At 34.8% G+C, this 144,179-nt stretch overlaps 6 protein-coding genes across 12 annotated transcripts in view; 3 read left to right on the top strand and 3 right to left on the bottom strand.

Moving 5' to 3' along the window:
• The window catches only part of fam102bb (family with sequence similarity 102 member Bb), a 32,840-nt gene extending 8,042 nt beyond the window's left edge, over positions 1-24,798 (top strand). Inside the window, exons 2-11 of one of the 2 annotated variants that reach the window (XM_056481178.1) lie at positions 2,998-3,118; positions 3,205-3,234; positions 5,142-5,258; positions 9,245-9,291; positions 9,861-9,964; positions 13,518-13,613; positions 15,811-16,015; positions 16,116-16,252; positions 17,929-17,998; positions 21,810-24,798. In XM_056481178.1, coding sequence (XP_056337153.1) covers positions 2,998-3,118; positions 3,205-3,234; positions 5,142-5,258; positions 9,245-9,291; positions 9,861-9,964; positions 13,518-13,613; positions 15,811-16,015; positions 16,116-16,252; positions 17,929-17,998; positions 21,810-21,852 — 970 coding nt within the window. In that variant the 3' untranslated portion in view covers positions 21,853-24,798. The remainder of the gene's footprint in view (positions 1-2,997; positions 3,119-3,204; positions 3,235-5,141; positions 5,259-9,244; positions 9,292-9,860; positions 9,965-13,517; positions 13,614-15,810; positions 16,016-16,115; positions 16,253-17,928; positions 17,999-21,809) is intronic. The other variant, XM_056481179.1, reaches the window with a different exon arrangement.
• A 1,093-nt stretch (positions 24,799-25,891) lies between these two features.
• On the bottom strand, positions 25,892-30,638 carry henmt1 (HEN methyltransferase 1). Its single transcript, XM_056481177.1, has 6 exons — positions 30,505-30,638; positions 30,277-30,392; positions 29,477-29,611; positions 29,200-29,382; positions 28,938-29,118; positions 25,892-26,490 (listed from the first exon to the last, which is right to left on the bottom strand). The coding sequence occupies exons 1-6, from the start codon at positions 30,589-30,591 to the stop codon at positions 25,984-25,986; spliced, it is 1,209 nt and encodes a 402-aa protein (XP_056337152.1). The 5' UTR covers positions 30,592-30,638; the 3' UTR covers positions 25,892-25,983.
• A 918-nt stretch (positions 30,639-31,556) lies between these two features.
• On the bottom strand, positions 31,557-36,401 carry ppil6 (peptidylprolyl isomerase (cyclophilin)-like 6). Its single transcript, XM_056445263.1, has 8 exons — positions 36,324-36,401; positions 36,153-36,248; positions 35,883-36,071; positions 34,691-34,753; positions 34,457-34,604; positions 34,283-34,342; positions 31,885-32,020; positions 31,557-31,730 (listed from the first exon to the last, which is right to left on the bottom strand). Exons 1-8 carry the CDS (start codon positions 36,399-36,401, stop codon positions 31,619-31,621), a joined length of 882 nt encoding a protein of 293 aa, XP_056301238.1. The 3' UTR covers positions 31,557-31,618.
• A 1,955-nt stretch (positions 36,402-38,356) lies between these two features.
• Positions 38,357-72,965, bottom strand: ak9 (adenylate kinase 9). The gene is made up of 36 exons (XM_056480565.1): positions 72,846-72,965; positions 72,667-72,730; positions 72,534-72,586; positions 71,723-71,819; positions 71,503-71,615; positions 71,006-71,182; positions 69,390-69,512; positions 69,225-69,299; positions 67,564-67,665; positions 67,344-67,483; positions 66,844-67,157; positions 66,238-66,282; positions 64,747-64,871; positions 64,519-64,660; positions 64,323-64,437; positions 63,052-63,131; positions 62,869-62,916; positions 62,562-62,756; positions 61,781-61,911; positions 59,913-60,116; positions 58,403-58,708; positions 58,206-58,327; positions 51,579-51,798; positions 51,384-51,476; positions 51,098-51,304; positions 48,835-49,053; positions 47,676-47,889; positions 44,761-44,962; positions 44,511-44,654; positions 42,474-42,694; positions 40,910-41,106; positions 40,659-40,828; positions 40,459-40,557; positions 39,203-39,305; positions 38,798-38,912; positions 38,357-38,629 (listed from the first exon to the last, which is right to left on the bottom strand). Exons 1-36 carry the CDS (start codon positions 72,960-72,962, stop codon positions 38,406-38,408), a joined length of 5,316 nt encoding a protein of 1,771 aa, XP_056336540.1. The 5' UTR covers positions 72,963-72,965; the 3' UTR covers positions 38,357-38,405.
• A 3,189-nt stretch (positions 72,966-76,154) lies between these two features.
• Positions 76,155-137,365, top strand: LOC130247586 (rho-associated protein kinase 2-like). 6 transcript variants are annotated; one of them, XM_056480886.1, is made up of 34 exons: positions 76,155-76,712; positions 87,107-87,188; positions 91,594-91,694; positions 92,703-92,840; positions 96,385-96,645; positions 98,374-98,518; positions 98,610-98,748; positions 100,553-100,644; positions 108,445-108,607; positions 110,352-110,421; positions 111,316-111,404; positions 112,084-112,132; positions 112,241-112,376; positions 112,960-113,051; positions 114,016-114,262; positions 116,584-116,690; positions 116,778-116,937; positions 118,514-118,674; positions 119,284-119,468; positions 121,033-121,102; positions 121,198-121,301; positions 121,792-121,978; positions 124,087-124,180; positions 124,268-124,362; positions 124,480-124,662; positions 125,199-125,370; positions 127,032-127,232; positions 128,644-128,717; positions 128,802-128,890; positions 129,729-129,807; positions 130,482-130,746; positions 131,946-132,222; positions 136,297-136,393; positions 136,703-137,365. In XM_056480886.1, the coding sequence occupies exons 1-33, from the start codon at positions 76,614-76,616 to the stop codon at positions 136,373-136,375; spliced, it is 4,485 nt and encodes a 1,494-aa protein (XP_056336861.1). In that variant the 5' UTR covers positions 76,155-76,613; the 3' UTR covers positions 136,376-136,393; positions 136,703-137,365. The 6 variants fall into 6 exon arrangements, with proteins under 6 accessions (XP_056336861.1, XP_056336862.1, XP_056336863.1 ...); XM_056480887.1 differs by lacking the exon at positions 136,297-136,393 and adding an exon at positions 134,112-134,181; XM_056480888.1 differs by lacking the exon at positions 136,703-137,365 and adding an exon at positions 134,112-134,181 and having other exon boundaries at positions 136,297-136,372.
• A 1,686-nt stretch (positions 137,366-139,051) lies between these two features.
• LOC130213579 (leucine-rich alpha-2-glycoprotein-like) lies at positions 139,052-141,778 on the top strand. Its single transcript, XM_056445301.1, has 2 exons — positions 139,052-139,616; positions 140,700-141,778. The coding sequence occupies exons 1-2, from the start codon at positions 139,223-139,225 to the stop codon at positions 141,386-141,388; spliced, it is 1,083 nt and encodes a 360-aa protein (XP_056301276.1). The 5' UTR covers positions 139,052-139,222; the 3' UTR covers positions 141,389-141,778.
• Positions 141,779-144,179: the final 2,401 nt, after the last annotated feature.

The raw sequence follows: 144,179 nt of genomic DNA, 5'->3' as shown, positions 1-144,179 counted from the left end.
GTTACCGTTGACTGCCTTTATATGAATCACCGAGTACAACCGATTCAGCTAAAACTCTTCTTCAAAATTCTGCTAAAGAGAAAACAGTCACATACATCTTTTGATGACTTTAAACCAAAAATGTATATTTTTTGGTGAACTATACCTTTAAAAGTGTTTGACAGCAAGCCTTTTTTTCCTTTTATTTACTCCTCAAGTTTAACTCATGTCCTAGATATATGGTTGAGTATCCTGTTTAGCAAAGGAATATGTATATAATATACATTTAAGCTTTGTTGTCACTTGTCAATTAGGCCTGTCACGATATCTATTTTTATTGTATGATATATTGCACCAAAATATATTGCGATTAAATTATATTATTGTCATTTTTAAACCATTTTATGCCACTCATAATATAATGCCAGAATTTTTTTTAAGGAGAGCTCAGTTTTTTAAATGAATGCAGATTGTTGTTTGCAGTCAGTCAGCAAACTTAAAAACACTTGTTCTCCTCTGAGGTTTCTTAACACTGCATGGTCATTTCCACCCATCTTTTGTAAAAAAAAAAAAAGTGCCATTTTTAATGAGCTGAGCAAGCTTTTGTAGCCCAGAGGTGTCATTGTATTGCTTGCATTCAAGAAACTTCCTCATGCTCTTTATTTCCTTAGAAACAGTTTATTTCCTTAGAGATGTTTAGCGTAAACAAAATCTTTCTCGTTGTTAAGAAAGAAATTGGCTGTCATTGTTTGACGATGTCATTGGCCTCTGCTGCTATGGTGAGAGATTCAGAGTTGAGGGTTTTATCCAGCTGTTGTTCATCTTGAGTCAAGTTTTTTTTCTCTCAGTGACTCACTCGGCACTAATGCACAAGCATTATGGCAGGGAATCTCCCCAGCTGGATGGGAGGTGCACAATTATGTTTTCTTTTGGCTGTGTTTCCCACAGATGTTATTGTAGACCGATAGGGGATGATAGAAAATGGGGATGGACTCTGTTTAATTAAGGACAGGTGTAGTATGTTGTAAATGATATATGATATAAATGCAAATTAACATTCTAATATTGGCATTGGGATGGCTTAAGGTGGACTATAAATGCCATATTAATAAAGACATCATAAAACATGAATAAATGCCAATTAATGAATAAATCACAAAATAACAAAACGTATATAAATATTACTCTTTTTATGTTTTGCATTTTTTTCTATTTAGTTCTTTTTTGGAAAATATTTTGTCATTCATTTTCAAAAGGTTAGAAATTACTTTTATTGAGCTACTGATCAACAAAGTTTCATATTGTTTTTTTTTTGTTTTTTTAAATAACATTTTCTACAAATGCTGTTTTAATATTAGTCACCATAACCTGTTTTCAAGATTGATATAATAAAGTTCAAATAAAACATTGTATTTTAGTAGATTTCACAATATTACAATTTTTGCAGTATTTTGGATCAAATAAATGCCTTGTGAGCTTGACGCGCTCACTTTCTCTCTCTCTCCCTCTCTCTGCTTCTCTCTCTTTCTCCTTCTCTCACCTTCTCTCTCCTTCTCTCACTTTCTCTCTCTCTCTCTCTCTCTTTCTCCTTCTCTATGTATGTATGTATATGTGTGTGTGTGTGTGTATATGTAGATATATATATGTATCACGCATATGTATATGTGTATGTATGTGTGTGTGTGTGTGTGTGTGTGTGTGTGTGTGTGTGTGTGTGTGTGTGTGTGTATATATGTATACACAAACAAAGCATAGCAAACACTACCAGATTATTATGGTATAAATACAGCACTACAAAAATACAAAAGAGAGAGATCGACTTAGAATGTCACCTACCTATTTTGTAATGATTTGTCATAATTTTGAAACATACGCTGAGAAAATGCTGTTTTTCTCCCTCTAAGGACTTATTATGTGATCTCTGTCGCCATCTTGTGGCCGAACATTAGCCATCTTTGCTCTGCTCGGTATGACAGGCTGATGGCTGCCAAATGCGCTGAATCTCCAAAATTATGAATATTTAAAAATAGGCGCTATCCTTATAAATAAATAAATAAATAGTTGCAATCTAAACAACTACATTCTCGCCAAAAAAAGCACATTATGTTGTCCAACAGCTGCAATATTTGTCGAACTGTAGTCCTCTGCTTGGCGCTCGTATGGGTCGAGTAATACACAAGGGTGAAGAGGCTATACGAGTGCTGATATTAATTTAATACCTCACAGCTATCAGCCAATCAGATTCAAGAACCAGACAGAATATATATATTTATAGATTTAAGCAAAGCTAATTTTACAAGCCATGCTACTTGACCGAAAGAAAACAGCACAACACATTGCTTCAAAATGATGAATCTTCATACCTGATTTTATTGTTTCATATTCATTCATGTAAAGCTACTTTGGAATAATCTGCCTTGTAGAAAGCGCTGTAAAAATAAAGGTGATTTAGTTGATTTTAACCTCCAATCTTTGTGTTAACAGCCCTGTCCTTCAGTTTCAGCAGGGAAAAAATGACTAATCCTGAAATTCACATTATTATAGCATTACGTTCATTTTCTTCCATGTGTGTAACAGCATCACAATTTCCCTGAAGCTCATTTCATGGTCTGGTATCTCTCCAGAAGCCCTCTGGGTCTTATTCGTCTGCAAACATCTGTCTAATTAGGAAGTCGAACACCTGCACGGGGATGTCCATTCACAGATGGGAAATTAATTAAACGTCTTGTTGACAGTATGACCTTCTGACTCCAGGCTTTAATTATGTCAGACTCTTTTAATTTAGTCGACTTGAAGTTGAAGTGAGTGTTAAAATTACTCCATTGTAGTGGGAATGGTTGTGTTACTCATCTTGTTGTGAAATCATTTCTAAATGTCCTCGAGGAGCAATGATGCAGAAACTGTCCACCCCTGTTGAATTTTGCAAATGCAGATCAGATGGACTGTTTTGGATGAGTGCGTGTTTGTTTTTAAAGTCGTATTTATGGTGTGTGTATGTGTGTGTGTTTGCATTCACAGGGAGACGGTCCAGGCAAACTGTGTACACTGGAGAAAACGATTCTCCTTTCCCTGTAAAATGAGCGCTAACGCTGGAACTGGAGTCCTTGACCCGTGTGTGTGTCGAGTTTCGGTCAGAAAGGTACAAACATTCTCCTGCACACTCTGTTGGTTTACAATAAACGGTTTGATGCTAAAATAATGAGAATGACTTGATTTTTTTTACAGGAACTAAAAGGTGGAAAGACTTATGCAAAGGTAAAATATTCCTGTGTAATTGTTATTATTAAACATCCGAACACTATTTACAGTGCTCAGCATGATTGAGTACATGCCATTTAAAAAAATATTTTTATCCATTTCTCAGTGAATGTAGTATTTTGGTGTATTTAAATAAAACAAATTTATTAAACAGATGTATTTATTAAAATAATATTTTAGTCACCAAACATATTTACAAATTGAAAAATAATACATTTAAATTCAAGCAAAATATTGCCAAAAAAATTTACTACCTACAAAATTTCAACTAAATTAAAAAATTTGTTTGCTTCTCTTGATTTTTCCTTTTTTTATTTTTTTTTAAATTTGTATTTAATATTTTTCTATAACATCAAATTGTGTGTAATAGTTTTTAGGCCATTATCAGAAGTTATTTTGTTAGTTAAGCTCCAGATTTGGCTTCAGTACTGACTAATCTAATGTATATGAACAAATATAATATTGTACAGCTTCCTATTAAAATATGAATTAAAAAGATAGATTTGTGAGGGGTGTACTTGTATATGCTGAGCACTGTAATTTATTTGTGCGTTTACATGACATAATGTGCAATGTGTGCCATGCTGCAAGTTTTCAACACTTATTTTAAAGAAGAATTTTCTAAATGTCTTGTAGTTTACATCTGGTTCTTTATAATAATTCGGTTTCTAACATGAGATTAAAAAAAGAATTACAGCTTCATCTCGCAATTCTGACTTTTGCCATAACATGTTGCCATAAACTTTGAACTGATGACAAAAGCCAGAACTGCGAGATATAAATCAGAATTGTTAGAGGGTCATAATTCTAACATCATTTATTGTAATTCTGAATTAATATTATGCAATTATGGCTTTTAAAAATGGAAGTTTCAAAATAGTGAGATTGCAGCACACAAATGAGAAATATGAATTCTAAAAAAGAAAAAAAAATTCTAAAAAGAAAAGTATGGACTATTAAACTGGGAAAATTGAGTGCAAAAAGTTTTTTTTAAGTTGCAAATCAACTTTACAACATGAAGATATTTGGTAGGCTTTGTGGATTACTTGAAACTTATATTATATTATATTATATTATATTATATTATATTATATTATATTATATTATATTATATTATATTATATTATATTATATTATATTATATTATATTATTCAATTCAATTCAATTCATTTTCGGCTTAGTCCCTTTATTAATCCAAGGTCACCACAGCAAAATGAACCGCCAACTTATCCAGCATATGTTTCACGCAGCAGATGCCCTTCCAGCCACAACCCATCTTTGGGAAACATCCATACACTCTCATTCACACTCATACACTACGGACAATTTAGCCAACCGAATACACCTGTACCACATGTCTTTGGACTGTGGGGGAAACCGGAGCACCCTGAGGAAATCCACGCGAACGCAGGGAGAACATGCAAACTTTATATTATATTAATAATATTATATAAAAATAATATTATATTATTACATAATGTCATCTACAAATTATTATAATATATAATATATAATTATGTCAACTACAAAAAAATTACTAAAATTGATGCTAAAAACTAAAGAATTTCAATATAAATGTGTTATCTAAAATCCTCATGGTGCACACAAATGAACAATTTCACTTTCATGAATGGAAACTAACACAGGCCATTGGTAATTCATCAAATAGACAGTTCTGTAGAGGATTATAAAATATTGATAGCAAAGGCACTGCTGAAAATAGATCACACCGGAACATTGTGTTTGTATGTAATACTGTTTGTGCATGAGCAGTACACTTCTGTTCATAAAAGCATTAACCTCTTTACTTTGTTTTTACTCAAAAGCTCTAGTACCTTTTAAATGATTTAAAGTGAATTTCTGAACTGAACGTGTGCTGTTTTGGCTCTTTTTTTTGGCTCAGCTGGGTTTTGCTGATCTCAACTTGGCAGAGTTTGCAGGATCGGGTAGCACCACACGCAGGTGTCTGCTGGAGGGTTACGACACCAAAAACACTAGACAAGACAACTCCATCCTTAAGGTATAAAGACACTCAGGCTTCCTCATAGGATCTTCTCTGACTCCATTCATGCTTTGAGCTTTGATTTATGTAACTTGTGTTGCTTAATTTAATAGTGGGGCTTTCTACAGTAACTAGTAGTGATGTTATTAGTCACTTTAAGTGGTCCAGATTAATTCCTCAACCTTAGATTTGTGTACATATTTGTTTAGAAAGTAAGGGGTACAGTGAAATTTGGTTTAAAAAAAAAAGCATTTTTTGCAGACAAGATAAAAGGAAAAAAGATGTAACTGTTATTTTAGTATTACTTAGAAATTATTTTGGATAATATACTGACACAACTGATAATGAGAGTCTATGGATAAAAGGTCGATCAGGTGGTTACTATGCCTGTTAAAGGGTTAAAAATTACTTTTTAAAATTAATTTTTAAAATAATTATATATGTTTCTGTATTCTATTTTATTTTCATATGTTAGGTTTTGTAAATATCTGTCTAGCGTTTATTCATAATTTTTTTTTATTGAAGGAAAATTATGCTTTGACAAGTAGCTGACATAAATACGTTCACTCTTTTAATTTTCTTTTAAAGATTATTTTCTGTAATTTTACGATTTAAGTTTGAGTTAACTATAATACCCTTTTTAAGGCACAGACGATAATCAAATATGAAATGTAAAAATTGTAACTGTAAAAATGATTATCATTTGAGCATTTCCGTGCAAATGTCAGAGCAATTCCATGCAAATGCCAACCTTGCCATCAAAAAAATTAAGTTTTGACCAATATAGGGAGACCCTTTCTGGGTTTTTTGTTTAGACTTGTGTTTTAAAGTACTGTAAAAATACTCTTTAAAAAAATTTTTAAATTTATGTCAATGTTTTGAAACAATTATATTTGATTTACCAGTCACATAAGCGCCAATTTCATATGTCATATCCATAACAGAGAGATGTCACATAAATAACTAAGCTTTTTCCTCATAAATGCAAAAATGTCAAATAAAAAAAAAATATATATTTTTGTTCTATAGTGAGCCGACTCTTATCCTTTTTGATGAGTATTATTTCTTTTGGGTTGTGCAGTTTAATTAACAGAATTTCTACAAACTATGTTGTACACTGTAAACTCTCAAACCTTTTTGGTCACATCCATAATACATAGGGCTGGGCGATAATTCGAAAAGTAATCAAAATTTCAGACATTCAGAACCTATAATCTATTACATTTTCAAGGACGTTTTTTTTTTTTATTACCTACTGCATATGGAGTCACATGACCCCACTCTGGTAATAGGCTGAGGCTGATTTATACCTCTGTGGCCACTTTGCAGCCAAATCTGATCCCTGGTCATGTAGGACGATGGTTCTATTCTTGAGCCTAAATCTGCGGTCACACTAGAGTTTGAGCTTGCGAAGTTCTGTCGTGCGGCGCTGCGAAAAGGGGCGGAATTAAACAAGATGTTTAGACATTAAAAAAGCGAGCGATTGCTCCATGTTTTAAATTTCTGTCCAGAGAGGTCATGTTTTGATCCTCAATTGGTCTCACGCAGTCAAGTGATGCGATTTCGCAGGTCAGAGTTTACCAAGCTTGATCTCTGCACCGCAGCGACTTGCGAAAGGTGACGCATGACCTTGCGTTTCCGGTCTGACGCATTCGCATGCGTATGAATGGAAGTCTATGGGGAGAAAAGTCCAGTGTGACCACAGCTTTACTTTGCACTACATTGATGATGATTGGAAGCTGCACCTGAGATGCCTTGAGATGGCATATTTTCCATTACATTATTATTTACATTAAAATATTTGTTTACAAATAATGCAAGAAATGCACCGTTTAAAATATTATTTAGAGGATATACAAGATTTATTTTATTTAGAAGAGATGCTGCTTATTTTCTACTTTTAATTTGAAAAACACTGAAAAAAATTTATTTTGTTTCTAAAAGTGCAAATTATTTAGCCAATTTGTGCTTTAATTTCAGTTGTACAATGTTGATGTTCAATAAATAATCATAGATGGTAGATAGATAGCGTGCATTTTCTTCAATTATTTTAAAATCAAAGTCATGTACCCTTGATTCAAAGTCTCTCACTTATAATTTATGAGCATATTTACTGTACAAAACTTGTCAGTGAACTGTGAAGGCAAAAAATAAATAAATAAAATAATGGTTCATTAATCATAATCGAGTTAAAATGTTCTATGTTCGAGATTTTGATTTTAGGGCAAATCGCCCAGCCCTAATAACCAGGACTTGACATTACCTTTTTTGATCACCAGCCACTGTGGCTAGTAGTTTTTCAACATTACCAGCCACTCACCATTTTCACTAGCCACAATTTTGTTGTTGGCAAAAAATATTTTATATAATTAGACTTTGGCATGGTAAAATTACTTGAATTAAATTTTTAATTATGTCCACATGCCTCCTCGTTCATTTAACTTTTTTGTGTGTTGTGTATCAGCTTGCTCAATGAGCATGAGAAAATGGGTTGTGGTTTCCCAGTGTGGCATTGCAATTAGTTTATTTCACTTGACCTTTCAGGGTTCAACACTATAAGGACTTACCGAATTTTTCTCTGGCCACACCCAACTAATTATTTCCTTGCCAGAAATTTTAAACAGTGTCAAAACAAGCAAAATATAGCTGTATACATGCACTTTTTAATTCAACAAAAATTTATCTTAAAAATTGACATTTAAAACAAAAAAATTATTCTCATGTATCTAAAACTATGCACAGTATCGTCCAGGCTAAAGGTCCCAGATCACCAGTTAACTATACATAAATGGTGAGTTAATCTTATATTAAAGCAATGTTATAGTTAAGGATGATAATTAAACCAGATAAGGAGAGTACTTTGATGGACATTTTTAAAAAGGTACCACCAAGAAGAGTTTTACATTTTTTTTTAATCAAAAATAGAACTGAAAAATCATATTTAACTTTGAATAAATTTTTTTGTGAATTTTATTTATATTTTATATATTTGTCTAAATAACTTTTTTAGTATAATACGAATTTGTTTTTACCATTTAATAATTTAATGTATATCCACTTGGCCTCGAAATAGCCATAAGTTGCTGATGTGGCAATAAATATGTAATAAATAAATAAATTAAACCAGATAAAATAACTGTAAGCAAGAAAGCAGGTGAAAAACATACCGTATGCGACAATAAAAGGATGATCACGTGCATAATCACAGTTAACGTTAGGCCCATTAATAACGTGTTCAAAGAATGGTTAAAGCGAAAGTGGCAACCGCTGCTGCTCATGAGCTCTTGAAAGCAGCAGGACAGTAGATGCTTGAGCATTGCTTTATGTCCTGTCTGATTCAAAAAGAACTGATGGCACCAGTTGCATTTTCAGGCACGGTTGCTTCGCACAAGGTAACGGGAGCGCGCCTGTGTCACACCATGCGCATGATCATCCCTTCATTCGGTATTCACCTGCTTTCTTTTGCTCGTGCAAACAGTTATTTTAACAGTCAGCCGTGGTGCTTCTTGATTCTAAGATCACATTTGCACGCATATTGACAAAATGGTCATAAACTATAATTCTAATCTTTAGTGACTAGCCAGCACTGGAAATTTAAAAATTATTTTCAACCGGCCAAAGTGGCTAATGGGAGTGTCTGTCTAACCTGCAACAGTTAAAATCTACCCGCATTTGGCGGGTTGGCGGGTGTTAATGTCAAGCCCTGCTAATAAAGCATGTTAATTTTTCTCATTTAAGATCAAAATAATGTTTAAAGATTGATATTTTTATGATCCCATAACTCTGTGGTTAGTTGTTTTGGAAAATAGTAACAGATGCTTCAATATAATGTTAACATATACTTTCTCTGTGAATTTATGTTTTTAAGTTTTTACTGCAAATGTCTCATCCACAATGCTGGAATTGCTCATTTATAATTTTTGCTTTAATAGGGCCCAAAAATTATTAATTACATATCAGACACTTCCAGTTTTCTTACTGGTTTGTCATTGTGTTTCCTGCAGGTGATTATTAGCACACAGCTGATGTCCGGAGACCCTTGTTTCAAAACGTGAGTCTTACTCTTTATACCTCTGTGACCATGTTAGAATTTGATTGCTGACACTACTGAAGTAACACAGAATTGACATATGGTTGTGGAAAAAGGCCTAATTTTATAAAAATGTTTCTGCTATTCAGTTTTTATATTTGGATTTAGCCAAAGACCCAGAGAGACCTTTTCCGATTGAACGTTAAGAGTGCTGTTATAGTATTTGCTCAGAAACGGCTTGTGTGTGTGTGTGTGTGTGCGTTGGGAAGGAGTGTGAATGAGTGCTCTGGGGAAATCAGGGTTTTGAACACAGATTTGCATATTGGAAACCAACACTGTCCTCCCACACATGTACACACACTGCAGCTCACATTGTGCGTGAAGGCAAAAACCTGCTGAAAACATTTGTGTGGGTTGAAGCGTGGAGAGAGAGAGAGGATGGAGTTTGGGGATTCTGGGGGCTGCTTTTTGGACCGCTGTCAGTGGGTGGATTGAGATGGCTTAATTGTTTTAATGCTGTATTTTTTTTAATCTGTTCATTTAAAATCCTTTTAACCATATTCTTGATTACGGGTTCTTCCATGCATCAGGCCTCCGTCAACCGCCACCGTAATAGGCATTCAGGGAGATCCCGAGAGCCTGCTGGAAGAGAGGAAAGGAGGGGACACACAAAAACCTTTTCTGAGCCTCTCAGGTAAATATTAAATACAGGTATGTAGTTATTTTGTATCTGAACTAGGGCTGTGCGATTTGGGGAAAATATCCAATAAAATGCACCAGTAAACAGATATTGCGAATTCCATTTGCGATTTATTTTTGTAGTTAAGCTGCAGCTCAATATTCTCTATCGTAGCTTCTTACTGCTAAAATGCAGTTAAAAAAAGGAACTGGAAATATATTAACTAACTTAAACTTTTTTTCAAATTTGTTTGTATATATTCAGAAATTAAGCACAAATTTTTCTCTAGAGCAAACAGTAGTGAGTCATGGCGTTAGTTATCTCCTGGTGCCTTCGTGATGTTTTTTCAAACGGTGTAACAGCTGCAAACAACTCTGAAATTGTACTTTGCTGTTGCTAGCTACTAGATTGAGCATCACTGGTAATACTTTTAGTTGACTTCTTAGCAAGACTTTCCTCATATAGCCATCTGTGGTGCTTTTTTAGGTGCTGGTTACAACCTAAGCTAATAAATTAACCACATTTTATTGAAAGGGAAAGTGAAAGTCATGACTTGGCCAAATATGGTGACTCGTACTCTGAAAATGTTCTCTGCATTCAGTCCATCCAAGTGCGCGCACACACTGTGAACACAAACAGAACAGAACTCTGTATCCATAGTGTCGGTGATAGTAATATGTAATCATTGTCAGCCCTGGGGCAACATATGACACAAAATACAACAGCTCCATACGCAGACCTTGTTTTTTAACATTTGTCTTTTACATGTGCTTAAATGTGTTTGCATTCCTCGTACTTTCATGCTCTAATATTGTTGGTTGCTCTAATCAAGTGTTTAAATCATTAAATTCTCATTAGTTCTGCAGTTTAAGAATAGGACTGTATGTTTGATTTGATGCTGCTGAGCTTGTACGGGAGCTTGAAAGAGTGCTCTCTGCCCCTACTCTCTCTTTTATCCTTTCTTTGCCCTCATACATGCTGCGTGCCTTTTCCCATCCAGAGCCCAGCGAAAGCATCAGTCTTTAATGTATAATTCAGCCGCGTGCTGCTCTTGCCTCTGCTTTTATAAGGATTCAGGGTGGTTGACTGCTTGTGATGTGGAGCGGGAATACACTTCATAACATGGGATTAGTAGAAGTCCCAGTGGCGCTTCCATAGTAACAATTGAACAATATTAAAGCCATATTAATATTCATATTAGCCCAATTAATCTGAAAGTTCAATGGAATACAAGACGAGATGCCAAAATTGGCGAATGGTTAGAGGCGGTTAATGAATTAATAAGCATCGCCATTTGTTCAGAGAGACATGTTGAAGAGATGGTAGCTGGTACCATCTAGATGGTAGATGGTAGTATTAGATACTGAATTTAATTATTTGTAGATGGGATAATTTTATCTTATTTTTGATTGTGGGGTCGATTTGGGTTGGGATAAGGGTAATGTTATTGTTGTTTACATTGACTCACCGGTCACTTTATTAGGTACACCAGTCCTACTGCCTGTTAACGCAAATTTCTAATCAGCCAATCACATGGCAGCAACTCAATGCATTTAGGGATGTAGACATAGTCAAGATGATCTGCTGCAGTTCAAACCGAGCATCAGGAGGAAGAAGAAGGCGGATTTAAGTGACTTTGAACGTGGCATGGTTGTTGGTGCCTGACAGGCTGGTCTGAGTATTTCAGAAACTGCTGATCTAATGGGATTTTCACACACAAAATATCTTTAGGGTTCACAGAGTATGGTCCGAAAAAGAGAAAATATACTGTGAGCGGTAGTTCTGTGGGCACAAATGCCTTGTTGATGCCAGAGGTCAGAGTAGAATGGCCAGACAGGTTCCAGCTGAGCGAAAGACATCGAGAAGAGCATCTCTGAACACACAACACATTGAACTTCGAGGCAGATGGGCTACAGCAACAGAAGACCACACCGGGTGCCACACCTGTCAGTTAAGAACAGGAAACTGAGGCTACAATTCGCACAGGCTCACCAAAATTGGACAATATAAGATTGGGAAAAATGGTCTGATGAGTCTCCATTTCTGCTGCAACATTCGGATGGTAGGGTCAGAATTTGGCGTCAACAACATGAAAGCATGGATCCATCCTGCCTTGTATCAACGGTTCAGGCTGGTGCTGCTGGTGTAATAGTGTAGAGGATGTTTTCTTGGCACATCTTTGGGCCTATTAGTACAAATTGAGATTTGTGTCAACGCCACAGCCTCCCTGAGTATTGTTGCGTACCATGTCCGTCTCTTTATGACTACAGTGTACCCTTCTTCTGATGGCTACTTCCAGCAGGATAACACGGCATGTCATAAAGCGAGAATCATCTCAGACTGGTTTCTTGAACATGACAATGAGTTCACTGTACTCAAATGGCCTGCACAGTTACCAGATCTCAATCCAATAGAGCACCTTTGGGATGTGGTGGAACAGGAGATTCATATCATGGATGTGCAGCCGACAAATCTGCAGCAAATGCATGATGCTGTCATGTCAATATGGACCAAAATCTCTGAGAAATATTTCCAGTACCTTGCCACGAAGCCACGGTTCTGAAGGCAAAAGGGGGTCCAACCCCATACTAGTAAGATGTACCTAATAAAATGGCCGCTGAGTGTAAGTGTATGTTTAAAACCAGAACATTATATTATACATTTCACATGTCATGTACCGACTGTTATTCAAGTATCTGCTTGATAATAAAAATAAAAAGATACTGAATTTCGTTTTCTTTTTTTATTTAGAGTCTTTCCATATCTGACATATTAGTTAGCAAGAGCATCACTGTCATGTGGATGTTTGTTATTGTTTTATTTACCTTTTATATTCGTTAGCTTTAAGCCCATGCTAGCCAATGAAATTTGAGTTATTTATATATTATCATTGTATTTGCATAATGCAATAATGAACTTGCTTTTTGTCTTTATATTTTTAGATTTATTTTTAATTTTTGCATATGCTTGGCTAATAAAGTCCTCATCACTATGACAAAAAACCCCCACTCATTTTAATGCACCACCTGCTGTCAACTAAAATTAGCCAGTAGCAGATCAAGGATGTGTGCTGTGACGTAAACATAACGGTGATTTAAAAATATCTCATGCCCTAACTTCCTGTTTTAATCGGAAACATGCCAGGAACTAAAACTGGGTACTTCAAAAGCAGTTTTAAAAGGCTACAACTGTCAAATAGATCCATTTTGCTGTCGAAGTTTCTTTTTTTTTTTTTTTTTTTTTTTAATTAATATCCATAATATTTAAAAAAAAATAAAGCTAGATGTTGTAGTTTTTAAAAGGTTATTTAGTAAATATGTTCATGTATTAAATAAAAACAAATGGCAATTGAGCAAGTTTGAAGTCCATTCTAACTCCTATCAGTGTATAATTACATTGGACGTTCGCCAAAAGATTGATTTTGAGAACCATATTAAATACTCGTTAAACAAAAAAGCGACTGTCTATAGATTTTAATTAGAAAAGGATCAGCTTAGATTGGCATTGAATCTCGTAAAGAGATTGAGCAGCTTTAATTAAGACTGAACTGAATCCCTTATGTCCACAGAGACATCAGGGAAGTGCGGTTCTCTGCCTGATGAGCTGGGGCTCTGCGGACACTCTCGAACGTCCAGTTATGCTAGTCAGCAGTCCAAAGTTTCAGGTAGGCTTTCCTTTTTTCCCTCCATTTCCTCTTTGATGTGACTCTGTGTTCTTTCTCAACTTGAACGCATGCCTGATTAGCATTGTCCCCTATACCCCTGGCTGTAACACCATCAGGCTGTCAATCAATGTGCTGGTATTGCAAGATGATTAAAGCATTTAGTAATTCTGAATGAAGGCTGCATGTGATGTGTTTGTATTCTGTGTGATGAAATGACTATGTGTGTGTGAACTAATTTACCTCATAAAGTATGTCAACTAATTTACACGAAGGGTACACTTTGGTATACTTTGCTTAAAGTATTACTTACAAACACCATGTTTTGTTTTGGATGGCTATTGGATCTGGGGTTCTGAAATACATTAGATGTCTTTATACTCAATTTCTCTATTATGGAGAGATTTATATTCCTACTTACAGGTTACAATACTTAAAAAATTAAGTGAAGTTTAAATGCTCTTAACATGTTATGTGTAAGTGAAGTTAATTTCTTTTGAATGCACCTCTAACTCATGAACTTTTAATGTTTAACCTTAATTTACAGTACTTTTTAAAGGTTTGGGATCAGTAACTTTTTATACATTATTGAAAGGAGTGTTTTTCCCACCAAGGTTTCATTTATTGATCAAAAATTCAGCAAATACATTAATATTATGGAATATTATTGTGGGGATTGTTTAAAATAAAATATATGCATATATGATATATATTATACATAACCTTTAATATCTATGCAAGAAAAGTTTTGTTTCTATGCATGTGTGTGTATACATAATAAATAAATAAATATATATATATATATATATATATATATATATATATATATATATATATATATATATATATATATATATATATAATACAAACACATATTATGTCAAAACAAGTTTATTTTTTGGATGCGATTAAATTTTTTGCCCAACACTAATTTATTTTTACATTTTAAAGTTTGACAATTAACAATTTAAGGACCTTCTTTGATCATTTGCTGAACAAGGCATTTCTAAGAGTCTTCAGGCCGTTTTGTTCTCAGTTTGTGGCAAAGTGCTATTTGCTTTATTAAATAATCTGAAATTGGGCTCTTAGAAAGATTCTAACCATCACAGAATAGCTGGATTAAATGTCCCGGGTCTAATTTGATACCAGCACTCAGTTCTTATTCCATTAAGCCATTCTCTTCGATTCAGTTACACATCGCTCACGCTGACCTTTTGCATTAGAGCATTTCAAAGTGTAAAGTTAGTTCTACTGTCAAACAAAGCAAACAGAAGTGCTCATTATATCCGAGTTTGCATATGTGGGAGGATATTGGTTCTCCACTAGCTGCCCGTATACTAGTATTAACACTTTCTGAAGCTCCTCAGCTTGACAGTAACCTGAATAGCGTGGGTGGGGGTGGGGGGGTTTAATTGATTGACAGATTAATTGATTGATTAATCTGTGAAGGTGTTTAAAGTGTAAGCTGTGAATTAACAGTGAAGGAGTGCCTTTTCTAAAAGGTTTGTCATTTACTATGGTTGCAATGAAATTGTGGTCCATTGGAAGTCTGTTCACACAAAAACCTGTTCATGAGATAAAAAGTTGAAGAATTATTAGCCCTCCTAAATTATTAACCCCCCTAGTATATTTTTCCCCTATTTCTGTTTAACAGAGAATTCTTAGACTTTCTGCAGAAGAAAAAACAGGAAATATTGTGAAAAATTCCTTCCTCTAGTAAACATCAATTGGGAAATATTAGAAAAAGAAAATCACAGGAGGGTGAATCGGTAATTTGACTTCAACTGTCTATGTATTTGCTTGATAGGCCAGACCTGAATAAATGTGGCAAAATAATACAAATTCTACATTTAAAGAAAATGGTTACTTAAATGGTACTGGGAATAAATATTGCAGTTTCATTTAAGACATTTTTTTGTCCAAAAGGTCCACAGTGTGTTTTATTTTCTGTACCTAGTATAATAGCATAATAAATGAAATATTAATGCTTTGGTATTAACGATCAAAATGATCTGAAAATTTCAAATGAAAATTTTCTTTTCATCAAACGGAATGATTTGAGTGTAAATAAAGAAGACAAAATTGTTATTCATGGGTGAACTCAACAGCGCGTAATGTTGTTCAGGAACTACACCCCCATTTTTCTGTTCTTAGAAAAAGAAAAAGTCGTTTAAAAACAATGTTGTGTCTTGTTCCTCAGGTTATAGCACGAGTCACTCGCGTTCCTCCAGTCTGTCAGAGTTCTCCCACAGGAGAAACACTTCGATCGGCAGTGCTTCCACTGGCATTGCCAGCATCCCTGAGCCCAGTGAGGAGAGCGAGCAAACTACAGTGCCCCCAACTGCCCCGGGGGTCTGCGCTGCTGTGCCTGAACACCCATCAACCCCTGACAGAGCTGCCAGCAGGTCAGACAGACACTGAACACTGCATATTCATCAAGCTTTGCATGCAAGATATTAAATGAATGTAAATTAATAATCAAACTGTTTTCTCATGTTTACAAAGATACCCAGTGAAACAGGACTCCATGGAGTCTCAGCTGAAAAGGATGGATGCCACACGGGTGGATGCAGATGATGTAGTAGAGAAGATTCTGCAAAGCCAGGATTTCACCCACAGTCTGCTGGACTCCAGCGCTGAAGGTAACAATTGATTTTAAACGTGTATATTAAAATATACTATTTGTATATATCCACTGAGTGGCATTTATAATGCTAAAATGATTGATATTGCTCAACTAATTGCTTTTTTAATTTTAATTACTATCTTGAAAACATTTCGATCACATTTTATGAAATATTAAGCAGCAATATTAAACATATTAAATATTAAAATATTAAACTGTTTTCAACATTTTAATAAGTAAAATGCGATTTATAAAGGAGATATAAATAAAAAATAACCACATATGTTGGGCGTGATCCTTATATCATGAAGAGGGTCAAGTTACTACTGAACTAAAATATATTTGCCTGTCCTCGAGGCGGTATATGCTGAATCAGCTATGTTACATGAAAAATACTATAGTAAATACTATAGTGTATGGAAGCAAACTATAGATAATTAATTGAATTTAACTGTCGTAGTATTCATATTGTTGCTGTGGTACGAAACTCCTGTTGTAGTAAGCAAATTATTAAATAGGCTTGTTTCTATACAAACATTTCAACAAACATTCACCGCTGCTGCGCAAATAGACTTTAACGTTGCAGTTGTTTTGTTCTGCCGAAACGTCAGTAAAGACTTGGATTATTGCAAAACATGACAGAGATTTCATTGCAGCGATAACATGGCAGGGTACGTTATTTATATTCTCCTGGATTTTGTATAAGTTTGTTGGTGTTTGTATCTGATTTTTATATAACACATTTACATATTTATACACATAGCTAGGCCTGTATATAATCTTTATTGGTGCTGTCAAATGAATTATTGCGTTAAAAAAAAAAACATGTATGTATTGAATAAATGTTTATTACATGCCGCCTTTTCTTCCATTTTTCAGCCAGTTTCTTGACCTTTCCCCCCATTGTGAGCTAATTTTTTTTGCAAGTCTATAAAAGCTGTTTGGCATTTCCTATTTTGGCTGATTTAAACAATTCTGAACAACATAAAACAGAAATATTTTGATATTCTGATAACGATTCCTTTGTAGAAGAGCCATTTCCTGCCCTTCATCTGAAAATTTCTTATTTTGGCTGATTTAAACAATTATAAACAACATAAAACAGAAATATTTTAATGTTCTGATAGCGATTCATCAATGACGTCAAGTGAAAACAACCTATAAACATATTAATTTCTCATATTCAGCCGTTCATTATATTGTATTTAATGCTTATAATAAGTGGCTGTAAACAATTATTTTTAATCATTTGATTTGCAGTGCTTCATGGAAGTGAATGATCGATCAGTTTATTTACAATTCTGTTTTTACATTTGTTGCTTTTAATAGTGTGAATTTCATGAAATTGCATTTTTGGGCCTTTAATAATAGCACTGGAACAGTGTCTGAGCACACTTGGATTGAGAGCAAACAGAAATAAAAAACTGAGCCAGAAACAGGTTGTTAAATTAGAAACAGTGTTTACCAGTAGCTGCTGCTTCTCGGTAGGTGTTTTGAAGTGTATCTGTGCCAGAACACGTCTCTATATGTGTGTCCTATTAGCTCTCGTATTATTTTTAGATGACCTGGCGACAGGTTCTCATTAGAAGTAGACCAATTTGGTTTTTGCATCCTCCAGAGAAGAGTCGTGACTTTGTGTGTGTGCAGAATGGAGGCACCATCTAAATCAATTGTGTATGTGTTTTGTTTCAGAGGAAGGTCTGCGCTTGTTTGTGGGTCCTGGTGGGAGCACAGCACTTGGTAGTCACCATCTTCCTGCCAGGTGAGTCTGAATGAATATTTCAGCCAAAAAAGAAATGCTGTCATCATTTTGGGTGTTTTCACATTTGGCAGGTTTGCTTCGAATAAAACAAACTGGTGCAGTTGCTTTGTTGCCAAGGACATCTAAACCAACCAAAAATAAGATATGATGTCATAAGATGTGACCACAGTCAGGACCGAATTCTTAAGCAGATGTTTTTGTCTTGTTGTAATTTTAATTTTGCTCAATACAGTTTTATATAAGCGTCAGAAATGCATCTCATTGCTGATCTTCATTTGTGTACAACAACAAAAATGTTGAGTCTTTTACTCAGTTGCTCATGGGTGATCAATTTATAAAATTACCATTGAATGTACAAACATATAATGAGCCCAGCACACAGCATTGTTTCAGATATCTGGTAAGTTTTGCAGCAAAATGTGTATGATAAAAATGTACTTTTTTAAATTTTGGTCCAGGACCAAATGAACCAAGAGAATCGAACTACAAGTTTGAACACACCCTGTGATACTCGTCTTTATATTGTTTCAGATCTATATTACTGTTTTTTCTAGGAGCATAAAAAGGTGTTTCACAGAACGTCCAAGCTACCATTTTACATATAGTGATATAAAAAAATGGAGAATAAATATTGAGCTTTAAAGGTAAGCTGTATGTAAGTTTGACACCCAGTGGTTGAACTAGGTATTGCATTCCTGGATCAAAACAAACGCAAGGTTGCCAGATTGAGCGACCAACAGGAGCGAGCCTATCAAGCCTAAGGGCTGATTTAAGGCTTAAATCGTGTTCTTAATAAAAGCAACGGCATACAATATAAGGAATATACTCCATATTAAAAATAGTTTTTGTTCTAACCAACACCACGAATTGATATATTAGAAGTGGCTTCTTTTTCTTGCAGCTGAACAACAAAACTTTGACAATGGTCACCTCAAGTGCTTTATTGAGTGTTAAATGCTAATAATGTGAGTCTTTTATTGCCATACTACTGAAAGCAGCAACAGATCACCTCAGATCTAAAATTAACCATTTGAAATTGAACTTTAGAACTGTGAAATAATACAAATCAACACATATCAGTGATTCAGTATCTACATTTAATAACGTTAAAGGTTATAAACCTTACCATTTCGAGAGTGGGAGCATATTCTGTACTTTTGAATGGCTGTATTTAAATTTTAGTTGTTTTTGGTCTGGTGCAAACAGCTAAATTGCTTATCTCTGCGTATCACGTAGCATGTTGTTACAGGGCTCGAAATGAACCTTTTTGCTTGGTAGCACTGGTGCTCCTAACTTAAAAAATTTAGGCACACCAGCCAAAATTTAGTCGCACCCACCAATAATTATGAGCACCGTTACTACAAGTTTTATATAAACAGATTTATTGCATTTGAAATCAACACTAAACAAAACTACTAAACAAAACAGCTAACAAGCAAAAATATATATATATGCATGCGTGAGGAAAATATGTCTCAACAAAATCCAGTTATCACCAGAAAATAAACTCACCGGCCCTAAACGCACTGCCTGACATGAATAAATCTGTTAACGATACGTTACTGTGCTGTGTTCACTTCTCATGGGTGGTGTCTGATATTGCACAGATGCTTTTGACATATACCTTATTATTTGCATACGTCATCTTAAAAGCAATACCGGTCTTTTCATGAGCTGAAATATTAGTTTAATCTTAGTCAGCGCAGCCCTTTTGTGATGGTGTATGTGGTGTTAAATTTTACATATAGCTGCCACTTGCACGGCTGACAGCATCTAGCGATTCAATGAAGAATTAAACAGAACCTCTGGTGCTTAAAATGTGTTGATGTGGCAAACAGTTACCTGAAAATTCCATCCCTGACTTTACAGTGAATGCTTTAGTTATTTTCATAGCGGATTTGACGCCAATGGAAGTCTTTTATCCACTCTTTGAAAAGTGTAGATGGTGGATAAACATTCACCACATGATCAGTAATCAGATGTGCCATTATTTGTAGCTTTAGGTGGTTTCTAAAACATAATCTGTCAGTGTTGTTTTCATTCTCATCTTCAGCGCTTTACATTTTTCGCGGGAGTGATTGACAGCTGATTTTACCAATCCATTCGTGTTCAGTTCTAGAGCAGTGAGCCAATAAGAAGAGCGCGAAGGCGGGGCAAGCATTGCAGACTTTGTTTTTTCTGCAGCAAGTTGAAATAACAACAGATTTAAACTGTTCCTGAACGCTGCGTTTCAAGTGCAAAGACGCATAAATGATTGTCTCCTAAAACCGCGCATGCGGTGAACATTTTGCTGTGAAAACCGGTTGCATGCAACAATTTTATGCTCTCGCACAAATGCTCCCAAATATATTTTGAGGTCGCATAGATAAAATTCCGGGCCCTGTGTTAGGACACAGGGTTACAATGTAACCTGCTCAGTGCTCACCTAGTGTTTACGTTCGTAATATTTATATTATTTGCTAATTAATAACCTCAACTCTGAACTCTAAATCTGCGTCTTATTTCAGAGTCTGCTACTGTCCACAGGAGGTCGCATTTTAGTCATGGACGCATGCTTTGAGAGCCTTTCTGAATGAATGAATGAATGAATGAAATACCCGGTATTCCAACAAGGCAACCCTGGGTGCTGAAATATAATTGGCTAAAGTGGCAGTGGCCGGGTAAAAAGAACCAACACAAATACAGCCCTTCCGGCACATAACTGACAATATCTGACTTCAGCATTGTTTTTTCAGATAAACAAGAATGTTCACTTGGCATCTTTCTGAAATATCTGCAAAAATGTTAAGGTATTTTTATGCTTTAGAAGAGTCAAAAACTTGCATACGGCACCTTTAAAATTATCACTTTACCTTTTTTTGAAAATAGCCTCATTTTGCAACTCCAAAAATGTTTAACTACACAATTTACCTCTTTGGAATTCATTCATCTGATCTCGGAGTCAGGCAGAAGCAGTATTAGCTTAGCTTAGCATAGATAATTTAATCGGATTAATTAATATTAATTAATAGACCATTAGGATCTTGCTCAAAAATGACCAGAGTTTAGATAACTTTCCTAATTCTAATGATCTTTTGCAGATATAAATATTTTTTGGAGTGTTCCGATAAAAGAATGACTAAAGAGACCATAAATATATTTGTCCAATGCAATCTCACGGCAATTCGTAATTTTTTGATTTAGTGGCTAATTCGTATGAATTCGTACGATCTAATTTGCACAATTTAGTACGATTTGCTCATCACCCAATGACGGTTGGGGTTAGGGGTGGGATTAGGTGCCACGCCTCTTTTTTAAAATCGTACATTTTTGTACGACTGAACTTGTTCGACTGTACGAATTAGCCGCTGAACTGACAAAATGTAAAATACTTACATTTCCTCGACGTGAGATCGGGCTGATTTTTCTGCAAGTCTTCTGAAGCCATACAACAGCAATCATGAAGATGACTGGAAATGCAGTAACATAAATTCACGTGGACTACATTATTGGTCATTTCTGGAGGTTGATATCTGTCCCAATTCACTTTCATTAAATGAAAAAAGAACAGCTTGTATGTTCTGCTGAACATCGTTGTCTCCTGAATTACTGGTATATAATGTGTCACATAAGTAAATCATACATTTTGTAACGACATGAGGCTAAATGAGGATTTTACTTTTGGGCTCTCTTCCTTTTCACTTCACAATGAATCACCCAGTAATCATTGGTATTCCCTCATGGTCTATAAAAATGTAATTCGTGCATTTAGTACAGTGCAAAGCATTTACTGTGAGCATCATGTAAAATGCTGATGGCTTCTCTTTTTCAGGGTTGGTGCTGGTGCCTACGAACAGGTGGTGATTAAACGCTAGGGTTGAGAGATGCCAGAAGGAAAAGTGTCAAAAACCAAAGTCTGTTTCGTGGGAGGAGAAAAGGGACGAAGAGATTCAGACATGTTCGTCTCCTCTCACATTAAGAGTGTTTGTCACGAACCGGTTTCAGCCTCTCGGTAAAGCGGCGCCCTCTGCTGGCTACATAAAGAACCGACAGCTCCTCTTTACGAGGCTGCCATTATTGGTGTCTGTGTTTCACTGTGAGGTAAAGTCCATCTCCTAATATGTTTGCATTGCAAAATCAGAGAGCTTTCCCACTATTTTACTCGCTGATTTTTAGAAAAAAAGAATTATATGACATATTATTTTAGCAAGATTTTTTATTTTATCAATGTTTACATGTTAGTGAGCCATTTCAAAGGATTTTATACATCTTTACAGTATGTATTAGGTGTATACTCTGTAGACGTTGAGCTCTTTGTCCATTTTGTCGTCATCTCATTACTGTACTATTGGAAATCAAACCGTCATCCTCCACCCGCAGTGTCGTGAAGCATCAAACAGATGAAGCCGTTTTCAGACTTGAAACACGCCATTTGGATAGCACTTTGAATTGAAGGACTTTACACGGGCTTTCTATGTGTCTTTATAGTTGTAGTTGGTTTTAAGGCTGAGCTGTTGAACTCGTACACGTTAAATGTGTATCTCTTCTTTACTTTTATTGCAGAAAATAAGCAGTTTATTAGACTGAACTCCTACAATCGCATTATAGAAGTCATTTCAAAGTTTGATTTATATACACATCGGCTATTTAAAATCTGGGCAGGTGAATTTATGATGTTTGCCAGCAGTCAGTGACATCTGATGATGATGACATCCTGTAATGCAGTCGTCTCAAACTCAATCCCTGGAGGGCCGCAGCTCTGCATAGTTTAGCTCCAACCAGCTCCAACTCACACATGCTTAATAGTCTCTAGAAGTCTTGAACACCTTGATTAGTTGGATAAGCTGTATTTGATTAGGGTTGGAGCAAAACTGCAGAGCTGTGGCCCTCCAGGAATTGAGTTTGAGACCTATGCTGTAATGTAGTGTAAGCCAAGATGATCTAAAGCTACAATTGGTAACATGGCAGCACAGAACAAAGCATTTAACCATTACAGCAATGCTTAAAACGTTTAGCACAAGGCTCTGGAGCTTGTCCGATCCTCTCTATAACACTACAAAAACGTATTATCCGTGTTTTTGTAGCTACTTGATGTATCACTAAAATGAAGGTATTTAATGACTATTTTCTGTGAGATGAGCAATCAGAGTATGATAAGTGCTTCAGCAGTTTTATGTGACCGTATGCCCAAATCTTCTCAGAAGCCATTTAATGTTTTATAAATGTAAACTCACTTGCCTCTGTGATTATTCAGTGTGTGTGTGTGAGGATCCAGCAAGTGTGTGTACAACTGTAATTGTAGCACTTGATTATATCATAACTGTCTAGAGTTCTAGTGTAGAAATGCATGGGTGTCACACCTACTCAATGTGTCTGAAGCATTTTGTGTGGTCTTTGCTGTCTCCATCTAGTTGATCCAGGTTTATCGAATTTCAAACACTACCAAACGAAAAGAAATACTGATCAAAAGCTTTGATTCGGTTTGGCCATACGTCTCAGGTTTTTTTGTTTTGTTTTATTTTTTGCAAATACTGCACAAATATCAAAGCACCACACTGCGAATGTATGGGGAACATGGAGACAAAGCGATAGGGGGAATAATGAGATGAGATGTAAAATTGTAGTCTCTGTAAATCGCTAGTCTCTTATAATTATTTTTGTTGACTAAAGAAATTTTGGGTTCACTCAAAAACCTTTGTTTGCCCAGGAAACACAAATTTCAGGGCTTTTGTAATTTCTTGCAAATGTTTTCCACCAGAAAAGCTTTACTTTGCTTGCAAAATATTTAAGATTTTTTCAATATATTTTTGGATTCTTTTGCCTATTTTTGTTCCCCGGAGGCTTAACGTTTGTTTGTCCAAGATACTTTGCATTCTCTTGCAGGAAATTAGAAGACATTTTGTTAAATATTTGAAAATAATAGAAAAGTTTCCAAGAAAAACTTTATTTTTATTCACAGAACATTTCCATTTGCAAATCTGCGTAGAACAGGGGTGCACAAACTTTTTTGTATGAAGGGCCAAAAACCAAATATCATTGAGAGCCGTAGGTAAATATAACAAACTATATTACATTAAAGTTCCCATGGCTAAGTTATTTATTAATATTTCAAAATAAATAGAAACCCTTAGTTTAAATGATATTAGATAATTCAGTATAACTTTTAAATATTGCAATAAAATATAAACAATCACATCTATAACACAGTGGTGTTCAATGCTGAATACACTGGTCAAGCAGAATCTGCCTTTGACTTGATTTTCTCACCAAAGTCTAAACCATTTAATTCAGGGGTGCCCAAACTTTTTCTTATGAAGGGCCAAAAAACTAATTTGATTGAGGGTGGTGGGCCAAAGCTAAATATACCAAACTGTATTACATTAAAGTTGCCATGTTAACTTCCCAATTTAATAATGTTTTAAAAAATAAATAGAATAGAAGACTACTTTTATTGTATTAATGATGACAACATCTTTTTTTTTTGCATTTTATACTGAACTAGTAATACAATAAAACATTTACAACCTCATTTATAGCACAATGTAGTTCGATGCTTTTTTATTTACAAAAACAACAATTTTTCACTTGTCTTTAACGTGCCACACAACAGACAGTTCAAGTCAGAATTATTAGCCCCCCTGAATTATTAACCCCGTTTATTTATTTTTTCTCCCCAATTTCTGTTTAACAGAGAAACTGCTTTTTTTTTTACTAGCCGAAATAAAAAAATAAGACTTTCTCCAGAAGAAAAAATATCAGACATACTGTGAAAATTTCCTTGCTCTGTTATACATAATTTGGGAAGTATTTAAAAAAGAAAAAAAAATCAAAGGGGGGCTAACAATTCTGACTGTAAAATCAATTAATCTATTAAACAAATGTAAGGTTTTGTTAAATTAAAAATGACGATCTCTGTTGAATGCATTCGCCCCAACCTTCCCCATTATTCTTCCTCTCTTCTCAGATTAGATGGTGGGCCAATTCAAAGGTTACCAAGGGCAACTTTGACCTGCAGGCCCTAGTTTGGGCATCTCTGATTTAATTGAAACATTTAATTTCAGTTAGCTTTTAGCAATAAAACAAACAAATTGCATTAAATTTGAATTGACAATCTTGAAACAATACCCATCGTTCTCACTCTCTCCTCAGATGGGATGCTGGGCCAAATTAAAGTTTACCATGGGCCAACTTTGGCCGTCGGGCACTAGTTTGGGCTTCTCTGGTGTAGAGCTTTGTCCAAGAAATGTTGCATTCACTTGGAATAAACTTGACCGTTTTTATAACTGTTTGCTCAAAAAACGTTCAAACAACATTGTTCATTGGCAGAAATTCTCAGAGGATTGCAAAAACAAAGTATCTTTGACCATTTAAATGTTTTACAATTTATCATATAATTTTCCATCATCATGGCCCTTTAAGGCCTCCGTAGCAAATGCTTCTAAATATCAGTATACTCAGATGTTATCTGTCATATTTCGACTTCATTACATTTCAGAGTCCACTCAGTAATATGAGCGTTTTACTTTAAACTTGATTTTTTTTTATTGATCTACTGCCAAAATGAAAGTCTATTTTTATGTATTTTGACCTTTATTGAGATTGAAATTGTCGTCCCCTTCAGATTTCTTCCCCAACTACTCTTACATAACCTGTAAGCAAGTCCTGGTACTTTACATGTTGTAAAAACATGGTGGCTTTATCTCTTCTGTGAAGTGTTTGGTCTTTGTAATTGTACTGTGTGTAATGTTTAAAGGTGACATTGCTTTTTTTTTGGACTGTCCTGCAATGTTGTGTTCTGACTTTTGACCAATAGTGGCTTCCATGCCATGTGTTCTGTTATGATGCTGGTAAGGTATGTACCACGCACTGTTCAATAAAACCACATTTCAAAGAAAGCTTCAAACGATTGCCTTTTTAATGATATGTTTACTGATTATTGTCTTTTCAAGAACATCTCAGTCAATCACACATTTCTTTTATTTTGCTTACAGAGCTTTCCTGATTTGTTATTCATCTCCATAACTCCCAAGCTCTCTATCCCAGTCCTCCTCTGTGTTGTTAACTGCACCTGGTGCTGCTTTGACATTCTGCTGGTTCTCCTCCTCCTCTTCTTCCTCCTCCTCTTCCACATCATCATCGTCATCATCAGCAGGCAGGTTTAGTGCACTTCCATCAGCGCTGATCCTCACCCGCTCATCCTCCAGCAGTTCCTCTCTGAGACGCTGCAGGCTCCCGCACAGAGCTCGGACCCTGGGACAGGACCAGACACGGGCCAACGGGACGCAGATGATGCCACCCTGCTGGTAGACAGGCTGCTGCTCACATGCATTCCCTTCGGCATCATAATGCAATGCTTCCATTATTGGAGGAGTGTAGAAATGCACATTGTTGTTCATCTTCTCTCTCATGAGCCATTGCTGCCTCAGGTGTTGAGCCTCATACAGGACCTCATTAATCAAAGTCTTCTGGTAGATGTTGTTATCGCAAAGGCTCGGATACACCACCCTGTATAACTAAATGAGGATCGGCAGAGAAAGGAAAGAAAGATGCGAGTGCAAATACACGGAGCTTTTAGAAGAGAAATAACACAATTAGATGAAATTAATACACCCTATTTTTTCCTCAATAGATTAATCTTATTGTGAACAATTCAGCTGCATTTTTAATGAGGTGGTTAATTTACCATGTTTATTTTTCTAGAGCAAATATTTATTCTTTGTGAATCATGCAAGTTTATTCGCGGATTTTGTTTTTGTTTTGGTAAACTTTAATCAGAGTCAGACCATTGGCTTCTGCATTTGCAGTGGCGGTTCTTCTCTGTTGACATCAACCACAGTGTTTAACCACACCTTTCATACTGTTAGTTTGCTATTGAGATATGATGTGCAAAAAGAAAGCCCCCGCCCCTACTCAATATTCCATTTCAGTTGGAAGTACATCATCATACTGAGATAAGTCTCTGCAACTTCTGGTTCATGTGGATTTTAAGACAATATTTACAATCCAACAATGTACCTAAAATGTTTCCTTTGCACATTGGAACCAATATGAGATCAACGTTTATGGCATTTTAATAAAAATGACGATGATATAGCCAATATCCTAACAGGTAGTGCACCAATACTGTATGTATTAAACTTTGGGTGACCTGAGCTGAAGTTGCATCCTCCCACTCTCTCCAAAATTGCTTCCTGGGTTCTGTTCTTCGAACCTCGCTTAAATGATCTAAGATGATTTGGCAGACCCTGGGTCTTTTAGTCTTGTTAACTGATCTCTGGCTAATTTGGTTCATCAAACAAGTTTGTGAATCCGATTAAAATGTCTAGATGAAGTGATCTGAGATCGCAGCGTGTGTTGTGAAGGACAGATCTACGATCCACGAAATCATCAATGCAACGATTGGCTGATGGCACAGCAGCGTAATGACATCATCTGATTAATATTCAATTATCCATGTGAGCAAAATTACACAAAACTCGTAGTAAACAGTTTGATATGATACACAGTAACTTTCCAACTTTGTTGTGGACTGCAGGCTTTACACTTTCATGCATCAAGAGTGTTTAGCAATTTGTTTAGTTTTACATTTAGAGCAGATTTTTTTTATTATAGTAGCCTTGGCATATTCAAGTTTCTTAATTGGCGTAAGGAATAACTGGCTGTTTAAATTATTTTGCATCAAAAAAGCATTTTGATATCGGTAAAAATGTCTGCAACTTTTTCGAAGCATCAAATCACCGTCATATTAGCTGTCAAAACATGTGCATGACTGCATAAATGATTATTCCTTTAGAAAAAAAAACTGTCAAATATTGGCAATGTCTATTATCATACACAAATTGTACTAAAGCTGGGTCAGTACTTTAAAATAGTATGCGTTTGTATCTAAAAAGTCTATATTAATTAATGTTATCTTTGAACCCCTAGGGGTGAACCACCCTGTGATGGTCTTTGTACTTTTATTTCACAGATTACAGATTGCATAAGTTTTATTAATATATTTTTTAAACTCATACATATATAATTTTTTTTACGTATTTACTATTTTCCAAGTGTATATAACTAGTACTGTACTGAATTCGATACATACTTTCAATATTACCTTTGCTTGACCTGATCTAATCCTGTTTATATGAAATAGGCCGGATCCTCTCGGATGAGTTTTGAAGAACGAAACGATCTTGGATCCAGCTAATTGAGTGATCCACGTACAAAGTTTGTTCACACCCCTGTTTGCATAGGCGGAGGGTGAACAATCTCCAGGGTAAGGCTAATATTTGCACTGCCCTTTAATGCATTTTAAAAGATTTGATACCGACCAAAAAGAGGTTTTAACATAAGCACCGCCTATCAACAAACGTCTTATATTCAACACGCACATTAAATTATTTTATTTAACTCTCCCACTGATCTACACAGTTTCAAAAGTTTTCTGTCAGTTCATTTATTTTTTATTATTATTACTTTTAAAAATCGAATTAAAATTCTGTTCAAGACGGCATTTATTAAATATAAAAAAATTGTTATTTATTAAATATTACTTATTTATTAAATATTTATTACTTACTGTATGCAGTTTCAAATTAAATTATTACTCCTTGTTGCTTTTATTACTATTAATAATATTTAAAATTAAAATTAGAGAGGATGCAGCCCTCACTATTCTACCGCCCTAGGTCACCTCTGGATGCGCCGGCCCTGAGAATACGAAATCATTCTTTTTTACGAGGCCAATTGAAAACCAAACTTGTAATTCAGCAATAAATATTTGACCTTAAAAATGTAAAACTCCAAATGATTGCCTAAACAAGATTACTACACTATAGGCTAGACTACGTTAGAATGAAACTACCAATTATAATAAACTGAGTGATTAAATAATAACTAGAAAGTGCAATATATCTGATAAAGAAATAAGGCAATGGAAGTACAACATCTCATATGAAAGTTTTTTTCTCACCAATCTGTACACTGAAGGTTCCAAGTGTTCGCCATTGCTCATGGACTGATTGACTCCACCAAAATTTCTCTGGAACACTGCAATCTGGGTGCAAAATCCCACATCTCTCCAGTGGCTAGTTGCTTCTCCAACTCCAGTGAATTGCACGGAGTAACCATGTTCTCTACAAACTCTATGAGCCCTGAGAGGGAGGGAGAGAGAGAATTTTGCCATTTCTATTGGCCAAAAAATGTGTTTTATCTTTACTAGCATGGATGCCTACCAGGTCTGAAACTCTGCTCTGGTCCATTCAAACTTATGATCGTAGTTTCTAAAGCCTCTCAGGCCCGGCAGCAGCGGATTGAACTCTGCATTTGGTGTGCTGACAATCACAGCACCGGGAGCCATGTAGCCGAACACCACCTCTGAAAACCTCTCCACGTCCTCCAACTCCAGATGTTCGATCCTTGACGGGGTAAGAAGATTTAAGTTGATTAACTACAGTAGAACATACAATTTTGAGGTAAATCTACTTGAATTTAAAGATTGGGGACACTTACAACTCAACACATGTCACAAGATCAAATCCTTTGGTGCACGGCTCTCTCTCCATTACAGACCCTTGGTACAACTCGATGGTTAAAGGGCCATCGCTTGGCTGAAGGTAATCACTCACCAGTGGAGCCAATGTATGCCTGAACAAAATATAGAGAGAGCGAGTGAGAGACAATATAAAATTTGATTTCACATTAAGATTAATTTAAAATTACTAAATTAATTCATCTTATATTATTGTCAAACTTTAAAATGTCATTTTCAACTTAACAGTAGTCCAGTTTTGATCTCCAATAGGTTTTTCAAATAAAAATAGAAAACTGACTTCTTATTCTTGTTTTTACCATATTTCACTCCATACCAAAATCTATTTTGTTTTCTATTTTAATAATTAGACATTTTCCTGAACAAGAATAGCATTCAACAATTTTCTCTTTCCAAGACACTGTAAAACTCTAAATAAATACAGGCATATATGCAAAAATTGAGGTAAAGTTAGTTTTATGTAAACACATTTAGACTTTTTCCTTAATAAAACATGGAATAATTCAAAAGTAGCATGGTAAACAATATAGGAAGCATGTCACTGAACGAATGTGTGAATATAAAACCGATTTTACCTCAATCATGCATGAGAGCGAGAGGAAATGTAAAGAAGCCTGATTTGCTGTTCTGAAATTGACTAAAGTATGAATCTTAGAAGCGCCCTAAAGGCATTCATGTAGTGAAAAACATTGGCCTAATTAGATTGTTCTGTCATTTTAATGTCATATATTATTACACCATGAATGTTTCGCCAACTTACATTCTTTTCAGGAGGACGACACTGTTTATGTCAACTCCCACTAATAACTGTATGCAGTTGCGATGAAACTTGAGCTTTTTCAGTAAGCAACATTCGGCGCATCCGAAATCGATGACCTGAAGACGGAAGAAACGGTCAAGTCCAGGTAGGGAGGTGTATAAAAGATTATTGAATTAGCGTGCTAGTTCAAGCAGAATCGTTCAAATACAGTTTTTGACATTTGTTTACCTTTCTCGGTCGGTAGGTTTTCACATAATCGATAACAAACTGGTATCGCTGCATGTACAGCGGTGGAGAAAACGGTGTGGTGGTCATTCTGAGTGTTGGTCAGGTCTGCTGGTGCTCGTTAAACACATGCTCGAGTAGACGCTTCAGCTCAGACAGGTTTGACCGATCGAGGGCCGTTGAAAATGCTAATAATTTTTAGCCTGTGTTAATTTAAGCGGTTTAGCTAAAATAAAAATGTATCTGAAAACTATTAAAATATAACAATGTAAATACCTAAAAATACAACGATTAATCTGTTTTAGATGCTTTTAATTAATTTATTTTTTTGTGTGTGTGAAATGGATTTGGGTGCTGAGAAACAATTCTGAGTTTACATTTAATTTAAATGATTTTACTCAAACACTGAATGTTTAAATTAATTAAGTTACGTATAGAAAAAAAACGTTTTTCTATCAACACTGCAACAATTTTAAAGCATGGATTTATATAATTTCGAATTAAAGCAAACCGCAGTAAATGTTTTGTGTCTCAAGATGGCGCTTCTAGTTAATTTGAGTTTGTGTGAGAAAAGTCAGATTAATCGACAGAAGGCAGCACGAGGAAGATTTTTATGTTGTCAAAATCGATTTGGTGGTGTCTGAAGTTCATACTCTAGAAAGCTTTTCTGACAATTTTATTTTCTCACTTCGGATGAGACCGTGTAGGCCTACTGAAACGTTATCTCTTTATTTTTACAGATGAGCTTGAACATTCTCCAAATTCTCACTGGTAGGATTATGACTGTTCTGCTTCATTTTCTATAAATAACTTTTTGCAAAATTAGAGGTTACTAAAATCGATTTACCGCTTTCTGTTTTACACTGGTGATATCTTAACCTCTCTCTTTTGTAAACATCCCATATAAATACATACATATAACTTAAATTCTACATTTGAAAGAATATAAGTAATAGTCATTACTTATCTAAAAATCCATTTTAGATCACTTTATTTTTTTGTGGACCACTGAAATGAAAACATGGTACACTTTACATAGACAAGCACAAGCCATTTTTATTTGAGATGGATAGTTTAAAATTCTCCTCATGTTGATTTTCAGTCTGAATGTGATTACTCAGAACTCAAATATTCCGCATGCTACTATTTTGCAGTCCTGTTTGGGTCTTTCATTGTAAGTAGGCACTGCTTCTAGTCTCTTAAGAACCTCTGTGCCTTCAACAAGTTTCCTGTGAGAGAGAGAGAAAACAATGTCAGATACAATGAAATTTGTAACCTTGTTAAATAGCAAAACATTCATCTTTCGGATAATGTCAGCATTATTAATACAAAGCTAAATACCAAACTTTCTTATGTACTTATGCTATCTCTTGGAGTCATTACCCGAAAGCCACATATTTGTGATCCATCCAGGTGGCTGGCTGTAGTGTGATGTAGAACTGGGAGCCATTGCTATGAGCACCTTGGTTAGCCATTCCCAGGATGCCACGCTTATTGTGGGATATAACAAAATTCTCATCTAGAAGAGAAAACCACAACAACCTAGTACTTTGTGTTTGCATGAACACTGAACCGATGAACCAAAACATATGATCACCTGCCTAATATTGTTTTGGTCCTTCTCATAATGCCAAACCAGAGCCGATCCACCCGAAGAGCCCTCGATGTGTTGTGATGAGGAACAACCGTAGATCAAACCTACTAGTTCATATCCCATAGATGCTGAATTAGATTAAGGTTTTGGGAATTTTAAGGCCTGGCCAACACCTCAAACCCTTCATCAACCATACCTGAACAAAGTGTGCATTGTGGAAGGTGAATTATGGGGAAATTCAAGATAGTGGCTTAAAGAACAGTCTCGTTAATCAGACTGTATACGCTTTTGCATTCAATTATCAATATTCTCTACATTATCTTCTGTGTTACTTGCTGCACATTTTGCTATGAGTATAGATGGAAGGAAGGTGGATTATCCTGGTGAAAAGGGGTATAGCTTGTATGGAACAATGTTAAATGGACCCAGTGTTTCGCGCAGAACCTTGTCCAGATCATCACACTCCATCTTCCTTACCCAGGTAAACCACACAGATGTTTAGCACACAAATGTCTATGTGTTTAAAAAAAGAGCAAGACTTACCGTCTCTTTTTACAAGACTGTTATGACACTTTTAACAGTCATCAGCATCTTAAATCATAGAAAGTTTTTAATATTTTAATTAATTTTTTTTTTTAAGTATGTACATTTACACTCACCAGCCACTTTATTAGGTACACCCCTTCAACTGCTCGTTATGCAAATTTCTAATCAGCCAATCACATGGCAGCAACTCAATGCATTTAACCATGTAGACATGGTGAAGACAATTTTTGCAGTTCAAACCGAGCATCAGAATAGTAAAGAAAGGGGATTTAAGTGACTTTGTAAGTGGCATGGTTGTTGGTTCCAGACGGGCTGGTCTGAGTATTACAAAAACCGCTGATCTACTGGAATTTTCACACACAACTTTAGTGTTTATAGAGAATGGTCAGAAAAAGAGAAAAAATCCAGTGAGCGGGAGATTCTGTGGGCGCAAATGCCTTGTTGATGCCAGCAGTCAGAGGAGAATGGCCAGACTGGTTTGAGCTAATTGAAAGACAGCAGTAACTCAAATGACCACTCGTTACAACTGAGGTATGCAAAAGAGCATCTCTGAACGCACAACACATCCAACCTTGAGGCAGATGGGCTACAGCAGCAGATGACTACACCAGGTGCCAGTTTTGTCATGTAAGAACAGGAAACTGAGGCTACAATTTGCACAGGCTCACCAAAATTGGACAATAGAAGATTGGAAAAACGTTGCCTGGTCTGATGAGTCTCGATTTCTACTGCGACATTCGGATGGTAGGGTCAAAATTTGGCATTAATGACACGAAAGCATGGATCCATCCTGCCTTGTATTAACGGTTCAGGCTGGTGCTGGTGGTGTAATGTTGTGGGTGATATTTTCTTGGCACATTTTTAGGCTCATTAGTACCAATTGAGCACCGTGTCAATGCCACAGCCTCCCTGAGTATTGTTGCTGGCTATGTCCCTCCCTTCATGACCACAGTGTACCCATCTTCTGATGGCTACTTCCAGCAGGATAACATGGCATGTTATAAAGCGCGAATCAACTCAGACTGGTTTTTTGAACATTACAATGGGTTCACTATACTCAAATGGCCTCCACAGTCACCAGATCTCAATCCAATAGAGCACCTTTGGGATGTGGTGGAATGGGAGAGAATCAAAAAATCTCTGAGGAATAATTCCAGTACCTTGTTGAATCTATGCTATGAAGAATTAAGGCAGTTCTGAAGGCAAAATGGGGCCCAACCCGTACTAGTAAGGTGTACCTAATAAAGTGGCTGGTGATCCCTTGCGTATTTATGAGCTTTGGCTTCCAATACCCTTTCAATGGTTTGTGGATTTTGCCTTCTCAGACCCCTGTATGTAATTTTTGTTCACCAATGCTGACTCAGATTAACCTACAAGCCTTTCAAATGAACCTTTAAGAGGCTTGGTACCATTCGCATTGGAATAACAATGTGGTTCAAAGATCTTTATTTCTGTCCACTTTTTTGTGTATCTAACATAATGAGTTTAGTTACTGAGTGAATATATAATTTACCCAGACTTTAACATTTATTAACAACAATTATAATGTTTGACTTGTTAGTGGTCATAATGTTTTGGCTCATTGTTGTACATTAAGTATATTAAATTTGAAAACTTTGAAATTTGATAATAAGGACGTACCCTCAAATGTTGGCCCAAAGATGGACTCTCCCCCAGTGCCTTTATTTTCAGGTGAAATATCTGTAGAAGAAAACATCTATACTTAGGTTTGTACATATATTTATAACTGTTAAGGGATTTAAAAAATATATGTATTGTTTTTAAATACTGTATAAGTATGTTATTGGTTCATACCTCCACCTTGTAGCCAGCCATTTGGCACCACTCTGTGGAAAATTGAGCCTGTATAGCTCAACTCAAGGTTACTCTTAGACAAACCAGCCTCTCCAGTGCACAAGGCCTTAAAGTTCCTACATGTCTTTGGACAGATGTCTGAGAACAGCTGGCAGGTTACATTTTAAACACTTTGAGAGTGTAAAACCCCAACATTTATTTCTACAATAATTTCTCTCATTAATATATTCTTACCTCAAACAACAGTCTGCCAACAGCCTCTCCACCACTCTCAATGTCCATATAAACAAAAATATGCTGTAGAAGAGAGAGAGTAGATGTTGTGCACTGATAAATGTTTATAGTTGCCTAAACAGGCCCAAAGCCAGCCTGGTGTAAGGGGTGGTTCTTTTTTTCTCAAAAACTGGACCTTTTTGCTGTTATTTTTCTCATTTTCTGTTTAATTGTGAGATTAAAATACTGAATATTAGTGACATTTTAAGCACTGTTTTTAGCTGGATTAGCTTGTTGGATGTTCATAACAACCAAACTTTATGAGGTACCAAAACTTTTTCCTAAAGATTTAGAATAAAGAAATATGAAAAAATACTTATTTTCAAATACAAATTTATTACATCATATATCTTTAGAAAAAAAAATAGGAATCTGTTAAAGTTTTAAATTAAATAACGAACTGGCCAGCACATTCAACTTTTTTCAGTCACAATTTGGCCATTTGAATAAAAAAACTAATGAAAACATAATAAAAATAATGTAGAGCTTTAAAATTTTCCTAGCCTCTCTTGTAAAAAAAAGTACATTTGAAAATTCATGGATAACAACAATAGCCAAAATATTATTCAATTAATCTTAATATGTTCCGCTTCTGGTACTTCACACCTTTTTATTGCAAATTTTTGGTTTCAAGAATAACATCCAAAATTTAGAATAAAAGTCACTTGTGAAATGTTTTCTCGATTTACAAACAATACAGTGGCGAAAGAGGACTTCACTTCCCAAATATGATGTCAGATTGTAAAATGAAAATACTTGTTCGCATTGGCTAAAACCTATTAGATGAAGTCCCAACGAAGCGACAGCCATCACAGGATTCCGCTTGGTCTTAAAGCCTTTTTGATGGGTGATTTTCAATATTTATGAAGGCATAACTGTCAAAACAGGACAAATGAGCTCATGTATGCGACAGATTCTGGACCTTTGTCTGTGAGGGGTGGGTCTTCCGAACTCTGACATCCATAGTAGGAAAAACAACTAGGCAGCTTTCTTCAAAATACCCCATTTTATGTTCAAAAGACGAATAGAAATTCATAAAGGGTTGGAACCATTGAGGGTGAGTAAATAGTTTTTTTTTTTTTTTCATTTTTGGATGAACTATACCTTTAAGTATGTTTAACGTTAATAATTTATTCTCTGGATTATCATTTACCCCAGTGCTCCGCAGGTTACTGGTGTAAAACTCCTCAGCCAGGGCCATATAAAGAGCCTGTGGTCGATGGAAAGTAAACTTCCACTCTTTCTCTGCCCAGCCGGACAGTTTCCTCTCATCACCGAGCAACTGGCCGTTTACGAAGGACATTAGACAGCCGCGGTACTGCCAGACTTCTCCACCCAGCTCCTTGAAAAGTGCAGCTATTTAGTTTATTTTAAAAAAGCAGACTTAACTGACACCATGATAGTGTATAGTTCAGTGGCTCACCGTCTTTTTATTAGATAAATAGTCCTGCCAGTCACATTCCAGCAGCGGGTGGATTGTTGGATCGTCAAATAAATCCGGGAATTTATTTTTTAATCCCTATAAGATTAGCAGCATCAATCAGCAGTAACGTTAGGCGTTACGTTATCAAAACAGAAAAAAACTTTACGTTACCTCCGCAATGCTTTTAGCTATTTGAAAATTAGGTTTGTTTAACAGTCCGACGATTTCCAAATGCACAGTGGATGCCATGTTGTGGAAAGTCGAAGCGTCCTCATTGCCAGGGTAACCAAGGCCTGTGACGTACAATGATGTCGACTGTTATCATTTATTTTGTCTATTTACACAAAATTCTTTTATTTTTTATTATTATTTTAACTTAGTACAAGCATATAAATGTCACAGCAATTATGACAACAAACAAAACAAAATACAAATGAGAGAAATTAAATTATACAATCAAAGTATAAACAGTTGCAAAGGGTAAAATAAATAGGTAAGATAATAATAATAATAATAATAAAAACATTTAATTAACCAAATGAAATTTACGTAATGCTTCATGTTCTTTTAGATTTTTCTAGTGCTACAGAGTGTAGTAGCATATTGTTTAATGTCTTTTAAAACTGTTCACAATTTGGCTTAACCTTAGCCACTTTCTTTACATGAATATATTTTCCAAATAATATTATTAGCTGTATAAGAAAATAAGTTGTTCTTTTACAAAAGCAAATATGACATTATATAATCCAATTTGTATTAGTGTTTCAAATGTCCTTAAAATAAAGTTAGGAACATCAATCCAAAATAAACTAGTATACACATTGAAAAAAACAAATGAGTAACAGATTCTTTTAACAACATCACAAAAAGTGATGAGAGTTTTCTCTCTCCGCTGCAAACTGTTCAAATAATTCTTTAACGGGTTAAATTCTGTGTAAAATTTAAAAAGATACCTGTCTTACCTTATTACTTATAAAAATGTTATTGTTAGTAATCATACTTTCTTCTACCCTGTTTCCAAATTTAGATGATCAGAAGATTGTTGAACATGCACTGTAAAATAAATCCTGCACTGTAAAAATTCTATGATCAATTAGTTCTGACAGCAAATGTTTTTAGGTCATTGTAACTTGTTAAACAGTTAATCATGTTCTAACTTAATTTTATAAGTTGCACAAGCTGTTTTAGGTCAGTTTAACATAATAAAAGTTCAATGAAATCATAAAGTTAATTTGATTCAGCTTTAAAATTTAAGACAACCAATATTTTTTACAGTGTTGCCTTAAATTTTTAAGCTTGACCTTATGAGTCCATTGAACTTGTATAACGTTAAACTGATTAAAAAATTTGATTTAAACTGATTTTTTTTTTAAATATGTTACTGGTTTGCATAACATAAAATTGAGTTAGAACATGATTAACTTAGTTTAATAAGTTACAATGACCTAAAAACATATGCTGTCAGGACTAATTGATCATATAATCTTTTACAGTGTGGTATATGATTATTTTATAAAATACATTTCTAAAATATCTATTAGTGCATACATCAGCAATATTCTCTTCAGTCAATATATTTTCATGGCTGTGTAACCATTCCATGTGAGTTTAGAGCACTCACATGTGCATTTATGTAAGTGTTATTTTCAATGTTATGTAAAAAAATTATATATAACAATCTTAATCGTATTTCAAAATAAAAACGCAAACACATGCTTTCACATTACTTTCCTTTAAGATGTAGTTACTACATCACTGATCAATTTCTGTACCTAAATACTCTTAAGACACCACAGAAATACACAAATCATGGTTTATTTTATTGTATCTTTGTATTGTATTTATGCTTGTAAATTATTAGATTTTATGCAGAAGCTCTCTCATACAAAATCATCTCAATCAATCTAAAAGAGCTATTTGAGCTATCTGGTGCCATTGTTTTCATATAGTAATAAATAGCAACGCAGAACAAAAACTAAATATTGCAATGCCATTTTTTATTAACATTGATCTATCTACATTTTTTAAAAATAATTTTTATATAAGTTATAAAATGTAAGGTGTCTGTAAAAATCCCGCCAAATTCATTTGCTGGGTTCAATTATGAGTTTAATAATCAACTGAACAGAACACAATAACAAAATCCTCTTACTATATATATATATATATATATATATATATATATATATATATATGATGTAATGTCAACCGGCACTGATGAAATACTAAAATATAGATCCCCCCAAGAATATTCTAGATTCCCCCAAGCTGTATCAGGCCTGAGTCTGTATTAGTGGACTTCTCCAGGGCCAGAAACCTGTCCAGCTTTTCTGCAAATTCTGTTGGCAGGTCGTGAGGGGATCTGTACATCTTCATGGTGGTGCTCAGGTATGAGATGAGCTCACAGCCTTCCTCAAACTTTTGGAGCTTCTTTTTGTACTTCTGACGAATATATTCTGGGTTCCTGGAGTTGAATGCTGTAAGGGTAGAGAGGTGGACAGTGATTTCAAATGTGGAAATTGACTTTGATCGGAAATGATCATATGTTGACTGAATTTATTTCACAAATTATGCAAACATAGGATTAAAATCCTATCTACAGGTATTTTTAGTCGATGGCTAAATTATTAGACATTGAAGACCACCTTTTAGATGAAAGGCCAGGTAAAGTATAGCAGATCTCTTCACACCGAGAAATGGAAACTTTGGCTTGAGTTGACCAACAGCAGTCATGGCTTTGATTATGGGCACTGCCACGCTCTACAAAAAAACAAACACGCATACGATACACACACACACACACACACACACACACACACACACATATATATATATATATATATATATATATATATATATATATATAAAAGTAACAAACTAAAATGTTAAATAAATTGCCACAAAAAAACTTTAAATGGATTACTTTACCACTTGTTGAAAATATGGTTTATTGGCACATAACATTTTGTTATGTGATCAGTATTAATAGCAAAATAAAAGCAGCAGATTAAGAGGTTGAAGTGATCGGCTGTGTTTCAGTGGCTTCTTACTTGTTCCAAATAGCCCAGGATTGGTAAAGATGTTAGTAAGACTGGATCTTCCAATGGAGGCAGCTTATGTGGAAGTTTCTGGTCCCAGTAAATCTCAGGTGATCTGAGAACAATTACATTGTGAATAATCTGTGTTTAATGATTCTGTAAACACTGTAAAAAATCTGGGTTCCACACAATCGATTTGAAGGAATTAAGTTAACTTTTTACTAATTTAAGTGCATTGAATATAGTTGTCCTAAAAAACTCAAGAATTGTCAAAAAAAGTCATTTTTTGAGCGTACAAATGGAGAAACAGGCATTTATTAAAGGGTTACTGTAGTTCACTCTAAAATTCAAGTTGTCATGATTCAAGCTGCAGTCACACTGCACTTTTTGCCCCATAGACTTCCATTCATACGCACGCTTTTTTATGTCTAATCATCTTGTTTAATCCCGCCCATTTTTGCAGCGCACAAATTTCAGTGTGACTACAGACAACTTATCAAGCACGTGTTACGCAGCGGGTGCACTTCCAGCTGGAACCCATCTCTGGAAAACACCCATACACTCTCATTCACACACATATATGCAGACAATTTAGCTTACGCAATTCACCTATAGTGCATGTCTTTGGGTTTGTGAGGAGCACCCGGAGGAAACCCATGCGAACGGTAAGAACATGCAAACTCTACACAGAAATGCCAATTGACTCAGCCGAGGCTCGAACCAGCGACCTTCTTGCTGTGAGGCGACAGCGCACCCACTATGCTACAGCGCTGCTCATATTATTAACAACATTTTAAACATATTTTTATTTTATTCTATTTCAAAACCTAATCTATTGCTGTGACGCAACAGATTATTACTCCAATCTGACACATGAAGATATAAATATTAGGCTAATATGCTGATTTTTGATATTTATTATTATTGTAGTAATCAGACTGTGCTGATTTATTTTCATGGAAATGTTTGTTTATTTATTTTTTCTAATTTTGTTAGGGGGTTTTCACCTTTATTATGATAAGAAAATAGAGATTTCAAACAGGAAAGCATTGGGCACAGAGAGGGGAAGGATCAGCAAAGGACCTCGAGCTGGTAATCGAACTCTGGTCGCCACTAGGCTATTGGCGTTGCTAGGCTATTGGCGCCAACATGGAAATGTTTATTCTGAATTCTTCTTTAAAATGATTTTCAATTTAAATGAAGTACATTTCAATTAAAAAAATGTTGATTTCATTTAAAACCCTCCTTTGTTTCTTTCAAGTGCTCACCGGAGAAATTGCTCTTGTTTCTTCTCACTCTCAAAAATATAGATCTTATTTCGGTACTCAGCAGCATACTCCATATTTCCACGCCGTAGAGCCTCGTACCTACAGATAAGAAAGAAAATGACCTTGTTAATGTTTACAAAATGTAAGTCGATAATTGAGCTCATTTTCATCATAAGTGTTGTTGTGTGTCTTGGCTATACCTTTGTTTACCATCCAGATAAGTGACAGGACAGAACCCCTTCATCTCCACCTGCTGAGGGAACCTGCTCTTCACCTGTCCCGCAGTGAGCTTATGAGGTAGGAGTGAAGCAGGGGGTAATGGGTATGGGCAACCTGGTGCCACAAACTGCTCCGGAGACTCTAGAAATCTCTTTTGAGGAACATATAAAGAGAAACAGTCGGTTAAATGAACATTTCTGTGCACAGATGCACGTCCTGTAAGACACTTTACCTCTAGAAACTCCCTGCTGGCCATTTTGTAGAAGTGACCCTTGAACTCTGCAGCCAATTCCAGTGAGGTGTTATGCGAACAATCCACTAGATGGCGATGGAGAGCTAAACTAACAGGGCAGTAGTGCTTAAATTCACCCAGCCGGCACTGGAGCTCTTGTGGGGTAATGCACAGTCGGTTTATACAGGCTGCCTGGCCTGTGAGGATGAAAGGAAGTCTCAGAAATTTACAAATTATTTTGAGGTAAGTGCAAATTTCATGAGCTATACAGTCAATCCAAAAATCATTCAGACGCCTTCAAGATATCTCATAACATTATCAGTTTATTAACTATAGTATAAAATGCTAATAAAATATGACAAGAACGCTTTAATATAAAGGTACAGAATGTAATTGATTACACTGTACTAATAGTTATTTAAATAACTGATGGTATTGCAGTATTAGCACAACTGTCAGTGTTTTTTATAACGGCCTTTTAGTCTCCTGATTTCATCCAGATCAAATCTGAATTTCAATATGTTCAAGACTTGCTGCAGCAGTTCTTCAGTTTCCGTTGGTAGTTTAGTCCACAATGAAGATATTGGTAACATTTTACAGTAAGGTATTATATATTAATATTAGTATTAGGTATTAGTAGTTAAAGTTAGTTAATGCATTTACTAACATGATCAAACAATGACTACACTTGTACAGTATTTGTTCATGTTAGTCAATGAAAATACAGTTGTTCACTGTTAGATCATGTTAACTTGTGGTGCATTAACTAATGTTAACTTGGATTTTAATAATACATTAGTAAATGTTAGTAAATACATTAACTAAGGAAACCTTATGGTGGGTAAATATGTCACAGTAGTATACTTTATTTGGCCCAGGGGTAGCCAAACTTTGTCTTATAAAGGGCTAAAAACCAAACTTGATTGAGGCTAGTGGGCAAATATAGTTGGTAAATATAGTTGCCATAGGTAAATTACTTATTTATTTAATAATATTTAAAAAATGACTAGAAAACATTGCTTTATATTTACTAATACAGTATTTTAATTACAGTAAAGACAAAACAATCTCATTTATAACAAAATGACACTAGTTTTTGCCTTGACTTGCTCGCCAATGTCTTCTGCATAGTCCTCTATCTGTTGAATGACAGTATTTACATTTTCAAAAATCAGATTAATTTACATTCATTTATTTCTTTAATTTCAGTTAGCTTTTATTGTAGCTCAGCAATAAAACTAACAAATTAAAACTGCAAGCAGCAATGAAAGGGACCTAGTACAAACAAAAAATGTTAAGTCAAATTAAAATGATGATCTCTGTGTTAAAGGCATTCGCCCCAACTCTCTCCATCAAGTTGGGATGGTGGGCTAAATCAAAGGTTACAGTGGGCCCTACTTTGGGCATATCAGATCTAGCTGTTCTCAGTTACACAAATGAACTATAGTGTCCAGCATCCACTGGTAAAAATCTAAAATTATATTTGGCGTCTGAATGATTTATGATTTGACTGTGTAACTAGTCTTGCTTGTTTGACAACTGTGCAGTATTTGCATGCTCTCACCTTTGTGAATCCTTTCTAGGTAAGAATGAATGTGTTCCATGCTAATGCGAACCTCATCTAAAATGCGCTCCTGGACCCACCACTTGCTCTTGTGAGCATCAACAGGGGTCCAGTTGTGATACTGATGGTGGAAGTGTAGCCTCACAGCTTCAGCTTCCTGTCTGAAGCAAGAGTTGCGAATGTTTAGGGCCTGGAGGCTGTCATGATGCACTTGGTGAGACCTGTTGGGGAGAGGTGGCATAATCTTCAAAATCTTTTACATTTGCATTGTCATTTACATAATACACCAGACCACAAAAGCACAACATTTATAAGACTGTGCCTGCTACAAAATAATAATGATATTGTAAATAATTCTTATAATTTTATGGTTTAATTCTTACTCACTATCCTTCGACGTAGTCTCTGCTCTATCAGGGGTCGCCACAGCAGAATGAACCACCAATTACCCTGGCATTTGTTTTATGCAGTGGATGCCCTTTCAGTTGTAAGGTTAATGTAATTAATGGTGAAACATTATGGCTTTCCTCAGAATCACTTCTTCTTTAAATACTTACAGGTTAGGAGCTTTGTGTACTCCCAAATGAAAACTTATACAGAACCCCCACTGTCAACCATTGAAAATCACACCTTAAAGCACTTAAACAGCAGGGGCAACCTACAGTAAACTCATTTTATAATTTACTTCTTGAGGGATCAAAAGAAAATTCTCTATCCTACCTATCTGCATGGGAAAATGATCTCCAGGAAAATATTTCGAAGGAAGAATGGGAAGAATCAAGTGTATTTCTCCAAACCCATAGCAGCAACACTAGATGTTGACTACTGTAGTATAAATGGCTTTTTAGAACATACATTACCCCAGTAAAGCTAAATAAATTCAATACAGATATTCCTGACTGGTGTACATGCAGAGAAGAAAGCTGTACACTCTGTCATTGTATGTGGGAATATAAACAGATGCAGAAATTCGGGAAGGAGACTCTTGTTTGGTCAATTAACAGAGGAAAATGTTCCTCTCAACCCCAAACTGTGTTAATTTCATATGTACCGAAGTACTAAAGTACTAAACTAAGATTTTAGTTTGCTGCAGGCCAAACGCGTCATTGCATTATAATGGAAAGAGACTCAAAAGCCCTCTTCTAATCAATAGATCAAGGAAATTTCCTGTAATCTTGCAGAATCTAAGCAGAATAGAACTTATCAAGGTTAAATAGTGAACTACTGTTAATACTGTATGTAAATAATTATACTCCATATTATTTATTTATTTATTTAGTGTTGTTATTATTTTTAAGTTTTGTATGTTGTCCTGGAGTCGTTTTGTTTTAATGTGATGTTCAGATGTTTAGACCTCTTGTTTTAATGTTGAGAAAAACCCACTAAAAATTATATATATGAGATTGTACTATTTATGTATTCTATTTATACGTTATGAGTTTTAAAAAGTTAAATACCATTGTAGGTTTTAGCAGTCATAAGAATTAGGTATAAGGACAACTTTTAAAAATGTATTGTCAGCAATTGACTGAAATGAAGAAGTTTAAGTTATAATAATAAAATTGTAAAATTGCTGGAAAGAAATTGAAACATTAATCACAAAAACACTACACAATAATTAGTACAAATTTTACTATAAAACTGAAAATATAAAAAAAATATTTCAAAATAATAACACATTCTTATACTCATAATTCTCATAACACTGTTGACCTTATTCCTCAGGTATGAGCAGGTGTAGCCATTGGAATCTTTTTGGCTCGACTCTTCTGGTCTCATTTATTACCATTGATTTTAATGCTGCTTGATGTTGCAAACTGAAATGTTCTTATTATATTATTCTACTTTTTATGTATAATTATGAACACACTTGTTTGTAGAGCAAGTAGTTTGACCGTTTTCTGCTGTTTATTATTCCTAGCCATTTCTCCCATAGGCAACTGAATTGGAAGTTCTAAAACCATCACAAAAACGAGCACACTTCTTTATTGTAGAATAAGGTCAATAGAGTTATGTGAGTGTTCATGTTGATCTAACCTGTTGTTTTTTTCTCTGTCTTTCAGTCCTCTCTTCAACACTTCCACCGTGTCCAGTTGCAGCTCAACCACTACCATCGGAATAATACAGGATTCCAGTAACTCAGCCTGACACTTGGTCACAGGAAAGCCATCCAGCACAAACCTGAGCATCAAAAAACAAGTATAATACACAAATACAGACACATATGTTTGAGATTATATTTCTTGCAGAAGTACTTTTTTAAAATTGGGACAAATGTGGTTCTCACCCACGAGTGCTGCAGTCCAGGCTCATCACAGCCACCTCCACACACTGGATGGCCAGTTCATCAGGTACAGTCAGACCCTGCTTCAAATGAATCTGCACCTGACAAGCCAGCTCAGTTTTGGCCTGGTTGTTGAGCACCATTCTTATCGCATCTCCAATTGACAGACGAGTGAGACCATACTCTCGTGCAAATGCCTGGGCCACTAAGAGCACACAGTTTAGAGACCATTATTTACTTCTGTAATCTATAAAACACTTCAATACAAGGTGTTCTGTTTTTATGAGTTTCTTTATAACAGGGTTCCCACTTTAAGCCAAATGTCAAATTCCCTGACGTTCACTGACTAAAAACAACCCAGTCTCATTCTGATTATGTACCCCACATACATTTCTGGAGAGCAAAATACGTCCCAGGAGCTAAGTTTTTTTTGCAGTTTTTGTTTTCCGCTGTGTACGCTTTTTCAGATCTCAAATTTCTCTCAAGTGTAAATTCACCAGAGGCTGCTGTTGACTTACTGACTGACCAACCGACCAATTCCCCCCTTCCCTAAACCCAACCACAGTGTTTTAAAAAGCAATCCAGAAAAAGAAAAGCCCCCTGATTTTACCACGTTTTCTGCTTTGACCACATTCTCACCCTGTTATCTACTTGTTTTTTAGCTTCCTTTTTAGTTTTACCTGCTTTCTAGATTCGTTCTTTACCAGACTTGAACCTCGTTGGCGCGATCAACTCCGCTCTGCGTTTCAACCAGAAAAGCAATCCATATTGAGGTCAGCTGGTAAGCGAGAAAAGGAACGGCGTCATACTGCCCATATTGTTCATTTTAAAATGTAAGGCAGCCATACGTAGCTCTGGCTACATAATTTGCGATCTCCAGAGCTACGTTTTCAGAATGAGTCTATGCTGACTAAAAAGTCAGCATCCATGACCAATCCACTAAAACATCAGCATCCATGACCAATCCACAATTTTTTCACATAAGTATAGCACAGCCATTGTAAACTAGATGTGTCAAGACAGCTTATGCTGTGGTGCGTTTCCCAAACAACGACGTAACTCGTGGCTATCATAACTATCATAGTACGATACATTGGTTGGAAAAAGAACGATGAAGTGACGAGTGTTTCCCAAAACCTATAGTTTCTCTGTCGCAGCTCCATCGTTTGAACCATGTTAGTTATAACGTAAAACGCCCATAATGATGCTCTAAATGGGGTGGAGTAACTACTTCTTTAGAGAAGAACCCGATAATTTCTTTGTGCAGATTATATTGTTTTACACAAACACGCATTTAAAATAAGATCCAATATTATGTTTGGTAAAAACATGCACTCGCTTTCCATATTAATTGAAATATATGTAAATGGCACATTTAGGGCCTATGTTTCCTTTACAAATATTATTGAGAACATTTCATATTATATTCTAAAACATAAAATCACTTACAAAAGCCAACACGTATTCTAATCTCATATAAAAATCATATATATAAATTAAATAAAATAATGAGGCTATTTATTAAGAATTGAAATGTAATATTTATTATTTATTAGGAAATGAAACAAATCCTACTTTAATAATAATAATATGAATAATATTAATGAGGTTGATGATGATTATTATTAAGTAGGATATTGTTTATTTATTTTAAATTTTTTTGAAAAGTCTACTTTTACAATTTGACACATGCAATCCACTGCAGAAATGTTCTAACCAACAGGCCCTTGTCATATACAGTACAGATACTTAATAAAGAACCTACTATAAATTAAAAGCATTAACGTTTGCTATGTTTTTTGTTTTCACAAGCTTTGGAGACGTAACATAAATTACGCTTTTAAATAATAGGTCACCTACAGCTTTCGTTAGGCTGTGTTTAAAATGACATCAATGTTTTTAAAGTGCACTGGGAAGGGAGCGCAATTGTAAACATGAAGATCGCTAAAACTAAACTGTAAAAATACTTTGAAAGCAAATTAATCCTAAGAGGGATGACTTTAATGTTTTTTTTTAATTTTTAATCATTCCAAGTTTAAATGTTAGAATGTTCTAAACGAATAGGGCATAGGGGGGATAAGTGGGAATAGAACACAGCCAGGAACTATGTTTCTAACTACAGCTTTAGGGGTGTAGTTGCAAGTGCACAAGTTTGCGATGCAGTTTGCGAATGTTCGTTGGAACGATGGATTTGAGAAACGGCAAATCAACAAACTATGTTTGTAACGACGCAACTTGCGACCTTAGTTGGCTAATGATGGTTTTGGGAAACGCACCCCTGCTTGATACTGTAAAAAAAAATCATATTGTTTTAATAAATTTGATTGCCGGTTGACAAGCAGAAACGAAATGAAACTGTGTGAAAAAAATGGACTGACTATAATCATATGAAATAATGCACACACACACAAAAACATAGTATAAATAAAAAACTACATAAATACTTGATATTTGATATTGATAAACTTGATAAATAGAAAATAAAACTTAAAATGACAAAAAATGTTACCTCTTACCAACAGGGAAAATCACCAACAATCAAGAATGCATAATTAAATGGTGTCATGGCTTTGCAGTCAAAAAATATCATTATCATGGAAGCCAGTAAGGCAAAAACAGCCCCCGACATAAAGAAAGGGTAGTAAGTTTGAGTGTATTGTTGAATTTTGGGAAATTTTCAAAACATTTTCCCAAAATATGTGTCAAAATAAGATTTGTCACCAAAAATCATTCCATTTGCTGGAACACAGAGAAATTTGTGGCCAAATCAAGACTCGAAATCACCCCAGAGTAGATGAAAACATCCACAACAGCACATGAGGGTTAATGTCTGCAGTAGACCTTTTACAATTCAACGATACTCCATGACACGTGGGAACCCTGTAATAATGATTAATATTTTATTCCAGAAATCTGACCTGTGGTTTTGCCTGATTTGGGTGGGCCAATGATCGCCAGCTTGATGGGAAGGGAGGGGTTGGGCTTAGGTTGACGGAGATATTTGATTGGGTTGAGGATGAAGGTGTTCCGTGTCTCCTTGGAGGCAAAAAAGTAGATGAACTGGTGCAAGATGACTGGAAAGGTGGAGTGGAAAGGGCCCTGTGGAGGCTGGATCAAATCTCCTTCGGTGTACTACAGAAAGTTACAGCAAACTTGAATGTTTTGGTCTCTTCGCTTCTGTTTTTATGCTTTGTCATAAGCTTTGTTCACACTTGAAGTTCAGTTCAATCCTGTGTGCTGGGCTAAACACACTTAATACAAATAATGGTATTTATATCAATTGAGAACTCAAGAAGAGCTTATAACATGTGTAAAGGATTCAAAACAGCACAAGGAATACTTTCTCGCATATAAACCATAAATCTGCAGCAAAGAGAATTGTTTCCAACAGCTGTATTGAACTGCAACCTTGCAACTGTGATGAGTAAAACCAGGTGTGCTTGAGAATTCCTTCCTTTTTAAGGTCGCATCTTGTGACATCATGTCCTGTTTTTGGTATGTTTGGATGTCTTTGATCTGAGTGGCGTTTAGTATTTCAGTCAAACTTCACGAGACTTTGTTTTAAAGTCTGTGAAATTAAAATGTTCAATGTTTGTTTTGCTAGCGCACGTTTATATTCTTTAGGTGAACAATTAATCTGTGTAAGTTAATCCACTGAAAAATTAAAAAAAATGTTTTGGTAATCGTGAATCAAAGTTTGATCAATTGCTTCTGCATTTGGTGTGGCTGTCCCTCTCTGTTGACGTCAGTTTTGAAGGCTTCAGCTTCAATATTCTTAACCACGCCCCCTTTATCGTTAGTTTGCTATGAGGAAATGATGTGGAATTTAAAAAACCCTCCCGCTACTTAATATTCAGTTTTAGTTCAACATACTGAGATAAAAGCCTCAGCAACTTTGCAGTTCACACAAACTTTTAATTAAACTTAGACCACTGAAAAGGTCTCAAGCTCACCTATTTGATACCCATCAATAATACACTTATTCAAATGAATAACTAAGCAATCGAGTTGATTATACATAAAACGAATCTCCAAGTGTGAACTAAAAACCTGTGTGTTTTGTATTTCCTTTTTTACCTTAACAGGATCCCAGCACCCGAAAGCACTGGGATATTTAAAGGAGCTATACAGGAGTCTCCTGGCAAGACTGTAGCTGATTGGCTGACACGTCTGAAACAGTGAGTCTCTGTTTTCCATCAGAGGTTTGATTTCCTTTAGGAGCTGGTACCTCACAATCCGAGGCAAACGACCAGCGCTTATTACAAGACGGGGAATTTGGTTGTCTGATAGTAGGTCCTATGAAAACAACAACAACACATTCTTTATTTTATCTGCAGAATTTATAAACCTCAGTTATCTCAATATTTTGCGGGATTTTTAAAGGTTTTTGGGTAACAATAATTAAATAAATCATTAGGCAAAGCAAGTCTTGTTTGTGCTGGTACCTGAGCTTTGTAAGGGATAAATAAATATGTTTCTAAAACACTATTAGGTTGTGACAAAGTTGTAATTTTTGACAACTATTTGTAAATTTGGAAGCGGAGGATCAAAAAAAAGTCTAAATGCTGAGAAAATCACCTTTAAAGTCTTCTAAATGAAGTGCTTATCTATGCACATTGCTAATCAAAAATTGAGCTTTGATATTTATTTACGAATTTACAAAATATCTTCATGAAATATGATCTTGATATTCTAATGATTTTTGGCATACAGTGCTCAGCATATATAAGTACACCCCTCACAAATCTATCTTTTAAATTCATATTTTTAATAGGAAGCTGTACAATATTATACTTGTGCATATACATTAGATTAGTCAGTACTGAAGCCCAATCTGGAGCTTATCTAACAAAATAATTTATGATAACAGTCTAAAAACTAGTACAGCCAACTAGTACATGTATATGTTATAAAAAAATATTTATTACAAATTTAAAAAAGAAAAAAAAAAATCAACAAAAGCAAAAACATTTTCAAAAATTTCTTGACATTTTGTAAGTTGTAATTTATTTTTGCAATATTTAGCTTGAATTTAATTGTATTATCTTTCAATTTGTAAATATGTTTGCTGATTAAATATTATTTTAATAAATATATCTGTTTAATAAATCTGTTTTGTTAAATGCACCAAAATACATTGCCTATATTCACTGAGAAATAGATACAAATATTCCTTTTCAAAATGGGGTGTACTCAATTATGCTGAGCACTGTACATGAAATATCAATCATTTTGATATACAACACAGTGTATTTTTTGCTATTGCCAGAAATTTACCTGTGCAACATAAAACTGGTCCAGGGTCACATAAAATGATTCTTGCTTACCTTATGAATATATAAAACTTGTATAGTTTTTGCTTTCATAAACTGAATCATAAGAGTATTCAAACTTCACTGTAATATATTTTAAACTCTCAAAACTTGTTTTTTTTTTTGCAAATGTCAGCTCACACAGTTAAAAAACTTCCGATATTGACAAAGACAATAAACATAGTACACTTTTCCACTTATAAAGTAGGAATTTCCTTAGGAATTAAATCCTACAATGATCTATACATACAGTGGAAGAGAGAAATATTACCCCTCCTGAATTATTAGCCTCCCTGCATGTGCTTTTTTTGATGGAAAGATTTTTTACAACACATTTCTAAAAATAATAGCTTTAATAACTAAATTGATTAATTTTCTTTTCAGCTTAGTTCCTTTATTAATCTGGGGTCGCCACAGCGGAATGAACCGCCAACTTATCCAGCATATGTTTTACGCAGCTGATGCCCTTCCAGCTGCAACCCATCACTGGGAAACATCCATACACACTCATTCACACATACACTACAGACAATTTAGCCAATCCAATTCACCTGTACTGCATGTCTTTGGACTTGTGGGGGGAAAATGAAGCTCCCGGAGGAAACCCACGCGAACACATGTACATGCAAACTCCACATAGAACCGCCAACTGACCCAGCCGAGCCTCGAACCAGCGACCTTCTTGCTGTGAGGTGAACGTGCTACCCACTGCGCCACCAGAAGTTTCAAAATACTAGTATTCAGCTTATAGGGCAAGTTAAAGGCTTAACTAGGTTAATTAGGCAAGTCATTGGTTAAGGGGGCTAATAATATTGACATGTAAACCTGCTTTCATTCTAGCTAAAATAAAACAAATAAAACTTTCTCCAGAAGAAAAAATATTATAGGACATACTTTGAAACATTTCTAGCTCTGTTAAACATCATTTGGGAAATATTGGAAAAAGAAAAAAATAATAAATCACAGGGCTAATAACTTTGACTTCAACCGTATAAAAATAATAGAATCTTTCAGTGTCTTCTCCTTACCGTCATGCTGGTGAGGTTGTCATCATCCTTCTCAAACCTCTCGCTGATCTCCACCTCTAGCCTTTCTTCTGCACTTTCTACTGTCTCCTCTTCCTCATCCTCAGCCTCGTCTTCATCTTCAGGAGGAAACTCCTCCAACAGCATGGCTTCTATCTCCTCCAGTTCCTGCTCTTCATTCACCACCTCTGCCTCCTCATCCTCCTCCTCCTAATGGAGCATCAGACTCTCTAATCAGAATCGATCTGTCATCATTAATATTTGCCAAATCAAAACAGCGATCAATAACCTGTTCTTTGAGGGGATTCAAAGTTGGTGGGCTGAGTTTCCTGAATGCCCGTTCAGCCATAATCTCAGCTCTTCTCTTAGCGATGGCCCGCTCCTGCAAACCAGTGCAGATTTACTCCAGACATAACTTCACTTGCTTCATGATAAATGCCTGGTGATTATTTTGCTCTTATGAATTATTTGGCTAAAAGCTCACCCTGATTTCTTTCCGCAGTTTCATGACCAGACGGATCTGTTGTTGTTTGCGGTCCCGTCTTTCTCTCCAGCGGTTGAGCCGTGAAGGCAGGAGACGCCGCACCACCTCAGATACCTCCACCGACATCACTGCCACCACATCTGGAAACAAGTGATGCTCTGCCATGAAGGACACCTCCTCGTGGTTTTGGGGGAATCCCTCCAGAATGAACCCTGTGGATCTTAAAGAGAATTCGAATTGAATTTAAAAACGCTTTTTATTACAGTAAGTCACTCATTGTTAACATAAATGTCAAACATTGCATAAAAATACACAAGAACTCCAGAAAAAATTATGTCAAATATGTAGAAACTAGACTTCAACAACTGAACACGTTTCTACACCATTTCATCTCAAAAATTAATAAGTGTTTGTAGATTAATAAAAGTTCACCACCACATTTTCCCCAGACAATCTTTCAGAGAGAGAAAGGCAGGATTATTTTACTATATTTTTGCTATATTCCCTCATGCAGTACATATATAACATTTGTTGTTATTGTTTTCTTGAAATATAGTCATAGCAGTATTTACTATGCTCTGATTAGGATTTTTGCAGCCGATACAGAGTACCGATACCTTGTCATTGTGATGGGCTTATACAGAGTACCGATTCTGATGCTTCAAACTTTCTAATTCATAAAGCACATTTTCATTCTAAGTATGCATATCTCTCCTTACCTAGGAGAATAAATAATGGATGCTGCATATAATGTCTCTTTTAACAATTTACTGTAGGTGTGAACATGCCATGGTCAGAAGCAGCTTTACAGAACATAAAAGATAGCACCGATTTAAAAAAAAAAAGTCAAATTTACTAACAATGCAATTGGGAAACATTGCAAATGATGACAGAAGAATTCAACATCTCGATCAAGAAAAAGTTTGGAGCGCATATTTGATGCATAAGAAGTTAAAGTACACACATAAAAATCCATTACTTTGCTTAAAGCAAAAAGGCTTATAAACTACTGTTTAATGCAATAAGTAAACTACAAGAGGTTATATTATTAATATTTGATATCAAAAAAACTTTAAAATTATTATTTTTAACATATTTAATATATCCAGCCAGGTTTTTAGTGAATTAGGAATATTGTCAAAAACACAGAACTCTCAGTTCTTTTATGTAAAAAGGCCTAAATACTGTACATGCAGTAGTTGCTGTATGTATAACCCAGGTGCGCACGTGCATCTTCCTCTGCTTGTAAACGCATAAACATTTGCGATTGGTTCATGAGATCGGCCAGATCATTCGACCGATCGAGTCATTAAATGCGATTATCGGACGATACCGATCTCTGGTCAATCGATCGGAGCATCCCTAGTATTTACACTACTTTACTTGATTCTGTATACATACAACTGATTTTTGCAATGGCTTTTTATTCCACTCTGATGAAGGAGGGAACATTTTTGGATTACTTTTTATTTTATTTGTGCTCTCTTAACAACTGAAATAAAATTAATCCAGGGCATCAGGGTGGTGCAGTGCGTAGCACCTCACAGCAAGAAGGTCGCTGGTTCGAGCCCCAGCTGGGTCAGATGGCATTTCTGTGTGGAGTTTGCATGTTCTTACCGTGTTTTGCGTGGGTTTCCTCCGTGTGCTCTAGTTTCCCCCACAAGTCCAAAGACATGTGCTATAGGTGAATTTGGTTGGATAAATTGTCTGTTGTGTATGAGTGTGTATGAGAAAATGAATGAATGAATGAAAATACATTTTTTAATGTATGAGACTACAACAATAAAACAATGCATTATCCTTACATTTTAAATTAAATGCAAATGCATACATTTATATTAAAGCAAAGATTTATTATGATCTTGAGAAAAATAGTTACTGATAACTAAAACTATAAACAGACTACAAATATTTCATGAAAACAAATGTAGCCTTCGCAACAAGCTGAAACAAAAAGTTGTCATAATAAAACAATATAGGAGCTATATAATATTCACAAAAATGACAGCAATAAATTCACAAAAGGACATCACTAAAACTTAATCTAATGTTAAAATAGAAACTAAACCATTTCAAAATCAATTACCAGTCTATTTCTATGTTGTTGCTGTTTTGTCCTATTTTGAGCTTCACAATCTAGAACTGCCATTATATATAACTTATTTATTCATTTTCCTTCAGCTTAGTACCTTATTTTTCAGGGATTGCCAAAGCTGAATCAACCGCCATCTATTCCAGTATATGTTTTATGCAGCGGATGCCCTTTCAGCTGCAACCCAGTACTGGAAAACACCCATACACTCTCACATTCACACTCATATACTACAGCCAATTTAGTTTATTAAGTTCACCTATAGCGCATGGGTTTGGTCTGTGGGAGAAACCGGAGCAGCCATGTGTCTTGTTAAATGAATCACATTGAAGCTGAATACTTCAAATTAATGTATTATATATTATTTCAGTCAATATATGTTAGTTTTGTGGTTTGAGTTTCACAAAAAATCTCACATTTCATTTGCTGTGCTTCTTTGTCTACAGTTACATCAATTTCTAATTGATAATTGTTGAAGACGGCTTTTGTCCCTTAGATCAATTTGTTCAGCGAATGCATTTATTTATTTAATGTCATTTGCACATGTACTCAGTCATTTGAATGTAAAAGAAAACATTTCTTAGCGTCATGTCTCGTTACCATAGTGACATGTTCTGAGAATAGAACGCGTTCCAAAAGTGTACCTAAAGCCCTGCATCATAGGAGAACCTCTTGTGGGTTTGTTGTAGTGGAGTAGTACAGGTGTGTCTTTGGCTGTTCAGTGTTTAAATACTTGCGCTCCTAGTGTTTCGAGACTGTCTCAGCAATTGAACATCTCCCCGTTTGAGTGATTCACGGTGCAAGACCGAAATCCTCATCCTATTCCAGCTTGCAAACCCCAAGTTTTTGAGTGGTTACAGGTGAAAAACTAAAACCCTGTACCGAATTATATCATGGTTGAACAGTATTCTGATCTCCCCGCAACATCAGCTGCTAAAATGGAGGAAGACAAAGTTCCCAAAGCCTGCAAGATCTCCCAGAGCCAGAAAAAATTGCAGCAGCTCAAAGAAAGGCCTAGAAACGGCACTAACAGTGAGTCATATTTACATTGTGATATGAATATCTAGTGTTTTGCTGACATAATAATATACTTGCTATTAAAAAATGTTTGTAGAGTGTAAATGTTTGTACAGTATAATAGAGAGCTGGTTGAACTGCTGTTTTCTTGAAGAGCTGTTAACAAATTCCAGTAAAATCTACAGTAACTTACTGTAAATCATTTACAGCAATAATGCTGTATTTACATTTACAGCACCATTTATTTTGCAATCTGTGTGTTTACAGAATTGTATGTTTATCTTTACTGTAAACTACAGTCATTTTCATAAAGCAACTTTAAAATACAGTAACATACTGCATAAATGTCTTACAGTAAAATACAGTTCACATTACAGTTAAATACTGTGCCATTAACAAACAAAATGTTAACAGTAAAGCTATAGCAGCATGTACATGTGATAATAATAACTACTGGCATTATTAGTTCATATTTATGATATTATTTCATCAGTAGGCTATACAGTTAATAATTAGCAGAAACAGAATATGCTAAAATGGATAATGATTAATATTGTGGTCTATTATTAGGCTATTATTGCGTTCACGTGCATCTTAATGAAACATTTAGTGTAAAATTATGTTGTATCTCATTTTCAGCTTTTCTGATACAACTTAAGTCGAAAATCCCTTAGTAAAATTAGGAATTCACTTTTCTATTTAAAAAAAAGTGCACTGAACATTTGGTGCATTGGCCATTTGTGCAACCAGTTTTATATAACATGAAAATAATAAAAAAAACTATATTATTACAATCAATTACAATAAATAATAATAATAAAATACAAAAAAGGGAAATTTCATGGTTAAAGTATGTTTAGTGTAGCAAATCCATGGTAAATTTGTGGTAATCTTGGTTTAGTTACAATAACTTTTTAAAATGTTTATATATTAAAGTTTTTGTTGTTGGTGAATGTTCATTTTAATTTCTTTTCAAATTACTGTGGACAAGTGTGTAAAGATGTGTAATCATTTCTCTTTCAACAGATGAGAAAGAGAAAGTGAATGAAAAGAGAAAGAAGAAAAAGAGCAAGGCTGCTTCTTTCATCAGAGCTGCTCTACGATGGTTCTGCTTCTCTCCTAGTGATGAGCTGTTCACACTCTCCTCCTCTGATGGTAAATGATGGTTTTTGAATCGAGATTTTCTAGACTATAATGTTAAGAATAAACTGTAGCTGGAGATTAACGTCTATTTGAAAATGACTGTGTACTATGTGCAAACTTCTACTGTTTATCTTTTAACAGATTATGAGATCTATGAGGTGATTGTGAAAGAGGAAGTGAAGGAGACAATGCAGGAGGAGGAGGTGGAGAAAGAGGAGGTGATGGAAGTGGAGGTGGTGGTGATTGTGGAGAAAGAGAAAGATTACACAAAGGAAGAGAAGACAAATGAGAAGGAGGAGAAGAAAAGTGAGGAGGAGGTTGTGGAGAAAAAGGAAGAAGGGAACGAGATAATGCAGAATGAGGAGGTGGTGGAGAAGGAGGAGGAGGTGATGAAAGAGGAGAAGGTGGTGGTGGAGAGAAAGAAAAGAAAGAAAGATACCAGCACCCGACTGTCAGAGGAGGAGTTTTTGAGAAGGAAAATGAAGGAGGAGGAAGAGGAGAAGAGCTTGAAGGAACATTCCACCAGAAAGATATCAATGGCAAAGTTTCTGATTGAGCAAATAAAGGACGAGGAGGACAAGATGAAAGCTGAGGAGGAGAAAAATGAGGAGGAAATAAAATACATTGGAGAAGAGGAAGAGGAGGAGAAAGAGAAAGTGAAGAAGAGGAGGAGGAGGAGACGGCCAAGGAAAAACTGCAAGGTGGAAGAGGAAGAGATGGAAGGAAAGGAAAGTGAGGAGGTCGAGGAGCACATGGAGGAGAAAGAGACAATAAATGACACTGAAAGGGAGGAGGAGGTGAAGAAGAAGAGGAGGAGAAGGAGGACAAGGAAAAGTAACAGTTTGAATGAATGAAATTATATTTTATTTTGGTTGCGGGGAGAGTTTAAAATTCAATAAAGTTGTGTTGAACAAAAAATAAATTGATGTGTTGCGTTTATCTGTTTAATTGTCTGTTTCAAAAGTGTTGAGTTTTGTGTCTGGTGTTGTGTTGACCATTATTTCCCTTGTTTCTAAAAAACAAACTTAAATGTTATCGTCATCCTTCCACGTATTCTATATAAAAAGGCTATAAAAAGGTAAGACTACAGTTTTCAAAATTAAAGCATTTTACTTGAATCACTATTATTAAAGTGTAACAGGTTTGGTTAATGTACGTATAATGATATTTTAATGTGAATTAACTTTTTTCTTAAAGTTTTTAGATTTGCGGAGGGTGAACATCATATGCTCTCTCTCTCTCTCTCTCTCTCTCTCTCTCTCTCTCTCTCTCACACACACACACACACACACACTCAGACTCACACACACACACACTGACTTCAGACTGGCAAGAGGTGGCTTTTCAGGCAATTCAAAAAAGCAATTGTTCTGCAAAACTGCAATAGAAAGTTTTAGCTGCACTGTAAAAAATGTAATGACAAAAAGTCAAGACAACAAATATTTTTATGTTGTTTTGACTTATTTTCAACTCAATTTTTAAAGTTAAACTAAGTTTAACTTAATATTTGTAGTCTGTTTGATTGATGTATGCTGAGATGACTAGAAAAGTTAATTTGATTCAACTAAAAAAATTTAAGGCAGCAATAATAATTTTACTATGTAGATTTGAGACCACCCGTGTCTGAAAACAGGGAAAGAAAAATCAAGGACAAAATTGCAGAGTGTGTTGTGCTTGACATAAAGCCAGTAAACACTGTGGAATTTGAAGTTAAAAAGACTGCCTCACCAGTTTAGCATAATCTGAAATTTAAAAAAAAAACATTCTAGCTATGCTTTCGTAAATTAATAGTTATTTTGTATTTCATTTATTGATCACTCCGTGTTATCAACTCAACTATTTTTGATTCATATTTTGGATACATGTTGCCTGCACATTTGCACACATTTGTTCTGCCCATTATGGCTCGATTCTGAATTATTTTGCTGATTTTCATTAATTAAAATATATATTTTGTGTTTGAAGATAATCCTTTGATAATTTATTTTTGATTTTTGTTCTTCTGCGAGTTGATGTTGCACTCCAAGCATGATTTTGTGATTTAGTGTTTGAAAACACTAATGAAAATAGTATTCATTTGTTATGGGAATGACATGTATGAGGAAACCCACACCAACACGGGGAGCACATGCAAACTCCACACAGAAATGCCAACTGATCCAGCTGGGACTCGAACCAGCGACCTTCTTGCTGTGAGCAGACAATTCTAACCACTAAGCCACAGTGCTGCCCTATATGAAATTTAATGTATTTTAAATATGTTCTTCATGTTGAGGTAAATAAATGATGACTTAAGTATTATCTGCAAGTGTATTTTATACATTATTAGGAGCTAGCATGTGTGAATTAATGAGTGTGTGTGAATAAAAGTTTACTTGTAGGGTTCCTGGTCCCACCACTGAAATAAAAGCATTTCCAGTATCTCTGGAGGGAGAGGATCTCCGTTCTGCAGGTATGCTTTTATGGCCTCTTGATCTTCAGTCAATGCTTCTTCTTCCTATAAACAAACAAATGCTCAAAATTAGTCAGTGATAAACAATGATACAAGCATCTTGCCTTTTAGCCCCTTTACCTTTGCCTCAGGACTACCAGATGCAGTCTCCTCATGACTGGTGGTGTTGTCCTGGTCTGTAGGTGATTCTGTGCTCTGAATCCGGGCATGAGCTTTCAGCAGGCTCTGAAGCTCCTCTGGAGGTTCCTCAGGCGGTTCTGAATCATCAGCAGGTGAGACACGTTTCTGGGTCTTTCCTTGAATGAGCTCCTGCAGACGCTCTCTAAACTGGATGTGGAAAATTCCCAGTTGCTGGGCAAGCCACTTCCCATGAGTCGTCTTCCCAGAACCCCTCACTCCTAGCATGGAGACTCGCAGTGCAGGTGGCTGGTAGTGAACAAGCTTTGTGTTATGTATAGGCTTATGAAGGTACCAAATGTTTGTGTTGCAATTAATTGCTGAAGCTTTTATCATGGTATATGGTATCATCACAATAATAACCTAAGCTGCAGAAAAGGTTACTTTAAAGGTCCAGTGAAATTAAAATAAACAATTTTAGATGTTATATTCAGTCTGTTAGTTTTAAGGATATCTATTAGGGACGAAATTCGACTTTAGAAGATATAGAACTGATATAAACATGTAAAGCTTGCAGTTTGTCACTTCCGCCTAAATAGATATACTATTTTTTTTCAAGTGACCTCATACTTTAGTTTCTCATCAAATCATGACCAATCAAATGCTTCAAATGCTCCAACCCTTTAAAAAGGGGAGGAGCTACTCTGTCTCACCCTCAATTTATTGTGAGTCCATTATCAAATAAAAAATGCACATTTCAAAGCACTTTAAAGGACCTTTAACAGATGTAATAACAAAAAATACTTAGATTATTACTTTATTGTAGATGAATATTCAGAGTGAACAAATATTTCAGCCAAATTAAACTGCAAAAGAATTATAAACTACAATTGATAGCACTTTATAAAACAATAGTGTCATTAGTAACTGTTAAAGGACTAAAATCAACGTGAAAAAACAGATTTATTACTAGAATATATATATAACTGAATTATATTATTAACTTAATTTAATTAAATTATTAAAACTTGTAATCAGATTTTTACGAGTTATTAGGTATTAACTAAAAAAATTATCTCAGATTTTCCAATCAGTATTTTAGCATGTAGTAGGTCAGATAACATGTACAAATTTTAATGTTTTAAGCAAGTAAGCTAATCAATGACGTTTCCAAGCATTTTAGGCTGTTATGAACACTACTGAAAATACAATGAAAAACACTCTAAACGTTAAATATAAACTAATTATGCATGCTATTTTGATATGCCCGTGATATCAATATTATGCATGATTTTCATGATATATTGAATAACTGAATAGCAGCATATGTCTAGTTACGTACATAATTTGGTACATCTACAGTGGAGTTATAGAACACCTTATAAATCACCTTGATTTGATTTGGTTTTTCAGAAATAATGTGATTATTATATCATTCAAGATGTGAAGATGTTAAGATCTCGATTGTATTTGTGTGTTCTCATCAGCTATTTTGATCAAATTGTGCTCATACCTTTAGTAGTTCTGTGTTGGAGATATAGAGTTCAGGGTTCTGCAAGAACTTTTCCAGTGCTTCTTTGCTGGAGAAGTAATAAACTTTGTCCCTGTACTTGGCAGCATATTCATCCAGACATGGTTGTAGCAGACCCTTCTCTTTCAGAACCACTGGACAAAAATGCTTGGTGTCTCCTAGCTGCCTCTTAAAGCTGAATTCCTCCTGAGACCATCATAAACAAAGACAGGTATGATATTCTGAGAATCAGCAATATTTTGTTTACATAGGAAAATTTTTTCTTGTTTATAATGTTTATAATGGAATCTGAGAGATTTCTGTTGAAACTTTTCCAGTGAAACTCTATTCACCCAAAACGTTGATAGCTCAAAACATTCATAAAGGAAAAAAAATCCATAGGAATTAAGCAGTTTAATCCAACTCTTCTGAAGAAATCTTCTGAACATAATTACTTTTTTTAGACATATTTATTTTAAGGTTTTATTCACATATAACTATTGATATTTTTATTCATAAACTTTTTTTTAAGCGACAGTGATGAACAGAGATGATTTGGATGAACCTATTTTTAATGGCGAGAAACAACACTCTTAGATTTTATTAAAATATTTTGATTTGTGCTATAAGGATGAACAAAATTCTTTTGGGTGGAGTGGAGTGAAGGGAAAGTGAGTAAATGATGACAAATACAATTTTTGAAAAAAAAATAATAAATTAAACAAATAAAGCACAATTTTTTACATGGATCTCATGTGACCATTAATCGACATCAGAGAACCATGAATATCCCAAAAATGTGTTGCTAAATTACTTATTTTTAATTAAATTATTAAATGATTATTAATTAAATTAAATGAGAAAAGTTACTTACATATAAACTTTAAATATACTTTGGAGAAACATACATTCTATTTAACTCCATTGAATAGGTAGTTTTATATATATATATATATATAAATTAATAAAAAATAAAAACTATATATAGATATACTTACTCCCAGGACCATTTACATCGAACTTGATAGCCATATTATATTGATGTTTCGTAACATCTAGTTTTTATGAGGTGAGTTGTTAGCCTAATGCTCAGCCCCCAATCTGGAGGACCATGAAATTCACACTTACACTATTCGTACTCACAATTTAGCTTACCAAATTCACCTACAGCATGTCTTTGGACTGTGGGGGAAACCGGAGTACCCGGAGGAAACCCATGCCAACACGGGGAGAACATGCAAACTCCACACATAAATGCCAACTAAACCAGCAGGCTCAAACCTGCAACCTTCTTGCTGTGAGGCAACAGCGCTACCCACTGTGCCACTGTGTCACTATATATGTATAATTAATAGCCCCCCCTGTTTATTTTTTTCCCCAATTTCTGTTTAACAGAGAGAAGATTTTGTCAACACACTTCTAAACATAATAGTTTTAATAACTCATTTTTAATAACTGATTTATTTTATCTTTGCCATGATGATAAAAGACAAAAAAGACGAAAAACAAAAGACTTTCTCCAGAAGAAAAAATATTATTAGACATACTGTGAAAATTTCCTTGCTCTGTTAAACATCATTTGGGAAATAAAGAAAAAAGAAAGAAAATCAATCGGGGGGCTAATAATTCTGACTTCTAATTATTTTAGAATAATTCTGAGCATATACATCCAATAGAGTAAAATAGAATGTATGCCTCTATCATTTTTTATGGGCATTCCATGTTCAACACGTTTTTTGAATGCATTGACATTTCCAAAGTCAGTTTTATTATCACAGCATAATGCAGTTCTAATTAAAACACAATAAGAAATGTGTATTAAGAAAGTAAACGGGTTCAGTGTGTTCAGTGCCATCAAAGGTGGATATAACCTCTGATTCTTGTTCATCTTCTTCATCAACAACTTCGTCTTGTTTCTCAGCCTGTATCAGCATATGTATAGCCTCTTCCTCTTCCTCCAGATCGCCACTAGAAGTCATTATAGCTGTGTGCTTGAATGGCTCTGAGAGAACACAAAAGACACAATAGCACAAGGTAGTTATAGGAGCTCAGAGACAGGAACTTGCCACAAGGCCATTTTCTCGCAGAACTAATTCGTACTGGCACTACAGTAAGAAGCCTGAAGTGATGTAAGCAAGCCAATGGCAACAAATCTGTGAATGGAGAATGTCATGATTGAAGATGTTTTTTATTTCTGTGTCATGTGTTTTTGTGAGAACAGAGATGGAATATAGGAATGTAAGTTATGCGGTTGGCCTTGATTTTTTTTTTGTAACATCAAGTCTTGTAACATTTTCAAATACTGTTCTGGGGTCTGATTTATAACATTTGCATAGAAACCTTCGCATGAGTGAATGTACAGTAGAATCATTTTTCATTTACTAATTATTATGGCTTAAACGATTATTTAAAGTGGTTTAATTAAGTCAATATATTTAAGTTAAATATATTTATTTTAGTTTACATACTGCTGCGCACATTCTACCATCAAGTTTGTTGTTTTGTGTGGGAATAGGCAAACACACACTTCCACTTCCGTCTTGCATATGTCACTGGATTAGCAAATCTGTGAACAAGTTCCTCCAGTGCGAAGGCCCCTAGTGGGTGCAAAATGAAAGATCTTGAAACAGTCAAAAAGACCACATGACATACTCTCCATATGAACAGTCATCTCTTGGAGGATGTCCTGAGGGGTTTTGTTGTTAATCTCCAGTACAGCGTAGCTGCAGGTTATTGTTTGCTCCATGCTTTCCCAATCTGCCACAAACTGCTTCAGCTGCACTTTAAAGACATCCATCTCTGGGCCATCAGGATGACCGTTTTCCCACACTGTTGGCAGCACCACCTCTGCACACATAGAAATATGCACAAATATACACCTTCCAGCTCATGAAACCACAAATGATGCTCAAGTAAAGCATAAACCAATAAGGCTATAATTGATAATTAAACGGCAAACCATTCTTGCTTGGTGTTTTGCTTTCATCGTCAGACTTATCAGAACTTTCTGCAAATATATATAGAAATGCCACCTCAAAATGTATTTTAACACATAATCATGCTAGCAAAATACAAGGTCTAAGACCACTGGCAATGTAAAAATGAGTAGATGTGTGTGTTTATTGATGTAAAAGAGTGTTACCTGACTCCTCATGTAATGTCTCTAGTTTGGATGGGACGTCAGAACGCTGTGAATCTTTGTTTGAGACCTCAGAATGTTTCCTGCAAACAAGCATAAAAGCAATGATGAAAACTATACAGTTTTTTTAAATATGAAAATATGCAAATGTTCACCAAATCCTAAACAAAATAATGTTTTTAGATACATTTGGGAATCAAAATTCAATTTAAACCTGAAAAAACTAGGAAAGCCTAAAATGTATCGTTCAAAAATTTGAGGTCAGATTTATTATTATAATTACATTGATTCTTTTTTTTTTTTTTTTTTTATACAGAGCAAATGCATTCAATTGATTAAAATCCCTTCTTCTTCTTTGTCTATTCCACAAATGTTAGTCTTTTAAACAAAACAATTTCAGAAATATATATAATACAAATATTTCCACAATTATTTTTCATATCAGGCAGCACGGCTGTTTTTCTGACATAATGCCATCTAAACATTCAGTTTTGTCATCTCATCACATTAAAATGTATGTAAGATGGTTGTAAGAAGTTATATTGTATTTTAAATGTAATGCAGCAATGTAAAAAAGTAAAAAAAAAAAAATGTGGTGTGAGCATCAAAAATCAAATATTTGAACAGTAGCATTCATTTTCCTTCGGCTTAGACTTAGAAAGTCACCACAGCGGAATGAACCACCAACTATGCCGGCATATATTTAACGTAGTGGATACCCTTTCAGCCACAACCGAGTACTAAGAAACACCCATACACACTCACATACACTACGGGCAATTTAGTTTACTCAATTCACCTATACTGCATGTCTTTGGGCTGTGGGGGAAACCAAAGCACCCAGAGGAAACCCACGCAAACACAAGGAGAACATGCAAACTCCACACAGAAATGCCAACTGGGTCGGCGCAATAGCCTAGTGGTTAGCGCGTCACGGTGTCCCGAGTTCGAATCTCGGCTTGAGGACATTTCCCTACCCTGCATCCCTCTCTCTCCAACTTCGCTTCCTGTCTAAATACTGCCCTATCTATTAAAGGCAAAAAGGCCAAAAATAGAATCTTTAAAAACAATAAAAGAAATGCCAACTGGCCCAGCTAGAACTCGAACCACCTACCTTCTTGATGTGAGGCGACAATGCTAACCACTAAGCCACTGTGCCGCCTAAACGGTAGCATATCATTTTAATTTCAATTTTCATTCTAGTTATGCTAATGATATAATTTTATTTAAATAGACTGTATTTAAGTGAAATAAGTACTATCAGCCAGACTTACAGTGTGTCATGGTCTTGTGTTATCTGCAGTTTCCTTTGGTTTTGTAGGCGAGTCATTACACCTTGATCCACTTCTTCTTTATTCCGCTCATACATCCTGGTTAGTACAGTCCTTCCTTCAATAAACAAGTGTGATGTATATAAAACAGTCATAGACTCTATTGCTTATTATGTTTTTTGCCAATACTTTCTCTCACCCTCTCTATCATTGTCTTTCAGACAGAATATGATTTCTGGTGTTAAAGCACCATGTATTTCCTCAATGGTGATCAGTTGAGATCTGCTGCTGGGAATATCCAGTATCCATCCTCTTTTACATTCAGCATCTGCATCCTCAATCTATCAAACCACAGAACACTCTTAAACAGAAGTAATGCTGTTATATGTAAGTATTAGCGCTGAGGGAGGTGAGTTCAGTGGTTTACCTCTTTAATGTGCTTCTCAAGGGCCTCCAAATAAAGCTCCCGTGGAGCTGGAGACTCTGCTGCTTCCTTCATAGCGTCCTCCACAAAAGCTTGAACGTCTGGGTGATCTTCTGTCACCTCTATTGCTTTAAAAAAGGCAAATTATTAATTCATGCTATTTAAGTATTTTTATACTATGATCCCCATTGTGTGGGTTAACTAAGGGTAAATACAAAAATACATATAAATACATAATTTTTAATTTAGTTATTGGTAACTCTTTATAGTAAGGTCCTGTTAGGAGTTAAAGGGATAGTTCACCCACAACATTTTGTCATTATTTACTTAACCTTTGCTTGTTTCTTGCTTGTTTCAAAGTCTTTCTTCTGATAAACACAAAAGAATATATTTTGAAAAATGTTGGAAACCTGTTACCATTGACTTCCATGGTATTTGATTTTCCTATAGAAGTCAATGGATACAGGTTTCTAGCGTTCTTCATAATTTCTTTTGTGTTACTTGAAATAAGTGTTAACCCCCCCAAAAAAAGTATAATTTTTTTTATTTCAGCTATAGTTGCCAAGAAAATACTTCTTCCCTTAAATTAACTTAAAATTTTAATTACTACAACTAAACAGAAACTGAAATAAAAATAAAACTATAAACTAAAACTATGAACATGTTTTAAAAATGCAATTTTTAATGAAAAATAACAGAGACAACCAAACTAGGGCAGCACGGTGGCACACTGGGTAGCACAATCGCCTCACAGCAAGAAGGTCGTTGGTTCGAGCCCCGGTTGGATCCGTTAGTGTTTCTGTGTGGAGTTTGCTGGTTCTCCCCATGTTTGCGTGGGTTTCCTTCGGGTGCTCTAGTTTCCCCACAAGTCCAAAGACGTGCTATAGGTGAATTGGGTAAGCTAAATTGTCTATAGTGTATGTGTGTGAATGAGAGTGTATGGATGTTTCCCAGTGATGGGTTGCACCTGGAAGGGCATCCACTGCGTAAAACATATGCTGGATAAGTTGGCGGTTCATTCTGCTGTTGCGACCCGGGTTAATAAAGAGACTAAGCCGAAAAGAAAATGAATGAATGAATGAACAACCAAATTATTAAAACAGAAATTAAAACATAAAAACCAATGTACAGCAAGCGCAGAAACTCAGTAAAGCGCAAACGCAGTAAAATAAATGTCTAGATTTTAAAGACAGTGAAATTTGATTCAATTGTTCTTTTCCAGCCTGATACCTACTTTATACCATATTTTAGTCAGACAGTGAAGATCACCGATCTTAAACATGCCAATTTTGTAATGGCCTGACAATTCACCGGAATCGCTTAAGCTGGCTTACTGGAAATTAAAAGTCTGTATGCATATATCCCTTTGGAAGTAATATACTGAAATAAAGGTCTCCAGTTCAGGCAGACTTTAACATTATATTAAAGCACAGAACACTGGTATCAACAAAACTGATAGGAGTAAAGTCTATGTTGTCTTTGGATTGACCTCACCTGAATGGGTTTCATCAGCCTCTGCCTCACTAGCCTTCACATTACCTACAAAAATGGAGAAATACAACAGGTCCCATGAAGTTTTTTAGATGTTAGAATCAGTATGTTAGTCTTAACTAATTATAATGTTAACTAAACTAATTTTAATTATAGCTTACTTTAACAGAGCTATTATAAAAATGAAATATGTCCCACCTTGTATTTATGTTTCAGTTGAGATTACATCTAACATCAAATGAGAAATGCACATTTCAAAGCACTTCACAGGACCTTTAAATATGTTTTAAAACATGGGTCTCAAACTGGATTCCTGGAAGGCCACAGCTTTGCACAGTTTTGCTCCAATCCCAATCAATTATAGCTGATCCAAATAATCAAGTTGTTTAAAAGAGTCTGAACACCTTGATTAGTTGCATCAGCTGTGTTTGATTAGAATTGGAGCAAAACTGTGCAGAGCTGTGGCCTTCCAGGAATCCAGTTTGAAACCTATGATTTAAATGGTCTTGTCTAAACTTTGGACAATGAAAAAATTTTACGAAACTTTCATTCTATCATACCATGGAGTTTCTAATGCCACCAAATCAGCATCCTTATAATCTTTCTAACCTGTAGCTTCAAGCTCCATCTTGGCCCTGACCTTCTCGAGGCCTGCGATTGTGGCATCGTGACGAACTTTATTCAGCATGTCTTGTTGCAGCAAACCCTGATTTCTCTCCATCAGCTCCCCAACATCTACCTCTACCGCCCCATATTTCTCCGCTAGCAGTCCACACGTGGTGCTCTTTCCAGAACGTGGCGGGCCTATCACAGACACCCTGCAGGGCACGTGTGGTATGGGTTGCAGAAGATAACATCGAGGATTCGCCATGAACTTCTGCAGAGCATCGTCTGACGAAAGGACATAGATCTTATCCATGAATCTGAAAGAGAGAACAGATGAAAGTTTTTTTTATACAGTAGTATACAGTTGAAGTGGATCACCACCTTTCATCAAAGTTGTCCTAAAACTATAGAACACCTATTCTTGTCCTAGGACAATTCTGAAAAACATCTTTGATTCACTTTGCATGTTGACTACTGTATATAAGAAGTGTATTTTCACTCACCCAACGGCGAATTCTGGTTTGCCTTTTATGACCTTGCCCTGTTTGAGAGCCACTGGACAGTTAAAGGCCCATCGACTCATTCGCCAAGGAAAGCCTGGTGCAACGTTCCTACAGGAATGCAGAGTCTGGAAGAGCTCCTCCTAGATGAGCAGACATTATGGTAAGGTGGTATAAAAGGAAGGTCAGTTTTATTAAGGTGTGTGTTTTTACAGTATCTGACCGGTTCCATCTGATCAGTAAGCTCTGCGTCCTCTGTTGGCATCAATTGCACGGGTACGGCTGGACACCTCACTGCCATAAACTCCAAACGAGACATTACTGACTGTGGACAAACACAGACAAGTGTAAATTTTGAGTTATTTCTGTTGAACATGAAAGAAGATATTTTGAAGAATGCTGAAAAGTGGTAGACACTGACATCTGTAGTAGGAAAAAAAAATACTATGGAGGTCAGTGGCTACTCGTTTCTAACATTCTTAAAAATTGTTTGGAATGAAACTCAACAGGTTTGGAACAAGTGGAGGGTGAGTACATTTATTATTATTTTTTAAGGTCCCGTGAAATTAAAATAGAGTTTTCTAGATGTTCATTTCAGTCTGTTAGTTTTAAGGATATCAATTAGCTAGTGTGCTCCAAAACAGTGACAAAATTTGTGTTTAGAAAATATAAAACTGATATAAACATCAAAAGCTTGCAGTTTGTCACTTCCGCCAAAGTGGATTTGTTTTTCATGCCACCTCATACTTCAGTTTCTTATCAAATCTTGACCAATCAAATGCTCCCTAGTATCTAAAACATCCCGCCCCCTTCAAGACGCTTCTCATTTCCTTTTCATTTTGATACCCCTCACTGGCAGAGCTTTGATTAAAAACAAAACCCTATTGGCTGTTTTTTTTAAAGGGGAGGAGCTACTCTATGTCCCACCCTCTCTTCATTTTTCATTTGAGATTATGTCAAACATAGAATTAAAAAATACACATTTCAAAGCACTTCACAGGACCTTTAAATTGACATCATTTACATTTTTATGGTATATTATCCTAAGAGGTTCTGCAACTGCCATAGTTGCCAAATTAAATGATCAAGCTCTTAAATGCAGACAGGATGAACTCTGATTAGCTGTCAATGGTTCACTAAAACATGGAAATTCTGTCATACACACCCTTGTTTGTTTCTGTTAAATGCTAGATAAGATATTTTAAACAAAGCTGTAAACCTGTAACCATTGACTTCAATAGTACTTGTTTGTTTTTCCTACAATGGAAGTCAATGGTTACAGCTTTTTTTTCAGCTTTTTTAAAAATATCTTATTTAGTGTTTAACAGAATGCAGAAACTCATAAAGGTTTGAAACCACTTGAAGGAAAGTAAATAGAGAGTCATTCATTTTCCTTTGGCTTAGTCTCTTTATTCATCACAGGTCGCCGCAGCAGAATGAACTGCCAATTTATCCAGCTTAGTTTATTCAATTGACCTACATAGCATGTCTTTGGACTGTGGGACAAACCGGAGCACCCGGAGGAAACCCACGCGAACACAGGGAGAACATGCAAACTCCACACAGAAACGCCAACTGACCCTATTGAGACTTGAATCAGCAACCTTCTTGCTGTGAGGCAACAGTGCTAACCACTGAGCAACCTTGTCACCTTAAATAAAGTCAATTTTTATTTTTTTTGAGTGGACTATCCTTTTAAATTTATATCACACATTAGCTGGACAAACAAACCAACAAAAGAATCCAGCCTTCCACCATTTTCATAGTAATGATGTGGACTTCGGTATTCTCACAGAATTAGTTGGTTTCAAATAGGATATTTGTTTTTAATATATTGTAGTTTCTATCAAGAACAAGCATTGCAACTTGACTGTGGTCACCCACCTCAAAGAGCTCCTCTGGATCCTTGTTTCCATCCAGCTCAAATAAATACGGGGGATTATGGCCCGCCATGTAATCCTACACACCAAACATAAATAAAACTGCACTTAATGCTCAGGTTTGGGTAATAGTGTATATGCAGGTATTTAATAGGTGCTGTTACCTTACCTCTAGAGGCCTGAGGAAGTTGTCCTTATAACACCTGATTCTGCTGGTGGTGTTCTTTGGATAATTCTCACTCACTCTCACAAGCTGTGCGATCACGTCTTTATGTAGCTGCAACTCTTCCATCTAAACACAGATTTTCAACTGCACTTAGACTTTTAGAATGTGACAGATTATCAGACGATTAAATAATGGAAATTGTACTCTGTTTCCACTTGTGTTGTTCAAGTCAGGGACAAACTTGCTGTAGCAAACTTTAAATGAGGCCACAGGGAGAGTTAAAATCACTTAAATTAAACTGCATCTGGATTTTAAATTATTTCATAATTACATGGATTATAAATGATTTAATGATATATAATGATTACACTTTTATGTTTAAAATAATCTAACTTTTAAATAAAATTTAAATAAATAAATGAAAATAAAAATGAAATGAAAACCTGCAAATGTATCTCTTAAGCAGAGCACAGTTTTGAAATATTTAGCCTACCCATCTTTTTCGTATGCCTCATAAAGACACTTTTTTAGAAGTTATAGGAGTTGTGTAAGCTAAAATGTAAACAATCAACAATATTTGGTTGTTGAATTCAATAATCATTTTCAAAAACTACATTTTTAAAAGGGAAGAAAGCATTTTCTTTTTAAAAATCTGTTTTTTTTTATTGCAGGTTTTTGATATAGCTTTATAATAATAAATTACAAAACAAAGCATTAACAAATTACTTTGAGCAGACCAAGACTAACCCCAAAAGCTTTTTTTTCTCACAGCAATAATGAATTTTAAATATATATATAACCTATTCCATAATATCCATCATACACAGTGAATAACTGGAATACATTTATTATAAAATATTTTTAAATGATATCCAACTTTTTGTCAGACAATATTGTATTAACCTGCTTAAAAAATGGCTAATGTAAAGTGATGATTAGAAATGGAAACTTAAGACAATTACATTTTAAACCACATGTGCAACAACAAACCTGGAAAGAGATGTGTGGATTTGGGGTGGAAAAAAATAAAGAAAAAATGTATGGAATTATTCAAAAATGTACTTGGCAGAGCAGAGCACAAATTTGTATTACAAGTTGCCTTAAAAAAGATTTCATTATAACATAATGCAAAGGAGAAAAGGAAATAATCAGGAGAAATTGATAAAAAGAAAAGAAAAAAGTTGTATTTACCAATGTATTATGTCTGAAAACAGAATATGAAGCTCATTCAGTCAATCTGACAGAGATAGATCATTATAGATTATTTGTAGTGGAAAGATTTGTATAAATTATTTTTAAACTTATGATTTAAGGGGAACTTTTCCAATCAAACATAATTAAATGACCTACAGCAGGGTCTTTAGGAAAAAGGTGAATATAAGGGCTTTTAGGTTACACCATCGGTCTCAAACTCGATTCCTGGAGGGCCACAGCTCTGCACAGTTTTGCTCCAACCCTAATCAAACACAGCTGATCCAAATAATCAAGGTGTCCAAAACTACTAGAGACAATTAAGCAGGTGTGAGTTGGAGGTGTTTGGAGCTAAAGAGCTGTGGCCCTCCAGGAATTAATCTTGATACAGTTGCGTTTCACAGATTGATAACTGCAGCTTTAATTACCTCCTCTACCTCCAAATCCTCTGTTGTTTCTTCTTCTTCTTCCTCCTCCTCCATGTTGCTGTTTTTTATGAATGACTCTTTCTTGTCAGGATCCCACTTCTCCTTCGGGAACACACAACCTGTTTCTGGATGCTGACGCTCCTCTGATAGCCTGCGGATCAGGTCTCTGTCTGCACACTGAACACATATTTGACATTTATTTCTTTATATTTATACTGAACCAAATATATAACAGCAAACTGTCAGAATTGCATTGTGTCTATCCTAAAGTGTCTATCTTAAAATGAGGAGTATAGATAAAGTTAGACCACCTATTTAACTGCAGGTTAACTATGTTTTTGTGTAATCACTTTAACTGTAAAAAGTTACTAGTTATTTAGTTAAAGTTATTAGTAATTAATGCGCATCTATTGTAAAGCTGCTTTAAAACAATAATTATTGTGAAAAGTGCTTTACAAATAAACTTGAATTAAATTGTATTAAGATTATGAACAAACCTTGATGTTGATGATGAAGTCTGGAGACATTTTGAGGGTTTTAATCAAGTCTATTTGCTCCTGTATCTTCATGTACTCTTCTGACATTGATGGCAAGCAGGCCAGAACATAACCTGCTCATATAAATTCAAACGTGAACATTAAAACTTCTACTAAGAAGTAGAATGGTATACATGTTAATTTTACACAATTTTTTTTAATTACTGTGCCATACCCTTACCGTAATGTTTAATATCAGGTGACTTGAGACGATCAACGATTAAATTGAACATAATCTCTTCTGGAACTGCTTTCCCTTCAGCCAGAATCCTAAAGAGCTGAAACAAATGTATTGGACAGAGCTAGAAATGGTTGCTGAAAATCTACAGCCCATAGAAACACATAAGAAATTAATTTTAGTGTTACTGATTACCAGTTACATAATGAAAAGAAATTAATTAGTGATGTAAACTATGTTACTCACTGTAGGTCATTTATTCTGACTGCTTTTTAGATAACTCTCAGATTACAGTTTATTCTGAGTTGTTTTAAACTTATCAATAAAAGAAAATGGATAGAAAATATGTCCTATTTTTTTTTGATAACATCATGGAATGCTACTAACATGGATTTCCTAAACTATGGTTAATTTCACTACTGTAGTTTATTTGTAAGGAGATAAAAGCTAATAGTTAAATAAAAATTGCTTAATAAAAATGAATTATTTAAACACCTGAACACTTAAAAAATTGAATATTTGATGTTTACCTATGTTAATGTGACCAATAACCAATATTAGAGAACTGTAACCATGCAAATATGTTGTTAATAAGTTCCTAAGTAAATAATTTATTTAAAAGGAGTTTGGCTGGCACAAATGTTTAAAAACCAACTGCATCACATGAAAAACCTTTTAAACTGTAATATACTAGCTAATATACTAATTGCGGTTACTTAATTATTGGATATAATCCAGTTTCTATGTTATCAGTTAACTTACATTACTGCTTAGTACTATATGAATGTATAAACAAAAGTGCTACATATCCTACCTGTTTACCTTGATCTGTTTCATTACTGATGTGGTTATTGAGAGTATCTGTATCTAAATAGAGTGTAAAAAATGCACATATTAAGAAAAATACAATGGCAGTGTGTCATCAAATGTGGCTTTTGGAGATTTACCATCAATGAGGATACAATTCCAGATCTTGGCTAATTTTTTGGCAAGAGTAGATTTGCCAACACCCTGAATATAAATAAAACAGATAATTCTAGATTAAAAAAATAATGTTAATTTGTTTTAACAGAGAAACATCCTCGTTTTCGTTTGAAAACACTCAAAATGAATGTTAAAAACTCACTGGTTTCCCAATGATGATAAAGCATGCTGGTTTAGACAGCAGAATCTCTCTCTCTGCTTCATCCTCGATGAGTTTATCCACTAATGGCAGATTGGACACACTTGAGTCAGATGACATGGTATGTTACTGTCAACAGAAATAACATTTACACATCTATTAATCTGTTACGTTATATATTTATGAAACAAGCTGTCAAGTTCAGTAACTTATCAAGCCATCGAAAGACAGCATCGTATCGTGCGTCAATACTTTATATTTTCTTGACTTTATATATCTATCCTATATGCTTTGATGAGTATATTAAAATCATATGTTCGTTGTTTATTGATTTTACTCACTTTAATGTAGACTGCTGTAACGTCCATCTCTATCTCTTCAGGTGTTTAACGACGTCATGGCAACAAGCCGACAACAACACTGACAGGAAACGGTAACTTGGGCATTTTGGGCTTTTTATTTTGTTGAAGTGGTCTACCATCGACTGTAATTATTTGTTCATTTTCATTCTTTGTTTTAATATTTATTTATTTTGATAAGAAACATTTCACACAGTATATGTAGCCGTGTGCCTAAATAGACCCTCATTCAACATCTCCACCAGAGGTCAGTGTTGTGGGTTTTTGACTGACTGGAGTTTACTATTTGTTTGAAAGTGTGTTTAAAGCACACACACACACATACAGCACAGATTCATTCAATTAAACTCGCATAGGAACGCGAAGGATTTTTATTCATGATTTGGGTCGGAAAAGCTTCAGCATTCCACAAAACGTCATGTAGCCTACTTCAACTTATTCATATATTTATGTAATCGTTTAAAAATAAAAAGTAGAAAACAGTCGAAAATTTTGAAATTACTTATTTATGTTGATTCTCTAGTCTAGTCCATAGAAATGAATTAAACTAGTTACACCCTGGGGACACTTTTCTGAGACGCACTGCTTCCTCATTCCTCAGTCAGTGTAAGAAGTGGGCGTTTTGTTGTCTGTCGAATATTATCTACAGTGGGCCTGCCTACCATAGCCTCAGATTTTTAACTTAAACAACACAGACACACACTATATAGTATAAGCTATAATATAATGTATATACATTTTTATATCAGCTATCCCCCTTCAAAATGATATTCTAAATCTGTGCTGTTTTTTTTTTTTTTTCTTTATCAGGAGAATCAAAGGCTGTTGGCTGATGAAAGACATCTTGTGTTTAGTCTAGTCAGGATCTTTGGCACTCTGTGTCATCTGTTTTCTATCGACACAGCATTAATGACCATGTCAAGATTTTACAGAAAGCATCAGTTAATGCAAAGAGTGGCAAGTTTATGAAATATTTACCAACATGCCCACTTGTGTTTGAGGCTGTATTGAGTTTTTAGGGCTTCCTTTTAAAATTAAATCTATAAAAACACAAAAGAAAGTGCCATTTAATCACAGCTTTGAGAAGAAAAAGAGATCCCTTGAAATTTGAACAAAATGTTAATATTTGATTAATTATAGGTAAGACTAATAATATTTATTGTGTTTTATTTTCCAGAAATCAATAATGGGCTATAAGCACATGGACTTCCAATTTCAGTGAGCCAGCACCAGGGCTTCTGGTTAATTGTCATCCCATACAAAAAATAACTGCATTTAAGATCTGATTTCTTTTTTTTTTTTTAAAGCGATCTTCACTGCCTGGCTGAGATACGATTTAAAGTGGGTATCAGACCAAACAAGAGGCACTGCATTAAATTACATTTTTCCGTGCCATGTCTTTAAAATAGGGAAATTAATGTTACCCCAGTATTGTTAATGCAATTTCTGCGCTAGCCTGCTGCCAATGACCACACTAGGGTTTACACGGTCTTTCGTATCTTTTTATGCTTTAACAACTAAAAGGATGCTTAAGTCTATTTAACTGATTATATTTGAATTACATTACAACATCGATGCTGTAAAAGAAACCTTGTGAAATTGACATGTAAAAGCTTTCATCAGAACTTTATCATTAGCTGACAAACACTAGCTGTGCGTACAGCACATTCTTCAAAATATATTTTTTTCTAAATTTTATAAGACATTCGTTAGCCATTAATAATGAAACGTACAAATTTGGTAATAACTTTTGACTTTTGCATATGCTTATTTTGATGAAATTGGTCTCATATTCATCCTTAGGTCATGCTGACAAGACACTTACCAATCATCTGCCAAGCTTCCTGGCTGCCATTTTGATTTAGTTCAAACCATCCTTTTTTTTAAACTCCCCCTAGACCGTTGGTCCAATCTTCAGCAAATTTAACTTTGATCATCTTCAGACTGCATGTAGACCAAAATTTATGGATTTCATGTTGATAGACAAAATTGTTGTCATTTAGCGCATGTGCAAACTTGATGTAATGCTGCCAGATGACATTACAGGCTGAATCAGTGCAATGGTTTGAAGTATTGAAACTATCTAGTCCTAGGGATCTAGTCCTGACATTGACCAAACTAAGTCAGTTTGCACCACCTTCTGGGTAAAACTGACAAACAATTCAATTCTATCAATAGAAATCATACAAATTTCATCAAATGACTTGTGAATAGTTTTGGCTGTTGTCATGACACTGGTTTTGCTACAGTGCTTGGAGCATACAGAGAACATTGATATAATTTACTCCCAAATTGACAAGACTTCCTCTCCACCATGTTGAATAAGTTTGAGAATCTGTTGTTTTGAAGTCTGCATGGATCGTTGGCCCAATTTTCACCAAATTTGGCTCAGACCGTGCTGCCAAACAGTTATAAAATTTTCCAGTTGCCATGCTTGTTTATGATGTGGCTACTGGGCTGCTTGGCCCCGATAATTGCCGCTTGCAGCTAAATTTGTATGTGTTGTAATAGAAAATAATTAAATGACCTACTTTGTTGTCTAAAAATTCTTGTAATTAAGTAAAGAAAGTTTATTAGAAACATACATGCTATATATTTTATACAAAAATATAGTAATCTATAACAGTGTTTGTCCACATTTTAAAAAATTTAACTATTTTAATTTAATTTTAACTGAGTAAAAAATCTAATTAGGCTACAACAGAAATGTCTGTCACTTCCAATACATGATAATAATACATTCCCATTATGATACATTTTTCAATTGCTAAATTTCGCCATAGTACATTTGCGAAACGCACATGGAACAAGTAAGTCTAGAATAGGACAACTCCACGCGTGCCATCAAAAATACATGACCTGCTAAAAATATAAGTCGTGTAGTATATCGGTCGTATTTAGAGAGTGACGTTTGTGTGGTATAAGCGATGGCTGAGATAAGATTCAAAGAATTTCAGCGTCCGCAGGGGAGGGACGCGCGCTGCAACAAAGAAACACGCCGTTCACATTCATGAATTCATCTCTGCTTCATTTACTTAAAATATCACAGTCGAGAGGATTTTCAAACAGCCTCGGACATAGAAGGTTTTCCCCCCTGGTGTAACTTAATTTTGAACAGGAGCAGGAGAGACAGCTTCCTGAACGCGCGCGTCTGTAACCTTTGATTTTTATAACGCTGACAGAAGCACGCGGAAAGCTCACCTAGGACACAAAACAACTGCATTTCTCGTATTCATATAGTGTGTGGAGATTATTAGCTTAAGAAGTCGTTCATCCAGAACTGGGGAGTTTTAATAGGCGTCGCGTTGAGTCACGGCAGGTAGTGACAAGTTTGATTCGGACGTTTGAAGGCTCTCAGTCGCGGCTGGATATCTGATGTTTACCGGGAGTTTAAGGACACCGAGCTGCCGCAATGTCGACCGGAGCGGGGAAGAGAATAGAGAGCCGGGTGAGAAAACTAGAAACGCTGATCAAGAACCAGAAATCACCGTTGAACTTGGAGAGTTTGCTGGTAAGGACTTGGGATAATGGGATGCTATACTTGAGCTAATGTGTTTGTTTTGTACACATAATTGCAGCCTTTATATACTGTACAAATAGTTTAGGTTTTGTTGATATCTGGAACTGTCATGATTACACTGCGTTTATGTGTTGTGAATTTAATCATAATTTGATCTTGTGTGGAATTTTGTTTCCAGAAATGTCAATTAGACTCTTAGCTATGTTGTTTATGATTTTAGATCATGCAAAAACTTTATTCTGAGTCTACAAAGTAGCAGAATGATCATTCATTTCTATCCAAAATAAAGCATAATTCTGAAAATTAATAGGCCTTATAATTAGCTTAAGACAGAATTCTAGCGTTTAAGGAAACATGTTTTTGTGGTTGTAGAACTTTTATTAAAATTTTACAACTATTATGGGAAACATCTTGACCGCCATAAATGTTTTGTCAACAATAATTCTTATGACTAGAATCTAACCTACAGTAAATGCACATCATATTCAGAGTAACATGTGCATTAGAATGTTAGTATGTGTAGAGCTCAACAAGAAGGTGGATTGTTTAAATAAGTAGAAAAACACATTTAGATGCCTAAATTTAAGTCTAAATGATGTCACCCAGCTGTCAAAAGATAAGGAAATACCAGTGGTCTGTTGCGGGAAGCTAACTAAACAAACTTTTGAGTTGTAGAGTAGGTTTAGAGTTGACAAAGCCAAACAAATCCAGCCTGATTAAAAATCAGATAAAGATACACCAGGACTGGGAGTGGCCCTGCATCAGATATAGGTCACTTTAGTCACATCTGATTGGTCCAGTTTGAGTTTGCAATTTCTAACCCACAATATAACCTGCAATGGATAGCCATGTAGTCCAAGGTAGGGCTGGGCTGATAAATTATATTATATCTAATTGCAATAAAAATTATGTCAATAACAATGATACGCTCTGGACTTTTTACTCTATATTGATCTAAGAGCCAATCACACAGCAGAAATATGCAACAATGGGAATCTAAAAGGGTTTTGAAATTAGAGATGTACCAAACTTTCGGCTGAAAATTAAAATTAAAAAAACTTTCGGCCGAAAAATGTTATGCCGTTTAATGGACCTTCTAATTTTTGTGGCTTCAGTCATTGCTAGGGTACTCTTTTTAAATCTGGAAGCATTAACAACTTATGTTGAAATATACATGGTTATCTTTCAATAAGGAAAATAATTATCGAGATTGCATTTTTGCCATATCGTCCAGCCTTAGTCCAAATTACCATGGCAGCAAAACCCAAATAACACCAAACCACATTCTTGAGCCTGAAAACTCAAGAGTTTTGAACAGGCTAAACAAAAACCTATCTGGGTGAAAATTGAAACCACTTTATGCATCATGCCAGGTGTGGGAACCAGATCCTCTGGAAAACACATGAATACAAACACATTATGAAAATGACTTTTAGCATTAATATACAAATTAAATGCACTACGTGGTGTTGTTGTAAGTCATGACATTGAAAATACTATTTTCGTGTCCATCTCAGTAGCTTTATTGTTTATATCACACATTTAAGCATCTAAAAACTTAAAATATTCTGTAAACTACAGTTTCGGAGCTTACACTTGAACAGCAACATACGGCAATATTTTAATATATGGTAACATATTTGAGTTTTGATAATAAAGTTTAGGGATGGCACGGTGGTTAGCATTGTCACCTCACAGCAAGCAGGTTGCTGGTTCGAGTCCTGGTACACAAATCACACAAAGCTTTCCCTGGAAGTTTATTATTGGCTGAAAAACACTAGCTGTGCATATAGCCCACTGGATGAACTAAATTGACCTTAGTGTATGAGTGTGTGTGAATGCAAGAGTGTATGGGTGATTCCCAGTACTGGGTTGCGGCTGGAAGGGCATCCGCTGCATAAAAATAAATGCTGGATGAGTTGGCGGTTCATTCTTCTGTGGCGACCCCTGATAAATAAGAGATAAAGTTTAGCATAATGATTTTTTCTATAGAATTACAACACAATGTGAGCATTTGTTAGCACCATTTGTTGTCTGCTTTTGGACCTTGAAACGATTTGTCATATCATACACATCAGTGAATTGCAAGGAATGTTGCTTGAACTTGGTTTTTGTATTTTGTAATATACTATAGTATATACCACCAGCACCGGAAAGACCTTCATATATAGGTTGCAAAACACAAAACAAAAGTGCATTAGATGTTGAGGTTGTAAACAAATGAGTGGACGTTTGTCCCAGAGGATTGTTGAAATGTTCCTGTGTCTTATCTCTGATCAGTGCGTTACCAGCACACCCTCCTCCACAGTAATGTTGCTGTTTTTTCATGATAATATTTGCCCCAAAATACAACAGCTAAAGAACCAGGCTTCGTTTATACACTCATAATAACATTAGAGGACAGGAATTGTGAAAACATCTTACGTGTTCATTCAGTGACTGCATTCAAGTTAAAAGTGAGGACTTGTCAGGCAAGCTTTACAAGGTGAGAATGACTAAAATGTGAGCTCCTTTTGTCACTCATCTTCAGTGATATCTCTTACCTTATTACCCAACAGAAGAAAACCCTCATTCCAGACAAGCACTGCATTTCTGTGCAAGATTGAAAGTTTGGCACACCCTACTTGCTATGGATGTTTTGTCCATAGTTGAATTGCATAAGGCCACTGGTGTGACTTCATACAGTAGCTTGTTACTTGTGCTCATATATTTCTCATGAGTAGCATTTTACACTTAAAGCAATGGATAGTATCTTGATAAATGCATGGGTTGAAAACTTCTGTCAACATCTTGTTTTATTTCAGAGTGGGTTGCCTGAGGGGGAGGCCATTTTGACATCATATGACCTGACCAGCTGATATTGAATGCTTTTTTTTTTAAAGCTGATTATTTTGGACACTTAATCTTGTATGTATAATTTTTGTATTTTTGTTGTTTGTCTAAACATCATTTAGATTAATGTGCGTGCTTTGTGCATTTACAATTCTGAATACCGATAGTTTAGAAAAAAAAAAACTTCTGCGCTAGGGCAGGGCGATCTTAATGCCTATTTTGTCAGTAAATCCAGTTCTAGTAAACCTTCAGCACGTGTTTTAAGCCACAGCCATATCAACCTGCAACCTAAGACCGGTTGCTCACTGAAGCTAAGCATTTCTGAGCCTGGTCAGTACCTGGATGGGAGACCACATAGGAAATCTAGGTTGCTGTTGGAAGTGGTGTTAGTGAGGCCAGTAGGGGGCGCTCAACCTGAGTTCTGTGTGAGTCCCAATGCCCCAGTATAGTGAAGGGGACACTATACAGTTAATAAGTGCTGTCTTTCAGATGAGATGTTAGATCGAGGTCATTAAAATCCCATGGCACTTCTCACTAAAAGTGTAGGGGTGTAACCCTGGTGTCCTGGCTCAATTCCGTCCATCGGCCCTTACCGATCTTGCCCTCCAAATCATCCCCATCCACCGAATTGGCTCTATCACTGTCTTTCTACTCCCCTTATAGCTGGTGTGTGTGGCACACTGGCACTGTTGTCCTGTGGCTGCCGTCGCATCATCCAAGTGGATGCTGCACACTGGTGATGGAGTGGAGAGAACCCCCCCCCCCCCCCCCCCCATGATTGTGAAGCGCTTTGGGTGTATGACCAAACACAATAAATGCACTATAGAAATATAAATTACATTACATTGCTTTCAGATGGAGCAGCGTTTACTACATATCATCGTTCAAATGATATCATTCGTACTCAAATATCGGTTTTAAAATCAAATTCAATTTAATCTGTCAATAATTATATTTATTGTAGTCAACATTTGAAGTGGATCAAAACCTTTAATCAAATTTGTCCTTAAACTAGTCAACAACTCCATTCTTGTCTGTAGATAATCATTCTGTAATAATGGCAGCTGTTTGGGTAGCTTCTCAATAAACTTGTGTTTTCTTTGTAATAAATAATACATCATGTGAAATTACCAGATATAATAACATGGTTTTACATAAAACCCACCTCATAACATCTGGTAAGTGTTTGAAATCCTTCTGTGAGATGATTCAACAGTTGTGTGTTTATTCAGCCTGATCTGAGGAAACCTAACTTATTTCAATTTTGTCAGTTTATTGGCCAATCCGTACGAATTCATACAGGTTCATTTGTATGAAAATGTACAATTTTTAAAAGGAGGTGTGGCATTAAACCCCACCCCTAAACCCAACCGTTATTGCGAGATGAGTAGGTCCACATGGAATCCAGCAGAAATCCGCAGATTTTTAGCCTATTATTGAACCTATTTATTGAATTGTGTACATTTTTATTTGTTCAGTTTTTAAATTAATTTTAGTAATATTATTGACTAATATTAAAATGTTGATATGATTAATTTACAAAACAGTTTATAAAGTAATATTTTCTGTCTTTTAGTAAGGAAATTATATGAGAGACTTGCTTTGTTTACCAAATAAATAGATCTAATTGGATTTGCATGGTAAACATTAAATTAAAGTTAAAAATGTATTATTTTTTTATTTAACATATTACGTTTTTAGTTATGATACTCCCAAAATCATTCTGCATAAATCTGCAGATCTTTTACACAATTCTCTGCAGAAATAGCAAAAAATATCCGCCGGTTTTGTCTGGCCCTTTGGATGAGGAAATCGTAATAAATTGTATCAATGAGATCTTACAAATTCATACAAATTAGCTACTAAATCATAAAGTTATGAATTGTCGTGGGATATTGTTGGTCTATTTGTCATGCTGAATCAACAAAAGCTGTTAAATATTCTGTTTATTCAACAACTGCTATGGTGGTTTCCTTGGTCTCTTCATAGGCATTTGAGTTTGTTAGAGCGCCCTCTGTCTTTCAGAAGGAGATTTACTACAGATCACACTGCGCTTCCCTGATGTGTATAACAGTAGCAGGTTTTCTCCAGCACATTTACAATTTCATTTCGATTAATCACCCTGTCCTACTCTGCACATATATAGACAACCCCCCTTTTAAATCTCTGTTGGAAAATTAGATGGCAATGATGCATTACTGTTCCATTGATGGAAAATGAGAGCTATCTATAAACAAATGCTGGAGGTATTGTGTGGTGTATTTTTGGTGTCTGTGTCTGCCTGTGAGCGTCATACTCTGGCTATGGGAGGCCCAGGGAAAGACCTAACTAAATCCCTGCTGGTTCATTCCACAGCATGTTTACTTAGAAACATCCACTCACCCACCTTAGCTGCTTAGCCATGCATGCTAAGTCAGCTTTCGGTAACAGGGATGAAAATATACCCCGGCTATGTTAAGTTGCATTTCATTCCTCTTTTATCCAGAAGATTGTATTATAATCTTCCATAGATGCTCCTCCAAGTCATGCTAGTTAGAAAATTTAGTTCATGATATCAGTGTAAGAAATGGGTTGCCATGCTAAAGTCAATCCAGTCTGATTGTAATATTAAAATATGGGCGCTTTGATCCTTCATTTACTACACTGGATGTAGGCTAATATTTTCCCGCAGCATTGCTACCAAGGGAAATGTCATAGAGGAAGCTGAGGTCACATCCTTCAATTGAGGAAAGAGATAACTGGCTACAGGCTTCCTTTGGTCTGTGTTTGTGTGCATTGTGGACTGAGTCTTGGTGCAAAGAAAACAGGATTCTGACATTGTTGGTTGTGCATTTGTGTGTTTTGTTTTGTGAGTGCGCTGAAATGGGGTATGGAAGCTGAATTAGTTTAACACACCAAGAAAAGTTTACTGCTATTCAGAATTTTGTGGATGTAAAATGGTTTTGAAAAAAGTCACTAACAAAAAATAGAGTAAAATACAATAATAATATTTTGAAAAAATAATAAGAGAAACCCAAGTTGTACATCAGGTGCATTATTTTTGATTATTTTAATGATTTGTCAATTGATACACTTTTAGTTATGTTGTCTATGGAAGTAAACAATTGCCAAATGTCTTTGAAACAAAAAAGCATGTTGAATTGGACTGCATTGAATTAACGTATGCTTGCACTTTAATGTCTTGAATTTCAAGGGCTTGTATTTTTAGCTCCTGAAATTTTGACATTACTGATTATTTAAGCTCTGAATATTTAAAGGCGAAATCTTTCATGCATATTTTTATACAAAAAAATCAATACTTTATATTTATTTTCCAGAATTCACTTCTAAAATATAGTGTTTAGAAATACTACACTCACAAAAATATTGTTGTTCAATCTACTTATTTAAAATGAATTAAAACAACACAATTCTTAGGGTTTTTTGGGGACTACTTAATTGTTTTATGCTCCATCTACTTAAATTTGTAAAAACTAATAAATTAACTTAATTCCTTCATGTTGTCCCAATACAAATTGGTTGTGTGGAACCCAGAATTTTTATTTACAGTGCATGTAATATTCAAAAGAAAATTTTTAATTCATTTTATTTCATTTACATATAGTTACCATGTCTCAATACATTGCTTGAATGTTGCATTTTGCTAATTTGTTCAGGTTTTTTCATGAGACGGGTGAAAGCTCCCAAAAAGTAACCGAAGACTCATTTAGAGCTACACATTTTTTATTAGAAAAGCAAGACATTTTCAGACAGGAAAGCAAAACTGTGCTTAAAGACTAGAACGATCATAATCTCCACTCTCTCCGATGTCCAACTCGGGGCAACTACAGTAATTAGAAGAGTGTCGGCTGTAGATTTGATAATTTCAGTAAAATTTGAAAGTTGGCTTATGTTACGCAATTGATTGACAAACGTGGTACATTGTAGTGCATGATTTGTTAAAAATTGTTAGTGGCTAGTGAAAATATTGTAGAAGTGATCATTTGAAAATGTAAATATTTGCAGAGATTTATAGAAATAAAGTGTTGCATATTGATATTTCTCTGTTTCCTACCTTGTTAAATAATTGTTGACAACTATTGTGAGAAATCATTAACATAATCAGTGTCTTGTCTTCACATAGATGAAAATCATTAATTATTAACAATAACAGAATTAAATGTAAATTGAGCAAATTTGTAATTTTAGAAGTGTGCATCAAACTGGTAGCCCAGTTGGTAGCCTAGTTTTAAATAGTACACCACAAATTTGCCAGTGTACATTTACACCACTGGTGTTGATTTAACACTTTTTAAGTTTATATATGACTCCCACCAGCCAAGTGCCCAGCTCACACTTTTAAAAGTGTTGAATATATACACCTCTGCAGTGTAAAATATTTTACACTTTACAATTAGGAGGGCCGTTTTAACATTCAAGCACAAGAAAAAAGTGGAAACCTGACGTAATTGATGCATCAGAACAACAGTCATGACGTTTATATTTCAAGCTGTCACCAGTGATAATGCAAATCAGCACGTTTATCATGTCACACATCAGCTGCTGATATATATCTGTGGTTGTTGTGTGTATGGTCGAGCGTTATACATACACTCAGTCATTCTTACACAGACTATATGCAGTCAAAACTCTAGATTTTTTTGTTTCTTGTACATATTGAAAGGTAGTTTAAATTGTTATAAAAATAATAGGCATAATAATTATTATTTTGTCCCAACCAATCCTATTGTGCAATAGCGTAAGAACAGCAGAAAGCCGTTTGGGGAAATTTAGTGACTTCACAGGCAATTGTTCTTCTCAATATCTTCCTTTTTTGTAAAGCTACAAGAGGGGGAAAGTATGTACATATTCACATTTATTTTAACAAGTGAATTTCAATGTACATAGTTTTAATGCAAACCTTAATGAGGAAAATCTATTAAATGAGACCCTTTGAATCGAATATTAGCAAAATTATCATATTTGTTACACCACCATCATGATGTGTAAGCCATATAGTAGTGTTATTACAACAAAATACAAGTGGTATAATACTGATAATAATCAAACGACTTTTAAATTTTTACAAAAATAGAGCTTTAGTAAAAATAGGGCACTTACAGACATTATATTTTAACTTTAAATCAGCCACATAAATAAAATGCATGTGTGTTACTCATGACCGTACACTGAGAGAAAATGAAAGTAAAACTAATCTGAATGTAGTACTATACATATGGACTAGATGGCGGGTCAAAACTACAAGTGGCTAGATATAACTGCACTGCAATGATAGAGGTTCAAATATATATGTTTTGGCTGGCCAAATTTGTATATTTTTTATGTCAGTTGCGGGCTGGAGGGAGGAGGAGGGCGGGCCGTAAATGGTCTGCGGGCTAGCAATTTGAGACCCCTGACTTATAGTGTAAAAAATGCACACCACATTAAACATTTTTAACACCTGCAGGGCAAATTGTCCAGTGCACATATAACTCCAGAGGTGTTAAATTACACTCCCTTCTGGTGTCCCACCAGCTCAGTGTATAAGTTACACTTTAAAAAGTGTTAAATATATACACTTAAGCAGAGTAAATAATTTTACACTAAGAGTGCAAAAACTGTATACTAGATTAAATACTCCATCACCAATGCCAAGTCATATTTAGCATATATTAAAATTTTGACTAAACTGACTTGAGTAAAAATTTAAATTTTTCCACATAAAATTCACACAGAAAAGTATATATTTAATGTTTTAACACCCTGGAATAATAATAATAATATGAAATGTTGCCTTTCTAAAATGAGTGTTTAAGTGTTGAATTTAACCCACACCAGCGTTAAAAACAGTATATGTAAACTTGGATTTTACCACTACAGGGGCTTACACCAGAAATTCAACACCTCACAATTCGCTGTGTAATGTGAAAAAAGAACACCTGTTACCTGAAAGTGCTGTCTTAACCATCAGTCTCAATCTATTTAATGCATTCTAGAAAAATGTAACTAATTTCATTTAGAAAGCACTGTCCTAATGAGAAGGCACAGTGACAAAACGATCACATTAGCGCTGCTAAACTGTGCTTTACACTTGAGTCCTGGATTAGCTGTTTTTCCTCCTCCCTTATTAACCTTTTATGTTGGGCCAGCTAGTTTATGATGTTGGCTCGGGCAAATGGATGTGTTTTAGGTGAGGAATGTTGGGGGGTGGATTGTGTGTCTCATGTGTATTTTTAGCTTTGCAGTGTCACTGTGTGTGTTTGAAGGGGTATGTAAGGTCATTTTTAGGATCATCCATATATGTTTTGGCTGGCCAAATTTGTATATTTTTTATGTCAGTTGCGGGCTGGAGGGAGGAGGAGGGCGGGCCGTAAATGGTCTGCGGGCTAGCAATTTGAGACCCCTGACTTATAGTGTAAAAAATGCACACCACATTAAACATTTTTAACACCTGCAGGGCAAATTGTCCAGTGCACATATAACTCCAGAGGTGTTAAATTACACTCCCTTCTGGTGTCCCACCAGCTCAGTGTATAAGTTACACTTTAAAAAGTGTTAAATATATACACTTAAGCAGAGTAAATAATTTTACACTAAGAGTGCAAAAACTGTATACTAGATTAAATACTCCATCACCAATGCCAAGTCATATTTAGCATATATTAAAATTTTGACTAAACTGACTTGAGTAAAAATTAAAATTTTTCCACATAAAATTCACACAGAAAAGTATATATTTAATGTTTTAACACCCTGGAATAATAATATTAATATGAAATGTTGCCTTTCTAAAATGAGTGTTTAAGTGTTGAATTTAACCCACACCAGCGTTAAAAACAGTATATGTAAACTTGGATTTTACCACTACAGGGGCTTACACCAGAAATTCAACACCTCACAATTCGCTGTGTAATGTGAAAAAAGAACACCTGTTACCTGAAAGTGCTGTCTTAACCATCAGTCTCAATCTATTTAATGCATTCTAGAAAAATGTAACTAATTTCATTTAGAAAGCACTGTCCTAATGAGAAGGCACAGTGACAAAACGATCACATTAGCGCTGCTAAACTGTGCTTTACACTTGAGTCCTGGATTAGCTGTTTTTCCTCCTCCCTTATTAACCTTTTATGTTGGGCCAGCTAGTTTATGATGTTGGCTCGGGCAAATGGATGTGTTTTAGGTGAGGAATGTTGGGGGGTGGATTGTGTGTCTCATGTGTATTTTTAGCTTTGCAGTGTCACTGTGTGTGTTTGAAGGGGTATGTAAGGTCATTTTTAGGATCATCCAATGACATTTACATCATTCATTTCCTAAAGTCATTTAGAAGAAAGCAGATTCTTAATTCCTATACGGGTCTAATCCTACTCCTAAACATCATTTTTGGATTTAAAACCCGAGTTAAATGACACAACAGGGCTGTCTGTCTGTGTAAGCTCAGTTTTGGCATTAATAAGACTGATTAGTTCTCTCTGAAGTGTGGATTTTGTACATAGAGAAAACCCCTTTGTAGCAACAGAAATAAAACCTGTTAATAAGCATTATAAGTATATATCTCATTTTTTTTCCTTCTGCAGGATTCAGTAACTGCCCTTGCCCTTGATCTGAACCATCCAGCACTGAGAAAGAACAAAAACATAGATGCCTTCTTAAGCAGATGTAAGTATGTTTGAAAGTTCAAAGATTAATAGACTGTTGTATGTGAGTGTTTTTTCCTGAATTAAGCTGTGTGACTACTACAGTACCATGTCTACACTGGCATGAGGAAGATTGTATGTTAAACATTGAAAGGGCTTTTAGTTTCCTGTCTGAGATGTAGACAGCATCACACTGATTATAATGGCTCTATTGTGTTTATTTGCTCTGCTCACTTCTGGTGTAGACATGGTGTCACATTGCATTAAAGGCTGAGAGACAAGACAATACATGAGAATCAGATGTGATATGCACAGTATTTTTGACTAAATATGTGGGCCTGGACCACAAAACCAGTCTTAAAGGGATAGTTCACTCAAAAAATTGAAATTTACACTGTTTACTGGTTCTAAACAATGACTGTAAAAAACATGGACGACGCGACAGCACCTTTTCCCATTGAATGCTTTGAAGGCAAAACGCCTTGTGATGGGCATAAACTATCCCAAAATAATGCTGAAATTGGAGTCTTGGTGTGCGCAGAAGGACTGCCTGATGGAGCCAGAGGCGGAGCCACGGAATCAAGCTTCCAACCAAACGCTTGTATGTCAAATCAACCACGCTCTCCGAACTTCTCACTTGACCACCATTATCCGCAATATAACAAAGGCTTGTTAATATAAATATAAGCGCTTACATTTAAAAACACGTAATAATATACAATTTAAAAACTTTGTGATGTAAGCTGTTATAATTTAATAAAAGCAATACATGTTGGACTGCAGAAATAAACGATCTTTCATACGCTCAAGCCTGAGTTAGACTAACCCATGAGCACAAAAAAATATTTCTCTTATAACAGGGTTATTGGTATTTGTTATCTTCATAGGGGTAGAACTTACTACTTGTAAAATATGAACAATAACATATAAACAACACATACAATTTTAGAAAGGTTTTTATTTTTATTTACCTATTAGCAGGACCCAAAATATAAACACCATAGATAATGATTTACCATGCAGGAAAAATCGTGCATTTACAAGATAAATACTGCAAGTTTTCTAAATATCAACAGGAAATTTACACATCCCATCACTGCTCTATATAAAATAATCTTTGTCAATTTGTACAATAAACTTTGCAGCATTAATACATCAACCAATGTCTATCAGCTGCTGTAACATCGCTTGTATATTGTTTATCATTTTTTGCCTCCGTTTTCATTTGGTTTATTCGATGCCTTCATTATATCTGGCAAAGAGGAATTTACATTCATTTTAATGTTTATTAGGAGGTTTCAAATAAAAAGCCAACGGTAATTGATGTATATAAATAATATATAACATTTACAGCTCTATTTGTTATACAAGATTCGCTTTCTAGAACATTAATATTTTATAACAGCAAATTCAGTAGACTAACTCAATAACATGCTGAAACTCAAAATGACAGAGACGTCTTTTAAATCAAGTTCAAATAAGGTTACAGAAGATGGATGTGGAGATAGGCTAACATAAGTTTTGTCTTCCTAATTATTATTTCAGACCCATAAAAAGAATTACTGCTAGATAACGATCACCTTTTTCCCGTCATGGCTAGATTAGGCATGTATCAGCAAACTAATAAAGCCCGATAAAGCCCTGAACTTACCGAATAATCAGTGTTTCACCAGATCCTGTATATCAGAAAGTATAGTTTACTGCTGAACAACTCATTTTATCATGGTAAAATAACACAGAACACTTCAATCTAGTCCCAAAGTTCAGACGGTCAGCTTTGAGAAACTGTCAATCACAACTGTCAGACACAATGACACGCCCAGCATTAAATTACAGGCTAAAAAAATACTCTTTACAAAAATGAAAATCTACATCAGCTTGATAACCAGTGCCTCAATTGACCAGAACCATCTTTCTGACATTTTATTCATTTATTCATTTTCTTTTCGGCTTAGTCCCTTCATTAATCCGGGGTCGCCACAGCGGAATGAACTGCCAACTTATCCAGCACATGTTTTACGCAGCGGATGCCCTTCCAGCCGCAACCCATCTCTGGGAAACGTCCATACATACTCACTTACACTCATACATCATACACTACGGACAATTTAGCCTTCCCAATTCACCTATACTACATGTCTTTGGACTGTGGGTGAAACCGGAGCACCTGGAGGAAACACACACAAACGCAGGGAGAACATGCAAACTCCACACAGAAACGCCAACTGACTCAGCCGAGGCTCGAACCAGCAACCTTCTTGCTGTGAGGCGAGAGCACTACCTACTGCGCCACTGCGTCGCCGGACATTTTATCGCAAGTGTAATTAATTTTTTTTATTTGGGCTCAAGTCTCGTTTATTAACACTGAGGAGGCGGGCTTAATGACTTGTACTGCAGGCAGCCCCCAGTGGGTGATCTAACGACCAGGACCTTCACTCAAAAGCAGGCGTGTGGCACACTTGGTTTCAAACCTTTATGAGTTTCTTTATTCTGTTGAACACAAAAGAAGATATTTCGAAGAGTGTTGGAAACCTGTAGTCATTGACTTCCTTAGTAGTAAACAAATAGTGTGGATGTCAATGTTTAAAGGTTTTCAAAATATCTAGTAAAAAAGTGAGTAAACTGTGACACAATTTTCATTTTTGGGTGAACTATCCCTTTAAGTTGCATGGGCATATTTGATGGTATCGCCCAAAATGTAAAACATAATTTAAATATTAAGATCATCTTCAATGAGGACATTTAATTATATGAAAACATACTTTCTGAGTAATTGTCTTTGCTAAGAACTAAGTTTGTGCAAATTTAAAAGTTCTTTTCCTGAATGTTTTGATCTTACAGTCCCTGGCAAAAAGTATAGAATCACCACATTTGGAAAATGTTCATTTAAATATTTAATTGTGTAGAAAAAAACAAGCTCATACATGCCACAAAACTATTTTCATTAAACAATCCACCCTTCTGGCTGTTAATACTTAAAAAAAAGAACACTGCAGTCAATTACAGCTGTTTTTACAGACATTTTGAAATCACCAAATAAAAACAGCACTAGTACTTTGTTGCACCACCTCTGGCTTTTATAACAGCTTGAGCCTTGGATTTAACTATTGACAAACAGTATTCTTCATCAATCTGTCTCCATCAACACCATTTTCTTTAATTTCCACTACAGATTTTCAATTGGATTGAGGTCTGGACTATTTGCAGGCCATGCCATTGACATTGTCTTTCCTGTAGGAAGGTTTTTACAGGTTTTGCCCTATGGCACGATGCATTATCATCCTGAAAAATTATGTCTTTTACTGTATTGATCTGTAAAAACAGTTGTAATTGACTACAGTGTTCTTTTTTTAGTGTTTCATACAGCCAGAAACTTTTATTGTTTAATAAAAGTAGTTTTGGGGCATGTATATGCTTGTTTTTTTTTTCTACAATTAAACATTTGAATGAACATCTTCCAAGAGGGGTGATTCCATACTTTTTGCCAAGGGTTGTATATCACATTCCAGATACTGTATACTCACATTTTGTCATGTACTTACAAACCACATATCAGTGAAATCTTATTTATTCAGCTTTTAGATTATGTATAACTCCATGGTCACACACAGTATATGAATGCTTGATAAAGATGGTTTAAAGATGGCAAAAAGTAATATGAATGCTGAACAGTACATAAATGCTAGATAAAGATGGCAGATAAAATTGTAAATGTTTTTTTTTTTTGTAATCTACTTGGAATAAAGGGGTCATATATAATTAAAAGAATTCTTCATCCAAAAATTAAAATTCTGTTATCATGTAGTCATCCTGCACTTGTTTCAAGTCACTTTGAGTTTCTTTCTTCTATTGAACGTAAAAGAAGATATCCTGAAGAATGTTGGGAAAAAATGCCATTGGCTTCCACAGTATTTTTTTGTTCCTACTATGGATGTCAATTTCTGTTTTTCCCCAACATTCTTCCGAATATCTTGTTTTGTATTCAACAGAATAAAGAAATAAAAAGTTAAGAAAAAAGTTTAGAATCATTATAGTGTGAGAAAATGGCAAGTAAATTTACATTTTTTGGTGAAATATGCTTTAACAGCAATACTTATTGAATATTAATTGTCTTACGGAGTAAAAGAGAACGATATAATTGTGTAAATTAATTTGAAGTTAAATCTATTCATGGAAAACCAGTATTAAATTCCTTAATTATATCAAGAAGAAAATTTTATCTCTAAAGTAATTTAGCAATTTTTAAACAGATTTTGTGAAATGTATAATATGATGGAAGTTTCTAGTATTTTAAAGTCAATTTATTCCTTTTTAATTAACATTATTGTGTCTTGATTAATGTTTAGATCCTGGTTTATTATGAATTTGTTTCCTGCTAATTAAATCATAAACTTGACTCGTGTACTATCTGTAATAATATGCTCTAGATGAAAAGGCCGTGTGCAACCTCAGGGAACTACAGGTGAAGCTGGATGATTTTGATCGAGTCAAGCTGATCGGTCGTGGAGCGTTTGGCGCAGTGCAGCTGGTGAGTGAGTGAGTGTGTGTCAGAAAATGTGTGATCCTGTGTGTGTGTGTTTGTGTGAGCGTCTCCCCCCTGTTATCTGCAGTTTTTCTTCAGGCACAGCCTTTGTTGGTGTGCTGAGGCCTGTAGACACATGTTCTACTTGCTCCTACTTACCTGAAACAACACGGATCATGCTTGCTTTTGTATTCGTGCAGCAATTATTATTTTTGCTCTTATCAGGAATTCTTATTTCACATTTGTCAGTCAAAATAGTTTGATAATTAAATTATGTAAAATAAAGTTTTACCTTTATAGTTTGCAGAGTAACGATTAACATGATTGGTCACAAGTGTCATAAATCAAACACTTGTTTGCATTAAAGGGAAAATTCACCCCAAAAAGAAAATTTACGGTTAATTTTCTCCACATCAGGCCAGTAGAACATTAAAGAAGAGTTTAGCTTTGGTCATTTGTATAATGAAAGTCAATAGACACTTATTTTTTACATTAAATATGAAGAAAAGAAAGAAATCCAAATCAACTTTCTGTGGCCTTTAATGATACACTGAGGTCTTGTGAAATGAAAGGATAAGTCTGTCCAAGACATTGAACTCACATCTGAGTGTACATCATCAAGTGACTGGAAGCACATGCTAACTACAATTGTTCACACCCAAAAACTGTTAGCCAAGCCTAGATTAAAGCTAATAATGTTGTAAATATTGTTCTGTTACTTGCACTACTATACTTTTTACTTCATAATTTTTTTTATTCAAAAAAATAGGTGACCATTGACTTACATTGTTTGAATCACCAAGGACCACGAAATCATTTAATAAACAATGTTAGAACAATGTTCTAATGATGAAAAGTGTCACCTAAATCTTAGATAGTTTGAGGGTGACTAAATTTAATAAACTGATTTTTGGGTGTACTATCCCTTTAAACAACATTTGAGAATGCATACACCCTTCATTAAGGTTTAATGGATGATGTTTATTTTTATAATGTTCATATGTGTGTGTTTAGGTACGGCACAAAGTGTCTCAACAAGTTTATGCCATGAAGCAGCTCAGCAAGTTTGAGATGGTCAAGCGCTCTGACTCCGCCTTCTTCTGGGAGGAGCGTGACATCATGGCTTTCTCCCAGAGTCCTTGGATAGTTCAGGTGGGATTCCCTCTCATATTACACTCACTGAATACTTTACTAAGTACTTTGCTAATACTGGTTTAAACCCACTATTGCTTTCAGAACTGCTTTAGTTCTTCATGGCTTTGATTCTAGAAGGTTCTGGAAACATCTTATCACAGGGGTGCCCAAACTCAGTTCCGGGAGGGCCACAGCTCTGCACAGTTATGCTCCAACCCTTATCAAGCACAGCTGGTCTAGTAGTCTTGAACATGTTGATTAATTGGATCAGCTGTGTTTGATTAGGGTTGGAGCAAAGCTGTGCAGAGCTGCGGCTCTCCAGGAATTGAGTTTGAGACCTATGTTCTAGTTTGACTTGTAGGAGCTTGATTAGATGCTTCAGGTGTATCTAATTGGGGTTGGAGCTGTCCAAGATCAAGTTTGATCACCTCTGACCTTATCAGCTGCTTATTCGTAATACAAATCTCACATTTCAGCACATCCCAAAAGTTCTCTATGAAGTTGAGATCTGCTGGCTCGCAGTTTGCTGCATTGGAAAGTTCAAGCTTGGTGAACTTTGACCTGTGAAATTGCATCATGTGGCTGCGTAAGACCAATTCAAGATCAAAACATGACCTCTCTAGACAGAAATTTAAAGTATAGACCAATTGCTCACTTTTTTAATGTCTAATCAACTTGTTTAATCTAGGCCTTTTTCACAGCACCGCACAACAGAATTTTGCATGCTCAAACTCTAGTGTGTACGTCACACTGGACTTTTCTCCCCAAGGACTTCTATTCATACGCACACGAATGCGTCAGACCGGAAACGCAAGTTCGTGCGTCAAGTTTCACAGTTCACTGCATTGCAAAGTTTAAACTTGGTAAACTCTAACCTGCAAAAGCGAATCACTTGACTGCGTGAGACCAATCGAGGATCAAAACATGACATCTCTGGACAGAAATTTAAAATATGGACCAATTGCTCCCTTTTTAAGGTAAAAATATATGTTAATAAAATTATGCAATCTGCACTCTGAAATAAAGTACAAACACTGCCACCTGGTGGTTGAAAGAGAAAATTTATTGATATGAACTTTTTAGATACAAACGTGTACATGCACAATATTCGACTTTAAAAAAAAATAAAAATGAAATAAAAGATAATAATTTATGCAGTCATGCACGTGTTTTGACCGCTAATATACCAGTGGTTTGATGCTTCAAAAAAGTTGCAGACACCTTTACTGGCATCAAAATGCCTTTTTGATGCAAAATTAATTTATGCAGTTATTCCTTACGTTGATTTAAAAAAATCTTGAGTAGGCCTAGGCTACTGTAATAAAGAGAATTTTCTCTAAATGTAGAACTAAATACATTGATATGCATTGAAATACATGATGAACACTCTTGACACATGAAAGCGTAAAGCCTGCAGCTCACAACAAATGTGGAAAGTTATTGCGTGTCATTATTTTACAAACTGTTTACTGCTAATTTTATGTAATTTTGCGCACATTGATAATTGAATATTAATCAGATGATGTCATTAGGCTGCTGTGCCGTCAGCCACTCGTTGCATTGCTTATCATGATTTCGAGGATCGATAGATCTGTCCTTCACAACACGCGCAGCGATCTCAGATCACTTCATTCAGACATTTTAATCTGATTCGCAAACTTGTTTGAAAAACCAAATTAGTCAGAAATCAGTTATCAAGATTAACGGATCCAGGATCTGCCAAATCATCTTGGATCGTTTGAGTGACGTACGAAGAACGGACCCCTGTTTGTTAAGCTGACTCATTGTTTTGTTGAAGAAACCAGTTTAAGATGATTTGAGCTTTGGCTTCTTATTGGCTAGATATAGATATTACAACATGAGAACACTATAGTCATAAAGACATGATGGTCAGCAACAATACTCAGATAAGCTGTGGCATTTGAGTGATGTTCACTTGTTACTAAAAGGCCTAAAGCAAGAGCCGCAACCAATTGCCTGTAGGTTTCAAATAAGCCTTAAGGACTCAATTGGTTTGATCAGGTAGGTTTAATTAGAGTTGTAACCAAACTGTGCTGAGCTAAAGTTTTAAACAACAACATTAGCATAACGCCAGCCAGTGCTTTGACCCTCAAGCGCTATATTTGTGGCTGAGGGCTGGTAAAGTTCGATTGGTCTCAAAAAGTTGTTGTTTTATGCTGTGTTTAAGCAAATCCATTTTGCAAACAGTTCCAAAGAATTGGGACTCTGGCTCATCGAATTCATATGGCAGATGTCATTGTTAAGGTGTCAAATGCTGAAGAGGTCTTTAGAGCTGAAATTTATGATTAGTGAATAGGTGATTAGTATATTCATGGAGAACTATGTACAAGCTTCTTTTAAAATACTGTAAGTGTTAGATTAATCACAACACATTATCTTTGACCAATCAGAACAGAACAGGCTCTTAGAAAGGGGCATTTAGAGAGACCAGAAGCTTAAATTAACTGTTTCAGATATTGTGGCAAAATAACCAATGCTGGAAATGTGTATTATGAGAAAATATTTGCGCTCCAAACATAATTTGAACCCTTTAAAATAGCATAAAAGTGTCAGTTTATACAGAATTGCATCAATGAGTCAATTTAAGAACTGTATTAACATTTGGAGAAAAAGTTGCTGAAATGTTAAATGACTAAAACTACTAATACTTCATTTCTAAGTTGAAAATAAATAGTAAAATGTAAATATGACTGAGATAATAGTCTTGACTGGCTGTTTTTGAACACTTGTATTTCACAGGATGCACCTGCGCATATTGTAGTCAGTTGTGCATTTTAGTCAGTCAGTTACTGTATGTAATCATCTAAATAAGGACAATACAAAATACAGACCTGTTCATTAGACCTTGAAGCCTAATATTTCTGCTGCAGTAGTGTTGATTTTAACTAAAATTATTTGAATTAAATAAGTTAAACTTGATTTTATATAAAATCATTTAAATGATAATAACTTGTTGCTAGTTTTATTTTTATTAGTGCTGTCAAATGATTAATCACATCCAAAAATAAGTTTGTGTTTACATAATATATTTTTGTGGAGTGTATATATTTACTTGGCATATACACATACACACAGAAATGTATATATTTGAGAAAATGTTAATTAATATTTTTCTCCTGAAATATTTATATATAGATCAAATTATAAATAAATATAAATAATGATGTATATGTTTTGAAAATGCAAATGTTTATTTTGGATTTGATTAATTATGATCAATTGTTTGACAACTATTTTTGTTTATGTATATTTTCATACTTAAAATGTCATTTAATATTCGATTTATGCATTTTTAATATTTTAACTTGATTATTATTTACATGCTGTAAAAAAGCATTAAAAGTTCTCTATTAAGAATATTTAAATTATGAAATAAATATTTAAACCATTAAATAAAGTCTGTGTTCAATATTATATTGCTTATTATTTAATTTTGCTGGGTTGCAATATTGAAATAGAGTAATGTGAAATTTCACTGGTGTTGATTACTGAAATATATTGTGACATCTCTGTGCACCTCTCTATCTCATTGTCCACATAGCTGTGCTGTGCATTCCAAGATGAAAAGTACCTTTATTTGGTGATGGAGTTCATGCCCGGTGGAGATCTGGTGACTCTGACCAGCAACTATGACATCCCAGAGGAGTGGGCTCGATTCTACACGGCAGAAGTGGTGATGGCACTTGATGCTATCCATTCTCTGGGCTTCATCCACAGAGACATCAAACCAGACAACATGCTGCTGGACCGCAACGGACACCTCAAACTCGCAGACTTTGGCACATGCATGAAAATGGACTCGGTGTGTGATAAGTGCATTTGAGGTGTCTTTTGAGGGTGTTCGATACTAACTAAAATGTTTCTCTCCTTTTTTTGATAATCACATTGAACAATATTTTGCTTAGTGTGCTTTTGTGCTGATACCTTGGTTAGTTTAGGCCTGACATGGATTAATGAATATGACCACTAGGTGACACCACTAGGTGACAGCAAGTCTCTTTCTCCTTGTCAAAAATAGTAGGCTACTGTCTAAATCGGTACTTCATTTGAAATCCAAGTTGTGTCTTGACAATAATAAATTTATGTGCAAAATAAAATAGGAGTAGTGAGAATGAAATTCAGGCTACTGCATTGACATTGTTGTCACTGTCATGTTGACCCTTCGTCAACAGGCCTCAGAGGATAGTAAATGAATTAATTCCACACTTCAGTAGTTGATCGTTCTGGTACTTTTTGCCTCCTAATTCTTTCAAACATTTTCCTTCGGCTTAGTCTCTTTATTCATCAGGGATCGCCACAGCGGAATGAACCGCCAACTTATCCAGCATACTGTATGTTTTACACAGCGGATGCCCTTCTAGCTGCAACCAAGTACTGGGAAAAAACCCATACACACTCATTCACACACGTACACTTCTGCCAATTTTGTTTATTCAATTCACCTGTAGCGCATGTCTTTGGACTGTGGGGGAAACCGGAGCACCCAGAGGAAACCCACGTGAACACAGGGAGAACATGCAAACTTCACACAGAAATTCCAACTGTCCCAGCCGGGGCTCGAACCAGTGACCTTGTTGCTGTGAGGCGATAGTGCTAACCACTGAGCCACAATGTTGTCCCTGCCTCTTAATTTCTACTATTAATTTGGATCTACAAGGCCACATGCTGATTTTCTCAAACTTTATAGAAGGAAAGTGTGGGATTTTGGATTTAACCTGTCTTGATAAGTGAGTCAGTGAACATTCATTCAAATAATTGATTCAAAATGGCTGATTCATTTAGAAACAAAGCAAGTAGTTACTGTCTTTGTTAATGATTTATTTAAAAACAGATTAAGGTTCAAAACACACACACACACACAAAACTCTTGCTCTAAGATGCTAATTTTCTGCTTTAGCTTTGTTGGGTATTTTCTGTTGATTTAAACAGAACTCACATTATTGTGTCTTAATTGATATTCAGGAAAACCTGCTTGTGTTAACCAGCCTGCTTGTATTATTTCACATTTATCTTACACATTTTATAAACAAACGCCATAAAGGGATATTTTTACCCACCTGTTTGTCATTGGGACTGCTTTCCAATAGACTTAAATGCTTTTGTACTCTCAGGATGTGATTTTGTTTGTTTTTCTCAAGTGAATGAGGCTCTCTGTAATGTCCGCTCACAATACAATTACAATTTTATTGAAGACGATAAATATGATACACCAGTAGTTGGTGTGTTTACATTTACATGACCGAGAAAGAGAGAGTTTCTCTTTTAGATTTTGTATTATAGAGATTTACAATTATGACCTCACACATTGCAGCAAATTTGTTTGAACCATCGTTAATGTACGTTACAGAAATCCTCCATTCGGTCATGATAGATGTCAGTGCTGCCATCTTGTGGCTAGATTATACAGTGCAGTCAATGAATTGATTGAACATGAATTGTGTAAATAATTTTCATTGTTAACATACTTTTATTTCAGCTACATTAAATCAGCCAGTAATGTTTATATCCATGTGTCTATATGTGTGTTTAGACTGGTATGGTACGCTGTGACACTGCTGTTGGGACACCTGATTACATTTCTCCAGAGGTTTTAATGTCTCAAGGAGGAACTGGTTTTTATGGCCGGGAGTGTGACTGGTGGTCTGTTGGTGTTTTCATTTATGAGCTTCTAGTGGGTGAGGCGTGTCTACTTTATATGCATCTCTTGTAATTTCATTTCAGTGTTCTCATCATCAAATGTATTAATTCTTCTTTCAATCTGGGCAGGTGACACACCGTTTTATTCCGAGTCACTGGTGGGCACATATGGAAAGATCATGGATCACAAGAACAGCTTAACTTTCCCAGATGATATAGAAATGTCAAAGGATGCCAAAGATCTCATCTGTGCCTTTCTGAGTAGCAGGTGAGACTGAGAAAAGTATTTAGAAAAGACTTGATTTGAGTTTTCTTTTTTCTTTTTTTTTTTTTTGTAAACTTCAGACACTTTCTAGCTTAATAGACTTGTCTGTTTTTAGAGGTTGGCTGGCCATGAAAATGTATTTTATTCAATTTGAAATTACCTTTACTGTAAAAAAAGCTAATTTTTAGGACAATTTATTACACACTTTTGATTATAGATTTCTTTTGTAGTTTATAATGCATATAATATAATCACAGGGTACTTTAGATTTGTTATCATTGTTATCATATACAATGTTCCCTGTTTTTTTTAAAGGTTTGTGGTCAGTAAGATGTTTTTGTTCTTAATGATTTTAGATCTATTTTACTAATTTTTTTCTTAAAATGACAATCTCAAGGAATATTTCTCATCATTTTTTAAAGTTTTATTTAGTTTAAAGAGAACATAAAAGCCTCAATTTTATGCTTTTAAAAGCTCTTCATAAAATAGCATTTAACATCAATTTCATGTCCTACTGCTTTTGCTAGACACTCACTAGCTTAATAGACCCTTACATGTTTGTTTTTAGAGGTTAGCTGGTAGTGAAAAAGTATTTTATTCAATTTGAAATTAACTTTACTATAAAAAAGTACAATTTCAGAACAATTTATTACACACTTTTAATCAGATTTCTTTTGTAGTTTGGGGTTTATAACTTAATAAGTTTATAAATTAATAACAGCAAAGTTTTCTTGCCATAAATTACAAGGCACAGAAAAAACTAAATAGGAGATTAATTTTCTTCGGTGAGTAAAATTGGCAGTTTTTGCTTTCTTTATTCTCAGCTAATTTGATGGAGTAACTTATTTTGTCTGTGTAGCCAGAATATGATGGTCAATTTTCCCAAACACAAGTGTTGGCTATAGAAAATGGATAATCTTTTTTTTTTTTTTCTAATAATTTTGCAGCCCTGTGTAATTGACACACAGTTCTGTACAACCCAGTGTTGTTGTTGACACTTTCTAGTGTTCTAATAGATTGAATTAGTAAATTATATGCATGTTTGACAAAATACAACAATGTTAAAATAATCTTAGTTTGATTAATTAAGATACTTAAAATATAAATAAATAAAGTTTTATTATTGTTATCATATGAAATTTCCCCTATTTTTTAAAGGTTTGTGGTCAGTAAGATTTTTTCCTTAAAGATTTTATAAAAATGTTACACTTTTTTCCCCACAAATGACAATCTTAAGGAAGATTTCTTAAACACCAAATCATCATTTTAATTGAATTTAATTTAAAGACAACATACAAGCTGATCTTTATTAATTTTATGCCTTTAAAAGCTCTTCTTAAATAAAGCCCCTAATAAAACATCTATTTCATGTCCTACTGCTTTTACTACATGTCAGCTTCATGGATGTTTACCCTCCAGCCGGACAATTTCAATCAGAATTCCTCTTTTCTCCTTCTCTCATTCTTCTCCCACACATGCTCACATACGAGCATTCCTGATCAAACATACAGAGAGGGGCTTAATGTTTTCTCTCAGTGTTTTCATGTAAACACACACACACACACACACACACTCCTCCTTTTGCATTCAGGCTGCTGGAATGTCCCACACGTGGCAGTCCAAACTGCTGCACCCTCTGAATGCAGATGAAGTGAAAGGAAGGGGGAGTGAACGGTCCTTATTTTTGGATGTCTCTCTGCCTGTTCCACTCCTCCATGCTGTGCTGTTGGATGTTCCTGGTGGATGGTCATTTAACGGATTAGCGCTTCTCTGTTTGTTTTGCTGACCAGTGTTTTGCTATGTTCAGGGAGGTGAGGCTTGGCCGGACTGGAGTGGATGAAATAAAATGTCACCCCTTCTTCAAGAACGATCAGTGGACCTTCGACACCATACGAGACAGTAAGTCAGTGTAGCTGATCTGGGGGGTCATGGCTTGTTAAAGTTATCTACATTTTATGCATGTGCTGGTTGGTAAAAGTGCAATCTTTCAAAGTTGTTTTTGAGTTTAGTTATGGATTTGAGGATATTATAGATATGAGGATTTTGAAAGCACAGCTTTTTCATTTCCTGAAATTTCTCCTACCTTTTTCTCCACACACATGCAAACAGTCACCTCACACCCTCATGCTATGCTTTAAGTGTCAAAGAAAGCCAGCTTTGCATTCAGTGTATTCCTACATTGCTCTCTTGCAATTTTTGTGTGTGGTTTTAGGTTTTTGTGTGTGCACCATATTATATAAATCAAACATTTCAGTATTTTTACATTTTATTCGTTTTTTTATTATTTTATTCACTTTTAGATTTTGGGGTAGATTTTGCATAATAAACATTTCCATTGGACATATTTTCAATTCATAACTTCCGTTTGAGCAACTGTAGGGTAAACTGTAATGTAAACTGAGCTACAAGAGACTACCTGCATTAAAAGTCTTTAGTCTTGATGGTAAACGTGATTTAAGAGTTCATTAAGTTAGAACCGGATAGAAAAAATAATAATTATGTATTTTCATCATTTAAAGATGTGATGGGATTTGTCATGGGCTTGTAAGTTGTTATGGAAGCTGCCTCGGAATAATAACAATTCTCTGAATTATTAGACTTTTTAACAATTCTAAACAAAAAATCTGAATCGCAATATAAATTTTAAAGGTCAGACTCCAGGATCTGTAAGTTTACTTTATTAGTGCTGGGCGCAGATTAATCGCATCTAAAATAAAAGTTTGACATTATATGTGTGTGTATTTGTTTTGTAGATGTGATACACACATACATAGAAAAAAAAACTATTTTGTTACATATATATGTTTACATTTTTGTTTAATCTAAATATAAAAAAAAATTTAAATAAACAAAATTCAGTTTTTTGAAACAGAGAATTAAGCACACACAACACATATTGGACAAAACACATTTTTATTGAATTTATAATTTATTTCTCTTTTCTTCCTCGTTCATATTGTTACTTTTCCTTGTCCTTCTCCTCCTCCTCTTTTTCTTCACCTCCTCCTCATCCTCCCTTTCAATGACATTTATTGTCTCTTTCTTCTCCATGTGCTCCTCCACCTCCTCACTTTCATTTCCTTCCATCTCCTCTTCCACACTGCAGTTTTTTCTTGGCCTCCTCCTCCTCCTCTTTTTCTTCATCTTCTCCTCCTCCTTTTCAGTGTCATTCATTGTCTCTTTCTCCTCCATGTGCTTCTCCACCTCCTCACTTTCCTTTCCTTCCATCTCTTCCTCCTCCACCTTGCAGTTTCTCCTTGGCCGCCTCCTCCTCCTCTTCTTCACTTTCTCTTTCTCCTCCTCTCCAATGTATTTTATTTCCTCCTCATTTTTCTCCTCCTCAGCTTTCATCTTGTCCTCCTCCTCCTTTATTTGCTCAATCAGAAACTTTGCCACCGATATCTTTCTGGTGGCATGTTCCTTCAAGGTCTTCTCCTCCTCTTCCACCTCCTTCATTTTCCTTCTCAAAAACTCCTCCTCTGACAGTCGGGTGCTGGTATCTTTCTTTCTTTTTTTCTTTCTCTCCACCACCACCTTCTCCTCTTTCATCACCTCCTCCTTCTTCTCCACCACCTCCTCATTCTGCATTATCTCCTTCCCTTCTTCCTTTTTCTCCACCACCTCCTCCTCATTTGTCTTTTCGCCTTTTGTGTAATCTTTCTCTTTCTCCACAATCACCACCACCTCCTCTTCCATCACCTCCTCTTTCTCCACCTCCTCCTCCTGCATTGTCTCCTTCACTTCTTCCTCTTTCACAATCACCTCATAGATCTCATAATCTGTTAAAAGATAAACCGTAGAAGTTTGCACATAGTACACAGTCATTTTCAATGAGACGTTAATCTCCAGCTACAGTTTATTCATAACATTATAGTCTAGAAATTATCTAGATTCAGAAAGCATCATTTACCATCAGAGGAGGAAAGTGTGAACAGCTCATCACTAGGAGAGAAGCAGAACCATCGTAGAGCAGCTCTGATGAAAGAGGCAGCCTTGCTCTTTTTCTTCTTTCTCTTTTCATTCACTTTCTCCTTTTCATCTGTTAAAAGAGAAATGATTACACATCTTTACACATTTGTCCACAGTAATTTGAGAAGAAATTAAAATGAACATTCACCAAAAACTAAAACCTGAATATATAAACATTTAAAAAGTTATTGTAGCTAAACCAAGATTACCACAAATTTACCATGGATTTGTACTTTATTATTATTTATTGTAATTGACTATAATATTTTATTTTCATGATATATAAAACAGCCAACAGTAAATTTCCAGTAAAATGTTTCTGTCATAATTTTCAATTTTATAAGGTTGCTGTTACAGCATAGACATCGTAATGTAATTAAAATACAATCAGTTAAATAAACCTAAGCATTCGTTTAGTTGTTCAAGCATAAAATGAGACGACAGACCATGTAACAGCTAGCACCGTCAGTACCAGCAGGCTAGTGCAGAAACTCCATTTAAAATACCGAGGTAAAATAAATTTATTATTTAAATAAAATTTAATGCAGTGCTTCTTGTCTCGGTCTGAGACCCACTTTATATCAAATATCAATTAGGCAGTGAAGATCACTTATTTTTAAAGAAAACATCTTAATTGGGGCAATTTTGTACTGGAAAATTAAAAGTCTGTGTGCATACCTCAATTTACTAATAATAGACTAATATTTAGCATTCACTATTTCAGCATATTCCATTTCTGCTATTCATTAACTGTGTAGCACAGTGATTAGCCTACTGATGAAATATTATTATAAATATTAACTAATAATGCCAGTAGTTACTATTATCACTGTTAACGATTTTTGTAAATGACACAGTTTTTAACTGTAATATGAACTGTATTTTACTGTAAGACATTTATGCATTTATAACTGTGTCACTGTAATTTAAAGTTGCTTTTATGAAAATGACAGTAAAGATATACATACAATATACATATACTGTAAGATAAATAGTGCTGTACATAGAAATACAATATTTTTGCTGTAATTGATGAACAGTAAGTTACTGTAGATTTTACTTGAATTTGTTAACAGCTCTTCAAGAAAACAGCAGTTCAACCAGCTCTCTATTATATTGTACAAACATTTTTTAATAGCAAGTATATTATTATGTCAGCAAAACACTAGATATTCATATCACAGTGTAAATATGACTCACTGTTAGTGCCGTTTCTAGGCCTTTCTTTGAGCTGCTGCAATTTTTTCTGGCTCCGGGAGATCTCGCAGGCTTTGGGAACTTTGTCTTTCTCCATGATGTAAATCGGTACAGGGTTTCAGTCTTTCACCTGTAACCACTCAAAAACTTGGGGTTTGTAAGCTGGAATAGGATGAGGATTTCGGTCTTGCACCGTGAATCACTCAAACGGGGAGATGTTCAATCGCTTAGACAGTCTCGAAACACTAGGAGCGCAAGTATTTAAACACTGAACAGCCAAAGACACACCTGTACTACTCCACTACAACAAACCCACAAGAGGTTCTCCTATGATGCAGGGCTTTAGGTACACTTTTGGAACGCGTTCCATTCTCAGAACATGTCACTATGGTAACGAGACATGACGCTAAGAAATGTTTTCTTTTGAATTCAAATGACTGAGTATATGTGCAAATGACATTAAATAAATAAATGCATTCGCTGAACAAATTGATCTGAGGCACTAAAGCCATCTTAAATAGATTATCAATTAGTAATTGATGTAACTGTAGACAAAGAAGCACAACAAATGAAACGTGAGAGGTTTTTGTGAAACTCAAACCACAAAACTAACATATATTGACTGAAATAATATATAATAAATTAATTTGAAGTATTCAGCTTCAGTGTGATTCATTTAACAAGACATACTGCAAATATACATGCCATTCCCATTAGAAATAAGTACTATAGTCATTAGTGTAGGAGTGCAACATCAGTTTGCAGAAAAATAAAAATCATAAATAAATGTTGAGGATTATCTTTAAACAGAAAATATATTTTAATAAATGAAAATAAACAAAATAATTCAGAATCAAGCTGTAAGCTGCAGAACAAATGTGTGCAAAAGTGCAGGCAACATATATTCAAAATATGAATCAAAAATAATTTAGTTCATAACACGGAGTAATCAATAAATGAGATACAAAATAACTATTATTTTATGAAAGTATAGCCAGAATGTTATTTTTAAACTGCAAATTATGCTAAACATGCTAAACGTTTAGGAATGGTTTATTATTGTAATAATTTATTTATTTATTTATTTATTTATTTGATTGCTTTGTATCACTGATCTCTGCTGTGTATTGCCATGTACAGGAGAAGGTGCTGTGCTCCTGTCAGGGGTGTGTGGTGTTTTCAGTATGGGGTTAAAGGGCTATTGGGTTAGTTTCAGTAAGGGTGGAACCCAACATGTGGCCCATACACGGTTACTAATGACAGAAGAGCCTCAAAACCACACACTTGGACTTGTTTTTTCCTCCTCACTCCAGTGATGCTCAAATTTGCTCTCTGTTTGGCTTTCTCTATGCTTAAACTACACAGTCTGTTATTAGCAGTGCTATCAGGGTGCACTCTGGGAAAATGAGCGACAAATTGGTCTATGTATCTGTATGGTGTGGTGCTGTATATGGCAACATATGATTTTCTCTCTATTCAAACTAAAAATTCCAAAGACTGTTTTGTTGGAAAGAAACTACTTACTACTACTACTACTACTACTAACTACTACAGTAGATGTTAATGCTCAGCTTAATGTTGGAATAATTGACAGTGCGTTAGTAAATATATAAATATAAATATATATATATATACAGTACAAGGTACTGGAAGTTTTTTATTGCAAAGAGATGTTATTTCCCAACAGCTGTTGATGATATAATTTTACAGCAAGGTTTTTTGTTTTTTTTTAATTCCCTAATCAGGAAAAGAAAACTAAAAGCAATTACAGTATTCCTCATGATAATAACAGCAATTTATCCCTTTACAGTTTTCCATTTACATAAAAATTAACTACAGAAGAAAGTGTGAGTGTACTTCATATTTATAAATGAAAGTTAAAGTTTTATAACAGAAATGCATTGGGTTGAATAGGAGTTATATTCAATTGATTTGGACCAAATGCAAACTATATATTTTTGGATTATTTGAGTAGTTTTCTTCATAATAAATATACTTTTAACAAATGGGTCATTAAAAGTGTTATAAAAATATTATGTCAAAAAAACTTATACAACTACAGTTTTCTTGTTTTGACACATTAAAATATGTGGTTAAGAAATAACTACATTTGTTTTTTTTCCTATTCCATTGGTCCAACTGGGCCATTACCAAAAATCTTTAGTGTTTAGCCCTGCATAAGTCTAAAATCTCTTTCATAATGGTCTTAAAATGGGCTTAAAAAGTCTTAAATTTGACTTGATGAAACCTGCTGAATCCCTGAAATAATGAATTCTTTTGTTATGGTGCAGACAGAGAAAGGTAACGTTTTACTACAAAACAATTACAGTAAATACATTTCCTTATTGAAATCATTATTTATTTGCATTAAATTAAAATCAAAAGAGCTAGTCATAATTGCCAAGTATTGCCATAGCATTGCACAAAGCATTGCAAATGCAATGAATACCCACACACACTTAGAGTTTTATTAAATACACAAATACAAAAACTGATAAAATTATTAAAAAGATAATGGAGGAGTAAAAATTTTAAGAATAATAAATATTAATACAATACACAGTAGTATATTTATTCAGATGGTTAACAGTAATATTTTTGACAAGTTTTGTCCACTAGCTGACTCTCTGTGTTTGGCATTATTTAAAGCTCAGAGACATTAGTGTGTGTGTTTTTTTTTAAATATATAAATTACTTATCTATATATACAGTAGTGGAACAATTGTGTTCATGTATTATAATAGAAATGTGACTTTAATAATGAGCATAAAATAAACTTTAAACAAATTGAAATGGAGAAAATGAAAAAGCAAAAATGGAATAACTAGGGGAAAAAAAATAAATTCAAAATCAAAGATTTTTTTTATCACATAATACAGTATATACACTGACCGGCCACTTTATTAGGTACACCTTCCTAGTATACATATTGTTCAGATCTGCCTTAATCCTTCGTGGCATAGATTCAACAAGGTACTGGAAATATTCCTCAGAGATTTTGATGATGTGAATCTCCCGTTCCACCACATCCCAAAGGTGCTCTATTGGATTGAGATCTGGTGACTGGAGGCCATTTGAGTACAGTGAACTCATTGTCATGTTCAAGAAACCTGTCTGGGATGATTTGTGCTTTATGATATGATGCGTTATCCTGCTGGAAGTAGCCATCAGAAGATGGGTACACTGTGGTCATAAAGGGAGGGACTAGTTGGCCCAAAAATTGGTACTAGTTGGCCCAAAGTGTGCCAAGAAAATATCCTCCACACCATTACACCACCAGCACCAGCCTGAACTGTTGATGCAAGGCAGAGTGGATCCATGCTTTAATGTTGTTGATGCCAAATTCTGACCCTACCATCTGGATGTTGCAGCAGAAATCGAGACTCATCAGACCAGGCAACATTTTTCCAATCTTCAATTGTCCAATTTTGGTGAGCCTGTGCGAATTGTAGCCTCAGTTTCCTGTTCTTAGCTGACAGGAGTGGCACCCGGTGTGGTCTTCTGCTGCTGTAGCCCATCCACCTCAAGGTTTGGCGTGTTGTGCGTTCAGAGATGCTCTTCTGCATACCTCGGTTCTAAATGAGTGGTTATTTGAGTTACTGTTGCCTTTCTATCAGCTCAAACCAGTCTGGCCATTCTCCTCTGACCTCTGGCATCAACGTGGCATTTGCTCCCACAGAACTACCGCTAACGGGATATTTTCTCTTTTGGTCCATTCTCTGTAAACCCTAGAAATGGTTGTGTGTGAAAATCCCAGAAGATCAGCAGTTTCTGAAATACTCAGACTAGCCCGTCTGGCACCAACAACCATGCCCTGTTCAACATCACTTAAATCACCTTTCTTCTCTATTCTGATGCTCAATTTGAGCTGCAGCAGATCGTCTTGACTATGTCTACCTGCCTAAATACATTGAGTTGCTGCCATGTGATTGGCTGATTAGAAATTTGCGTTAATGAGCAGTTGGACAGGTGTACCAAATAAAGTGGCCGGTGAGTGTATTTTAGAATCTAAATAAAAAAAATAAAAATCTAATATATGAATAAATAACTGTGTCGTATAAAGAGATTTCCCAAAAGTGGTTTATTCTACTCTTATCCAAAATCTAATCTTTGGACTCTACACTCGCATCCAACACTCCTGACTCTTTCCTCCTAGATGTATGAATGCAGCCTACTAATACATGTTCTCTCAGCTCTTTAACTCCAGAATCAGCCAGTGTTTTGTATGTGTAAGTGAGCGTGAGTGTGTGTGTGTGTGTGCGCGTGTGTGTGTGTGTGTGTGTGTGTGTGTGCGTGTGTGTGTGTGTGTGTGTGTGTGCACTGTAGGTAGTGAGTAAAGCACTGACCAGCTTGGCAAATCATTTATGCCACTCCTCCCTTCAGTACAGTGTCTGCTTTGTGTGCTACACACACTGAGCCTTTCACTGCTGGACAAACACACACACACACACACACACACACACACACACACGCTCCAATTTTTTACAATATTTTCTCTCTCTCTGTCTCTCTCTCTTTCTCTCTCTCTCTCAGCCATGGCTCCAGTGGTGCCGGAGCTGAGGAGCGATATTGACACCAGTAACTTTGATGATGACATTAAGGATGATCCGCTAGGAACAGAGACGTTCCCTCCGCCCCGTGCCTTCGCAGGGAACCAGCTACCATTTGTGGGTTTCACCTATTTCAGGGAGGACCAGTAAGTGTGAAAGTTAAACAGATGTTGTTGAAATGTTGTCTTGTGATATAAACCTGTTAGTAATGCAGTGTATTTTCATGTTACATAAGTGTTTCGTTGCGTAATACGGTCATGTAATATAATTAACGCCTGTGGAAAAAAGTTTTCAACGAGCCCCAGTAGGGTTCGCACACCTTTTTGCCAATGAATTTCCATGATTTTCCAGCCGTTTATGATTACCAGATGATTTTAGAGATTTTTGTTCACAAAGAGTCGTTTATAGACTGAAATATTTTTGAGCTGAGTAAATCTAGGCAATGGACATGTACTGTTATTTTTGATTAATTTTGTACTTTGCGCTTTTTAAAAAAAATTCTTCTCCAAAAATGATAGAAAACTCAGTTAAGCACTTGCTACGTGAACATGCACATACACACAAACATGGACATGATTTTTAAAAGGTGGAGTGGTCTAGTGGAAGTATTTGGTACTGCAGCCCCCCCAAAATTTCAGCAAAACCTAATTTTTTTGAGAGATCAGTCTCAAATGTGAAGAATATTTTGTTGAGATTTATTTTTATTTATATGAGAAAACTATGATTTTCTCATAGTTTAAAAATAAAATAAAAATAAAACATGAAAAATATGCATATATTTATATTTGTTTATATATGTTAAAAAGAGGCCAAGCTTTCATCCACATTTCAAAACATAATAGATTTATGACAGTTCATGATGAGACATTTTTAGGTCTAAACTCAAAATTAAATATCATAGTCAATAAAAATAAATGGCTTATAACCTCAGCACATAATTTAATACCAAAAAATCCCCCCAAAATGTTCAAATTAAAGCAATATTGAAGTAAAATGAAGTACATTCATTTTAATAAAAAATAAAAGAAGATTTATTTCAGTCCAGCCATCACCAAAGGGCTAGAAAACAATACCTTTTAATGACTTTTTAATGTTATATTGAAAGTATATTTTCAATTAAAACATGTTCTAAATCAGGGTTATTATCGTAAACTAAAATCCATGAAAAAATATTGTTACTTCAAAATACAAAAACAGTGTTAATACTGAAACAAATCAAATTTTCTGAATCTGGAATGTTCGTTGTTCTTAATTACTGAAGCAACATTTATCATTTTTATTTATTTAGTTTTACCTGTACTAAATTAACAGAAATTGAAATAAAATTAATAAAAACTAAATTCCTAAGTCTCATTAATATATATTCAGTTACACTTTTGAATCAATATTTGCTGTAAAAACAGTTTGTAAATGACAAATCTAATACAGGAAGAGTTAAAAGCCCACATTTCAGACAGAGTTGTTTGACATTTAAACAGGTATATCATTCTCTTCCCCACACACACACACTAAAGAGCTGTAATACTACTGCAAGCTTCTGTTATGGATCAATCGAGACGGGATGTACAGTATTTTTACATGATTATGGTAACTGTGAATGAGAGCTGTGTTTGTTCCATCACTGCTCCCTCTTTTTCCCCTATCCGTTCACTGTTTCCTCTCAGTTTCTGAGTGAAGCCACATGGGCCGCTGGCAAAGCCCAGATTGAAGAGTTGCTTTGAGATTTACTTTCTTTCATTTCCTCCCGCCTTCAAACTTTTTCATCCAACTTCACTCTTTTTCATCTTGAATTGATTTACGAAGTCTCGAAGTACAGAGTAAACAAGGACAATTCTGGCTTAAAAGAGTGTAACATTTACAGTAATCCTCTTTTTTGTGTGTGTTTTTCAGATTGTTAACTCAACAAAATAAGTGTTCAGATGAGGAGATCATTGAAGATCACTGTTTAAACCACACAGAGGTACATACTGTCATATTTCAGTAATAAAAACTAGAGTATTCATTATAATGTTAAATAAGAATTGTTGTAATATGAAATAAATAGAACATGTTTACAGTATATGTAAATTAAAGTGATGGTTTACCCAAACATTTAAAAATACTTGTTGTTTACTCAAGCTAGTTCACCCAAAAATGTTTACTAGTTGTGATGTTAACTTAATGTTTACCCTTAAATTGTTTCCTAGTTTAAGTTAGTTTTTTGTGAATTATCCATTTCATTAAGATTTTATGGTCAAATCGTGGTCCTTATTGATTAATAAAATGCAAGACAGTGGCTACAGACACTTTGAGTTTAAAAAAAATCATACGAACAAAACAAAATTAATAGCTGTGGCTCAAGATGATAAATTAAAATCTTATGAAATGAATGTTCAATATGTACAAGACCTTAAACTTTATTACCTGGAATACACAGCCTTGGCAAACCTCGGGTGTTCATTATGTTTAGCCTGATTATGATTTTGACTCTCAGGATTACATATTAATAATCACCAATGAGCTAATATCTTAAAAGAAAAGTCATCTGAATCTTGGCTGGCTCGAGGATGAGTAAATTAAAAGCAAAATATCCCCGTAAAGTGAAGAAGACCAGAACTGTAGGGTGCATACTAGGGCAGAAAGTGTTTATAGCTGCTTAATAATGGTGTGTGGCACAAAATTAGCACTTAGCTTTTTAAAATAGCTGATGTGATTTCTTCTGCAGCAGAGTTTCCCACAACCACTGTTTGGTGGCGATACCCGGCATAACTGGAGTGTTTCACTGCATTCTTTAGATAATTGCTGCTTTTAATAGAATCAAGCAAACAACTGGCATCATGTTTTTTTTTTTCTTTCATGCGTTTTGTGCACGTAGTCCAACGACCTGGAGAAGAGGCTGAAAAAGTTGGAGGAAAAATTCAAACATGAGATGCAAGCAAAGGAAGAACTGGAAAATAAATGCCGGTAACAAAAACATACATGCATGACAACATACAATGGCATTCATATGAGATTTGTTGGCTATTTTATAAAGTAATATCATCACAGTTTAAATGGGAATGGTTTTTACATTACAGAAGTAGTACACCGTTCTGAATACATTAATTACATGTTTTGTCTGTGTTTTTTTGTTCCTTATTTTTTTTCTACAACAAAAAATAGACACTTGCTTAGAGTAGTACAGTAGACAAAGGATATTTGAATGGCACAGAACCAGAAATTTGTGGTTTTTATCACATTTTACATTTACCTTTAGTCAATTAGCAGACGCTTTTGTCCAAAGTGACTTAGAATTGAGGAGGAATTCAGTGATTCAACAAGAAGAGGCAATACATACAAGAAGTGCTAATTATTCAAAGTAACTTGTTTGTGCTCAGAGAATTTTAGTGCTTAAGTAGGAGTTTTTGTTTTATTTTTTTGAGAGAGGGAGATATGGTGCTTCTGTAGGTGGTTTTGGTATTATTAACAGGGTTCAGGTGTTCTCTGAATAGATCGGTTTTTAGTTTGAAGGAAACCAGTGTATCCTCAATCGAAGTGGGAATGAGAAGATCATTTCACCAGCTTATAGCAAATTTAAAGCATCAAGTATATTAACTCACAACAGGTATAATCCTTACGAACTAATTATGTTGTATCTCAACAGAACAGCAAATCAGCGGCTGGAGAAATTGTCCAAAGATCTTGAAGAAGAAGTAAGACATATTTTAAAATCCATTCATCTAACAAAAGCCCTTGATTCAGAAGCATTCGGAAACAAAGTGCAGGTTTCTCAAACGGTCGCTTTGTTGCTGTTGTTGTAGGTGAATGCGAGACAGGAGGCGGAAGACAACCTAAGATCTCTGGAGAGAGAGAAAGTTTTACTGAAACACCAGCGTACAGAGAGCGTAAGAAAAGCTGGTCTAGAGACAGACAGAAAACGGCTGCTGGAGAATGAAGGTGAGAACAGCGAACATGATCACAACCCATTGTTGACTACCTAAAAGAGATAGTTCACCCAAAACTGAACATTCTATCATCATTTACTCACCATTCATTAGTCACAAAGGTTTGTGTCTTCAATAAACTACGACAGTTTGTGTTCATTGAAAATTAAGAATGATTAATAAATCCATATGAAACAATCCCCTAAAAGTGACGTCTCGTCTTCAGTTTCGGGCTCAGGTGCGCTTTGCACTCACACAACAAGCGTACTGCGCCAAAGCCCTGCCAAACCGCACTCTGGCAGTCCTCTTCTCAAACAAATCTGGAAACTTGCCTGGGCACGGTTCGGATAGCATAGTGTGCGTGCGCTGTTAGAATATTTGGGTGAACTATCTCTTTAAGCTACAGCTTTACATGCACTTTTCATGATATTTATTGTGATATATCGCATACATAGTACTGTCTCTTATTCTGATTTCACGAAAAGCACAGACACAACATTTCTTCCTGATTTAAGAATGTTTCTAGAAACTCTTCTACACATGTAGAAGTATTAGTTCTGCTCTGCTAGCATATTTACTATTTATTCCCTTAACAGTAAGCAGCCTGAAAGAGCAGCTTGCCGAACTGAAGAAGAAGAACCTGAACTCTCATCTGTCTGCTGAGAAGAACATTCACTTGGAAAGACAGGTGAGTCTCTCAGTAACACTTCACCAAACCTCTCACATCGCAGTAATAACAACAGAGGAGAAATTATGTTAGACACAGTAATAGGACATACGTAGGATGAATATACTTCAGCTGGGATGAAACATCTTCATTTAAACATATATATGATTTTAAAAGGCAGTTTTTAAATTAATAAATTATCTTTGATTATTTAAATAATGAATATTCATTTTAAAATAATACTTATATAAATAGTTAAAATATTTAAATAGTAAATGGTTAACATATTTATCTAAACAAATATCAAAATAGGGCAACGCAGTGGCGCAGTAAGTAGTGCTGTCGCATCACAGCAAGAAGGTCGCTGGTTCGAGCCTCGGCTGGGTCAATTGGCATTTTTGTGTGGACTTTGCATGTTCTACCTGCGTTTGCGTGGGTTTCCTCTGGGTGCTCCAGTTTTCCCCACAGTCCAAAGACATGTGGTACGGGTGAATTGGGTAGGCTCAATTGTCCATAGTGTATGTATGTATGCGTGTGTGTGTGTGTGTGTGTGTGTGAATGAGTGTGTATGGGTTTCCCAGTGATAGGTTGCGGCTGGAAGGGCATCCGCTGCGTAAAACATATGCTGGATAAGTTGGCGGTTAATTCCACTGTGGCGACCCCAGATTAATAAAAGGACTAAGCCGAAAAGAAAATGAATGAATGAATATGAAAATAAAAACTTTTTCACCATGACAAATTACTTACCTGTAATCTTTATTAAAGTGATTTTAACTTGTTTTTAAAATAAAGTATGAGACATGTTTGTGATATGTCAAGAAAACAAAAAAAATTCGAGTATTTATCTCTTGACAACAGAATGTCATTGTCATTTCCAAATAATATGTAATTCTGGTAAATTATAAAAAAAAAAAAAAAATGTGTAATAGATATTAATTACTATAGAATATAATGGGTTTTAATTGTTAAATGAATGTGTCCTCAGCTGGAGGAGGTGAGTGCCAAGCTTCAGGCCGAGCTGGAGGAGTCGGAGAGGCTGAAGAAGGCCCAGACCGAGGCCTTTAGGCAGTCCCAGCAGCTGGAGCTTTCTCTTAGGGAGCTGCAGGAGCGTCTGGCCCAGCTGGAGAGCAGCAGGCTGGGTCTGGAGCAGGAGAAACTCAACCTGCAGACCTCGCTGGAGCTGGAGAAACGAGAGAGAAACGTCAGCTCAGAGACCATCACTGACCTGCAGGGTGAGCAGAGAATAAGTCTGCATTACGTTCAGTCCTGTAAAATACTTGAGTAAATTGACTTCATTACTGTACTTAAGTGTATTTTTGTGCTCCAGTCTATTGTAGTTCAAACCTTGTGCTTTTACTTCAGTGTAGAAGAAACCATAGTACTAGTTACATTTTCTGATTTTTATGTAGTGTTTTTATTTTTTCATTTTATTTACAGTTAATATTTTTGTGGCAAAGGTTCAATTATAATTTTATGTTATTTTCCTTTTTATAACTTTTATAAACATTTTTTAAACATTCAAACACATCAACTTATAAATTTGGTCTAACAAACATTTACACAACAATTATCAATAAAATATACAATATACAAATAATACAAAAGAATAAAATAATAATAGATAAATGCATTAAGTAAATAATGATAATAAAAAATAAATAAAATAAATAAATACTGACCTTAATTATTTTTTAGGTGGCTTTAACCTTTAATAGATAGAACAGTGTAGAGAATTGACAGGCAATCATGGGGAGCAGAGAGAAGGGTAGTATCGTCAAAGGACCTCGAGCTGGGAATCAAACTTGGGTCGCCGTGAGCATCTTGGTGCTATATGTCAGCGCACTTAACCACTAGTGTATAGGCTATAATCTATGGAAGATCAATTTAAAAAAAAAAAAATTATAATTTCGTAAGATTTTATATGTCAATTTAAAAAATGTTTTTTGGGGTGGTTAGCAGTGTAATTTTACAAATCTCCAGAAGTGGCTAAAGGAGCATGCTATGTAAAATCAGTTGGAAGTCATGCTTACTGATCTTAGTCTTCTCAAAGTAGATACATGGTATTTAAATTATATATTGACTATTGTCTATTATATACTGATCCTTCAAGAAAAGTCAGAACATCCCCCTAAGAACTATATTTAAGAATTTATACTGTGTTTCATTTTTTCCCTTTGCCTTTTAACCATACCAAATGCCATATTTTGTATTTATTTTTGCTTTGCATTAGAGGAAGATCCTTTATGATAAAACCAGAATCTTCTCTCTTCTTTCTAATTTTGCTACACTACTTTTTACTTTTTATTTAGGTCTTGAGTACAACTTTTAAAACTATATATTTTTACCTAATTATATTTTTGGCCAGATACTTCTAATTATTTAAAAGTTTGACACAGTATCTTTACTGAGTGTCATTTTGAGTATTTTTTTTACTCCCCTGATTTTGGTATCACGCATATGTGCAGGGCTGTTTAAGAGAGAGTCAGGGTAAATGTTTATGTGGTCGGCTTTTCTCTGAAACGCACACAGGGCTCTTGTCTGCTGGTTTGCTATGTTGTTGTGTCGAGGTGGAGCTGCTCAGGGACTGAGTAAATATGAACACAGCGTTATTTTAAGGTCAGAGGCAGGTAGCTGACGTTTTGTCGCTGGACAGGAGAAAATGTCGAAAGAAAAAATCTCTTTATTTTTCAGTGTAAGAGATTTGCTTCTGGAGGTTATTTTTGTGTCCATCGTATTGACCTGATTTGAGATATTGATGTTTACAATTTAAAAAATCTATACTAAAGGTTTATTTTAAAATGTTTTATAGCTATATTTTAGATTAACTTTTTGTACAGATTTTATACACATTTGTCATATAAATATAATAGCATAATTATTTATTTGAGCAAATAGTGAACAAAAAATAAACAAAATATTGTGTAAACATTATTTCAAATGTAGATTGTTTTTAGAATTATACTTGTACTACAACTGGCTTAGTTTTTCACCATGACCAGAACATGTGATTGTCAAAATGTTTCATCAAAAATATTTAAAACATAATTTCCATCACCATCATATCCACCCCAAAACAATAAAATAAAAATCTGAGATGACAAAAAAAATAATAATTTAATGACTTAATTATTCTATCACGAGTTTGAAATAAATATATCATCCAAAAATGGAAGTTCTGTCCACTTGTTCCAAACCTGTACAGTTTCTATCTTCTGTTTAAAAAAGATACTTTGCAGAATGTTGATGTAATCATCATTTTTTCCTTCTGTGAAAGTCCATGGCTGAGGTAAAATGTCTGGCATTTAAAATATCATCTTTCGTTTTCAAAGTGAGTATTTCTTTTATTTTTTTGCCTCAACTGTCCCTTTAAGAGAGATTCATTTCTAAATGTCCACAGAGCAGAAGGTGCCAATGCTTGAATAAACACCCATTTATGTGTTTATGGTTTGCAGTTTAACATAAATGTTAACCTGAATTGCTAACCTTTGACTTCAGCTTCTGTCTTCTGTTTTTAATCAGTTTGTCTCTCTTTCTGCCTTTCTTTCATTCTTAGGTCGTATCTATGGACTGGAGGGTGAGTTAAAGCACATAAAGAGTTCTCTATCAAAAGCTGAAGTTGAGAAAAGACAATTACAGGAGGATCTTACAACCCTGGAAAAGGTACTTATGTGTTTAAGCTAGTGACGGAATGTTTGACACCCTCAGCTCATGATGTGTCATGAAAGTTATCTCCTTTAACTCTAACAGGAGAAGAATAAGCAGGAGATCGACCTCTCCTTTAAACTTAAAGCACTTCAGCAGAGTCTGGAGCAGGAGGAGGCTGAACATAAAACCACTAAAGCCAGATTGGCCGACAACAACAAAATCAACCAATCCATAGAGGAGGCAAAGTCTGAGACCCTGAAAGGTAAAACAAAACAGCAGCTTTAAATTTAAAACTCTCGAAATGTTTATATATGTCAAAATCTTACTAGAAATTACAGCTGTGTTATTATTCTTTCATAAACTTAATTTAAAAAACAATGCAATATTACAAATGAATGTGATTTATATATGTATAGCCTATATGAATCTTGGCAAGTATGATTGATTACGTAGGTGCATTCAAATCTGTCACACACATTCAAATTAGAGAATTAATGGAGAATCAATGAGAAATCTGTTTATGCTTTGAATTTATATGCTCATGTCTATGGTAGCGGTCAAAACAATTTGTAAGTAACTTGACGCTTATGGCATAAGATTAAAGATTAGGAACCATTTGAATTGTATTTTTCACTCAATCATTCATTCCAGAGTTGTGTTCAAAAATGCTGATTCATCCCAAATATTTATATATAGTTAAATAAAGAATAAATATTTTTGGCAGGGTGTTTTCATCTGCTTGTTAAGTCGTGACATGTGAAATAGTGTTTACAAGTCAAAGCCGCTACTCATTTGAATGGAGAAAATATTCATTTATGACCACTTTTTAGTCACATAACACTTTATAGTGAATTTCATATTAAATCATGGTGTACACAACAGTCTCTGGACTTGCTGTATCGCAGACAAATCACTTTCTGGCTTTCGGATATAAGGCACAGATATATATATACAGTATATATATAGAGAGTTTATCGAAAGTATTACATCACTTTGTAAATGTTTATTATTACTATTTGTTGAGTCTCCCCATTCAGTTTGATAGAGCACATCACACTCAGCAAGGGGATTGTGTTGCGTAGCAGAGCACAGTTTACGCTGAAGGAAAAAATTTGTTAGTTAGTTAGTTAGTTTATGAAATAGGGTAAAGTGAGAGTCATAGTCATTAAGTCATTACTGATGTGGCCAAGCCTATTTTAAGTGCATTTTCGGTATAATGTATATAGCAATATATTGAAAATTATTACCTAAAGGTGATTTGAAACATAATTAGTATCATTTCTTAATGGGATTCTGATAGTATCATTTCTTGGTTCAATCATTCATTTTTATATGCTGCCTGCTTTTATCTGAGATGATTAGCGAATGTATGTCCTCTGTTGGTGGTGCAGAATGGTGCTAGAATTTGACAGGTGCCTGTAAGAAAGAGTATTTAAAACTTTTATTGTACTCATAGCATTAATAGCCAGCTCAGTATAGAATTGAATTTAAGTGAATGATTCTTATAAATATTACATTGCTTGGCATCTTTGTATTTTGCACATCTTTGTCCACTTTAAACCACCAAGTTATACTATAAACTCTGTATTTGGTTAATGTTATGTTGCACTAATGCTGAAAGAGAAACAGTCTGGAAGATGACAAAATACTTAAGACTTGACTGTCAAGATTCACATCATGCTTCTTGTAAAGACTCTTACATTGCTTCTGATCCAGATCCTGGATGCAAACATGTTTTCCTCATTCCAAAATGATGATGATTTTAGTTGAGTAATTATTTCCGAAGCCTGTGACTCGTGCTCATTTAGTGACGTTGTGTGTTTGTGTTTCTGTGACAGACATGGAACATAAGCTGCTTGAGGAACGGTCTGCGAAGCAACAACTGGAAAACAGACTGATGCAGCTGGAGAAGGAAAACTCCATATTAGACTGCGATTACAAACAAGCAAAACATGAGCTTCAGGAGCTCTGCTCGCTCAAAGAAAATCTCACAGAGCAGGTACGTTCTGACTTTTTATTTTTCTTGTATGTAGCTGTTTGTCGTGCTTATGCCTACAATTTATTTTGTTTATTTAATGGTTTCAACTCCTATAGTTTTTGATGGTTTTAAAATTGTCTGAAATGTATATCTAATTAATTAAAAAAATTATAACTATCCTGTTAATTACAATAAGTAATAAACTTAAAAATAATGGGCAACTTACCCTAAGTTCTGTCTACCTCACGATTAAATATAGACTCTCTTGTGTTATTCCACAAATCCTTCTTTATCGGTATAATTAATTAATGTCAGATTACTCTTTTACCAGAGACACAAAACAGTTTTTTACCACTTAACCCTAAAAACCTAATTAACAATGTTAATTGAACCAAATGATTAATTTAATTTCATGACTAAACAATGAAATTATTCAATAACCCAAGTGTTGCATTTATTTGAAACCAGGAAATAAGACAAAATGACAGCCATACCTTATTGCCTCACAAATGTTTGTATCCACCTGGACTCCAAAAACATTTTAGGGTTAAAGCTGCATATTATTCTTCACCTGGTCTGTGGAGAGCTCTGGATATATGCTCAGATGCAGTGTTTTTTGTGTGCACGAAGGTGGAGGTGCTGAATGTGCGGGTGCAGCAGGAGACACAGAGGAAAACTCTCTGTCAAGGGGATCTCAAAGTACAGAGGCAGGAGATCAACAGCCTGCGGTCATCAGAACAACAGCTCAAACAAGAGCTCAACCATCTGCTGGAGCTCAAACTCAGCCTGGAGAAACAAAACCAGGAGCTGTCTAGGTGAGTTGCGTATTGGTTTTATAGCTGGTACAAGCATGTTTTAAGTAGGATTTGTATATAATGTTTATATTAGGTGTGTAATAGTAAATGCGTTTTAAAAAATAGACGAAAATTAGCACAGCACGTAAAATGAGCATGTGTACTGATACTTTATTGTATATACAATGTTGTTTTAACCCCTGCATGTGCAGAACTTAATCTCAGATATCTAGTTTTATATATTAGTTATATTTTCTTTTTAACACATCTATATTGATTTTAAAATCCATCGAAAAATCTTGATATATAATCTTGATTTTAAAAAATCACCAGATATTCCAACTCTGTTTCTGTCAAACAATAAACACAATAAATATTTGTATTTTATCAGAGCTGTTAGGGATGTCTTAATTATTTGATGTATATATTTTAAAATAAATCTGTAATGAAAGCAATTTATTAAAAGCCATGTGTGGAAAATATTATATTCTATTAACAAACTGGAGTACAAACATAATTAGATTTTCTTCATAATTAGACATTCCTTATGCTTAATTGAAATGTTTGCACACATTTTTATTATTTGAATGATCAATAATGTATTTATAAATAGAAATTGAATGTAATTGTTTGGACTCTTTAGTTATGAGGTAATTGTAGCCTTTACGATAACTCACCAAAGTGTCATTTTTATGGACTTGTACACCCCAGATGCACACACAAATATATATCATGTAGGGATGCTCCGATCAGGATTTTTGCAGACGAGTATTGATTCTTTGTCTTGGTGGTGATCAGTCAATACCCAGTACTGATTCTAATGCTTCAAGCTTCATAGTGCATTTAGCATATTTTCCCTCTAAGTATGATACTTAAGTGGAGATCTCGCCTTACCGAAGAGAATAAATGAAGGATGCTGCATATAATACCTTAAACACGTCTCTTTTAACCATTTAGGGTGGACATGTCATAGCCAGAAGCAGCTTTACAGACAATAATATAGCACAGATATAAAAATTGGTAAGAAAAATGACAAACAATGCAATTTGGAAACATTGCAAATGATGGAAGAAGAATTCAACATGTCTCAATCAAGAAAAAATTTGGAACGCACATTTGATGCATAGGAAGTTAAAATGAGCACCTATAAATCCATTACTTCTTTACTAAAAGAAAAGAGGCCTGTAAACTACTTTTTATTGCAATAAGTATATTACAAGAAGTTAAATTATTAACTATTCAAACCCCTGTTATCGGTTCATGAGATTGGCCAGAGTGGCAAGTACCGGAATATCAGCCGATACAGATCTTTGGCCAATCGATCAGAGCATCCCTAATATTATGCATATTTTAACCTAGTTACGCTTTTAAATTGCATTTAGGCTGAATACTAGTATCTTGCACAGAGAGTCAAATTAGAAATTATTATGTTGAAAAATGTAGTGTTCTTCTCTAATCTTCTCTAATAAATAACACTTTGGAAATATTTAAAAAAGAATTACAATTTCACAGGAGGGCTAATAATTTGGTAAATAAATAACACTGTACATATATGCAATACAATCTTTTCTTTGTGTCCAATCAGGGAGAGAGAAGAATCCGAGATGCAGCTGAAGGAGGTGAAGGACCAGCTGGAGGCTGAGCAGTACTTCACGGTATGTCTGCCAGGCTTAGCCCGATTCTAGGAATGTGTTAGTTTTGTGTCTGTGTGTATTTGTTTGTATTCTTATGTATTTTTCACTGATTTCAGAAACTGTATAAGACTCAGATTCGAGAGATGAAAGAGGAAAGCGATGAAAAGGTTAAACTCTACAAAGACGCTCAGCAGAGAATAGAGGACCTGCAGGAAGAGAGGTGTGTGTGGATTTAAAGCAGGAAAAGAGTTCTCTTATCATGTTTTACATTTTATTTTTAATGTTTAAATCATTTTTTGATAACATTTTATTTTGATGGTCCATTTGAGTATTAGTAGACTGCTTAATATATGTTGATACTGCTCCTTCAACAGACATTTAACTGACTATAAGAAACTACATGTCAACTTGCACTAACCCTCACCTAACAGTCTACTTATAACCTAATGAGAATTAGTTGACATGTAGATGCAATGTAACTTAGTCAACAAATGGGCCATTAATATAAAATGTGACCCATTTTTAATTTAGTTTCTATTCAAAGCACATCTCTGTGTGCTGATATTTGGGAAAATGTCTCTCTTTGTGTGATTATTATGGTACAATGTGCTATAACATACTGTTTGTGTTTGAGAATGCCAACTTGCACACCATTAAAACATGCTTTGTTCTGTGTAGTGCACTGAATCCTGGTTTCTGTGTTTATATAGGGACTCGTTAGCATCTCAGTTGGAGGTGAGCCTGACGAAGGCAGACTCTGAACAGTTGGCTCGCTCCATCGCTGAAGAGCAGTACTCAGACCTGGAGAAAGAGAAGATCATGAAGGAACTGGAGATCAAAGACATGATCGCAAGACACCGGCAGGATCTCGCAGAAAAAGATGGTACTATCAACTCGGTCAGTGTATATTATATATACAATACAAGTCTAAAGTTTGGGAACTCACCATGGTGTCATTTATTTGAGAACAGTATAAAAATAAAAACAGTAATACTAGGAATTAGTATTTAGATATAGAAAAAAACAGTTTTCTATGTGAATATATTTGAAAATGGATTTGATTCCTGTGATTCAGTTGTTCAGAAATATTGATTTGTTTGTTTGAAAATACATCTCAAGCACACATTATATGATTTGCCATTTTAAAGACGTTTATATTGTTACAAAAGATTTTATTTCAAATTAGTGCTGCTAAAATCGGTTTTGCGTACAGAGTGTTAAAAGTAAAATGTATGAACTGCACAAAATGTTAGAATTTATCAAATATTAAAGATAAATATCTTATCTAATGTACATATTCATTGGTATTTAAAAGTACAAGACACCCTGGAGTACTTTTTAAAAAATTGTAACAGTGTGTTGAACATCAGTTAAGACAACGTTAGCACCTGTCAGCTTTAATTGTGGATAAAACTAGATCATTTTGAGCTTTTGTAAGCTAATTTCTTCTTCCGGGTTTAAAATAATTTTTGAGGTGAGATCAAAATCGATGATGTAGCTCGAATCTGCTAGTGGAGTGATCACGCATCAGTTTCTCATTATTATTCATAGACTGAGTTCTCTTATCCTATGAGAAGACACTGCTTCTTAATTATTCATGAGAGCACATGCTTTTCGAAGGCAAGGCAGACCTGCCAAGCTGTGAGACCATATAACTGGGTGAGACCGCGTCTGCTCACGGCATGGGTTGTATGTGTTCGTTTACATGATCCACAGGGGTTTGTTGCATGTTTTTCCCCTCTATGCTGTCAGGTCCGATATAGCAAAGCTCTTGGTTTGCAGCAAGCATTTTTGTCGGGAGAGCTGTACAATAATTGGAGAATGGCAGACTTTTATCAGTTGAGTTCGTTCCCATTCAGACACATCGCCTATATATGCCTATGTTTAAAATCCTCCGGATCACCAGCAGGGATAATGGTTGAAATAGAAAGGACTAGAGACCTGCTGCACCTCTATCCACTGTGTCTGCATTCAGACCCAGGGATTGAGGAGGAGAGAAGTCCTCATTTATAGTGTTTATATAAACACGATTATCTTTATAATGATAAAACAAATTGTGGTTATGTGTATATGAAATTACGAATAACAAATGTAGCAGGACATTAAATTTATTTTAACTTTGTAAACTATAAAATCATGGGTCTCATAACAGTTTTTGTAAATATAATATGATATGATATGATATGATATGATATGATATGATATGATATGATATGATATGATATGCACAAAAATGTTAAGCACTAAGCGGATCAACATGTTTTCATCATTGACAAAAATATAAACTCTTTAACACCAGTGATTTATTTAACAGCAATAATTGTTTAAACAAAGCAAAGCATCATATTAGAATGATTTCTAGAGTAATGTTTCAGAAAATTCAGCTTTGAATCACAGCAATAAATAAAAAATGTTACAATATGTTCACACACAATTGAATACAAAAATATTAGCCCTTCTGTTCTCCTAAATATTAATTATTTTTCAAATATTTCCTGGGTGCTATTTAATAGAGAGAAGATGGAGAGTAGTTTTTCAACACATTTTAAACATAATACTTTCAATAAGTAATTTATAATAATTAATTTAATAACTAACATGATGACAGTACATAATATTTTACAAATTATTTTACAAGATGCTAATATTCAGCTTATAGTGCAATTTAAAGGCTCAACTAGGATATTTAGGTTAATTAGGCAAGTCATTGGACAACAGTGGTTTGTTCTGTAGCCATTTGGGAGAAAAACATCATTCTTAAAGGGGCTTATAATATTTATCGTTTCAAAAAGTATTGTTTCAGCCAAACTAAAAGAAATAAAACTTTCTCCAGAGGAAAAATATAACAAGAAATACTTTGAGAAAATTTTTTGCTCTGTAAAACTTTCACAGGCCAGTACCTTCTACTTCAACTGTAGAAAACAGCTGCAGCCTAGAAGAGATTTCTTTTAGAACATAAAAAATATATTATACATTAATTCATTATTATTCTTATACTACACAAGCTGGAGGAATCAAACCGTACGCTGACTGTGGATGTTGCCAACCTGGCTAATGAGAAAGAAGAGCTCAACAATAAACTCAAGCACATACAGCAAAGTGAGCTGACGTCTATAATAATATTAATAGCGTGACGGTACAATGTTCATTTATGCTAATGCAAGTGCTTTAACATTTAATACGCAGAGCTGGAGAAGACCAAAGAAGAAGAGAAACAGATTAAATCTCTCACGGTGTCATATGAGAAGCAGATACAGGTGGAGAAAACACTCAAGATTCAGGTGCATTTAGAACTTTTTAATCACAGCTTTGTAACTATTGATTACACCATAGCTTAAATTAGCTGTTTTTTTTTGCATGTCTCAGCTGAATTCTAATATCAGATGTCTGTATTGTAGGCTATAAACAAGCTAGCGGAGGTCATGAAGAAGACGGACGGCAGGCCACAGCAAATCAACAACACAGACATCCGCAGGAAGGAGAAGGAGATCAGACAACTCCAGCTGCAGCTCCGCACGGAGAAAGAAAAGCTCAACCACTCCATCATCAAATACCAGAGAGAAATCAACGATATGCAGGCTGTAAGTGACACTAATTAAATGTAACGTCTTTAACAAAAAAAAAAAAAGCCATCGTTGTACATATCATTAGGGCTGGATATTGATTCAGATTTGATTCTGAATCACAAGCTCTCAATTTGATTCGATTTGAGTCTCGATTCGATTATGTGAATATAGACTTTTGTGGCAAATATGAGTACCTTAAAACAGAACCTGCCTTTGTGTTTTAGATGCATGAATAAGTGGTCATAATATGAAACACTGCAGGGCCTGTATTTATTTATTTATTTAAAAAACTGACTTAATGTAATGAAGTACAAAGATTTGTCGAAGATAGCAACTTCCATGATTCCACACTCAGTCACAGCCTCATCATGCTACACTTTACAAAAAAGGCCCTTATCAGTCCTTATGTGTCTTTTTAACAACAACAAAAACTGCTAAAGTAACTTGTCATGGCGTCTATATATTGCTGCTCTCTGATTATTTGAAGTGCTTCTACATACAAACCACAAATGTCTAAATCAGTTCGGAAAGTTGTGTTGTTCTGTGTGCAGGTGATAGCAGAGGAGTCTCAGGTGCGTCTGGAGATGCAGATGTCTCTGGACAGTAAAGACAGTGATATTGAGCGTCTGCGTGGTCAGCTCACATCTCTGAGCATTCATTCTCTGGACACCACCAGCATCAGCAGCACCGGCAACGACATGGAATCAGACGAGGCTTATCCAGGTAACTGTGGGCTATGACGGATTATTAGCAGTGCAACGATCAGTGCTTATCTGCTGGCATAAGCCCCAAAGCTTTATGCAAAACTGCAATTTATATAATCATATAATGAATATGAAATATAATGAAATGTATTGAGTGCTTATTACACACTTGAGAATTTTTTTTGTTTGGTTTCTTTATCTTTCACTAATTTAACTGATAAACTTAATTATATTCAGTTAACGTTTAATTATTTCTTCATTTAATTTATATTAAGTTAAATTATATTTCAGTTACCTTTTATGGGTGCCCCCTTACAAATTTACTGAGGTGAAGTTGATCCATATATTTATCTATTAATTATTTAATATATTCAGTTAATTTGCTAGATTTTAATTAATTTGAGTGTTTTATTAGAGATCCCACTATCCAATTGTATAAAATAAGTAAGTTTAATTAAGTAAAATAACTATTAAATTAAAATTATCCTAGTGAATCAATGCTAAAACACTTAGCACCTGACATTCATTTTATGTGTTGTTTATTTTATTTATGTTGTATCATACCTGTCAACATTGGGATGTGAATATAAGGTATAACATTAAAATAAATCGTTATTATAAAAAAATGGAATCAAGTTATCAAATCTCATTAATCTTTTCTTCACTAAAATTTAAACATTCTGATTAAAGAGCAGCAAATGAATCTCTCATTTAGATTTTTCATTTGATTATATTAAATAACAGAGGTGTCACTTTAAAAATGCAAAGATTCATAATCAAAGCGTTCGATTGCTGTCCTAACTGCTTTCCTAAATGTGCTCATTTAAGACAAAATTTGTTGTGTTTAAAAGAAAATCCACCACGATCTTTAGATATTATTATTATTATTATTATTATTATTATTATATGTATATGTCTGTTCAAACACGCATCCAAAACCCAGAGTGTCCACTTTCGCTCCACTTCAAATCGCGTGTACAGAATCCGTTTGGGAAACAGCAACTATTTATCAATATGGAGCGTGTCTCGCAGTCACGCACAGCTAAGTAAACTGACTGTTTTCAGGACTGTGTAGGAGGGGCAATGGCATCTGTAATGGAAAGGAAGGGAATCCCACCGTTTTTATATTTATTTCAAGTAATATTTCAAGTTTATGTGTTTTCATGCCTAAATAAAATGAAAGCATAAAACAAATTCACATTTAAGAGCAAGGGGCATCCCCTGGTGGTTTGGCAGTAAGGGTTGCGTATAGGGAGGATCGGATCTTTAATGTTTATTAATTCCCTTTATAGAAAGATTAAAAATACGGGAGAACTATGGGAAAATACCCCATACGGGATGATAGCAGGATAGAATTTTAAAATACAGGAGAATCCCGGGAAAAACGTGAGGGTTGGCAGGTATGTATTGTATTGATCCACTTCATTGACTTCATTTTTACTTACATAAATTTGATTGAGCATTTAATCCAGGTATCCCAAATTTACAAAGCTCTGTTTTCAAACATCCACTTAGCCTACAACACATAACATAATCAATACACATAACCACCACTCTTTCCTCTTTGGTTCTCTTATTTTTTTCCTTTTCTCTTCTAAATTTGCACTTTTCCATCTAAAGTTCAACCTTGTGCTTCATTCCCTCGTTCTTCTTTCCTCTGTCGTCATGATATTTGTGTAGTGAGAATCACACACTCACACACCTCGGAGTCTATGTCCTTCACATACCAGCGAAGCTCCAAGTCTGTGTGTATTGATACCCGGCCCTGTCGAATCGCTCCTCGCTTCTCCTCTGACTCTGAGGAAGAGGAGGATGAGGAAGATGAGTGGAGGCAAACACCTGCCCTCACATATGAGACCCCTCATGACCCAGAGGCTGCAGGTGATCCTGCATGGAGACTAACCTTCATTCAGTGTGGAGTTCAACGCTAAACTCCTGGACAGTGTTTTGGGGCATAATCAAGGGGATTACTGTGTCTTGAACACTGGAGGAGACAAATATGGTTCATGAATTATAAAGAAATTGAAGAGTGAAGGATATTATTGGTCTAATTCTAGATGGAAAGTAAGGATTGGTAAATATTTTTCAAATAATATATTAATAGTAATAAATGTACTCTCAATTGTATGCCTAATATGTTAACATTTACTTCAGAATTGATTAATTCGTGTAAATTATATAGTTTTTTTTTAACAGACATTTTGGAATTTAAGGGAAACGTTAGTAGTTCATTAGTTCCTTTTGGTCCTTTTACATGTCCAAATATGAATTGGTTTGCTATTTCCATATTTTTTTAAGTGGTAAATTGATGCTTCACAGTGGAATTTGTACTCCATTAATGTGAATTGTAAACCCTGACGAGTGCTATTAAACAGCTGAAGCAGAGCTAACAACAAAGCACTGTAAATGTACATATGGCAGAGCAGTGCAAGAATTTCAGATAATGGAAGAGACCATTTCCAGTTATTGAGTGGATTTGTTTCCCTCAGTGTCTGTGTTGATTACGACCATTGGCATAATGAGTTTATGATGCCCAAAAATACTGTCTAGGTAGGCTGCACACTAGATTAGGGATTCCCAACCTGATATACACACTCACCAACTTAAATATATAACATATAACAGGTTTAACATATAAAAAATGCTTTATTTAACATAAAGTCTTAAAGAAAAAAGTAAATACTGTTTTTATTCAGTTTATTTATTTATTATACATATATTTTTCATATATTTTTAAGTAATTTATAACATTTGTGTATTAGAGCAAAAGTAGCTACATTTACATGCATCCATTAATTTTAGTTTTTAATTTTAGACCCAATTGAACCAAAAATTCTAAACACCTCAGGCAATGCAGCTTGATTTTATTTTTTCTTGAATTCAAAAATCCTTTGCACTCTTGCAACGTACGCATATATTTTCATATGTTTTACATATTATGAACGTGTTTATACATGTATACATCCGTTCTATGTGCATCACATAAAAATATCTGGGAACCACTGCACTGTTTGAAGCACAGCAGCACTTTCCAGCATTGTGTGATCAGATTTTAAATTAATTCACACTGCTCACCACGTGTGTTTTCTGCATGCCTTTTAACACTACTGAGAGAAAACCTTTTTATTATAAGAGATTTATTTTTTGTACAGTTTTGCATTTTGCCTGTGAGAATAATATTTTGAAAGCCTAAAATTGCTGGAAGAAATATTATCTGCTTGGTCTCTTTCAGTTGTGACTCTATTATATTAAAGTATACTAAATACTTATCTGTTTTTTGTTTGTTTATTAGCCACAGAGTCCGGTCTTGAAGGATGGCTCTCAATGCCTGCCAAAAACACTAAACGGTTTGGATGGGATAAGAAGGTAAAGGTTTAAACACACACATACACATACATCAATCACAATAACAAACTCTCTCTGATCATCTGTGCTTTTGTCCCATTTCAGTATGTGGTCGTGAGCAGCAAGAAGATCCTGTTTTATGACTCTGAACAAGACCGAGAGCAGTCCAGTCCATTCATGATCCTGGACATTGAGTGAGTTTGAAAGGCCTTGTACACTTACAAATGTAAAAATAGGTCTAAATATGTATTTTTAAAAATGTATTGTATTTGTCAGTCACACATAAAGGACACAGGTAGTTTTTTCGACATTCAAAATAAAATAATTGTGGTGTATTTAGTTTATCAATAATGGTTTTTAACTAATCAGTTTGATTTAAGTAATTGGGTTTTAAAAATGTATTTATTCAAATTGCCAAAAATCACCACAAAATTGTTCCTTGTGCAAACAAATAAACATATTTAGCTAAAATGTATTAATGTGGTCTAATTTCATTTAATGATTTATAAATTTATTGTTATGGTAGCTATATAAACTTATTTTGGTTTTGAAAACATAATTATTGTATAAAGTCATCAATTTTAATATTAATTTATACATTATAGACATTTTTTTTCATTAATATATTAATAATATATTCCAGTCTCAAGTGTCACATGAGCCTTCAGAAATAATTTTGCTGATTTGTTGCTCACGAAACGTTTAATAATTATCACTGTTGTGCTGATTAATATTAATATGTGAAAACTCAAACTATGGTTCAAGCAGTATTTACTGCATTAATATGTTTGAGATTGATTTTAATTTAATAATTAATTTAATCATGTTAATTATTAACGCAGATTTAATATCTCTCTCTCTCTCTCTCTCTCTCTCTCTGTATAAATAATAAATATATATAAATATATATATAAATATATATTGTATGTTTAAACAACATTCGTTTGTGGGTTAATTTTATGAACTTAATCAATCAGTAGTTTCATCAAGTGGATTTAAATATAATCATGTCTCTTTTTTCTTCCCCCTTAGCAAACTCTTCCACGTGAGACCCGTCACTCAAACAGATGTTTACCGCGCAGATCCCAGAGAAATCCCTCGCATCTTTCAGGTAACATGCCTAAATAATAGCACACTTTGTTAGTAATTAGAGATGTACAATTCTGTAAAAAAATAACATCATCCATCTTTGTTTAATAATCAATGAATTGATTAATTGTTAAGCTTAATGAAAGAAGCATCTACTTCAGTGTCACATTGTCACCAGTATGACAGGATATGCAAATGGCACACAAATATCCACACTCGAGATAAGATAAATGTTTTTACTGAAAATAAAATGGTAGTAAGATTGTAAAAAGAAGTAATGGTTGATTTTTATTTTTATTTTATTTATTTTATTTATTTATTTTTAATGATTAAAATGTTTAGAATAGAATGACGTGTTATTTATTAGCCACTCCATCTGTCGTTATCTGTACTTACATGAATAATCAAAATTTATGCATTAAATATTCTATGATATAATATATATGAGCTAAATGTACCTCTTGGGATAATTGATATGCTAATCCATTTTAGGTAATAAGCCATTTTTTAATGCTTTCCACACAAACACAAAAGAAAACACCACAACCAACGACATTAAACTGATGCTTCATTCTATTTCTCCAAGCATAAGCTCATGCTCGCTTACTTCATTTGAGCATAAGTCACATGCACCTCAAATTACACAGTTACTGTAAATGTTGGCATCTCTCATATGAAATTGTCTTTTGTATGCAGATATTATATGCGAATGAAGGAGAGAGCAAGAAAGAGGAGCTGGCAGTGGAGTCATTATCTGTGACTGAGAGGTCATTGTGTATCCCACACAAGGGTCACGAGTTTATTCTGACGCTTTATCACTTCCCCTCGAGCTGCGAGGTCTGTCCACGACCCCTGTGGCATGTCTTCAAACCTCCGCCGGCCCTCGAGTGCAGACGCTGCAGAGTCAAGTGCCATAAAGACCACATCGATCGCAAAGAGGAGGTCCTCGCTCCATGTAGAGGTCAGTAAAAACACTGCAAGTGTTCAAGCTGCTTGAACCAAATATTTGTTTAGATGTAAGATTAAATTATAAATTAGTAAATTAATATGTTATTAATAAACAATTGAATAGATATAAATGTAGGAAATATTAATATTTTTATAAAATATGACAACTTCGTATAAAATAATTATACATGAACGGGTATTTATGGATATTAGTCATAACTGAAATATTTTATATTGTTCTATTGTTATTATAAGTTCTCTTGACCTTACTAAGGTTTCGTATATTTAATGCAAATATATTTATACATGTATTATTATGAAATATTTTTCATATATTACAAATGAGTCATTTGCTTTAAAAAGTATTAAAACTACATATCAAGTAATATATAATTATCTAATAATGATTTTTATGTACATGGGAAACAGTCATGGACACTCCACTGAAGACATCTATTACATATTTAATTTTGTCATTTTGTTTAAGCGCAAAGATTTGTTTCAAAACTATTTCTAAATTCAATTATAATTTCCAGCAAACAAATCAAGGAACAATAACAATGAAGTGTCGTGAAAAAACTCAGTTATGTCCAAACACGCATATTTCTGTGCCCCATTTGGTGTTGTGTACTTCTCTAAAACCCGACAAGAGGACAAACCTAAACAACAAATATAAATATGCATCTAATAAATACTAATAATAAACACATTAAACAAATGTAAATTGTTATGAATAAACTGGCTACTACTGAGCCGGATTACACCAAAGCCCTGTGTGGTGAAGAAAGCATGTTGCAGGTGGTAGCAGTTTTTATATCAATGTAGACAATAATTAAAAAAATATATATATATTAGTGTACTGCTGTGAATCCCTTTGTGTGTATTAAGCAATAAGTATGCACGTTTTGGACCCACATAGGTATATAACACTAACACACTCTTTAAGTAACAAATATAAATCCTGCACCATTGACTTTAGACCAGATGTTAGTTGGTCAATGGTGTGGTGTTTATCAGTTGCCTCAAAATAGCAATGCACCAACAATGCACCTTAACACATCTCCTTTTGAGACCAGCACACAAATTGGTGCAGAAATGGGCACAAATACATTTGCTATTTAAACAACTTGGCACCAGGTGTATGATAGAGCCCATGGAGTTTTGACCAATAAAATTTATCTGTTTGTTTGTTTGCTGTTTTTTTTCCTCCAGTGAATTATGACATGTCCACAGCGAAAGAGATGCTGCTGCTAGCGAGCTCCACTGAGGAGCAGCAAAAGTGGGTCAGTCGGCTGCTCAAGAGGGTTCCTCGTAAACCCTCCATCGCCCACTCGTCCAGCATAGCCATATCCGCTGCGCCCTCAGAGGCGTCACCCTCTGCCCTTTCCCCTCAGCCCTCACCTCACCTCGCTCAGTCTTCACCCAGACTTTCACACCGAGCAGCCGTCAAAGTGCACTCCACACGACAGCAGCCCTCCAGCAAGAACAGGTGAGAAGGAGACGCTTTTACCCTCACCCTCAAATTATTCTAAACAGGTCTCTCTTCTGCACAAAAGAAGATATTTTGAAGAATGTTGAAAATTGGTAGCCATTGACAGAAAAAACTAATTCTTTGGAAGTAAATAGTTACTAGTCTATAGCATTTTTCAAAATATCTTCTATTGTTTTCAATGGAAAGAAAGATTCTCCTATAGATTTGAAACAAATAGTGACAGAATTTTCATTTTTGAATGAAATGCCCCTTTAATGCCCCAATATAAAGTTTTGTTCCTCGTTTAGAAGGAAAAAGAAGTTTAAAATTCCTATAGGTGGTTTAGTGTTTGTGAACATCTTTACATCATCGGCGCTGTTCAGTGATGTATAGATGAATATGTAAATATGTGCTGTGCCATTCAATAATAACTAAATAACCATGAACAAAAATGGCTGTGGTGACAAAACAGCATTTTTCAGCAATCCAGTCATGTGGAGTCCCTTCAGTTTAATCAAATACTTTAAGTATTAAGCTTTTTAAGTATTAAACATGATAAAATCCCTTTTTAAAATTACTCTTCCACTGTAAAGCAGCTCTTACAGTCTTAAACATGAAGCTTCTTTATTGGCATGGATGGTTCCATGAACAACTTTTAACATCCATTCCATAAAGGTTTCTTTACAGTGAAAAAATATCATTGATAATCTTAAATAGTTCTTCATGCTGAGAAAAAAGGGTCAATTGAACTAAAAGTTTCTTTGGGGAACCAACAATGGTTCCTTTTTAGTGCAAAATCAGTGCAAAACTTTTTAGAACCTTTATTTTGAATGTGGTGGATTGTATTGGCCTTAACAGCAGAACAAATGAGCTGGAGAAGATTAACCTGTTAAAGAAGGCGGAGCTCTAAAGCCACACTTACATAATACGTCCCCACCAGGCAATGACAGTTTAAAGGTGTTTTCCAGCGGATGCAAACTTTTGCTCAAAATGACAGCATCAATTTCTATTGAAGTATACTGGGGGCTTTAGGTTATACGAAAAAATACTACAGTGGGAGGATATAGTAACACGACTTCATCTAAAGCAATGTTTAAAATCATCCATTACTAGCACTAGATGTTTTATTGACTGACTACTAGAGACATAGCTTGATTTACTCATCATATGTAAGTGAGCACCTCATTTTGTGTGCCAAATGCATTCATTTTCATTATGAAACATGCTTATTTGTAATTCTATGATAGTAATGAAATAGTAATATAGTTTAACATTTTAAAACATTTGACTGATTATAATACTTTATTTATTAGTTAGAATATTCATAACAGCATTTTAACCATTTGCAAAAATGATGAAAAAACCCACTGATTAACCACTAAAAATCATTCGTTTTGTTAAATGTAAAGTAATTATCATTGTGCTATTGAAAACTACAACCAAATGTAAATAAAATACATTTTCTTAATTCTTTAATACTAAATTCATATAGTTAAACCAGTTAAAAATAAAAATTATTTTATTTTATTTTATTTTTGAATGCCTAATTCATATGAAATCACTTTCCGAAAAAAAAAAAGCTTTATTTTCCTACTTACACTTCTGTCTGAACTCTTCTGCTCAGCTTTAAAGAAAAAAAAGTGTATTACTGCACTGCTAATGTTGTTGAGAATAGAGAAAAGTTCATCCAAAAATTTACTTGTATAGACGGCTTAGTGTAATGTTGTGCAAGGAGTTGTGGTCACTTTGTAAAACAAATAACCCACTGAACATAAAGAAAGTCAGCAAAACAGTTTTTTGGGTGAACTACTGCTTTTAATTAAGGTAAACGAAATATAGTGTCATGTATGTAGACTTGGCTGTGAAGTTCTAAATAGCTTACAATGATACCGCTAACCTTTTTATAGCCCTGGCCCAATGCTCCGTATCATTCTTCACTGACCTTTCACCTTCCATACTTGTGTAAATGTGTGGACAGTAAGTACAGTACACTGCATCTCTTCTCTGCTCATCTTCATGTTTGGCTGCCTGTTTGCTTCTCTTTTTGCATCTGAATTCTGAGTACTAAGAAAACATTACACTAACAATGCAGGCTTTCCCTTTAATTCCATAATTTTCCCTTCTAATCCTATCCAAGCTGTGAACTATTTATTTTATTTTATATTATTTTCAACCCAGTAAACTGAGCTTATTTCCACACAGGAGGCTTGTTTTCCATACATTAGGATGTATTTTTTTTTTTTTACCATGATTTACAGACGGCATCTGTTTAAAGGTCCAGTAATAGTTGTACTAAATCTTTATTCTTTGCCATTTTTCTTAAATTTCCATATCTTTTAATTTTATTCACCCTTTTGTTTGTTTTTCTGTGGAAATACGCCTTGATAAATTTTGGTCTGATTTTTCCAAAAAGAAATCATAAAAATTTTTTTTGGGCAAATACCAACTAAATCATCTAACTTTATATTATAAACATATATACATGGTACCCGCAGGGTCTTAAAATGTCTTACATCTCAAAAGCAAATTTTCAGGCTTTAAAAAGTCTTAAATCTGCTGAAATATTGTGTTGTAGGTCTTAAATCATTTTAACAGGTCTTAATTTTCCTTTGTTCATGTATAGCCACCCAATCTGGCCATTAACACCCATACAATCACCAATAATCCCAATCTTAATAAAACTTTTTATTTAAAAATAGCACTTAATTACTATCCATACAGTAATCTGTTTAAAAGTTTTCCATTTATTTACTGCTGAAAATACTGACCTGACCTAGATTTTTTATTATTAAATTATTATTGTTATTGTATTTTTAAATGTATTTAATTATAATCATTTTTGATCGGGAAAGTGAAAATCTTTTCCTAGTGGAATATTTGAATAAAATCCTTAGCTCTGTATGAGTCTAATATTTTACTCATAATGGTCTTAAAATGTCTTAAATTTAACTTAGTAAAACCTGCAGAAACCCAGAATGTATCTTTCAGTGCTCAAAAAAAAAACACTTGAAAAAATCAATAAGTATTTTTAAAGGCTGAAAAAGTGATAACATTGCAAAAAAAAATATTTTCAATTTTGTGTCCAAAAATATACTTCCATAAATAGGCTTTTCCAATAAGAAAAGTATATAAGAAAAGTATATCTTTAGTTTTTTCCCCCCAAGTTTTTTTTTATTTGGCATCTCTGCCATGGTCTTTTTTGATATTTATATTAAAATATTTGTAAATAAAGAGCAGTGGGTGTCTCCATCGTATCATGTAGAGCTTTAAAAAACCTGCAGTTTTCCAAAAAAGGAAATGTTTCAATAATGAAAAAGCAATAATAACATCATGAGGGCTTCTCTAGCAAATATCTACTGGTATAAAATCAGATTTTTTTCAGTTAGTGTGTATATACTGTATATATATATATATATATACATACACACAGTTGAAGTCAGAATTATTAAATCTGCTGAATGATTAGCCCCCGTGCCCCATTTTCTGTTTAATAGAGAGATTTTTTCAACACATTTCTAAACATTATGGTTTTAATAACCCATTCCTAATAACTGATTTCTTTTATCTTCGCCATGATGACAGTAAATAATATTTTACTCGATATTTTTCAAGACATTTCTATACAGCTTACAGTGACATTTAAAGGCTTAACTAAGTTAATTAGGTTAACTAGGTAGGTTAGGGTAATTAGGCAAGTTATTGTATAACGATGGTTTGTTCTGTAGACTATTGGAAAATATATAGCTTAAAGGGGCTAATAATTTTGACCTTAAAATGTTTTTTTAAAAATGAAAAACTGCTTTTATTCTAGCCGAATTAAAACAAATGAGACTTTCTCCAGAAGAAAAAATATTATCAGACATACTGTGAAAATTTCCTTGCTCTGTTAAACATCATTTGGGAAATATTTAAAAAAGAAAAAAAATCAAGGGGGGTTAATAATTCTGATTATTAGTATTACTGCTATATATATAATTTTTTTTAAATGTGAACCTGTATCTGTGTGCTTTTAAATTAAACATGAGAGGCCTTTATTTTAGACTTTGTCAATGGCATTTGTACATGAGGCCAAAAGACTCCTCTTTGTTACAGATTGCTTGAAATGGGCCTGAAGGACTGGGGTTGGGCTCTTGAGGTTGAAATGGATGATGACGATGTTTTAGACTTCTGAGGACTTGTGTTTTTGGGGGTAATCAGCGTGTGGCCTGAGCATGCATTTGCATCTGTGTGTTAAGCTGTGGCTTAAAACCGGTTTTGCTTTTTTGGGTATGGTATTAAAAATTCCCACTGTGAGGGACTAAGCAACACGTTTTGAATTTGCCAGCATGTTTCATGCACTTACGAGTGGGCATGTTTGCGTGTGTGTATAACTGGCAGAATAGTTTGGTTAAGCTGGTTTGGCTGTATAGAGAATGGGATTTGACATGTCTGCCAGCATTTTATTTATGGACTTTTTTATGGTACTAAATGACCTCCATCTCCTCTCTCTTAATTTCAGCTAACCTTGGTGAAGGCCGGAGAGGTGATCATCCATCTGGGGTCTATGAAAGCGGAAAATGTCATAGTGTTCATTTGGGCTAATGGCAGGACATCCAAGTGCCAAACACCACAATATAAATGACTAGGGAAGGGGACGGTATATAATATTTAAATACAGCACAAGCCATAAATCACCTAAAGTGGCTAGTTTCAATTTTAAGTCATTTTAAGAGTAGAGTGTTGTGTGTCTTCCTACTACACAGTTTGTCGAAACTTGTTTCTTCTAAGCTTTTAAAATTTCAGAGATTATTTTTGGACTCCTTACAGGGTTGCTAGTAAGTGTGACTGGTTGCTCAAGTGTGTTTCAGAGAAAATGAACGATAATTACGTGATCATCAGGATTTATATACTCAAGTATTATATCTATTTTTGTTAGGAAACACAAATATTTAGTGGCACAGATTATATTTTTGTCATCTGTTATTTTAAAGAAAAACTTCAAGAAGCATTACGTCTGCTCTATGTATTCTTGAAGACTGATATCATGATGCAAAGATGCATATTTTATTAAATGCTATGACGAATTTGTATGCATAGTGGAACATGAAGACCTACGGTCCAAACATTTTCTTTATTTTATCATTTTGTGAAATTGTTAATAAAAAAAGCTTTATTGATGGAACACTTCTGACTCTGTGATGATCTAAACACACCTTTAATATTTATATAGAAATGCAAGCATGTTTCATATTCTAGTATACAAAACTGTAAATTGCTGTGCATGTAAAAATTTATAAGTTGAAGAATAAGGCTGCATTAATTTAGCATAATCATATGGAGACCTGAAAGGAACATGATGGTGGGGGAAAAATGGGTGAGAAAAAAAACCCCTGAGTGATAGGAATATATATATATTTTTAAGTTTTTGCGTTCCTTTGCGAAGATGTTTGTTCGACAAACACTTCATACATTTCAACCCTCCCAATTTTGGCTGGATTCTCCCATATTTTACCATTCTATCTCTCTTTCATCCCGTTTAAGTATTTTCCCATGTTTCTTCCATATTGTTAATCTTGAAAGCATGTTGAAATTAATTTAAAAATGTCTGCGTTCACTTTATTTCCATTAAAGCTGTGCATCGATCGTCGCCCTTTATATGCAACCTCTGAATCAGTGAATCCATGTATAAGCGCTGACTGATGGACGTGCTCCTTATGAAAACTGATCCTAGCTCAGCTTCTGTATACGCCATTTAAAGAGGAGCTAAACTGCAGGACACTTTGGGATTTGGGTGTGTGTTTAAACAGACAAATACACTTAATAATATGTAAACATGTCAGTCCTGTGGGTTTTAAGTGTGGTTTATTTATAAGCTAATTTCGAGAGCATCACGTGCTTATGATCAACACGGCTGGCTCCTCATTAGCTCCGCAATCTGACCCATTAGATGATTGCGGAAGCATTATAAATAACCAGAGTTTTTCACTCCAGTTATCTTCGTCTTGAAGCTTCCCCCTCTTACCCTACTTCCTCCCCCTTTTTTCGATTGGGCGACACGGTGGCCCAGTGGCTAGCACTGTTGCCTCACAGCAAGAACACTGCTGGTCCAACCTCCTATCGAGCTGGTTGGTGTTTCTGTGCGGAGTTTACATGTTCTCCCCGTGTTCGCGTGGGTTTCCCCCAGGTCCCCCGGTTTCCTCCCACCGTCTAAAAACATAAACTATAGCCAATCGACTAAACCAAATTATCACCTAATACAACCCTATTTTTCACTTCTCACGCGTCGACAAGCAGGGGAGTCCTTGAGACCTACCTGATCTCGAACTCTGCTGTCGCCCTTCTAACGGGAGGGAGCCCCGGGCTCGGGGATATTACGAGCTCAGGGCTCTCTTCCGGGACAGCGTGCCAAATACGCTTTATTGATTATCAGCTAAGTGTAAACTCTTGAAACACAACAAATTTTCTCTTAAATGAGCACAAACAGTTACATAAGTAATCAAATGCTTTCATTATAGATCTGTGCATTCTTACAGTGACACCTCTGTAATCAAACAAAACAAAACTAAAGATTTATTTGCTGCTCTTTGCTTCATAACTATGGTAACTTTGATCAATAACAGGAAGTGTTTGTGGAACAACAGTTTTGCGAGAAAATGCAAAAACTTAAAAAAATAAATAAATAAAATTTCTATTACTCATTTTTCCCACACCATCACATCCCTTTCAGGTCTCCGTATAATCGTGATTACCTAATAAAATGAAGCTTTTTTTATTGTGATATTTTTAGGGGTGACAAAATGCAATTCTAAATCTAAAATGTAAGCCATGTTGCTATTATTTTCATTTGTCATTTAATTTTTTAGGGTTAAAAAAGCATGTAATTGTTGTGAATGATTCACAAGAATTGATTGATAAAAGTCCAGTGTTGCACAAAATTTTGATGCACATGGGGACCTGGAAAACCCTTGTTTGCGTATTGACTAATGTAAATGATTATAAAAACAGGATCAGTTACGCATGCTAAATATAAGGCTGAGGCATGAAACGATCTAGAATCCTTGCAGTTTTACTTCTGCTGCAACTTGTCATAGATATGAACAAATATAATTTTTTAACTCTTGCAGTTCTGCTCAGCCTTTTTTCTCAGACACAGGGTGGTGTTTTACATCAAGGAAAATGCAGACAAGTCTTTGGAAACGATGAGGTCAGAGTCATTTGTCTTCATGTTAACTTTAAACGGCTACCCAGTAAAGTCTTTCCAGGAAACACCACAGACCTCCGTGTTCATTTCAGCAATTTGAGCTCCATATCATCTGATGACCTGAAGATCTTCTCCCAACTAAGGCATCTCAGTCTGACTAGAAACCAACTGCAAACATTACCTGCGGATCTGCTCGAGGGTCTGTGTAATCTTTATGTGCTTGACCTTACAGGTAATATGTGTGTTACAAAACCATAGAGAAAACCATACAAGGGATGTTGTAGCATCTAATGATCAGCAAGGCCTATTAGTATTTTTTTTTTTTTAAATCATGTTTTAGACCCAACTGGAACACATATTAGCCTGACAAAATTGTGAAATTGGTTACTAGTAACAGCAACTCTTGAAATAAGTAGTCTGTCAACAAGTGTCTAATAGTATTGTGAATAATAACTAGTTATCAAACAAATAAGTGCTAGTAAATAATAAAAAGGTACTTAACTACCCAAGATATTCATGTCTAAGATAACTACTAGTATAACAAGCAAAAAACATTTTGACTGATTAAATGTTAAGTGGTTGAATCAATATCATTTAAACATTTCTAAATGTTTAATTAAAGGGATAAAAATAAAAAGTCATTTAATCACAATTACATGTTCCAAACCTGTTTTTTTCTTCTTTTGAACACAAAAGAGGATATTTTGAAGAAAGCTGGAAACCTGTAAATACTTGACTTACATACTTTGTTTTTCTACTATGGAAGACAATGTTACAGGTTTTCACCTTTTTTCAAAATACTTTCTTTAGTGTTGAAGATTTGAAAGCACTTGACCAAGTAACTTTTCCTTTTCTTGTGAACTATCCCTTTATTAAACAATCACAGAAGGGAAAGTGTAGCCTACGTGAGTGCACTAAAAATATACTAGAAGTGTACATAAAATATACATTATACTAGAATATACAAAAAGTATAATGAAGAACATTTTTAGGTTTCAATCTTGTTGTTTGTACTAAATAAAATTGCATTGTATTTACACAATAATTAGAAGTATAGTATATAAAAGTATTACTTCCAGTTGTGTACGTATACTAAATACCATTTCCATACGTTATGGAACAGCAGTAAATGTATTTAGAGCACTTTTTATGTGGGATGCAGTGATTATACGAGACACCATTTTAACGTCATTTGAAATAGTTTTGAGTTAAAGGAAAAACTCCAAATGGCAAAAGACTAATTTGCCAAAAATCGTTTATTCAATAATAATAAAAATAATAATAATATTCTGCATTGACGTTTTTCATCTGTTAGGTAACAAACTGAAGGCTTTACATTGGCGAGTGTTTGGTCTTTCTCCTATTGTGGAGCTCACTCTGGCGGATAATCTGCTCTCCGAGCTCCACGCGGACTGTCTGCCGGAAAACAGCTCTCTCCAGCGGCTGGACTTGGCATCTAACAGGTTCGCCCGGCTACCTGTGGCCTTCCTGCAAAGACTCGGCAATCTCCAGAGTTTAGACCTAAAAAATAACCAGCTGGAGGAACTCACACCCGGAGCTCTGGTGTCTCTGTCAAAACTCGAGGCCCTTTACCTAGAAAACAACAGACTCAAATCCCTCGACCCGTCAGTTTTCATCGGTAACCCAAACCTTCAGCAGGTGTTTTTGAGCGGGAACCGTCTGGAAATTCTTCCTGCTGGACTCTTCCTTCAACAGAAAGAGCTTGTTTTCCTCGACCTCAGAAACAACAGTCTGCTAAATCTGCCCACAGGTATGTTGGGTGGACGTTTTCATGCGGTGTTGTCTGGTAATCCATGGCACTGCGACTCTGGTTTGGCGTATCTGTGGCATTGGCTGCGTTTGAACGGAAAGAGAATTTTTCATGATGATAATATTACTTGTCAAACACCTAAACACATGAAGGGCAGAAACATTTCTGAAATTGCTGCCACAGAGCTTGGGATCAAGGAGAACAATAGTCTATTAGGGAATAATGATTGTTGAGTGGTTTTACAAAGGTCAGGACTAGAAATTGTTTAAATTGAGGTATTTAGGCAGCTTTTATAGACATTATATAGAAAAAAAAGTACACTGTGCATCTTTAGACAACGCTATGGCAGTCATGTACAGTTGAAGTCAGAATTAATAGCCCCCCTTATTTTTTTAAACACATTTCTAAACATAGTTTTAATAACTCATTTCTAATAACTGATTTATTTTATCTTTGCCATGATGACAGTAAATAATATTTTACTAGATATTTTTCAAGACACTTCTATACAGCTTAAAGAGACATTTAAAGCTTAACAAGGTTTACTAGGTAGGTTAAGGTAATTAGGCAAGTTACTGTATAATAATGCTTTGTTCTGTGGACTATCTGAAAAAAAAAATAGATTAAAGGGGCTTATCATTTTTAATATTAAAAAATAATACAATGTTTTGGTTTTTTTTTAAATCAAAAACTGCTTTTATTCTAGCCGAAATAAAACAAATAAGACTTTCTCCAGAAGAAACAATATTATAGATATATTGTGAAAATTTCCTAGCTCTGTTAAACATAATTTGGGAAATATTTAATAAAGAAAAAAAAATTCAAAGGTGGGCTAATAACTCTGACTTCAGCTGTATTTTAAATACGTCACTGCAAGTTATTTTCAGTTTAGACAACTCAATCATTTTACTCATGGTCTTGGACTAGCCTAAAGCCTTGTTAGTGAAACCTGGCACAAAAGTTTGAACAGTTTATAAAATATAGCAAGATGTAATAAAAATAAAAACAAATCATATCCAGTGAGTGAAATGTTTTTAGTGTCAGTTCATAAAAAGATTAAGAAAATAATACTATAATAGTTTAAGTTAAATTCAAATGTAAACATAACATAACAAAAACCTAAACATAAATTGTTTAAACATAAATGTAATGTTTTTATGGTCTCCTTGATTTTTCCTGTTAATTACACAGTGTTTTAGTTATCTCCTAACACATTTATTGGGGTGTTTATTTTTGCACCATCTTAGATTATTTTGCGCACTGTCAGACATGCACTTTCAGAAACGTCTACTGCTAAACCCTTCCCTAATCTTCCTTATGCCTGATGTCATTCACTCAAGTCTGCATCACTGGAATAAACCAGATTTCCACAGTTATTGCATTGTTTAGGAAAAAATCCTTTAAGGTATTTGTTTGAGAAATACTCATTTATACTGGGCATTGTACAATTTATATTATTGCATATTACTAGTTTGGGTAAATAATGTAAAAAAAGAAAAGTGATGGGTCAAAGTAATATAATTTAATTTATACAAATTGTAAATAAAATGAACAGATTTTGGGGTTTCTCTGTGATCCTAAAATAGAGCTTAATGTAAAAGTTGTCCTCTGTGTACAAATCATACTTTGACATTTAATTTGGCAAAATATACACAGTACCCACTAAACACAGCCAATAATGTGTGCTTTAAAAAAAAACCTGGTTTGGGATTAACCCAATTTTATTTCTTAATTTTTTCTTTAAAGAAAGTAAGCCTGATTTTGGTCAGCAGAGGGCACTAAACTCATTTAAAGACACACAGTTGAAAAATAGGATTAGTTAATGACTATTTAAAACGTCTGACATATTCTAGAGCAAAGTGTGTATCTCTCTTAACATTACTCTCTTCGCTGTTGCTTTTATTAATGCATAAAATAATAATTAAACAATAAAAAACATAAAACACGTACAATTTATACACATGTGTTACTTCACTCTATCCATCTCTCTTTGTTTAGTCTCTGCTCTGTCTCAGTTTCTGATGTCTTCAGAAATCCCTCGTGTATCTTAATAAAGGGAGACGTTATGCGGTGTAGAGATTTATAGCTCCTGTAAACAAAGGCTGTCTCTAGGGCAGGGTACTTAAGAAAATTAAACCTTTTCATGGAGGGTATAAAGAGGATAGAAATAATCAGAGCCTTTATTTAATAAAATTATATTTATCTCTGAGCAAAAAAATAAATAAAAATGTAGCAATACATATTCATGGTGTTTATCATTTAAATCATGCCCAAAATATATGCTCGGTATGTTTGGGTCTAGTGTGCTGTGCAGTATTTCAGTTTGTATTTTACAAAACCTATTGTTATATTGAAACATCAGAGGGTTTGAAAGTGTAATTTACATTGTATGTGCAATTTGTTTAGGAAAATAAATAACATTAAAATTCATAATATGCTCAAGCATTCATAGTAAGTTTAAAATCCATAACAAATACAGAGGAAAAAAATAGAAAAATATTATGTAGTTTACACTTTTAAACCACCAACCCCCCCCCCCTATTTTCACCTTCTGCACTGCACTGAGGATTCTGAAGATTAGCTGAGTGTTTAATGCAGAGACACTGACCCTCACATACCTGAACCCTCTTTAACAATGCTTTTCTTTTAGACCACAAATCTCAAGCTGTTTTATTGCTGAAATAAACCATTTTAGAAGTTTTAAAGAGCTCACAGACTCACAAAGATGTTAAGTGACCTTGAAGGTCTCTGAAGTTGACCAATAATGTTTTAAATACAGTAATTGCATATTGATTGGTTGTTACAGTAAACAGATTTGAATCAAGAAAAGATTTGATATTGACAGGAGGAGATTTGGGATGTGGAATAATTAGTGTAGCAAAACCATGATTGATTTACCAAGGATTAAGTATAATAACCATGTTTTAAATGATTATAATATACATTCATTTACTCCTTCATTTTCCTTTAGCTTAGTCTCTATTTCAGAGGTCGCCACAGCAAAATAAATACCAACGATTCAGT

Source organism: Danio aesculapii, chromosome 20 (genome assembly GCF_903798145.1).
Source record: "Danio aesculapii chromosome 20, fDanAes4.1, whole genome shotgun sequence".
Lineage (NCBI taxonomy): Eukaryota > Metazoa > Chordata > Actinopteri > Cypriniformes > Danionidae > Danio > Danio aesculapii.
Note: the sequence above shows the minus strand (reverse complement) of the source record. Positions and strands in the feature narration are given on the sequence as shown.

Bases quoted from the DNA above. Each gene is read 5' to 3' on its own strand.
- henmt1 (XM_056481177.1), bottom strand. From the start codon at position 30,591: ATGACCACCACACCGTTTTCTCCACCGCTGTACATGCAGCGATACCAG. The intron at 29,383-29,476 runs GTAAGTGTCCCC...TACCCCGTCAAG, and splicing joins CTTGTGACATGTGTTGAGTT to GATCGAACATCTGGAGTTGG. The intron at 26,491-28,937 runs GTGAGAAAAAAA...ATCCTCATTTAG, and splicing joins AACCTTCAGTGTACAGATTG to TTATACAGGGTGGTGTATCC.
- ppil6 (XM_056445263.1), bottom strand. From the start codon at position 36,401: ATGGCATCCACTGTGCATTTGGAAATCGTCGGACTGTTAAACAAACCT. The intron at 36,249-36,323 runs GTAACGTAAAGT...CTAATCTTATAG, and splicing joins TAGCTAAAAGCATTGCGGAG to GGATTAAAAAATAAATTCCC. The intron at 34,754-35,882 runs GTAAATGATAAT...TCTCTTCTACAG, and splicing joins GTAACCTGCGGAGCACTGGG to CATATTTTTGTTTATATGGA.
- ak9 (XM_056480565.1), bottom strand. From the start codon at position 72,962: ATGTCATCTGACTCAAGTGTGTCCAATCTGCCATTAGTGGATAAACTC. The intron at 63,132-64,322 runs GTAAGTCTGGCT...GCTTGTTTGCAG, and splicing joins ACACAAGACCATGACACACT to GAAACATTCTGAGGTCTCAA. The intron at 40,829-40,909 runs GTAAAGTGTCTT...GTTCCTCAAAAG, and splicing joins CCAGCAGGGAGTTTCTAGAG to AGATTTCTAGAGTCTCCGGA.
- LOC130247586 (XM_056480886.1), top strand. From the start codon at position 76,614: ATGTCGACCGGAGCGGGGAAGAGAATAGAGAGCCGGGTGAGAAAACTA. The intron at 121,979-124,086 runs GTCAGTGTATAT...ATACTACACAAG, and splicing joins AAGATGGTACTATCAACTCG to CTGGAGGAATCAAACCGTAC. The intron at 124,181-124,267 runs GTGAGCTGACGT...TTTAATACGCAG, and splicing joins ACTCAAGCACATACAGCAAA to AGCTGGAGAAGACCAAAGAA.
- LOC130213579 (XM_056445301.1), top strand. From the start codon at position 139,223: ATGAAACGATCTAGAATCCTTGCAGTTTTACTTCTGCTGCAACTTGTC. The intron at 139,617-140,699 runs GTAATATGTGTG...TTCATCTGTTAG, and splicing joins TTATGTGCTTGACCTTACAG to GTAACAAACTGAAGGCTTTA.